This window comes from Primulina eburnea, chromosome 3, assembly GCF_022965805.1.
Source record: "Primulina eburnea isolate SZY01 chromosome 3, ASM2296580v1, whole genome shotgun sequence".
NCBI classification, from domain to species: Eukaryota; Viridiplantae; Streptophyta; class Magnoliopsida; order Lamiales; family Gesneriaceae; genus Primulina; species Primulina eburnea.
In genome coordinates, this window is record NC_133103.1 from 5698167 (window position 1) to 5817064 (window position 118898).

Consider the following 118898-nt stretch of genomic DNA (forward strand, 5'->3'; position numbering starts at 1 on the left):
GACGGTCTCACATGAGACTCACTCTTAAAAAAATATGGAAAGCAATTTTATAAACCTCCAAAAAAAATTGGACATGTGTAAAAAAACTAAATAAGAGTGTAGCCCGTCTGGTGTGGTGTAAGGTAGAATTCGTTTGGATTTATTAAATTTATTGTTATTGTTTTGAAAAATAAGATTATAAATTATAAATTCATCTTTTTCATGTTTAGATATTATTTTATATTAATAAAGATAAATTTCAACTTTATCTAATAATAATATCATTTAAACTTATTATACTTTTATTATTAAAATATAAATAAGAGGTAAATTTAAAACTTGATTTATTATTTTATCATAAACAATAAAAATAATCAAATGACAAACACGCTATTTATGTACTTCATAAAACAATCATTACATATAGTTTATTCTAAAAATATTCTATATTCTATACAGTATATTATATTTTAGTACATATCTCACTGCAATTATCGGTTACATAAATATCACTGCAAACATATCTTTATAAGATTTATTAAGGCAAAATCAACATAGTTTAACATAAACAAATAAAAGCTTTTTCATAAGAAAAAAAAATTCAAAATATATGTTTTTATCTATAGAATCATTTCTATGCACATTTTTTCAAACACAAAAACTCTCGTGAGACGGTTTCACGGATTAATTTCGTTAGACGGATCTCTTATTTGGATCATCATGAAAAAATATTACTTGTTATGCTAAGAGTATTACTTTTTATTGTGAATATCGTTAGGGTTTATCCGTCTCACAGATAAAGATCCATGAGACTGTCTCACAAGAGAACTACTTTTATTCAAAATATTTCCTCAAACCATACAATTCAAAACCAAACATTCCGATAGTTTTTTAGAGCTTAACTAGTGAACTAAAAGATATTATTTTTATGTTGCATAAAAATATTTGTACCAAACCATATTTATAACGAATATATCTTCTCTAAATATACAAACTTCTATTATTCCTCTTCATATCAGTCAACAAAGAAAAAAAAATCTTTTTGTAGCACATTATTGAGATAAAGTGTGAGAACGATAAATTTTGGCTCTTATTTTAATAAAAAAACAGAATATTTGATGGACTATTCCCTTAAACGTGGGGCTTGTGAAATTAACATTGCCGACATGTTTAGTCACCCTAATGTCCAAATCAATTCAACCTTTAATTTTATTTATTATTATTTGTTTAATCATAGTTTCAAGACGCCCGCCAACTATAAAAACTATAAATTGTAATGTAAAAACACACATCTAATAGGATGATCACTTCTCCTATTTTTGTATATAATATAAGTCAAAAACTTGTGTGAAACGGTCTCACGGATCATATTTTGTGAGACAAATATCTTATTTGGCTAATCCATTAAAAAATATTATTTTTTGTGCTACGAATATTAATTTTTTATTGTGAATATCTATAAGATTGACTTGTCGATAAAAATTCGTGAGATCGTCTCACAACAAACCTACTCATAATATAATTACCCTTATTTTTCAATGTTTTTTATTGGCTGAGAAATATCTTCCTAAATTTTAGATATTGATAAAAAAAATAAAAAATAAATTGTAACTTATGTTTAATGTACTTGACTTGAATAAGTTGTGTAACCAATCAATTATTTCACCAAAATTAATGCCATTGAAGAAGAGCAACTGAAAAGTTGACAAATAACGAACGGCCACATGCTAACATACGTACCATATACACCACTCCATGTGTCACCATACAAAAGCTGGTAGTCTTTTTCTTTCCCCAAATTAATGAAGCTTCTTTCTGATATATTATTTAATTTAAAATCACGATTCATTAATATTTGTTATATAAAATTTATATTTCACAATAAATTAAATTTAATGTATATTTATGTACCGTCTGCCGACATTTAATGGTGGATATGATAAAGAGTGAATATATTAAAATATAATTTTAATAAAAATAAATTTATTCGTTTGTTGGGTAATTGATTAAAAATTAACCTAATTAAAGAAATACCTAAATGCAATGAATTATGCTTGTGGAATAGTAGCCCGACTGATACGTTGGAGTGTGACCCTATCATCTCCGGTATTATGTGGTTCATTTCCTAACCAGACCATTGTATTTGGTGAAGGCCTACTTACAAAGCATAATTATAATAATTTTGTAAAATGGAGCAAGCTTTATAATCTGATTTAATCCATCTACCGAATCAAAATATATTTTTTCCGAATTTCATAATTGTACATAAAAATGATATTTTTTTTAGAAAATACACACACACACACTCTTATGATTAATTTATATTCCAAATAATAAAAACTCAAATCACGATTAGATAGCGATGGATGAAGAGTATGAGATGAAACCACCAAATTAATTTATTTATTGAATACTTTTTTTTAGTACACATGTATATTGTTTCAAACTATAAATATATAATGTAACTACTTCACATTATCGACGAGATTTAAGTGTGGATTCGAGACTTACTTATCTTAGACACAGAATATAAAAACAACAACTAAATTTACCTAAATAAATTAGCAAAACTATCCACAATAAGCGAGACTCGAATATGAGACCAAGTCTCGACTTATCTATTAATATATAGTTGGATAGGATAGTCGAGATATTTAGGGTATCGCATCCTCTATATAATGTGCACGCTTGCCAAGTCTATACGATATAATATCATAAAATTGATAAATTAATATATTTTTATTAAATATCGATCATGTCTCAGGAAAAGCACCACCACCACGGCCTTTTCCACCACCGCAAGGAGGAGGAGGAGGAGCCGGTTGCAGGTGGTTTACACGGAAAACGTTTGTGGCGTGGACGACAATACCGGCCTCGGCTACGAAACCACAGACACTGTGGGTTACGTTGGGGAAAGGCCACACCATGATTATGAAAAGGACAGAAAGGAGCATAAGCATAAGGAACACCTGGGCGAGATGGGAACTGTGGCTGCCGGTGCTTTTGCCTTGGTGAGTTTCTTGTTGCTTGTCCCGTAGATTGACCGTTTGGCCATCGATTTTTTTCCTTCATTTTTTAGTCATTTTCACCGTTTTGGTGCTTGGCCACTACTGACGTCACATTATTACTAGTTACTACGACGAAAAATGATTAAAAAAAGCCTAAATTTTGATGACTCACAGGACAAAAACCCATAGAACGAAATTTGAATAGGTGAAGTACCTTACGAGTGCATGATCACAATTGAATTTGGCTTGCAACAACATACATTTAACATATATATATGGCATAAAATTTACGTGTAGTACGAGAAACACGAGGCAAAGAAAGACCCAGAGCACAAGCACAGGCACAAGATAGAGGAAGAGATCGCGGGTGCGGTGGCCGTGGGAGCCGGTGGCTACACATTCCACGAGCATCACGAGAAGAAAGAAGTCAAGGAGGAAGAAGAGGAAGAAGAAAGGGGCGAGGGAAAGAAGCACCATCACCTCTTTTGATATATATATATATATATATATATATATATATATATATATATATATATATATATATATATATATAAATAAAGCTTGCGTGTGTGTGTTTTTACATGGTTTGGATCACAATAAGTAAGATGCTTGTAATTGAGGTGGATGCTGTTTATCTCTTTCTGGCCTGGGGAATTTGTGTGTGAGAATTTGTCATATATAAATGATGATTTTGCATATTGGATATTTTTTTACGTTATATTGGTAAATAAACATAACATAAGAGTTATAAGAATTACAACATATTTTTATAAATAAAACTTTATTGAAATTTATTTTTTGGCTGGATTAATTCATCCTTCCCATCACTAATACTTGTACTTAATGTTAAATCGAGCATGGAAACAGTCGGATTAAATAATCAGTATAATTATTTTTCCCATGCAACCGTTAGGATTAATGAATGTACTGAAATTATTTGGAACTTATAAAAAATAAATTTTAGGACAAAATTATATTAATCATTAAATACGTCCATTATTTGAAACTCTCTTTTCAAACCACCCGTTTATCATTTAATAAGATGATAAAGTACTATGAAAATAATTTGAATTGCTATATAACTAATTTCTTATACATTGAAGGTGAGTCCAACAAATGTATTTGTAACAACTGATCTAGGGATGTCAATGGGTCCGGGTTTTACCCAGACTCACAATCCATACAATGGGTCATGGGGTGGGTAATAATGGGTCTAAGTTTTTTTCATGGGGAGGGTCTTAGGTTTAACCAAACTCATTCCATACCCGTCCCATTGACATCTCTAAACTGAACCAATGTTGTTTGACATGTTACCAAATTATAACATTTTCCCCGAGATTGCCGATCGCAGCTTGAATTGGGCTGTTTGATGAATTTGGATCCAATATTCCAGAGCCTGCTGAGTAAATGGTCCATGTACAATTACATTAGCATCAAATCAGTGTCAAAAAAAAATATAAACATCTCAACAAAATTGTAATTTTCTCTCAACGTTACAAAATAAAAAACACGATGTATCTCAAATTTGTTGTTTGAGTTCGTATTTCTTATCTGTTCGCCGACAGTGCTTGCATGATTCATTTATTTTTACCTAATTTTATATATTATATAAATATGATAATTAAGCCCATGATTTTGTTAGTCAAGTCGAATATCGATTTTTAAGAATAATCGGGTAATATTAATAATTTTATTGAGATTTATAAAAATCATTTATATAATTATCATATTATATAATATATAAAAAAATAAAAAAAATTATTTGATTTTATTTTTATATTAAGGTCGATTTGCAAATGCTTTTCACAATAGAAAATTTTAAATATTTATAAAAATCATTTATATAATTATCTCGAGTTCAAACCACTATTATTTTGATAATATATAAAAATAAATAAGAATATTTGATAGAGTTTATATATTGATGGCAATTAAGTCATTTGTTGTGTTTTTTATCATTAAATTAAAATTATCATATCTTATAAAAGAGATATTTTATCTTTGTATAAAATTATTTATCACGAGCTCATGATATTATCATGAGCTTTCTAAAAAGGTAACACGTTATCATGAGCTTTCTAAAAAGATACGAGTGAGTCTCATGTGAGACCGTCTCACGGATCTTAATCTGTTAGACGGGTCAACCCTACTCATATTCACAATAAAAAGTAATATTTTTTCATGGATAACCCAAATAAAATATATGTCTCACAAATACGACTCGTGAGACCGTCTCACATAAGTTTTTGTCAAAAAAATCAAACGTGGGATAAAAAGAATTATTTATCAATCTCTCTTATCGAATGTAACAAACTATACCTTAATGTTTTAGTTTGGGACAGGAAAAATATTTTAATTGGGTTTTCAGATAAAATTTCCACTCCTTAATAATGAGCACCAAACCTATGTGATAACCTTAAACGATAAAGTTGCATTATCGTATTTTTATTTCTTGCCACAAATATTATGTCCTTGGAGAGATGCCTTCGCCGGACTATAGATATAAAAAAAAAAAAAAATTGAATGTTAATTTCGGATTCTCAAGAATTGCTGAATCCATTGTTCATTATCAATAATCGAAAGCATAATCGAATTATTTACGTGCGAAGTGATACAATGTTTGCTTCGAAATAACCGTGATAATTGTCGTATACTATTGGAAATTGTTTCCAACGTGACAGCAACATGTGTTATATTTTTCATTCACAAAAAATAAGAAATAAAGCATGAAAACTAAGAAAGAAATCCCTTTTCTCCGTTTGGAATATAATACAAGTAAAGAATATTTCAATTCCAAGAAGAGTTCTTTTTTGAAATCAGTCATATTCTCGGCCGACGGCAATCAAAGTAATTTTATTTTTATACACATTCCTCAAATTTTAGTTTAGAAACATGAACTTAATTGAAAATTAAATTTTATTTATTTATTTTTTTAAAAAAAATCTGATATCACATTAATCAGAGTTTCATAATTCTCCTATATAAACAGTTATTCGATGTTACCTGTACCCTCCGCAATTGCCTAAAGGATCAAGCGGCCGCCGCTGGTCCAACTTATATAGGCGTACAAAAAAACCAAACTCGAGCCATTGAATTTAAATACAATAAAAGTTTGAACTCGGTCCTGTAAAATTTATTCAGAAAATAATTTACAATTTCGAATGGGTAAAATATTGTTAAATCAGTTATAAATGTATAGCTATGTTTTTCGATTAATTTAGTCATGCTGATCAAAATCATGCAAATAATTAATGACTAATATCTATGTTAAAATTTATAACTACGTTGTCAAATATATGTGTATCTCAAGAAAATTTTTAAACCACGTATTTGCAAAAACTGAACAATAAAATGATTGTCTAATTACATTATTTTGGGTGGAAGGACTAAAATTGATCAAAATGACATAGTTACACGAATATAATTGATTCAATGAAACATATATAGCTAAAAAAAGCACACAATATATACCGGAGTAAAATTGTCATTTTTCCATTCAAATAAATCTTCTTGAACGAATATGTAAACTCCTTATATGATGAAATTTAATACAAATATACACACATGTATAATTTATTCATTAATATTATAAATGATACTAATAAGTTTATTTTATATTGTTACAAGTGTAAATAATATTTAAAAAGTAATTTTGAACTCGCCAGCTAAGTTTGGCTCATAGACTTGAGCTTCATGAACAAGCTCTATGCTTGTATTTAACATATACAAATATTTTATCATATAAATATTATATTATATGGAGAATACTAATTCTATTTATTTCTTATAAAGTTCGATTTCGAGCTGAAAAATTCATAAATTGCCCCCCCAAAAAAAAAAAATACACCTAAAGATTCTATACGTGTATTCCTACCACCATCACAATACTTTATGAGAAGAACTAAGTACGATTCTTGATCCTTGCACTTGAGCCGTATGCATGTAACCTTAGATACGTTAACTGCCATTTCTGCTATTCTTTGTTCGTTGCTTGTACCTTTTCCGTATACGTTCTTTACACAAACACAAACTGACAATTTTTTTATCGACTTTATTGATCTTTTCGCCGACCTGGTGGCATTTGGTGAAATATTTTATCCACTAAAGAATGAAATAAGGAGGGAGATAAACCCTTTGCTTTAGTACTGATCACTTGTTTCCCTTCACAAAATGAAATGATAAATAGTGTTTCGTTTTTCTGGACCCTTTTAATCCATCGTTTTGGTTTGATTTAAAGAGGATGTGGTTGATATATAGATAAAAAGAAATAAATCAGAGTGGCTTGTGTTTCTTTCTTTCACTAATACCAATGATCCTTGACTGAGATATTCGGGTTTCTTGTTTGCTTCTTATTGATAGTGAAGTCGTGCGAAGAAAAGGAGAGGTTCGGAGGGAATGGATACTAAAGGGAAACTTGTGGCTGGTTCACACATCAAGAATGAATTTGTAATCATAGATGCCGATGAGATTGGAAGAGTGAGTTGCTTACATGCATACTATTATCAGTCCTCCCTCGTTCACTTTAGGTTGTTCAGGGAAAATTCACGTATAATTTCTGAGAAGTCCATGGTTTCGAGTTTCGCCCTCTTGATTGAAAGTACACTAATAGATTACATCACCTCTTGATTCGTGTCGTCCCTCCTCCTGTGATTTCGTGTGTCCAGCCCTTGGTGGAAGTGTGGAACCTTCTGGCCGTTTACACGTGACTTTGTTTCATGATGTCCAACTCCTAGCTATTCGTTCTAAGGTTTCTTTTTGCGAAAGTGCAGATTTTCCAGGTTACAGCCTACAGTCCATCTTAGTTTGAAACCTTTTGGTGGTTTAACAGGAATTTCGTTAGTGTTTTATGTTACTGATTTTTCTTCTTTTTCTTATGCTAACTACCTTTTCAGCTTTTCGAATTCCAGGGCCGTTCCAACTTCCAAATTCTTCTTTCTTGCATTATTGTACTTTAGCATCTGTCGTATGATATCAAATCTTATGCCAATTCACGTATAATTTAATTGTTTTATTGGCAGGTGACATCTGTGCCGGGGTTTACCGGACAAATTTGTCAGATTTGTGGAGATGAGATCGAGCTTAGTATAAATGGGGAGCCTTTCGTTGCCTGTGATGAATGTGCATTCCCTGTTTGTAGGCCTTGCTATGAATATGAAAGGAGAGAGGGAAACCAAGTCTGTCCACAGTGCAAAACCAGATACAGGCGATTAAAAGGTAATCTATTCTTGTGCATATCAATGATGGAACGAGAATTTTCATCTGGAGAAACTAGATCTCGAAAAGTTTAATTAGATGCTGAGAAATTTATATTTTCGTGCATATAGAACACAAAGTATATCAACTGTTGAGAAATTCAAGTGGGAGTGGGTGATGGCATCTGCCGACCCTCCTCTGTCAAAAACTTCCGCTTTTTCAGGTGTGATTCATAGGCCTGTTGACCTTCAGGGAGTCGTAGAGTCAATGGAGATGAAGATGAAGATGAATTCGATGATTTAGAGAACGAATTTGATTATTACAGCCACGAAAGAAGTTATCATCACCAGGTTTCTGAAGAAGATCTTGCTACTCGAGCCGTATGGGATCACTCTTCTGTTAACCCGGAAATTCCTCTCCTTGCTTGTGGCCAAGAGGTAGATGTTACCTATTTTGTCATATATGGAAATTTGATTACGATTTATAACAAAAATATGAATCTTGATTAAGGACGATGCAATTTCCGGAGACAAAAATGGTCTCATGATCCTTTCCTTCATGGGTCATGGAAAGCAAATCCATCATACACGCTGTACCGATTCCTCCATGATTGGTAAGTTTTTTTGGATTGAGCATGCAGATGTTGGGTTATTTTTGTTGATTGAAAGTTCAATTTCCTGCAGAAACTGCTGTGCCACCACGGCCAATGGATCCTAAGAAAGACCTGGCTGTATATGGCTATGGTACGATCGCATGGAAGGACAGAATGGACGAATGGAAGAAAAAGCGGAACAATAGACTTCAAGTAGTTAAATGTGAAGGAGATAAAGGTGGTGACAATGGAGAAGAGCTGGATGATCTTGGTTTACCCAAGTAGGTCTTCTGTTTATGCGTATGATTATTACTGATGTATAATATTTATAAATATAATAATTTATATTGCAATTATAGCTACTTAAAATGATTGTATAAAAGACTTTCGCTGACGATTATTCATCGATGGAGTAATGAACATGAAATTGAATCGACCAAGTTAAAACCCTGTTTTATCATAATTAACAGGATGGATGAAAGTAGACAGCCACTGTCTAGGAAGCTAAGTATTCCTTCGAGCAAGATAAACCCATATAGAATGGTTATTCTACTTCGAATGGCTATCCTTTGTTTGTTCATTCATTATAGAATTCTTCATCCTGTCAATGATGAATATGGATTGTGGTTAACGTCGATTATATGTGAGATATGGTTTGGTTTCTCATGGATATTTGATCAGCTTCCTAAGTGGTTCCCAATTGAGAGAGAAACATACCTGGATAGACTCTCACTGAGGTATAGATTTTTCTCATTTTCTCTGTATGTTTAACTTGTTATTTTTGTTTCCAAACATCTGCATATTCAACTTCTTAACCAGGTATGAGAAAGAAGGAAAGCCTTCTGAGCTGCTGCCTGTTGATATATTTGTTAGTACAGTGGATCCCAAGAAAGAACCTCCCCTCATTACTGCCAACACAGTTCTTTCTATACTTGCTGTCGATTACCCGGCGGATAAGGTTGCATGCTATGTCTCGGATGATGGTGCTGCCATGCTTACTTTTGAAGCTCTTTCTGAGACATATGAGTTTTCCAGGAAGTGGGTTCCATTCTGCAAGAAATTTAGCATAGAACCTCGAGCACCTGAGTGTTATTTTGCTCCGAGGGTCGATTATTTGAGAGACAAGGCAGAACCAACGTTTGTGAGGGAACGCCGTGCAATAAAGGTGTTGTTTTTATTCCCTTTGATCTTTTTTGACATTTTTGTTATTAACTTGTTATATTGCTTCAATTTGAAAGATTGAACTGCATACATTCAAGAACATGAAAAAGGAGAAAGAGGTCAAGGACTCAAATTTGATGGCTGAAACTTGTCGCTCACTATTAACTGTTTTGACAGAGAGAATACGAAGAGTTCAAAGTTCGAATTAATGGATTGGTTGCCACGGCACAGAAGGTTCCTGAGGAAGGTTGGACCATGCAGGATGGAACTCCATGGCCAGGGAATAATATCCGGGATCACCATGGAATAATCCAGGTAGAGCATTCTGTAAATGTATTCTTCATATTAGCAGAATGGTAGTGATTTAGAAGGATATGAGAACGAATTTAGTTTTCTTGACAGGTATTACATGGTCAAAATAGGGTTCGAGATGTTGAAGGGAATGAGTTGCCTCGTCTTATATATGTTTCTCGTGAGAAAAGGCCGGGATTCGAAAATCACAAAAAACCCGGGGCTATGAATGCTTTGGTAACTCACTCTCTTTCTCTTGCTTGGGTTATCTTTTCTTTGTGAGATGAATTTAGAATATTACTGATGGATGATTTGTGCTTAATTAATTCAAGGTACGGGTGTCAGCTTTCATCTCAAATGCTCCTTGCTTACTCAATCTTGATTCCAACGACTACATGAATAACAGCAAGGTTCTCAGAGAAGCTATGTGTTTCATGATGGACCCTAAGGAGGGCAAGAAAATATGCTACGTGCAGTTTCCGCAAAGATTTGACGGAGCTGATAAACATGATAGATATTCAAATCGTAGCGTTGTCTTTTTTGATGTATGTATAGCTTCTTTCTGGTTTTATATTAAAGTTACCTAATTGATCTTTGAAAATGTTAAATTATATTTTTATTGGCAATAGATAAATATGAAAGGACTTGATGGGATACAAGGCCCAGTTTATGTCGGAACTGGATGCATATTCAGGAGGCAAGCCCTTTATGGATATGATGCCCCTAAGAAGGCGAAACGAACTGGTACGACATGCAACTGTTGGCTAAAATGGTGTTGCTGCTGTGAATCTGAAAGGAAGAAGAGTATGAAATGGAAATTAAAGAATGATAAGAAAAAGAGCAATAACATGGAAGATTCAACTCAAATTCATGCTCTTGAAAATCTTGAGAAAGGATTAGAAGGTGAGAAAATAAATGCTAAAAAGTCATCAATATCATGAACACCTTGAACTTTGATATATTGAATCCCTAGTTAACAAACATGAATATGGCAACTCCTAGAGCTTGTCTTTTCTTCAGATTCTCGACGATCACATCGATATCATAACTTTTTTTTTGTGTTTCATGGCAGATGTCGAAAGAATAAAATTAGAGAAAAAATTTGGACAATCACATGGTTTTGTTGCATCAACTCTTGTACATGATGGAGGCATTCCTCAGGGTGCAACACCTGCTTCCCTCTTGCAAGAAGCCATACATGTCGTTAGTTGTGGTTATGAAGATAAAACAGAATGGGGAAAAGAGGTATAAATCTCCACGACCACTTTAGAAAATATTGTCCTGAAAAACCTTTTTTTGTTTTTGTTTTTTTTTTTTTTGTCATTTATGCATACACCAGTAAGTTTGCTGTTCATCATGACCAGGTTGGTTGGATTTATGGTTCAATTACAGAAGATATTTTAACCTGTTTTAAGATGCACTGCGATGGATGGCGATCTGTGTACTGCACTCCCAAAATATCGGCATTCAAGGGATCGTCTCCAAGCAATCTATCAGATCATTTACATGAGGTTCTTCAAAGGGCCTTAGGGTCGGTTGAAATTTTCTTCAGCAGGCATTGCCCTATTTGGTATGGATATGGATGTGGCCTGAAAATACTACAAAGAGTTTCGTACATTAATTCCGTTATATATCCCTTGTCGTCACTTTTCTTGATTTCTTATTGCACCCTGCCAGCAATTTGCCTTCTTACAGGAAAATTCATCATCTCTGAGGTATGATAGCTAATGAACCTTGAACCATTTGCAATTCTGGATAATATTTTAAAATATCAATTCATTTTAAGCGTATTAGGCATTTTTTTTTTATTGAGAGTTCTCTTCCACAATCTGCAGATCAATAACTATGGAAGTATAATCTTCATAGGCCTATTTCTATCGATGGCTGCCACTAGTATCCTTGAGATTCAGTGGGGCGGCATAGCACTCGACGACTGGTGGACAAATGAGCAATTTTGGGTGCTCGGGGGTGTTTCATCCCATTTTTTCGCTCTCATTCAAGGTCTCCTAAAGGTTTTGACCGGCGTAAACATGAACTTCACTGTTACATCCGGAAGCGCCGATGACGGAGAATTTTCTGAACTTTACATCTTCAAATGGACATATTTGTTAATTCCTCCTATGACTTTGTTGATCATCAACATCATTGGAATCATAGTCGGGATTTCAGACACTATCATGAACGGGTACGAATCATGGGGACCGTTTTTTGGCAGACTTTTATTTGCATTATGGGTGATCGTTCATTTATATCCGTTTCTCAAAGGTTGCATGGGTAAAAAAGAAAAACTTCCCACCATTATTCTTGTATGGTCGATTCTTCTGGCTTCTATTTTAACGTTAATGTGGGTACGTATCAACCCTTTTTTGTCGAAAGATGGAATCATACTAGATGATTGTGGGTTGAATTGTGATTAGCAGCTTATATATATAAAGAACTACACAAAAACATTGATTTGATAAAGATCAAGTTGCCTTCAAAGCCAAAATTATAGGAGTTCAAAGAAGCTCTGGTGATCAGTGTAGCTGAACATATGCTTGTATTGCTATGTAATATGATTCTCTGAATACAATTACGCGTACGTCCAAGTTTATTCATTAAAATATCAGTTTCAATTTCAGTATTATTTTTAGGCATATTTTCATCAAAACATGGGAGGCTTTCTTGGGTTATTAGCTTGCTTTTCAGGGTCTTCGCAGGGTGAAATGACAATTTAATTGTATGCAAATTATTTACGGAAAAATAATATTATATTCTACAAATATTTTTCAGATATTTAAACATCCAACATTTAACATTCCCACTCGCATATAAATACAAAAAAAAAAAAACATCATTTCAAATAACAAAGCATCAGGTCCAGAAATCATTCATTATTCTAACATAAACCACTATAATTGTTTAATATTAAACAAAAATCCCATATCGCCATATCTTTTTAACAACAATTTTTCGGAAAAAATCGCATATCATTGTTGAATTTCAATTGCCAGGAATCATTAAAAAAAACAAAAAAAGTTATAAAACAATGAGCCGAAACAAAAAATAATTACAATTAATGAGCAACTGGGTTGTGGTTGTGGCTTCTGGATGAGGAACCTACCGAAAGCAGGAATTTGTAGCCTATAGGTGAACAATGGACAAGTTTTTTTACCCAGCAGCGCTACATTCTTTTGAGTAAAATTAGTATAAATTCAAGTTTGGCATTAGCAATTCAATTGAGGAGTACTTTTTCCCGTCTTGCCCACTTCTGTTTGGATATCTTCATGCTGTTCCACTTGGTTTCGATGGTCTGTATAACATCATATTCACTGTGTGTATTCTTTTGAGACAAAGAGACCCGCTATCGCCATATTTGTTTGCTATATGCCTAGAAACGATTTCGAGATACTTGAAATTAGCGTCTATCTCCCCTGACTTCAATTTCCACCCCAAGTGAAAACAATGGGGTCAGCACAAGCATTGCTTCGAGCTTTCAGAAGTTGCTATCATGGCTCATCTAAAGTTGCAAATTTTCGTATTTCAGCCATTGTTGCGACCATTTATCATATCTTGAACACGAGGAATAGACGGTTGTTCAATGGGGAAGACACGGATTCGGATGCTACTGTGAGGAAGATTGAGATCTTAATGCATGGAACTCGCGTTATGGGCAGATGTTGGGTCTTTTCCATGGGTCTATCTGGAGACCCGGGGTATGCCCCACGTATTTGTAGCTGGAGATCCAGGGTATGTTTGCCACCGCTTTTGTGTTATTAGACTGGTGCATAATGTTTAGCACGCTACTTGGATGTTTGGACAGAGATTCAATCGCTGGGGTCACACGCTTTGCTCAGGGCAGTGCACGCTGACTTAGTGCATCGGTTGTACTTCATACAGTTCACGCTGCTAGGGATATTTTGATTTCTCCTGCGTATACCCAATGTAATTGTACTATTTATATTTACCTTTTAATAGATTTTTTTTCATTAAAAAAAATTGAGTGAGATCACTGGGAGCGAACCAAGTTGTAGCTAATTTAGTGTGGTTACTTTTTAGGAAAAAATAAGTATAGATTTCAAGCTGCTCCTTCTTGGTTCCATTACATCGTCCCTGTTGCACACGAGGATATATAAGTAAAGGCATTATTACACACAAGAATGTACATTTTCAAAGAGAGATTATGAAGCAATTGAGCCCGTCTTGGTTGGTTATTGGCTATCGTGCTGAAGTTCTGATGCTTGTGGTGTTCAACCAGGTGGGAAGAAGGTGTTGACAGTTGACACCACAGCCACGTCTGAGGACTGGGTTTTTCTCCATTCTTGAATACTCCATGTTAAGCCCAAGCTACATCAAGGAGGCATTGTCAATTTTTCCAGTGTCCTTGTTTCTTATGGCACTTGCCAAAAGTTGATAATTCATACAGGAATTTACTCGGACAAACTATCTCCAGAAAAGCTTGGTCAAATAAGAATATTTCAAGAACTCCAGTAAAATGGAGCGAGAATCAGGGCAAAAGCATTCTTCTGGCCCCTGGGAAAAATTTACCCCCAACAGCTCAAAGGAAACGTTGAATCGTTGAGTTCTATGAATTGTTTCAGCTCGTGTAACAACCCTTTTTCATTTGGGTCAATCAAGTTTTTGCTCCAGATAATTATGAATTTGTATCATTACGAGTTAGCAAAGCAAAATAACACAACACATGATTGCATTTTTTAACGTCAGTCGTCAGGCTAATTCTGGGTAACTTAACAGCGGTTAAGTATTGTTGTCAAAGGAGAAGGGAGATCGTGGGTGTAAGACTTAAATTGGTCATAATCACAGAGAATGTGTGGCTCGAATCCATAATGCATATATAACTTGCTCCATTTTATTCATTCTGGCGCGTAATCCCTCCAATAGGTGTAATCAACTGAGGCATCGACATCCCTACGGAAACGATTATCTCTGAAACAAAAAAAAAAGGAAGGATGGACGGACAGATGGATCAATAAAACCCCGAGCATTCAGAGCATCAAGGAATCAAAATTGGAGAATCTGATTTAAATGGTTGAAAGGCATACTCATTAGGACAAAAAGAAAGATCTACCTATGCCTTCGCTGACAGACAAATTTGGTCTGATAATCTCCTTAGAGTTAACAAGAAATACGTCTCCTATGTATAAATGATTTGTTGGCACATAAATGGAACATAATTCTTCATCTCCACCTTCTCTCTGCAATTAAGCAACAAGACAACTAATGAATGACTAGCGAAAGCAAATATATGTAAACATCGGTATTCATCAACATGTCAGGACATGACCTGCCAAAAAGTAGCTTATTTATCAAAATCATATAATGACAATGTGTTCTAGTTTAAAATTCAGTACAACACCTCGTTCCCAGTATTTTCAATGGTGCAAGATATGGCCCACCCAAGTGGGAAACAACTAATTACCCCGAAAAAGATGAAGAATCAGATTTCTATGTGATTTTGGAATCCAACTTCGAGGTGATAAAGAGAAGAGAGCTAAGAACCTGAAGAACAATGGATGATGTAATGAATCCCATGGCATATTCTCCATCGCGAGGATGACGGATGATGGCAAATTCCTTGAAAGCGGTTGTATTCTGGTCTAAAAGAAAACAAATGATGTTTTAACAGTATCCAAGAACGTATGAAGATACTTGTGTAACTCTAGAATGCAAGAAGAAAAACTCCAGTGGAATATCAGGGCGACTGAAACAATGTTATAAGATATCACCTTGCTTGCTATATTCAAAAACCGAATGGAAATTATTTCAAGACCAAAAACTAAAATAGATACATCCAACATAGTAAATCTGCTTTGTCAAACAACTGTGAGCTTAAAGTTCCTTTAACTTGTACAGTTACCTGGAGATATAGAAGAGCTAATTTGCTTGGATGCTGAATACAAATGTTTTACGAATGGCATTTTTTTTATAAACCATTCCCCTATCAAGAAAACTGTAGCACCCAACCACGATGAAGCAAATACACCAATAAAGAAAATAAAGATTAACGATGTGAGGAATCCAAGGCCTGCACCAAATATAAAGTGCGAATCAGGAAAATAAATTCACAATTAATGAAAAAATACAGCCATTTAATGGATTCACTGATTTTCGTCTACTCGCTATGAGAATGACAATTCATTATAATCAGAAAAAATAGAGGACAAAGACTGATTGAGATGGCATAATTTCATTAGAAATATATTCGACTAACCCAAAAATAATTTTCGCAAAGTAACTGTTCATACATGAAATGTAATTTACAATTAGAAACTTCAAACCAGGAATCAAGGATTAAAACTGAGTGTGTATTATGGCAGAAAATATCAATATTTAATGACTCACCAAATACGTCAACCCCAAGTCTTTCATATATAGGGCTGAAAAAACCATCTACAAACTGAATAAACCACCAAGTCACGAAAAATGTAACAGCCACCGGAAAGAGAACGACGCTGCAATTTTAATGTCACCAAGCAGATCTATGTAAAAGCTCGAAAAGGGACAGGAAAACATTTCGGACCAGTGAAATTAAAGTATTACCATCCAGTCATAAACTTCTTTGAAACCCAACTCTGAAAAACAGCATGGAAGGCCTGATCAAATACAGGAGTTAGCCATGATTACTAGCAGAAGAAATTATATTTATCGAATTGTACAATGTAAACCAGGAACAAAGCTGTACAAAGGCTGCTCCAATAGAGTAAGAAACTTATGTAGTTTATGTCATAAATGGTATCGAAAATTTAATTCGACGGAGTTCAAGCATGAATTTTTGGAATTTAAAAAAAAATTACTTTCTTTTTTAATAAGGTGCGAGATATACAACCAGAGGCTAGCAAAGAAATTCAGGAATTTACCAAATCATCACTGCAAAGATTATAGACACGACGACAATGCACCATCTAGAATATTTTTGGAGTAAAAAAAAGGTATTAGATCATGCATTTTGTAAACCATTTATTTCCCTCATTTGCATTTCCTCTACACAATGAGGATTCAACTCTTGTTATTACTTAATTATATAGTAACAGTACAAAGACTTTACCAGCTATTCATACACATGATTAAAAAATAATTCAATCAGGCTATAATGCATATAATCTTCATCATTTAAGATTGCAAGTTCCCAAATTTAGTTAATTAAGGTGAAATTATTGCATTCTTATGATAAATTGAGTTAAGAAAAACAAAACAAAATTGAAAAATACATGACAATTGACAACGCATATAAGTGAGGATACAGTAGAAAGATAATTGACCTGACGGGTGGAGGAAGAGTTTGGTGAACGCGGAGGGGATTTGACGGGATCTTCCTCATCCTTTTGACCCAGCGAATTCGAACCACCAGCTGACTCTTTCTTTCCCCGTTTACTGTTAATAAATTCCTCCGCCATTGAAGAGAGAGAGAGAGAGAGAGAGAGAGGGCGGACACGTCGTCCATTTAGTAAATCTTTGTAACTTCGGGAATTCTCCAAATGGTCCCTCCGATTTTCTTGCAACTCCCAAATATCAAATATTATTTATATTTTATAGTAAATCTATTGGAAAATTATCTCATCTATCTATATCGATTCGATCCAAACTCATATTAATATTAAAAAATAATATTTTTTTCATAAATTAAATCGATTGAACAATCCATCGTGATAGTTTTTTATACATTATTGATAAGAAAAAGAAAAGCAAAAATTTGTGTTAGACGATCTAACGAGTCGTATTTTGTTAGATGAATCTCTTATTTGGGTTATTCATGAAAAAATATTATTTTTTATGCTAAGATTATTATTTTTTATTATGAATATCAGTGTTGACTCATCTTACAGATAAAGATTCGTGAGATCGTATCACAAAAAACTTATTCAAAAAGAAAAGTTGGACTAAATTTGAGTCAACTTTAATATTTCATGCTTCGCGTCAAATATATTTTAATTTTTTGGGTTGGGCTACATTCCCGAGCCCAACTTTGTTCGATATGTTTACACCCTACTCTATCGAGTCAGACTTTAAAAGCTAAAATGGTTGCAACCGGAAAGCCATCAATTTGGATGAGGATTTTAAAGTTTAGTTGTGCTTGACATGGTTGTTGTAGCGAAGTCAGGTTAAATTTTATTTTATTTTTTTTCAATAATCTCACCTACTGCCCATGATTTGAACCCAACCACCCTTCCACTGGGCGTAGACATCCTTGGTCCTCTCACGTTAAGTTTAATAAAATTTATATTTTCAAAACGAAATTGGACAATGGACATGCGATGCCTAATTTGTCTAGGTCCTTGGACCGCAGGACTTGGGCTTTTTTTAAAAAAATATTATAAATTTAAAAAGTCTTTATAAAAATATTGCAATTTGAGAAGATTTATAAAACTAGTACAATTCGTAGAATACTGCACCGGATTCTAAAAACGACGGTTTATAGCCATCGCACTTAGCGACGGTTTTATAATCCGTCGCCCACAGCGACGGTCTAAACACCGTCGCTCATAGCGACGGTTTAATAATCCGTCGCTGTATGCGATGGTTACTAAACGTCGCTGTTAGAATCCGGTGCAGTCTAGCACGGATTCTCTGGCCCCTTTCCTTTTTATTTTTTTTTATTTTGTTTTAAATAAGTCTGAATCCGGTGCAGTGAAATGCGGATTGTACTAGTTTTATAAACACTTTCATTTTACAACATTTTTATAATGTTTTATTTAATTTATAATATTTTTATAAAAAGCCGACAAAATATTGCATGATATTACTGTAAATAATAATATTGACGGCGTGCGATTAATGTACTCTGTTAATGTCTAGACACAATTTTTTTTAAAATTTTTTACTACTAACAATAGCGCATATAAACATGCACACTTTTAGTAATACTATTAACGGCTTGTCTTTATTGTGCGCTGCGAAAATTGCATATGTTATTTTAGCAGCACACATAAATACATTCTGCGGATATTACTATCCGCAGCGCGCTTTTAATGCACGCCGTTATTTTTGTCAAGCGCGTTGCAGATAGTAATATCCGCAGAATGCATTTATGTGTGCTGCTAAAATAACATATGCAATTTTCGCAACGCACAAAGACACGTCGTTAATAATATTACTAAAAGTGTGCATGTTTATATGCGCTGCTGTTAGTAGTAAAAAATTTAAAAAAAAATTGTGTCTAGACATTAACGGAGTACATTAATCGCACGCCGTCAATATTATTATTTACAGTAATATCATGCAATATTTTGTCAGTTTTTTTTAAAAAATATTATAAATTAAATAAAACATTATAAAAATGTTATAAAATGAAAGTGTTTATAAAACTAGTACAATTCGCATTTCATTGCAACGGATTCAGACTTATTTAAAACAAAATAAAAAAAATAAAAAGGAAAGAGGCCAGAGAAGCGACGGTTATTAACCGTCGCCAATAGCGACGGGTTATTAAACCGTCGCTGTGAGCGACGGTTTTTAAGCCGTCGCTGTGGGCGACGGTTAATAACCGTCGCTAATTGCGACGGCTATAAACCGTCGCTGTTAGAATCCGGTGCAGTATTCTACGGATTGTACTAGTTTTATAAACCTTCTCAAATTGCAATATTTTTATAAAGATTTTTAAATTTATAATATTTTTAAAAAAAAGCCCAGGACTTGCACGAGAGTCTTATTTCTGGACTCAAGCTGTCATTTGATCTATTACGTTTCGGTTCGGCCCATATTTCAGAACAATACTTGGACCAGCATAAACATTAGATCAAATGAGGTTTGAAAGTAGATGTTGTCCACCTTAGAACTCCATCAAAAGAAACAAGTCTTGAATATTTAGTATGGAGTATTTTCCATTCGGGCAATATTATTGGATCGAATTCCATCGTTTCGAGCTTTTGTGGACGCCGGTTTCTAACGCGAATAGAAATATCCCAAAAAAATTATAATTAAAAAAAAAGCCTTTAAATTTTAGAATATATATATATATATATATATATATATATATATATATATATATATATATATATATATATACATATTAAAAGAATACAAAAATCGATTTTTATGTGCTCGAGATGTAGGATTCCATTCAATGAATAGCATAGATATTTGCTTAGATTTTTAAGTTTCGAGTTGCGAATTATAGGATCCTGATTATACAAAAGCAAAAACTTGTGTGAGACCGTCTCACAGGTCGTATATGTGAGATGGATCTTTTATTTGGGTCACCCATGAAAAAATATTACTTTGTATGCTAAGAGTATTATTTTTTATTGTGAATATGGGTAGGGTTGACTTGTCTCACATGAGACTCACTCATATAAAAAATAATAATAGTTGTTGTATCGCTAACTTATTTGATGAAATACAACCAAGTCAAGATTGCTTCAATCATATTTCTTTACTAGTTATTTGAATGATGTACTTCTAAAGTGAACATTATCATCTCCGATCTTCAGTGGAGAGGAGCCCAAAAAGAGAACAATGTGGAAAATATTTCAATCGTCATTGTACCCCAAATGCATGATAAATAATAAATGATTAGTAAAATTATAGATTCAATAGTAGTAGTTCGGCAAATCTATTTTCTCACTATTTTTTTAAATACTCAATTCTAATATTTTCGTGTTTAAATTATTTAATATAATGTCTAAAAATTTCCCTGACATTTTTTAAACAAGAGTTGCATCAAGGACACATGAAGGTAAAAATCATTAACATATCCATTTGGTTGGTTCGTGGAATAAGCCGATGTAAAACTATTATGAATATATTATTTTGTAGAACTGGAGTAAAACCTGGTGAAATAAAAATACAACCAACTCAACCAATATAATATAATATTTATTTTATTTTTATCAGATTATATAATTTAAAAATTGCATTGATTTTAAAACTAAATGAGGAATTAGGTGATCCGTTTGGCCCTACATAGACCTACCTACGGCCTATAGTTCTTAATGGAACCCACCTAAGTTTCACCAAATGAATCCACGTGTGAGTTAATCGGGTTTGACCCTACCTCCTAAATTTGACACCAACCTAATAAATCTCGTCCATATCCTTTCCACACCTCACTTATCCCATTCTTAATCCCGACAAATTCCACCGAACTATTATTATTGCATCTAATAAAAAGATAAATTCAACTTATTTATTTATAAAAAAAAATCACATGATCCAGTCACTACAAATGTGTTTTTTTCATTACTTATGATCGTATTTATCTGACAGAATTTATTTGTCGAATCAATGTTTCTATCGACATTAAAAATTCTATAGTTTGCAATTTATTTATTCGCCGCTTGTTTTTATTGAGAAACATACTAAATATTAGAATAACTAAATATGTGTCGAATCAGATACAAAAGTTCAGTTCAAAACTCGAAAATTAAAAAAAAAAAAAAAAATTCAATTTGAAGCGCGAGTTATTCTAAAATTAAGGTCTGAGATATATTTATTTAATAAATTTTGTGTTATATTAATAAAATATTTAATAAAAGCTCGTAAGTGGTTCATGAAAAATATTTAAATAAACTAATTTAAACTCAAATTCGAATAAAAAATCATATATATTTAAATTCTCCTCCGATAATTTCAAACACACCTATAATAGTTCCAAAATCAGGTCCAGGATTATTGACTAATAATTTGAAAGTGTTATCCCATAATAAAATAAAATATAAAGTTTCTACCCGACATGCAACTCATAAAGAAAAATATCGTTTACATTTTTGTTAATATTTGTATGAGAGACGATTATTTAGTTCGAATTCAATGTTCCTCACGTATTATTATTATTATTATTTTTTTTTTAATTATGTTCCTCACGTATTTCAAAATATATTATTACTGACTATTCAATCTCTATATACATAAATATAAATATAATAGTAGATGAAACACTCCTTTAATTTTCTCGTACAAAAAGGCATTATAAACTATAGGTTCTGCTAGTTTCACAAATTAGTATTATTATTATTATCATCATCCAAAAGTCACATAGGTGACGTGCTTTGACCAAATCACCCATATTTTAAAAAAATCATATTAATGAATTTTGAAAATTAGGATATCATTATATCTTCCGTGCACAAGAGTGGAGGCGAAAAGCCATTTATATTATGCGTCCTCTATTATTATAATATATTATTAATTCGATTTAGCGAATTTTTTTTTTAATCTTCGTCTCATTCATCAACGAGATGAATCAATTACGCTAATAATTACAATAATAAGCAATATTAGAAAATTAAATGTTAAATTTGTTTACAAAATTAACTTGTGAAATTCATCTCATAAATTTTTTTGTGTTATTTTAAATGTGTTTGACCGCCGTCAGTCCTATCCGATATATTGAATGATGCATACGAGAATGAAACGAAGGCTTCAAAAAGCACATTAGAAGGGGCTCAAAGAAAAGTACCAGTATTGTACAAAAATATGAATCGATGTGTAGAATAATATCTTCGAAAAGTTTATTTTGTTTATGACAATATGGTAGTGAGTCAAATGATTTAAATATGTTATTTTAGGAGTCAATCTTACAACTAAAATTTTTAAAATCAAATCAAATAATGTCAACCCTCAAGTTGTGCAAAAACTAAGATTTCCATATGATAAATCAAATACAAGTAAAATTATAATACAACGAATTCAGCAATTTTTTAAAGTATTACATTGAGATGGTCTCTTTCATATCAGAATATATTTATGAGTGAGTCTCATGTGAGACCTCTCACGGATCTTAATCTGTGAGACGAGTCAACCCTACCTATATTCACAATAAAAAATAATACTCTTAGCATAAAAAGTAATATTTTTTCATGGATGATCTAAATTAGAGATCCGTCTCACAAATACAGCCCGTAAAACCGTCTCACACAAGTTTTTGTCTATATTTATATCACTGCAGCACCACTGGATTTGATTCAGAAATTCGGTTGAAGTAGCCATCTCCGCTAGTGACATTCGAGTACCAAACCCGAACCGGAAATCCAGCCCAATTCCAAACGGAAACCGACCCAACAGAATTTGGCGTTGACCTCTTCTGAGTCTGATTGAATTTCGGAACCACGTTATATTATTTTGGTGCACCAATTTTAATTCAGGAATTCATCATCCTATTTAAATTTATTTTGCATCAGTTAACCAATAATTAAATTAACCTATTTGTTTCGTTTCCGTTTCCAATTTGGTTTGGTATTGCAAAGTGGTGTTGCAAAGGGTTAAGTTTACTTACACACCAAGAAGTTGAGCACCGACATTCCTTTCGGGTCCCTCAAGAGGCAGGTTCATTTTGTCATAAACCGGTCACATTAATGGTGGGAACGCGATATTATTTTATAGTCGGCTATTTCAATTTTATTATCTATATATTATAAAAATACATTAAAAACCGAACGGAAAAGCAAAATCGAAACATTATTTATAATATTAATGTAATATGTATTTGTAATAGTTTTTTGGAATTTTTACAACATTTAAGAACAGAGGTGCGCTTTAACTGACTGTTTCATTGAGAGTGCCTTTTAAACATATTCCTTTTCGCTTCTTCCTATAATATCATTTACCTGTAAGAGAAAGGGTCTTCGTCATAAAACTGGGGCTGGAAGATTATGCGCTCTGTCGAGAATTGATCAAGGCTGTGCTCTCAATATTTGCATGCGCTTCTTCTTCAAAAGTCTGCTGTACACGGAATATTAGTGGACAGGTCGTAAAGTTAAATTTTGCGGTTTAGTATTCGGTGGACGTATTCTAAAAAAAAAAAATTGGTTTCTGGAAGATTGTGTTTTGATTCTTGCTTGGATTTGAGTTGGCTGCGTTTGCTAGTAAAGGTGGCGAACAGACGAGACATCAGCGAGTACGCCAGGTTCCAGGCAACACAAGATGTAGAAAACACAACCACCAGCACCGCCACCGCCACCACCGCTGCGGTACCATACTTCCCCATGCAACAGGAGGAACAACCAGATTACCTATTGTCGGCGGTGGTGGCGCCTCCTACTCTTCCCGGGTACAGAATCGTGTCGGGACGGAGACAAGGCGGCGAGTCCGAACAAACTAGCAGCATAATTACGGCCACTGCTACTGAAACTTTTTCCCCTGTTTATTCGTCTTCGAGCTTTGGCCAGAAAAGGAGACGTGATCAAGAAGGAAGCGCCGCCGCTCAGATGATTTATTCGGGGTTTGAAGGGTCGTCTTCCTCGGTTAGCCTTGGTTAGTTTTTGACATTACAATTTTTTTTATTGTTTTCGTTTTTGGGGTTCTGGAACTTCCCATTCTCACACCATGTTAGCTTGATTTCTTCCAAGCTTTTTTTTTCTTCTAAAAAATGGAAATTTACAATATAGTTACGCATGTTGGTGTATTTTATATTTTATTTATATAATTTATCAAGGTTGGCTTTCATAAATCATTAAATCTATCGTATACCATTTATTAGGTTTGATATTTTCCTATAATTCATATAGTCATAATAAAACTTATATTATTATGCACATTAAATTTGTGAAAAAACAACCAGTTTTTTTCCTCTTATTCGAAATATTTTGTTGAATAATTTTTGTTTGGAAAATTGTAATTTTGATCTAACAATGTGTTATTTTGAGTTTTAATCCGATAATTTAAGCCTTTTCTCCATCTCTCCTTCACCATCAGGTCACGCACTCAAATAAGAATCGCATTATAATAATAAGTATTTGAGTTATCACGCACTCTTCAAATTCAAAGTTACTGTGAAATTTTTTTTTCTTAATGAATTCATTGTCAACCCTTTTACCAATTTTGTCCATTTTTTAATTTTCCTTTTCCAGATGCAGGGGGGAGCTCCAGTATGACACCAGCTACCACCCCCCCGCCCCCCATTTCCTCCTCGGCTCCAGCCGCCACCCCAGCAGAACAAACTACACACCCCGAATCCTCAACCACCACTTCACATGAAGAGATGGGAGAAAGAAAAAGATACAGAGGAGTACGGCAGAGACCCTGGGGAAAATGGGCAGCAGAAATACGTGACCCGCACAAAGCGGCCAGAGTTTGGCTAGGCACTTTCGACACCGCAGAAGCCGCCGCCAGAGCATACGACGAGGCTGCCCTTCGTTTCAGAGGCAACAGAGCCAAACTCAACTTCCCTGAAAACGTCAGACAAATGCCACCGCCACAATCTACACAACCCACCATATTAGCCCCTACTCAGTCGGTACCCTCTGCCGCAGCTTCCACTCTACCTCCGACATTCTTCCAATCCTCCGCCAGGGACTACTGGGAATACTCGCAGTTACTTCAAAGCACAGCCGATTTCCAGCCGCAGCCATCCACGACTTTTTTTGAGCAAATGATGTATAATCCATCATTAGCTGGTTTATACTCAGATGCATTAAATTCTTCATCTTCTTCGCAGCCTTCAGTCGTTTCTGAATCGGTTTCCACTTCTTCGTCGTCTTCTTCGTATTCCCTGCAGTTCTCCAGTGACCAAACTATAAGTTTCCGGCCACCAGGGAGCGATCAACAATCTCAAAGGAGCAACCAGAATTTTCCCGCGCCGCCGTGGACCTCCCAGCAATATCCTCCGTCGTCTTCTTGATTTGATTTGATTTTCTAAGTCGAGATATTAGCGTTTTTATTATATTTTTATATTTGGGTTTTTGAAAATTGTATGCGCGCACGATTTAAGTTACTTTTTTCAATAAATAATTAAATTCAAAATTTAATGATGTAACATAAATAATAAATTAAATTATAATTGGTATTAAAATTGATAGTATCTAAAAACAGAAAAATTACATAACACACGTCTGATTGCTGGTCTTAGTTTAAACTTGAAACCAAAATAACCAATTTAGGTTTATCCGAAGTAGGAAATGGAAAGATATCGGACGCCTAGGAATGGAAAAAAAGTGAGATTTATATTTTCTTTTAAGGGTGCGTTTCAATTGGTGGATTAGAATGAAATGATTATAATTTTTTTAACAATGAAAATAAACCATTTGTTTATGAGTGGGTCTCATGTGAGGCCGTCACACAGATCATAATATGTGAGGCCGTCACACAGATCATAATATGTGAGACGGGTCAATTTTACCTATATTCACAATAAAAAGTAATACTCTTAGTATAAAAAGTAATATTTTTTAATGGGTGACCCAAATAAGAGACTCGTCTCACAAATACGATCCGTGAAACCGTCTCACACAAGTTTTTGTCTTTATTTATATGTACATTAGTAATATAAGTTATAATGAATTTTAAATGAGTTCATGGTTGATTGAACTTTATATCAATTTCAATTAACATAAAATACTATATAGCGTGAAGGAATTAAATAAAATACTATATAGCGTGAAGGAATTAACATATATTGGATGTCATGATTACTATTAGAAAATATTTAATAGGATGCTTATTATTAGATCAAAACATTCGAAATAAGAATTTGCAAATATTTTTCAAAATCCAGTTGCTATGGAACATGTTATAGATGAAGAAACATATAATAAACATTACTATAATTTTATGTGTGCGTATATTTTTTATAAATATTTAATATTAAAATATTCATTTTCTTCATTCAGATTAATTTGTCTAACTCCGTCTCTGGTATCCCATTCCTTATCGATAGCTCCAAAAAAATGTCCCTTTACACATACTTCTAAAGTGCTCAATTATGAAATTGGGTTTTCTCAAAAGAACACAAACGTTGATATTGTTTTCGTTAAGAAAACATTTACAACGATTTTTTCCCTGTTGTTGATTTTGAAGCGTCTTTCCTGTGATGCAAGTTGACCCATTCTGTTACATAGCGTGAAGGAATTAAATCAAACCAATGAGTTGTCCTAATATTTGATGAATCATCGCAGTTGATCATGATTTATAGCTTATGTGATATCAATGTCTAAGATTTGACGTGAAATCTCGGATTCTAGATTTAAATTAATTATAATATATAATAAATATATATTTAATTCTCGGAATTTTGAAAATGAAATATTTATTTCTGCTACAGACACTAATTACCCATGAAATTTGTGTTAGAATTGGATTGGGATAAAGTAATAATAGATATGTCAATCTATGTTTTACTTAGGAGATCATCAGCTACAAGTTATTAATTTTATTGGAGAGAAAAAGGATGTTAGGGAAAGGGGCACATTTCAAGTAAATAACCTATTACCAAGTCTTTTTCCACCTTTCTATTCAGTCAATTGGATATGTATGGTTGCTAATTCAAAATTATTTTTTGGTATTTTAGTTGAATTAGACCAACTATGTTGTTAAGAAGTGTAATATCTACATTATACCCAAAAAATCAAAAATCTAAAAAGAAAAATACAATTTATTTACTCCAATAATATATTAAGGATTTTTATAAAATTAATATAATACTAAGTTAAAGAATATCGATACTAGTCCATATATGTTATGCTATGCTATATTATTGAATACGTACGACTTAAAATAACTAATTTTGATATCTAAAGCATATCGAATTTAATAGTATGTAATATATATATATATATATATATATATATATATATATATATATATATATATATATATATATATATATATATCTCTCCATAATAATGTTATATTTATGAGACATAATATAAACTACATGCCCAAACACAAAATTAATGAATAAAATTACTGAAATCATACTTGATGTGGAAAAAAAATCACATCCAATAAAATACTTTGAACTGATTATTACACACCGAATTCTTCGATGGAAGGGAACTGAACCACCAAAAAATATAACTTTGTATCAAAGAAAAAGAGTGATTATGAGAGATAAAATATAAGACTAATGTAAATAATTGTACATGAAAGCCTACATTGATTATGGTTATGAGTCCCTTATTTATAGGTGTAGATTTTAGATGATATATAATTTTTTAATATATGACAACTAGATTTGTACATATTCATGTAATATTTTACAATATCTCTAAAATATAACTGATGATATAATATGATTTTTATCATGTCATCAGTACCGATATATTATAGATAGATTTATTATGTAACATAACATATATATTAAAATAAAATCCAATGTATACGCATCCTGCGAGTTAAAATAAGGTTCCATATGTCACACACACACACACACACACAAAATTCCTAAATGCATTTGTCATATGAGTTCCTTAAGTTCGAGGCTTACGTCTCAAGAGGAGTTTGCTTTTGTCGTAGTCCAATATGTAGTAGAACATTTTTTAGATGATCTTTGCAGAGACACGTGGAGTCCAATATCTCTACGTACTATGATGTCAGGTCCTACAATATTGTTGGTGAATTCAATTTCATCTTATTGATACCTTGTCTTATGTTGATGGACATTTTATGAACACAACAAAATATTTATAAAAACTTCTTATGAAACATCAAATTGAGTGTCTTCTTATACACTCTTTCTGCATCTCAAGAAATGTGCTACATTAAATGTTCTAACAATTCTCATGTGAACAACCGATGTGACGTTCCACAGAATGTTTTTACGACATGTAATAGTATACATGTCAATATATGAACACATATCAAAACTATATATATTATGTATACATGAATTCGAAATTAAATAAAAAAACGTATACACATTGTACAATTTAATGAGTAGACGTTACAAATATGAATTTCTAATTGCACTTGATTTATCTTTTATGGAGTTTATCAATTATTTTTGTGCAATCATGTAGCAGGACCCAACTTGACAATCATTCCCTTTAAACTTAAAAAATAAATCATATTTTTTTTCATAAACTTTTAGATTATAATTTTTCTCTTCTTAAATCTCGATAACCATCGCATCGAATAGTCGACCGGTTCCTTTTTTTGTCAGGTATAATAAATAAAGACTAATTTAATTTTTTTGTCACACAATTTTGGTGACGATGGATAGTTCCAATGGTTGTGAGACATGTATAGATATGCGCCATGAATCATAATAAAATTTAACCAGCAATAATAATAACACAAAATTCATGTGAGACGGTTTCAAGGGTTAATTTTGTGAGACATATATGTATTTGTGTTATTTATGAAAAAAATAATATTTTTATGCTAAATTATTATTATTTTTATTGTAAATATGAACATAATTAATCACGAGAGATCTAGTCAATAATAATTGAAAGTAAATTATTTGACCAAACAAAGTTCAGTGAACAAATGTGCCAACTATACATTTGTCTATGTTCCTTTAACTTATTTATGACCTAAACCAAACAATTAGGTCCTGATATTTTACAATGCTCTAAATTTTGTTAAAAAATGGCGTTGCTAATATGAATCAAAATAAGTGGAATATCTTTGTTAACTTTTTTCATATAAACTTGATATTCACTGAAAATTTGGGGTTTGGTTCCAGCAAGTGACATTAGTCCAGGCACATGTTTCAAATTTGCATCGAGCCTGAAATCACGAAGGAGACCGTTGGAAGTGGGCCGGGAGGGTATCCTGACGTAGCCCCTCCGACGCTCAGGTCAGAGACTGAGGATATAAGAGGAGTAACTAAAGGTGCTGCTGAAAAATAATATAGTGGATAAATGAATTGCACACTCAAAACTACTATTCATATGAGAATACATGAGCATGTGACGAGCCTTCTAGCTTGGTTGGAGATGGGCCAGGAGCCCAAAATTTGGTTTGAGCTTGATCTTAATGGGTCCATCCATGAAGTATCAAAACTTATTTGACGACAACATAATTTGTATATACATATAGTAATAATATACGTTTCGATATTGATGTTTATGATAGAAAATTGATTTGATACATAGGAAAGGGTATTCTGCAATAATCGTATGAGAAATAAATATAAGATACTGATTGTTAAAATATATATAGTGGAAAATACAAAATTTAGTGATTATTTATTTTAAAATTTTTAAATATGAAATAATCACAATATTAACATGTCTTGGGACGGGTCTTACGACCAAATAGTTCGTGGGTCTAACCAAAGGCCTTGGTAGTTTGTTAAAGCCCAATTCATACTATAACGGGCTATGGCATTGGAAAATGGCCTAATTTCCTTGGTAGGAGCAAATAAATTTAATTTAAAAAATCTATGTTTCAAGCCGATGGTGTTTGAATTTTAAATTTCTGTGGCCCAAAAACACCAATTGAATCTTTATTAAATTGACGAGTGAGCATATATATTGCACGCTAATTCGAGCTTTAGGCTCCACATGCATGGTCACACCAACTAAAGTAGCATTCATGATTCCAAGAGTGAGCGGCGAAAAGCACAAAAATGCTACGCAAAAAGTTGAATGTTTTAGGAAAAAGTTGTCAAACAAACAATGCAAAATTTGGCTTTTGAACCCTCTTTATTCGGATAAAAACTATGTCAAATACAAACTTTTCTTCCCAAGAATCGAATGAAAGATTGGAAAATTACGGAGAAGAGCAGATCATATCCGGGTATCCCCAGTTATACATCCGAATTCGAGTTTCCAGGTCGATTCCAATTACATGTACACCGTTCAACAGGCCGATTGTGAACAATAACCAATCCTTTTCAACGTCTAAATGAGCCCAGACATGGAAAGGAAGAAGAGGATTGCTTCCTATAACATGTTCACTACGCAAGGTAAAAGTCAAGACATCTGTTTCGAGAGTTTCAAGTGGATCAAATCTAAATTCAACGATGTTCGTTAATTGACAATGTGTTAATACTTTCTGTGTTTTAATTCTTGTCAGACAGACTCTTTTATTAGTACTCTTGTTCGATTTTTCATGCACAGTTAAATCAGTGTATAATGTTTAAGGTGGTTGGATATTAATATCTTTAAGTTTGATCCAAAAGTAGTTGTTCATTACAATTTTATCCAACAATGTCGTAGAGACAACCAATTATAATATCTTAAAGTTCGAGAAGCATACCTGCTAAAGGATCACATGTATGTTTTAATTATTATATAATGGATTTGCGTTGCACGCGCTTTCGAAGTTGATGATTAATCCACAATAGAAAGTTATCGTTGTTAATCATGTCTAAAGCGACATATATAATATGTATAGTAAAGACTTAAGTCCTACAATAATACAATAAACTATAAATTAAAGAAAATGCACCACCGTCTACCATTTCCCTCCTGGTCATCCACGAGGCCTGTTTTTGTTCTCCAAACTCCGGAAGTCTCTGGTGGATGCAGACCTTTGCACTGTGCCCAATCTGTAGGTACTATCATGATCTAAGATATAGTTGACTGCACGTCTATTATCTGTGGGTAACGGGGGCCGGTTCTTCATATTCCTGGTACCATTAGGCTGAGCTTCTGTCCTAGGAACGATAGATGAAGGAAATAAAAGAGTCGGGCTCTCCCCATTTACTCGTGGCTTTGTGTTTGAAGATGAAGAGCTTGATTTGCTGCTTCCAGGTTCTGAGCTAAAGACCGATGTCTCTGTACTTTTCTGCAGTTCCTGAATAGAAGGAATGTCAAAAGGTTTGATCATCTGTGGTGACTGACATTTTGTACAAAAAAGTTTAACAGAAGAATGATCTTGAATAAAAGGATGGTCAAAAGGTTTGATCAGCTGCAGCAACTGATATTGTTTGGTGCGGTTGCTTAACCTGTACTGTGATCAATGCATGATACAAGGGCTACTTAGTATGAAAGATTTGAGTCGCAGTCACATAAGTTGTAAGTTGGAGCAATCACGGAGGAAGAATTATTGGAAAATTATCAATGTGAGATTGCAACAAAACATGGTGATTGACTAATGTATGTTTTAAAAGATTTAGTGACACTTCTAGTATCGGTTACAGCTTTTAGCTCAGCGACAACTGCTTTTTGACTCAAATTACAACCTTCAGAATTGGTTGGTCATACACTCTAGCTCCCGCAAGACGGGACCCTATGAGCAAGAGTCTGCATAGCGAGCTCCACTAGTAACTTATTTCAAGTTTTATTTGAATTGATTTATGGAGCAATAAAACTTTATTATTGCCCAAACGTGACTAACTTGTAAAGTCGCAAATAACTTACAACTTTAGCTCCTTCAGCAACTTCTTTAGGTTCCTCAGAAGCCAGACTCTTTTTCCTTTGCTCTCTCTGTGATTGAGAACGGAGCCTAGCTTTATAGGTCCTGTGTCTGTATAGAAGAGAACATATTTACACCTCACTTAGAACCAGGATATAATGTCGGTTATTGATGTGGATAAATTAAACAACTTACCTTCTCTTCTCATTTATCAAAGCTTGGTCATCATCTTCAACATGTATTATAGGCAAACCAGACACTTCACAAGCTAGAGGACTTGTTACAAAGAACTGCAATTATAATTGATGTCACATTGAATCGTTTATTAATCAACTCTGTCAAGGACCAAGAAACAAGAAGCTCCATATCATGGTAAAATATTCATTGTAATGTGCTCGTGCCAAAAAAGGGCGACTAGTACGTAAAATATTCCTGTTTGACTAACCTCGTTTTGGAGAGCGGAATCTGCACTTCCACGATACGCAGGATCCAGAGCAAGAAGAATGCTCAAAAGGCCGAAGGAGGAAGATGGGAAGTTCCTAAAATTTCCCCAAAGGCTGGACTTGTATGACTGTGGAGGTTTAAGAGCGGTGGAGAGCTTCAGCCGTATATAGAACTCGTCTGGAGGCGTGCCACATAGTTTGAAAATCCTATGCAGCTGTTCAACCTGAATATGCATCATGTAATTCATGGCATAACAAACCAAAAAGTAATGCATATTTACATAAAATTTATTGCACTACCTCTGTTCTGCCGGGCAAGATGGGCCTGCCAGCAAACATCTCAGCCATGAGGCAACCGGCACTCCACAGATCGATTCCTACCCCATAATCTGTGGAACCTAGAAGCAATTCAGGTGCTCGGTACCAGAGGGTGACAACTCGACTAGTTAGAGGACGCTTTTTTTCTCTGTTGAAGAAATTCGCGAGCCCCAAGTCTGCAATTTTCAGCATCCCATTTCTGTCAATGAGTAAATTAGATCCCTTTATATCTCGGTGCAGTATACCCCGGTCATGGCAATGCTGGAGGCCTGAAAGTAGTTGTTGCATGTAACACTTAATCTGCATAAAATAACATATTATTACATCAATAATCGAAATAATTCAACCTAACACATTCATAGAAATTAAAGCATCAGCAGAAATACTTAAACCTGTGGTTCTGTGAGCCTCTCCTCTGACCGTGATAGGATTCTGGATAAGTCAGAATGCATATAATCAAAAACCAAGTACAGGCTATACTGCATTCTTGAGGTGGCTAATCCTTCAAGCTTCACAATATTTGGATGATCCAGTTTCTGTAAAATCATGATCTCCCGCGCCATGAATTTCACACTCCCAGGTTCTGATGTGTCGAATCGAACTTTCTTCAAGGCTACGATCTTTCCAGTTTCTTTATCTCTAGCTTTATAGACATTGCTGTAAGTACCCTGGCCTACCTGCATGATTAAAACCAAGTCCATTTAATCATTTCTTTTTCGAAATAAAATCACTCTTCTTGTAAAAAAAAAAAAAATTCAAAATGTATGACAGCAATGAGACCTAACAATCATTAAAAATCTTGGCACTCGGCTAGCATTAGAGCATAAAAAATATGCCTAACATCTCAGGAGAAGCATGGTCTGTAGTCTGTACATGCAATGAAAACAGCAGCCTCCCTCAAACGATTAGGATAAATATTTGACTCAGCAATCCGGATCTTGTTTTACATTTCTTGCTATATCTCCTGTTAAAACTAGTCTTGTACACAAAATACACACACGACATGCATCTGCAACAAGAAAGAATCATTTTGACTTCACTCCGACACGATTTTCCTTGCATTAAATTTTTCGGAAATGCCTTTTTGAAACATACTTGATCGCGGAACTATTCTCCATCAACCAATTAGCAAGCCGCATGTTATCAAGAATCTCTTTTTCTATAATTTATCATGTTGAGCTACATACTTCGAGCTCTAAAATACTAAAAAGTAAGTGAAAGTAGATAAACCTTGTCAATCTTGACATAAGAATCAGCACTTTTTGGAACAATATTCTTCAAAACTTCTCCTGGAAGGTTATAAGCCAGCCACTTAGGCCAACCATCAACCAACCCATCTTCTTCATCCTTCTTATTCAACTCAATTCTCTTAGAAACAATCTCATTACTCCCCGCATCACCATTGCTGCCGTTACTTCTTTTCCCTTCATCGACAGCCCTCATATTCCTTTCTTTAACGTCCCTTTTGTCCACAAAACTTACCCTCCCGTTCACGGCTCCATTTCCATTCTCTGGCCTTAAAACCCGGCCTGACTCATGCCTTGAAACCCTCTGCCCGGCCGACCTCCCCGCCCCTACATACCCTCCTTTTATATACCCATTTTCCATCTTCAACTTCTCGAGCTCTGGTGTATGAGACTTAATCGAAGGCCTAGTGCTCTGTGCACACCCCATTTTCGTAAAAAGCACACTTAAAAAATGTAACAAGTTTGATGATCCAACGTTAATGCAAATGTCCTTCGATCAACCAGTTGTGCGTAGTTTTTGAACCATTATTACTGAATAAAACAAGAACTCTGCAAGAACAAGAGAATCGGGGGAAATACGACATGTGGGAGAAGGGGAGATAACAAATGTTTTGTTAATGATTTAAAAAAAAAAAAGCAACGAGAAAGTGAAAAGACAAGATTTTGAATATGGGAATGATGACAAAAACTTGGCCGGCAGCAGGGGGCGGCAGTTTAGATATTTACGGTTTCAGGATCATATTTTGTGGCCTATACTTCGCTTCTTCCGCTGAATATAATCATCGGAATCACTGAGGGCCGACACTGGCTTTACAAAATCGACATTAAATGCATTTAAATTGATTTACCAAAAATAATCTTAAATGATTCCGAATACACGAGTAGCTATCAGATATCTCGAATATTGAATTTTTTTCGTTAAATAAGTTAAAATCTTATTTATATTTACAATAAAAAAAATTAATAATTTTTATATAAAAAACAATAAATAATTCAAATAAAATATTAATCTTATAAAATTAATGTCAAGGTTTTTGTGACGAATATACTTATCTAAAATAACGGAGATAATTACATTTGAAAATTGATCGTACAAACGTAAGAAGTTAATCGGGCTCATCATTTGAAGCTAGTTAAAATGATTTGACACATGCGCAAAAGGAGGAGGTAATAATTTATCTACACAATGTAATTGGTGTCTCCATCCGGTAGATCAAAAAAAAAATAAAAAATAATTTATCTAGGGCCCATGGCTTTTTTATGACATTTTAACAATTGGCTTAATAATAGGCTTATCTACACAAACTTTTATTTGGTTTCTAAAGCAACGGTCTCATAAATTTTTATATATGAGATGGATCAACTCTATCGATATTCATAATAAAAATAATACTATTAACATAAAAAATAATATTTTTTCATGAATGATCTAAATAAAATATCAATATCACAAAATACGACATGTGAGACCGTCTTACACAAGTTTTGTCTACTTTATCATTCCTAAATATTTCACGATGGTTTACAGTTTAACAAACTCTTCCCTCCGCTCAAAAAAACATCTCACTTTATTAATTTCATTCGCCTAAGTAAAAAAATTTAGGTTGTCCCAAAAAATGTTAATTTTTTTTTAAAATATCTAAGCTGTGAAACTTTTATAAAGCTAATCGAAGCACATGGGATGCCCTGAAACAGACCATTCTAATATTGAGTGGGTGAGTATTTGATCAATAGCCATAAGTTCGATTATTTCTACCAACAGTGTGATTTACTTGGCTAACTTAGTCGGGAGGTTAGTGCGTTAACGCGAAAGTTTACTTAGTGCGCCTCGAATGAAAGCTGTTGCAGGTTACCACGCCATAAAAAAAAAGAGGAAACTGAACAAAACTCTGAAATATTTATACAAAATACGATATGATTTCAAACAAGAAAGCTAATGAATATCAAGAAAATTGGAATGATGTATTCATTCAAGATCGAGAATTCCGAAATTGGAAAGGAGGATTTTGAGTTGATCAACAAAGTCTGAGCCAGTTGCATATTCTGTTAACATTCCCACAGCAAAACCAAACATGGCCCATCTGCTCAAAAAACAACCCAATATTATTGTTGTTGCTGTTGTTATTATTATTGAACAAGTCAAGCAACAAGATTATAACCGCTAATCTACAAAACATTTTTACACAGGACACAACAACATTCTGATTCTTAATCTCGTTTTCCAGTAAATTTAGACCACATTAGAGCAAAAACAGTTTTTATCAAACAAAAGGAAGGTAACTACGGTCGAACAACTTTGTTTTTCAGATGTATGTCGTGTTGGATTACAAGCGCCTAGAAATGAAGTATAGACACAAGATTAGCCTGCCTTATAAGCTGGCATATGTGAAAGAGTGAGCAAATCTTATTAATCGCTCCTAATTATTTGTAAAACCCACAGATCACTCGTGGGATTGATTGTCAAATGTCAATCCCTTGAGAGGCTAACACCAGCAGCAGCCACACTTCCTATATTTTACTCAACCCGTGAAATGGACCTCTGACCCGATTTTTTAACATTTTCAATCCACAGAATTCGATACACCAAGGAAAAAATTAACACAAATAGTACCAATCCAATTCAAGAAAATTTCAGACCCCACCAAAATCTAAAGCAAACGTACGAAAAGGGTTTCCCAATAACTCCATCATTACCTTCCATTGGAGATTTCATTCTTGCTAATGAAACCAAAGAAGGGACCTTGATCATCTTCCTCAAGCTTCTTCTGCTTAAAATATTCTTGAAGCTCTCTGGCCTTTTGTCTCTGAAACTCCAAGGTAATCACATTCTTGTCTACCCCATCAACCGCAACCACCGGTTTGGGAGGAGCACTCGGCATCGGAGAATCCGGCGGCACAGGCTTTACAGGCGTAGGAGCCACTGGTCTTCTTATAGGGCCCTCAGCTTGAGAGCTCCTAATTGTGAATTTGAGTGTGGGAGAGGAAGAAGATGGTGAATATGAAGCGTAATTGTGAAGTTTGATGCATGGGATCGAAGAAGATGATGCTACTGACATTGTGCTGAATCTTTTCGTTTTGATTTCTCGCTGTATTTGATGTGGATAAATTTGTGTACATTACGGATCAGTGGTGGCTTCGACGTGGGGCGTTTGTGGATGAAATGGAGCCAAGTTTACGCATAATAAGACTCAAATGGACTTCTTTCATTTTCATTTTCAAAGTTTTATAAATATTTTTTTAAGAAAAAGGAATATAAAGAATTTTTAATGATGATAAGATATACCCATTTTAATTACTCGGAAATAAGATTAAAATGATAGTTAAAAATATAAAATTTATACAAAACAAATTAAACGTATTTATTATTATGGATTTTAAATACTTAGCTCAAAATTCGTCTATCCAAACGAAGCATGTAATAAACTAAAATGGTGAGTTTTTTTTTTTTTTATTTAAATAAAGCGATAAAATATGAAGAAATAAAATCAAATGAACAACAAATACTAATTGTTTTTGTCATATCCACGCGGGTGCGCGCGTCTTCTACTGTTCACCAATTTTTTTATTCGATTTTCGTCCCGTTCCGACTACTCGTTTGGAAATCTTTCACCATTTGATGAACTCGTTTCGAGTTTAATTCAAAACCACCGAACTGAATATTAGTTCATTAAACTTCGTTCTTCGTTTCGAATTTTTCCAATCATTGATTAATTTACTTAGTTTTTATTCATTAAACATCAAAACTATCTAACATATTATACGTTTTGGACACCAAATGGCAATATGTTTATCCACTAAACCTATACTAAAATCAAATTAACCTAGAGTTGGTAGGTGCTCTTCTGTTGGCCTGGGTGATGCGAGCTACTGGAAACGAAAAAAAAAATGTTAAAAATTTTGACAGCTTTATCTGTTGGGCTTCAATTTAAAAGTCCTCGGCCCAATCCGATGTTTCGCTAGCTGCAGATGTAGCCTATACAGAGTTCATCTGTTTTTGGGTGGGTTTTCCTAAATCGTTGAGTTTCAGTTCAGTCCGATGCAAGGAGGATCAACCGGCGTTGGATATGGACTCAAATATCAGGTCAATTCTGAATCTCCCGAATCTGCTATAAACATAACTTAGTGAAAAAGATTTGAAACTTGGATGGAATTTTTATTGCTCTAGGCAAGGTGCATTTCCGATGTGAAAGCAGATATAGATCACACCAGTTTCTTAACAGGAACTCTTAGCCTTAAAGAAGAAAACGAAGTATGTGTTGATCTTTGCTCGAGCTCAGTTAATATCGTTCAGTTTGGATTTCGGTAGATGTTGATCAAAGTTTGGTGTGAATTTTCAGGTACATTTGATAAGGCTTTCTTCGGGTGGCACAGAATTGATCTGCGAGGGTTTGTTTTCGCATCCGAATGAGATATGGGATCTTGCATCCTGCCCTTTCGATCAACGCATATTTTCTACTGTTTTCTCTTCTGGTAATTTATTACACTCAATTTCAGATTATTTATTATCCTGGCTTATGCAATTATCAGAATTTTTTCTTTGAAAGACTGACAATTAAGAATCTTCTTTAACATATGCAATCTGCGTGGGTTGTTCTCGCGTGAATTGTTAATTTAGCCTAGTAGTATTAACTACATTTGGGTTCTTAATTTGAAACACTCAGACTCGAGAAGCTAAGAAATGATAGAACGTTGATGTAATTAGCTAGCTACTTGAGTTTGATTAGTTTTTTCTTTCATGTTGAAATTGGTTTCGATTAGTAATAAAAACAGGTTCAATGACAACTCCTAATGTTGTGCTGTTCATCTCCACCTGATTCATTTGCTCTTGTTTATGTGTTGTCATTACGTTTTTTGTATGAACTTTCAGCTCATAGGCAGGAGAAAGTCACACTGACTAATTTTATCACATGATCACAGACAGTTTCTTGAACATAGATTCTCTAACAGCCGAATTCACTTCAAAAAGAAGTACAAGACTGTTTCATGTAGTTTAATCTGGATTACTATCTTAGATGCATGTTAACGAATAATGAGGTCTTGCTGTTTGTTTTGTGTCTGTAAGGGGAAACGTATGAGGCAGTGGTCTGGCAAATCCCTGAGTTATATGGCCAGCTGAGTTCCCCCCAATTGGAGCGCATTGCTTCTCTGGATTCACATACTTGCAAAATTAAAAGGTGAGATTTTTTGTGGATCATCAGTAGAATTGATCTGGTCCAGGATTTGTAACTACTATTAACCTTTTGCCTATTTTTTTATTTCTTGTCCTCTATATAATGTGAATATGACACTCTTGTTGAAAGTTTGTGCTGAGCACTTGAATTGCCAGCATAAAATGCAGTCACTTGTCTAAAGAAAGTTGAAATATTATATTTCCCACGAATTGCTGCTAAATTAGTTTTCAAATTTTGGAAGCTTCCTAATGGTAATACCTGTTTTTCAATTTCTTCAGGTGGTGTAAAATATGACTTTGGAAAAAAATACTTTAGGTTCGTGATAGTTCCATCTGGGGAGCTCATGAAAGTAGATGAGTTTTACATTCTTTATCGACCACATATGGCATCATCATTTGATACAATTTTGATTAAGTTTCGTGATTTGGTAGAGCATCCTGATTGCAATGTCTGTTTCTATATGACCTGTTAATTTCGGATCACAGGACACAGATCTTGCAATTAACAATCGAATTGATCAGTATGTCCCATGGTTGAATGGAAGAACAATAAAGGAGAATGTCTTTCTTTTTTAACATTGGGTACACGAATAGATTGTGAAATCACTAGATTTTGGCACTTATATGAAAGAAGGTTCTGTGGGACTTTCTGAATTACGAAGCTAAGCTGTTCCACTTTGGTGCTCTTTGTAATCATGCTGTAATTTGGACAAGATGGATCCCTTAGTTCGCTGGAATTCTTCTGTCTAAGCAATTCAATTCTACTTGATATACTGAAAGGTATTGCTGCTATTTGCAGCGTTCTTTGGTGGCCCACTGGAAGGCATGACAAGTTGGTTAGTATTGATGAGCAGAATCTCTTCTTGTGGAGCTTAGATACTTCGAAGAAGACCGCTCAGGTATGCATGACTCATCAACACTATTGATAGAGATGCTTTAGATTTGATTATTATACTGTTTTTTAGTCAATTATGCTTTTACTTTACTATCCCTACTTTTGAAGAATGGTTTACTTTATGTGTGGTTCTTTTAGGTTGTCGGAAAATCATATTTTCAACTATCGCAGTATATGTATGGCCCCAGCTCACATATTCCCTAGGAAAGTTGAAGCTGCTAAGGGAAAAATTACCTCTTTGAAAGGATTAGAAAATTTTAATGGGCTGAAATACTACTGGGAGTGATTTATCTGTTTCTCAAGCAACATGATCTAAGTTCGCTTTAGAAAGTTTCACATTTTGAAAATGCATTAGTGCCATAGAGCCAATCAATATAATTATGGTTCTAGACCCAATTGTACGGGCATTTCCTGAGGAGTGAGGACCCATGTGAATCAATTTGGTTGGTGATTCCTTAGTTTTATTTTTTGAAGAAGATTCCTTAGTTTTATCATTTATGTAATCCACAAAAGGAAGTGAAGAAATTATTAATTTATTCGAATTGTCTCCTCCCAGAGTGTCATGTCATGTGCTTATTAGTCCAAATATAATAATGGCTTAATTTCGTTTTCTTACTTGTCAAAGCCGGTTATTTGTTTTCCTTTTTAGGGTTGTGCTTTGTGTCATTTGTGCAATTGATACCTTCAGGTTTGTTGTGCTTGTGGATAATAGTGGTTTGGAATGCCATGGCAAAGATTTTATGAGCATATCTTTGGTCTTTGAGTTTTTTTATTTAATATACTGTTTTGCAATGCTTGCTCTTTAAGAGTTAGTATCTCTTCATAAGAAATGCGAGTTGGACTGGAATTTTTGAGTTGGTCTATCAGTTTTCTTAATAACTGTTTTTGTGACGCTCACTCTTTCAGAGTCCTTATTCTCTTCATAACAGAATGTGATTTCTACACCTTTTTTAGTCCGTTGAATATTTATTATGCTAGAATGCAAAAGTGAAGTTATTGTTGCCAGTAATTTTTATTAAATTGTTAATTCATCAATTTGAAAACTATAATGTTCATTTCAGGTTTTATATTTACCTTGGTTTCGTTTCTGTTATCACTACATTTCTCACAAAAAAGTTAATTTATTCTTTAAACGTTCATAAATTTTGGCAATGAATAAGCTAGTTTTATTTGACCACTCATGCTCCATCTTGATTTGTTCAGAAATTCAGTCACAAGTTGGCATAAGTTCTTTATCTGACATCTTTTTGTTTCCATGTTGCATCATGATGTGTTTCGACATGCATTTTGTTGCAGAAGTGAGGATCACGAACCACTTAATGCCCTCACTATGATTGGGATGATTCTTATTCAATGTCTACTGTGCAATCTAGGTACAGTCACAAGAATCTGCGGGCATGCTTCATTCTATATCTGGTGGTGCATGGGATCCTCATGACTTCAATTTTGTTTCATTGGCAAGTGAATCGTCAGTACAACTGTGGGATTTGAGGACGATGAAGTATGTTAACTTCGATTCCATGTTTTTGCATATTTCTAAGAAAAAAATTGTTAGGAACCTATTTGAGCTTAATATTCAAGTTATTCAGTGTATGGGTTGTTTGATCATTAATTTGGTTTCATGATTCTCTTATCCATGTAGTTAACAGTTAGGTTTTATTTCAGTGCTGTAATGCATAGTACAGCCCCTTTTTTTGTGTCCTTGCCTTTGCTGTGGTTTACTCATTTGCAATGGGAATGCTACTTCATTACTTCCTGCTGATTCAAGTTTACCGTGAATGATAGAAGTAAAATTTCAGTCCTGCAGCTACCACTAATATTTGATTAGCAAATTTGTTACTTTTTTGTTTCTTGAAACTTATTTTGAAAACAAACATTTTGATTGTGACCATTATATATGGTTCTTGTGCATGCAGGAAGACTGATTCGATTGAACATTCTCATGTCCGCAATGTAGACTACAACATGAAAAAGAGGTACATGCTTGTAAGTACCGAGAAAACTTCAGGAGTTCATTTCCAACCCATAGGTTGTCCAAGTCTCAAGTTGGTTCTTAGGGATAGTGAACTGATGTCTAATATGTTCTTGACATGACATTAAACTGCCACTGCTCATCTTTTTCTTCAAATCTCACTTGGCCATTTCAGCTGTGAGAATTTTCTAAATCAAATTTTACTTGATATTTACATCAGATGATCTTGTTTTTCACGGGACAAAGGGAACAGATGACTTTTAGACTCAGCTGAACTTGACCTACCTTGCCATAGTGAAACTCGTTGCTGTTGAATCTAGTTATTCACTTATTTGACGAATCAGTCTTGTGTGGCATGATCACGATTTTTTTTCTCTTTCAAAGCACACACTTCCCGTCATAGTTTTACGGATTCCGTGTTTTGACCCACGCCTAGAAATTATAGTTTGATTCTTTATCAATGTTTGGTGTTGATTGCAGCAATCCCACTCTAGACTTTCTTAAGTGTTGCAATATCGCAAGTGGAACAACATAAACCAAATTTTTTTCCTTCTCTTACCCCATCAAGTCCCTTTTAATTTTCACAGGTAACAGCAGAAGATGAGTCTGGCATACATATTTGGGACCTCAGAAAGCTGAAATTCCCAGTTTCAGAGCTCCCTGGACATTCGCACTGGTAACATTTTTGCAGCATTGAGTGTTGTTGTAGCTTATATTTTTCACATTCATGTGATAGTTTTTCTTTGGACACCTTTACTTCTGTTTATTTTAATTATTTTTAGTTGTCTGTACTTTATATGTTTTACTTCATTTTTCGAATTTGTTTGCTAGTTGTATACCTGTACTATTGACCTTTGAATAAGATCTTTTAATCATTTGTAATTTTCCCATAATTGATGTTAGTGATGATGATGATGTTTTTTTACAGGACCTGGACAGTAAAATGCAATCCCGAGTATCAAGGCCTAATTCTGGTACCTCCTTGCTCCTTATCTGTCCCCATTCCCTTTATTCACGCAGAATGTTTTACACTCCTGAAGTTGTTGCCCCTGTAAAGATATTTTCTCAAACCCTCCCTATAGTATCAGATATGTTCAGACAGTTTAATGATCAAAAATAGATTTGACGAAGTTGTCATCGGCATATTGTGCCATGCAATTAAGTCAATTCATTTTTTCACATGAAATCGGGCTCCAGATCAGAGGCAAATATTTTTTTATATAAATACTGATGTTACTGATGATGCAACGGCTTTTGTAGAGTGCTGGAACAGACTCGGCTGTCAATTGTGGTTTACCTCTCCTCCCAGCAGTGATAAGTTGACCTCAGATAGGTCTATGATCCATTTAATTACAAGGATTTGTTTCCATGACATCGCATCTTAGTGTTGCTCATAGATAATGTAATTTTATGTCAGCTTTGTTGGCTCCCCAACCCGGAGTGCAGATCCATTGCTTAATTCATACAGTGATTATGAAGACAGTGTTTATGGTAACTCTGCAAACTTGATTTGCTTTTGGCTTTAGTTCTGATTCTAATCAACTGTTCATTTTAATGCAGGTCTTGCATGGAGTTCTCGAGAGCCTTGGATATTTGCGTCTCTGTCTTATGATGGGAGGGTAAGAATGCTAATTCCTAGATACCTGTCCAAATTTCAGATTTATGTTATATACTTAAGTTTTTCCATTATTCGAGGCATCACTATATCTACATTACTACTATTTCTTCGTGAATGTTAGCTACTGCAATTTTGTTATCTTTTTGCAGGTGGTCGTGGAATCAATTAAACCTCATCTTCCTGAAAAATGAACTGAACAACATAGTGGGTGCGACATATGTAATCCAGTTTCTCATTTTCATATTGTCACCCTTAATTTTTTTTTGCAATATCAGATATTTATTTGTTAGGTCTAATCTTACTGAGGTTATGGTCAGTCTTGCGAAGGTCTGCTATTATTGCTGACACTATGAAATGTGTTGCATTGCTCCAATCTGTCCATGGTATGGTGATTTTTCTTTCCTTATCCTTTCATTGCATGATTTTTCAGTGTAGTGTTTCCATTATATATGATGTGTGGTTTGGATAAGTTGTTTTGAATTTTTATTGAAGTGGGGAGCAATTGATTACATCCATTGAATTTATGGACTAACAATATTTGTCTTGTTTGGGTTGTAAAGCTCGTGATATCTCGCAAAAGTGGCCGATCTTTTTTGTTTGTTCTCCCTTTTTTGTGACAATTCCGGAGGTGCTCTGTTATAATTCTTCGAGACAGCATTTAAAATTCCAAATTCTTGCGTAATTTGAAGGCTAGAAGTGTTTTTTTCAAAAATAATTTACATTCATTAATTGTAAGTACGATACTCGAAGGAGCAACTTATATAATTTTCCTGATTATGATAATTCAAAACACGAAAGAATTGTGGTGGCAGCACAATAAAAACACATCAGGAAAACCAAGAAAAAGCGTCGGCATCATGGAAACTCTGTTACTCCAAATGGATTGGACGAGTTGCAAAAACATATAGTAGCGTAACGCTTATCCTAATCCCAAACGCAGACGAGTTATTCTCGTTTCCTGGGTATGTGTCACTCTTTTCCACCAAGAACTCCGCCCCGAGACATGTAAGTGTTCATGATTTTTTATCTCATCCACGTCTCCTGCCATGTCATAATTTCACTTGGTTCTGACACGTGGAACTCAAGTAAATGCATGGAAGTACAAGGATCTCCGCTATCATTATCTCAAATGGTGACTAGAAATCTGATTCTAAAAGCCTCGTCTTGTCGGAGGCCCACTTGCCTCCCGCTAGCCCGCTAAGAAATATTTTGTGGCTGAGGTTGATAAATAAAAAGATCTGGTTACTTGGAGATGATTTTGTTAAGCTTGCGTGAAAAGGGTCTCTTTTTCGTGGGTGGAATTTAATGTCAAATTTGTATTAGATCTTTAGTAGACGTGGATATGATTGGGTCCTGAGATCTCCAAGATTCACGTAGTCGGTGGGTAGCATTTAATTTTAACCAAAAAGTGAGATTTCATTTCCAATATTTTTTAGTTTGTTGGTTTATTTGTTGTATATATTGGTCAAACGCAAGACCCGAAACACGATAGTAGAAGTTACCACTTGCAATACAAAGCTAAGCTATACAAATCGAAATCTGTTCCAAATCCTCTCCTACAAACTAAATTACACTTGGTGATACATATATTAAATTTAGCAAGTGGAAATTAATTATCCATGATTCTTCTGTAAATTATACTACACTTAGTGCTACATTTTGATTTCTTTAAACTCTGCAAGCTCTTAAAAAATTTCATTAAATTATTGGATACAAATTTATAGTAATTTTTTGGGGTATTTAGTTGAACTAATTTTGGATTATATTTTCACTTATAAGATTATGTGCAAAACAATGAGTATGTATATGCGTATAGTCATTATTAAAAAATAGGAACGATTTGACCTTCATATTCATTTACTTTTTAGGATATCTTATTTATGTCAATTTATATAAATTCAATAATTTAATACAAGGCTGGTTGAAGCCGTGCAAATCATTCTAAATATTTTCAGTAGAGGGGTCGATGAAACGGGAAAAAATGGTTTTGTTGCTACTTTAAAAATACACGCTTTTATCCTTTAATTGGAATATGGAGCACACGTCGACTATTACAATGAGTATCTATAGAGTTGTCAAAACGAGTCAGCGAGCGGGATGATTAGGATATAACCAAGCCAACCTAACCTCGCCAATTTTAAGTTATATTTGATTGATCGGAGCTCGTTGGCCAGCGACCCACAACAACCCAACATTTGGCGAGGTGGGCTGCCAATTGGATAGACTTGATTGAATGATTGAGAATGAAAATTTTACCCGATCATTTGGAAAAGTCAATTTACTCAAGGCTGTCACGAAGTTCTGACAATTGTGCTTGAAGCAGTTGCACCGCAAATTTGTAGATATGACATGATTTTTTTTGGTACAAACATAACTTAAAGGACATCATACTTACGTGCATGATTTTGCACAACATGATTGTTGATGATGGAAGTCGGAAGACATGCAATAGGTAATTGGTGAGATAAATATGACAATGATCCTCATTTAGATGCATCAGGGTTCCGATAGTACATTAAGAGAAATTGCGAGCTACTTGATAATTAAATTCGAGCCGACTTGACTGAAGAATTAAAAACGAGATTGAAGTTGGAATTGGATTTTGATTTGAAATTAGATTTGGATTTAAAATTTGATTTAGAATTTTATTATAGTGTTAGACTAATTTTTTTTAAAGAATTAGATTTGATAGTTAAAATTAAAATTATTTTATATTTAAAGATTTTATTTTACTTTATTGTTTTTTAAAGCTATTTTTATTTATAATATTTAGTACTTATATATTGTTTATACATTATATAAAAAATTGATTTATAAATATAAAAAAATATGTCTTTAATTAAATAATTTTTTTAATAATGAAAAAAAATCATAAAAAAGAAAATTAAAATAAAGTCATCAAATTATGATAAATTAAGTTTTTAGTATACAAAAATAATAGATGATCATAAAAAAAAAAGAATTTACATAATTTTTAAAATATATAACTTTTTATAATTTATTTCCAAATAATTTTTCAATTATACGATAAAGTATATGTGAATTAAATATATTAATTTTTGAAGAAATGATATTTTAATTAGTCTTAAAAAGAAAAAAAACAAGTAATTTTTTTCATATAATCAAAATCTCATAAAATCCTTTCAATTTTGTTAAGGTTTCATTTAGTCATTAAATATTAATCAAATGTCAATGTAATTTTAAAAATTTGTGTGAGACGGTCTCACGAGTCGTATTTGTGAGACGGATCTATTATTTGGGTCATCTATGAAAAAATATTAATTTTTATGCTAAGAATATTACTTTTTATTATGAATATGAGTAGTAATGACCCAGCTCAAGAGGGTCCGTGAAATGTCGCACATGAAACTCACTCTAAAAAAATTGTGCGTTTTAAATTTTGATTTGATATGGACGTGAGACAATAAATCTTACGGTCAGCCTAATAACGAGTGAAAAGATGACAGGTGGCTCATTAATTGAGGAGCCACTTCCACCCCGTGGATTCGCAGCCCTCGCTCTTGGCCGGATCTAACACCACTGTTGTCCGATTTAACCCTACGCCCATTCACTTAACTTCCATTGCTGTTGAAATCTATATAAGTATACCGCGCAGCACCCCGATTCTATCCGGTTCTCTCTCCACCAATGCCTGCATTTCCCCGCTTCTCTCTCTCTCCCCAAATCCCAATCCCAAACAGTAGTGTGTGTTTCTAGGTTAAACAAACTGCATTTGAAAATTGATTACCCATTTTTGTTTTCGAAAGCGACGAGGATTGATCCATTTCTTTTGATTTATTGCTATACATTATCGCCCGCTTCTGTTGCTGCTTAACGGCATTGATGTAAAATTTTGAAGGCGGGCATGGCGGCTGCGAGGGGGTTTGCGACGCCGATAAACGTGAGGTTATTGAGGAGAGCTGACGTGGCATTCATCAATGGTAAGAATGGAGTGGTTCTGGAGGTTCGGGGGAAGAAGAGGAGGCCTCTGGTGGAGGAATTTGTCAAGTGCTGCTGTTCGGAGATTCGGAGGGTTAGTGGGTCCGGTAAGAGTGTAGAGAAGTTTGAGGACCGTCGGTTTGACCCAAATAAGAGCTCGAATTATCGTGGTCGGGCCCCAGCCATGCCCTTTGCCTCTTCTAAGTAAGCCTCGGTTCATTTCACTTTTTTTACTCGGCTTTTCTTTTTTTAGTGCCCAAATGACAAGAATAGATTCCCTCTCTCTTTATGCATGGTGGAGTGACTCTCACTTGTTTTGGCTTATTGGGCCTAAAAGGCTACTTAATATTTTGATTTTTATTTTGGTTTTGGTTTAATTCTGACAGTTTACCATTTGATTTGATGTGACTTGTTTGTTGGGATACAGCTTGATTTTTTCAGGCAAATGAGATAAACCCAGGAACTGCCCTTTATGAATGGTACATAGACTAGCAAGTTTTTTCAATTTTCCTACTATGAAAAAGTCGAAAACTTTATAAGATGGATTCCTTTAGTATGTTCTTTCAGCCAAGAGTTACGAGTGAATGTCTTAGAATAAAATAGGCTCTGAATAGACGTGCTTATTGTTTTACATTTAAAATTTCTGGAAATGTAGGATGCGTAACAGATGCCTAACTGGTGTGATTATTTAGTATATTCCATTGCTAGAAAAAAAATGATATATCGGCTTTTCTCTTCTGAGCGGTACACTAATTATATCAAAATTTAGCAAAATTACACACAGTTGTTTGATCACGATGATTGTTTTAAATATTAGCAGAGATGAGAATAACTATGTTATCATTGGTGTGTATCTCTCACATTTAAGATTTGAATGTTAAGAGAATCATATGATTGAAGTGGTTTCTGCATCAAATCAGTCTTATCTTTCTGTTAAACACCGAGCTTACTGAGGCAGAAGTTGGGACATGGTAGGGGAGACTCTATTTTAGTTGCAAATGGGAAGATTTGTGAATAATTAGTGGCGTGTGAGGAATTATAACATGTTGCCCATTATAAGATTTTGAATGTAGGCTCCATTTGTCACCAGCTTTATAGAAAGAAGTATCGAAGTTGTTGGTTAAAATAAACATCCTCCATTCCCAATTACGCGATGAAGGATACACTTATCTGATTATTTGAAGTTTAAAAGTTATCAATTTTGTATGCTGTAGATCTTGGCTTGTTTCAAAACAAGAAAAGTTCTTTTCCCGATGCACACCAAGAAATTCAGGTCCTCAGTCCCGAGATTCTCCACCCAAACGAGGTAATAAATTTGTACTTTTCTAGCTAACTTTTCTGTTACATCAGAAGTGTCAAAGAATCTCGATCAATTAAGTGTGAATGTGTATTTGACCAGAGTATTCGATTCTTTATGAATTGGTTTAATTTATCGTAAGTAATACTCTGTCCTCTGTAGATACTGGAATTGCAAACGAGAAAGACTGGGGTATCAGTTTGTTAAATGAAAATATCAATGAATCCGGAACCAATGAAGATGGTAGTACATGGTTCCGTGAAAGTGGAGAAGATCTTGGAGATAATGGTTACAGATGTAGATGGACACGGATGGGAGGTCAAAGCCATGATGGCACCTCAGAATGGAAAGAAATGGTATATGAATGCCGTAAAGTTAATTTAATGCATTGAACATGTGAAGCTATTTAAATTATGTGAATGTTCTGTGTCAATTAAACCATGGAACAAGGCTCCACTATAATCCTTGTTTCTCTACAGATTTTGTTTTATATTTTCCAATCAAAACCATAGTTGTCAAGGACGCAAGGCGCATCGAGGCGCACAAGGGCTCTGGAGCCTGAGGCGCAAAGCAAGGCGCGCGCCTTACCGAAGCAAGGCGCACATTTTTTTATTTTTTTAAAAAATGTATTTATCTTAGAATCGCTTTGCGCCTTACCGAAGCAAGGCGCACATTTTTTATTTTTTTAAAAAATGTATTTATCTTAGAATAATATATTAAAACATGAAATAATTAAGTCGCAATGTCATACAAAACAACAAATAATTAATAAGTTCATAATAATAAGTAACACGATTAAAATTCTTCAATTATCCACACTTCTATAATTTTGTTGCAGTCTGCACACTTCTGCTCTTGTCGTTATCTGATATTTAATTTGTTAACTGGGCTGCTAGGGTTTAAGGTTGGGTTGGGCCTTTTATATTTTAAGTTAATATTTAAAAAAATGCAACTTCTCAGTTAATGATTTTTTTTTTAAAAAAAAGGCAATCTCAGGAGCGCCTAAGGCGCGCCCGAGAGCCCTTATGGGCTCGCCTTTGTAAATCGTTGCGCTTGGGATATCCCCAGGCGCAACGCCCGCGCCTGGTGGCGCCTCTCGCCCTCTCCTTTGACAACTATGATCAAAACAAAACTATTTTACATTGCAGTTGTTTACATTTTTCTTGTGTTCATTACAAAATTTTTGCTTGCATTTTTTCTTTTAGATGCCACCTGTTTGCATTTCACTTAGTTATATTTACTTTCGTGTGAGTTAATGATCTGGAGAGTGTATCGACTGTTATCATTCTTTCAAACCCTATATTACTCACAAAATGGACCATCTGCACATCGTGAAAGATTTGTAGCTTTTATTGGAGAACATATGCACATTGTCTCATGAAAAATTCTTTACAGAGTTATAATGCAATTGGCTCATTAGACAATCAAATTGATCAAGTTTGTGCTGCTGATACCATAACATTAAACATTCTAAGCTAAACTTTTCAGGATTCAGAATGATCAATTAAATCAAGGTAATGCATTATAAGAGCATCTAATTTACAGAAGAAAGGTCAAGAGTACAACTGGAGCTTGCTACATACCAATCAATGATTACTTTGAGCTTATTAAAATCACAATCTTTCAGCTTATCTTCACAATTTGTCGTTAGTATAATGTTTTGGACAGTATTTGCTATTAGCAATCATGTTAACTGGATTTGGGAGTAGTTAGAACTACGGTTTCAAATATTGTGCAGGAAAACAATAGAAGTTTGAGTATATGATAGACTAGTATAAGCTTATTAAGTACTCAATCACCAAACCAGGTAGCCCTTTTTGTTCCTGATGGGCGAACACAACAACTGCTAAATTATTAAGCGCTCTCAGAACTTTTCTTGATGTGAGCATTCAACGCTCCAATGTCCCCTGAGATTTTTGAGTGAATTTCATTTGTTAACTTCTGAGTTGTATTCTTAAAGTCAGAGATACCTGAAAACTTTTTCAGTTCCTGATATTGCCATGTGCAAGATAGTCATGCAAATATGCCTCTTTTTTATGACCTTATTAAGTATCATCCCAGGTGGATGCATTTAATTGGATTTGTTGATCTCCTTGACAGTGGTGGGAGAAAAGTGATTGGACCGGATACAAAGAGCTAGGTACTGGCACTTGGTTCTTTTTTCATCTTTTACTATTTAACTTTTTGAACTGGACAGAGAATGTTTTGGTAATTCACTAAAAAGAGATTCTTTGTTAGATTTGTTTCCCTCTGGAACTCATGCCAACTTGAAGTGCTTATTTTCAGTTGATCTGATACAGGTGTTGAGAAATCAGGGAGAAATGGAGAAGGAGACTCTTGGTGGGAAACATGGCGAGAAGTTCTTCACCAAGATGAATGGAGGTTTGTCTTTGAATTTGACCGTCTTTGAATTTGACCCATGCGAATTCGTATTCTAAAAACTATAAAAGGAAGACATATTTTGTGGACTCTGTACTTTATCATCCTCACAGATACCAATATATGTAACCACAGTAATCTAGCTAGGATAGAACGGAGTGCTCAGAAACAAGCAAAATCAGGGGCAGAAAACGCTGGGTGGTGTGAAAATTGGTGAGTGATGGTAGATGGCGTTCTACTAATATCATTAACTAATTTGCGATTTGACAATCCGTTCTACATGAAATTTAGTTATTTTATCTGCTGTGCAGGTGGGAAAAATATGACGCCAAAGGCTGGACTGAGAAAGGAGCCCAAAAATATGGTAGACTAAATGAACAATCATGGTGGGAGAAGTGGGGAGAGCATTATGATGGAAGGGGATCAGTCCTGAAATGGTATTCTCCTCCCTTATCTTTGTCCTTCCTGAGGCCTCTCTTTGCCTTGGATTATTCAAGTTTTTAATAACTTCCTAGGTATCTCTCTACAGTTGCATAATTATATGTGACGATATCATTGCTGAATAATTTTTTGAAGAAAGTAAAGCTCTCTCTGGCTTCATCAGTTTAGTATCTATTTATCTATTTTCAATTGTCAGTGGATGTTCATGGAAATTTTAATCTATACCGTGTGATGTTTCATTTTTCTTATCTCCAGGACTGACAAGTGGGCAGAGACTGAACTCGGAACCAAATGGGGAGACAAGTGGGAAGAAAAGTTTTTTGCTGGCATAGGTTCACGTCAAGGGGAGACATGGCATGTATCACCGAGTGCTGAAAGTATGTCATCCACTCTTTTATGTATGCCAAAATAGAGTTTAGACAAACATTTGCATGATATCATTTGTGTGCTGGAGTGTAGTCCCTTTAATTTACCCCAGTTTTTATCAAATTTATATAATGAAAGATAGTGCAATTTGCTAGTTTCACGGATCATGATGCTATGTCAATGTGGAAAAATGAACACAGTTATATTGTGCTTCATGTGGAGTAATAAAATAAAATAGAGGATTAATAATCCTAACCCATGTTTTTGAATCCCAGATGGTTGATTAATTATACTAGTCCTTTCCTAAAGTTCCATTGATTGAATTAGTCTAATCATGACTCATTATGACAGAGCAACCGATTTGCTTTTGATGAAGTAGACTTACTTGCTCGATAATGATGTCTGTTTCTCCTTATTTTATTGATTTATGTCCAAATTATAGGGTGGTCAAGGACATGGGGAGAAGAGCACTTTGGGAACGGGTGAGTGGTGCACAACCAATCCTCTCTGTTAGTTAACTAGCTTCCCTTACATGATTATCGAGAATTCTTTGTTTGAAAATGTTTCAAATGAAACTTTTTCTTGCAACAAATCTGTTTGTAGCCAATCGAACCTCCATTCTGTCTCTTTCGTATCATATACCACGAGAGTCAAGAACAATTGCAGCAGCAAAGATGCATTCATGGTTAAATATTACTCCTGATCATAGAAATTGACAATGTATATTTTTCTTTTGCAGTAAAGTGCACAAGTATGGCAAAAGTACAACTGGAGAAAGCTGGGATATCGTTGTAGATGAAGAAACATACTACAAGTATGTCTTGTTCCCCAGCATATTTAACTTTCCATTTTCTTTACTTTTGATGTCTCTTGTGCTTTCTCGTGTATAAACTGACATGTTTTAACTTGTAATCGAAGGGCCGAACCACATTATGGATGGGCTGATGTTGTGGGTGATTCAACGCAGTTATTGTCCATCCAACCTCGAGAGAGACCTCCAGGAGTCTTCCCAAATATCGACTTTGGTACAGCTCCCGCACCCACAGAAGAGCCACCCGAGTCATCTTTTTCACAGTGATGAATGGGCACAAATTCAAAATGAGTTGTGTGGTTGAAAGTCCACTAAATTTATGTGTAAGGAGTTGTTTAAAACTTGATGAGTTGCAGGATATTTCTCCATTTTATTCATTCTTTCAATATTTTGCCGCCTGCATATCAATGTTGAAAATATTTTAGACATTTGGTTAACAAGTTTTAAGTTATTCTATTCAATTGTTGATGTTGTATCTCATGGTTTTCAAATTGGCTTTCATGTTAATTTACGTATACGAATTGGGCTTTCTCTTAGAACTGTAGGGCTGAAAGTGAGGTGGGCGGCAGGTTTGGATGTCATTCATTGTACGTGACATTATACAAATTCTAATTAAAAGGGGAGAAAATATAGTAAAAAAGGGTCATTTTTGTAATACTTTGTTTCGACATTCTATATACCAACGGAAGCATACGTCTTGAGTGAATATAGCGTTTCAAATTTTTAGTTTAGAGTACATACGATTTTCAAAAAATGTTAATATGCTGTAAAAAATGTTCAGCCGATTATGCACTAATTTGAGAATAATCATTTTGAAAAAAATGACGTAGATAATTTCAAGATGAAGAAAAATAAATGCTATGAATTATTTTAAAAAAAATGAAGTTAGATTGTGGGTTGCGGCATCGAGGTGGGTTGGTTAGTTAAGAAGTGGGCATGCGGGATTTTAGGACGTATGTGTCTCAAAGTCTTTTAATTTTTTTAGTTAAATATAAATGTAATTGTAATTTTTAGAAAAGATTAATTTAGTCCGAACACTTAAAAAGGTCAAGATAGTTTTTTAAGGGGTGAATGTATTATAATATAGTAAAGATAATTCTTGACAGAATGTTTTTTATTAAGTAAAAAAATATATTTATTTGTGTTGAAACATGAATATATAGATTTAATAAAAGATATTATCATAATTTTGACACAAAAATCAAAATTTATAATCGAAGCATGACGCACTCATTTTAGTCAATATTGGAACAAAATAAAATCTGTTTTATTATCACATGTTTCATACAATATCGAGCTATAATTTCAGAAATATATTTCTTTTAAACTATTTAAATTTGATAGTAACATAATATTTTCACTTAAAAAACTATTAAAATAAGAATATATATATATATATATATATATATATATATATATATATATATATTAAAATAATGTAACCTTTTCCCTCGTATTTGTAGACTCTAAGGCTGCGATTGGTTTGGAGGATAAAATAAACTAATGATTAGTAAGTAAATGATAAAGAAAATGATTGTTGTATGAATGTCTTATATGGTGTTATGTTTGGTATGATTTTTAAGTATGAGATAATTTTGAATTTTTGATAAAAGGACAAAATTGCCCCTTCTTTTTTTTTCTTCCACTCCGGCGGCGACGGCGGCGGGCTGGCGACGGCGACGGCGGCAGTTCGTCGGCGGCGGTCCGGCGGCGACACCGGCGATGGGTGGTCTGGCTGCGATGACCGGCGGTGGGTCTAGCGGCGGTGGGTGGTCTTCCGGCGGTGGTCTAGCGGCGGCGGTCATGGCGGAAGTGGTGATGAGTTTGGATATAGGAAAAGGGTAAAATTGGAAAATAGGAAGGATTAAGATTTGGATAAATAATCCTAGAAGGTGAGGAGGTATTATTTTAACCCACCTAATATAACCTAATCATTCATAGGAGGTATTGACTTGTTTAAATAATCACGCGAACCAAACGACTGACTAGGTAGGATAAAATAATCAATCCCTCCTAATCACCCGAACCAAACGCAGCCTAAGCGTTTGGTTGGCCGGATTAGGATGGATTAAATTTTTTATCACACTTTATCCTGCGTTTGGTACGATTTTTATTTATCCAGCTCAATCCCTCCTACAAGTGATAAATAATACCTCCTTCCTCCGTAGGATTATTAATCCCTCCTCTATCTCTACTCTCTTTCCAATTTTACCCTTCTTCCTTCACCGTTATTGAACCACCTCGGCTGTCGGACCGCCGCCGCCAGACCTCGCCTCCGTCCTCGACGGACATTCGCCGGACGCCACCCGCCGTCGTCGGACCTCGCCGCCTCCGCCGCCGCCCTCGCCGGACATTCGCCGTCGCCGTCGGACCGCCGCTGTCGGAGTAGAAGAAGAAAAATAAAAGAGGAAGGACAATTTTGTCATTTAATCAAAAATTTCAAAATTATCTTATACTTAAAAATCTTATCAAATATACTGCCATATATTACATCTCTACAATAATCATTTTCTTTATCATTTACATACTAATCATTAATTTATTTTATCCTATTACCAAACGTAGCCTAAATGCCAGTTTTAAGATCCTTCAAGAGAGTGGCACGGTATACCACTTTTAAAAGTAAAGTTTTCTCCGACAAAATATATATCACGAGTTATTGTACTGAGTCACGTGGATGTGGACCCCAGATTGCGCCACGCGCACATGCGGCGGCAGTGCTTCAGTCGACTTCTGGCGTGTCATTTAGCCGACAAATTGTAAAACCCTCACGTCTCTGTCCGACGTGACCATTTGTGATTGGCTGGTGCTTTCTATCGTCTCCATCTTTTTCTCTTTTTCTTCTTTTCCATAATTGATGTACTTCTGTCCTCCCAACTGGCCTTCTCTGAATGGGAATCGGAGCATCCAACCTGGACGGAGGCCGCCCAATTTTTTTATTTTATTGATGAAAAATTTAAAAATAATTTTTTTCATTTTTTTTCTTAATATTTGCCTTTTGTCTTTGTTTAAAATTTTTTTTTTCTTCTCCAACCTCTATTTTCTGACCCAATCCTCAATCTAACCTTTTTTATTGCCAATTTTATTTTTTAAAAAATATTTTGTAACTTTTTTTGAACTAGAAGCTGATACAACATGTGACACACAATTGTCCAATCCATCAATTAAATAATTATTTACTTATATTATCTAGCATCTTTCGATATGAATGTTACTAAATATAAAAAAAAAAACAATTAGTAAATTGACACGTCGGCCGTTAATTTAGTTGGGGCCCTCCCATGAATAAAGTAAATCTTAATCGCGTCAATTCCGCGTCATAATTCTCCATTATAAACCCCGCCATCCTCCTCCGCACTTTATCCACTCGAAATTAAAGCTTCCAATTTTACTGCGATTCAACACCGATCTTAATCCTCATTTTGCATCTGTTTTAGATATCATATTCTTGTTAGAGTTAAGAAGGAGATTCAAAAATGGCCGATCACCAACATCACGAGCTGAAGAGAGACGAGCAACACGAGGCTGCCCCCGTACACGTCAAGATTGAGGAAATTGATCAGCCCGTCGTGGCCACCGATCGTGGGCTGTTCGATTCTTTTGGGAAGAAAAAGGATGATAACAAGTGTGAAGAGGATGCGATTGCATCTGAATTTGACGACAAAGTTCAGGTTTGTGACGAGAAGGAGGAAGAGCCCAAATTTGAGGTTTGTGAAGAGAAAAAGGAAGAGCCCAAGGAAGAGGAAAAGAAGCACGAAAGCCTGCTTGAAAAGCTACACCGAAGCAGCAGCTCCAGCAGTTCTGTAAGTGTTTGATCATCACAATAAATATGCGTGCTGATAAATATCCTCTTGAGCTTGTAATTAATATTTTGCTTTTTCTTGGTTAAACTGCAGTCTAGCGATGAAGAAGAAGAAGTAGAGGAAGGAGGCGAAAAGAAGAAGAAAAAGAAGGGTTTAAAAGATAAGATCAAGGAAAAAATAACCGGAGACAAGAAAGGAGCAGCAGCAGAAGAAACATCTGTCCCAGTTGAGAAGTGCGACGAAATTCCTACTCCTGAGCTGGATGAGAAGAAAGGGTTCTTAGATAAGATCAAGGAGAAGCTACCCGGAGGCAAGAAGACCGAGGAAGTGTCTGCAGCACCGCCGCCGCAGCCGAAGGAAGAGGTGGTCGAGTGCGTCACACCGGAGGCCGAGGGCAAGGAAAAGAAGGGTTTCTTGGATAAGATCAAGGAGAAGCTTCCAGGGTACCACCCCAAGGGTCATGAGGAAGAAAAGAAGGAAAAAGGAGCGGAAGCATGCCTCTAAGAGAGCAAATATTTTTATTTTATTTCGCTTTCTCGTTTATTATGTTATATGGTATGATATTTAACTTGTAATTTACAGTGTTATGGGTCATGATCGTGTGTTGTTTGGGTGACCCTTTTGATTGTCTTTGCTTCATCTTGTTTGAGTTTTTATGTATTAATTTTTTGAAACAGAGAGCTCGTGTATGAAATATATATTCTGGTTTTAACATTAATGTTATGTTAATCAATTTAACGTAAATATGATATTATTATGTGAAACAGAGCTGTGATTCTAAAATATTATAGCCTTCTAGTAAAACAACATAAAAGATAAACAAGCTGGTTATTAAATAACCCACACATGCCATAACATTATTGAAGATATGTTCAAGAAATGCGGATGGGAATGAATATATATGATGACATTATTTATAGTACTAGAGTTTGGTGACAACGATAAAGTTACTACTTTGTTATTGAAAGAGGACGTGGCTCATGCTTTTGATGATGAAACCTTGACCTCTCTTCTTTGCTTGTAATAAAAAATTTAACCACTCTTCTTTACCTTTTAAAACTTTTTTTAAAAAATAAATAAATATCGTAAGACACAAGGGTAGCACACAAATTTTAATTATTGCAAGATGAGAATTCCTATACTAAAACACATTTAAAGGTTTTCTTGGCATAGGCGAAATAGAGAAGTTTAAAAACTCTTCATATACACTAGAAATAAAATAAGAAGAGAATGTATGTATGTCAACGAAATGAATTTGATAAATTATGGGGGTATTTCAAAGTTTTGTGTCACAATTTGTATTTGAAAGTATCTGAATGTCCCAAAACTTACAACTCACTTTAATCTGGATAAATTTTCCCCTCGTCTCCTTGCTGTCCTGTCATTGATTCATTCTTTCCATCTGACTAGACTTCTTTTCTTGTGCCAACTAAGAATATCACCTATATTTCCCCATCAAAACTCATGATAAGAAACACTATGGACAAGGTGTTTTTGGTTTTCAACAAGGGGATAGCGAGGACAAATTATCAGAAATCGACTATATTCGCTATTTTTATTGTCTAAATTTTTGTGAATTTATTAGATTAATGAGTTCTGGAAGGTATTGAGAGATCCATCAAAGAACCAAGCCAATACCAAATTGACTGTCAAAAACCAGAGACTGTTCTGCTCGACACTGGAGAAATGTTTTTGGCCTACGCTTGGGCGGTACAGTAGTTTGATTACCTATTGTTCCAAAGAAAATATAAAAACAAAAGATGGTCTTCAATTCCTAACTTTTGTTAGATTTTACTTTGATAATCTGGCAGACAGCAATTCTGCCAATTCAAATGCTGAGGTTGGGGCAACTGGTCATTCTATCCGTGCCAGGAGGTCTGTAATCTATTCAAGTTTTTAACAGTAAAACTAAATCGAGGAATCAACTTTCTTGTAACTATACATATGACGGAGAATTCTCAGTTTTTACGTCAATGGCTGGAAGAACACCAAGGGAGGCAGTGAAAGAAACGCTGATATGTTCAGGAAATGGAGAATCTAACCATTTCACCGGGGCGTCAAGTGGATTCACAGTCTCTTAGAGGGTTGCTTTAGCCTTAGAATCATCTTCATTTAGCAGAAAACAAATGGACAACTCAAACAAATGCAATACATCTGTTGTCATGAATAATAGGATATCCAAATAAAGTTCCTCGGCTTACCATATATGTTTTATCTGAAAAAGTAGAAATCTTATGATCGGGTTTCTATGTCAATCATTTTTCTTTCTTCGGCCTGTCCCCTAAATCCCACGCCTCTTATTTGATAGAGATCACTTTTTCTGCACTCTTTGTTTTTTTCAGACATTTTGCACTTGAAATTGTTGAATAGACAGTGATCATTTCTAACATCACTTCTAATATCGCCGACATGTCGAGCCAAATCAGCGATAAAAAGATTGAAAGTGTAAAAAGAAGAGAACTTACTGCACCAACATTTGTTTTTACTGATTAGAAAACCAAAAGCCGATTTAAACCGACTTATAACATCCACGATGTTCAGACAATTACAACCTGTAGTCGAACTGAAATCCACCCACTGCAGCGGGGAGTATGTATTCTACATGTTGTCTTCTCCGGTTGTGAAATTGTAAACAAGATATTAATGACAGTGTTCACTTATTTTTTCTTACATGTATTAACAAATCCCATGTTTTCTACGGTTGTTTGGTGAGAATAATAAATAAGTCCTAGACAGATTGGTACTCTTGTAAAACTATTGAGATGTCGTGCTGCGCTAATTGCAACATCTCGCCGCAAGATTCTGTGTATTTGAATCCTTTTTATCTGCAATTATCTTGAAATAAAAATATATTGCGATGTTTAAGTTAAATATATATATAAGCATATATTCCAAGTGCTACCTTGTCTAACCATCTACTTACAAAATCTGTCATGCCACCTCATTGGTAATTATATATTTAGACTTTTGTGTAGTAAATGCCAAAAGAAACCACTCTCGCGTTTACCAATCATAGCTAGCTAGCTCCCAAAAACTTTGAGAAACGAATGAGATGCTTGACTCACAAATTTGCTTGAGTAGATTTTGCTAGTGTTTTTCATTAAATGAAAAAATAGTACATTTTGTATCCTCAGAGATTTTCGTAAAGCCAACTAGTACAATGTTATACAGTTAGGACTCACACTTTATAAATACTTAAACAGTATAAATATAAATATATGTAACGCAATTTTTTGTATATTTGTAATGATATGTTTGTCGCTTTGTGATTCTGATATTTTATGTTGTTAAATTTCAGTCTTTGTTAGTAATTTTGTTTTTTTGGACAATTTTAGTCTTTTTCCGGATGTTAGGATGATGTTGAACAAATGTGACGCTGATGCGTGTATTGTCATATTAATACTTTCGATTAAAAATAACTAAATTTATAAAAAGCAAAAGATACAAGACTAATCCTAAATTTGATAAAATGGGAAATCAAAATCGCAAAGAAATAAATATACGTAATAAAATACAATTTTTCAATAAAAAATCATCACTAAAAATTCTAAATGTTAATATAAGTTCTTAAAAATTCATGTATTAATTTATTAACCCCCAAAAAATTATATATTAACGACAGTGAAAAAATTACAAATACATGATATATTTGAATAATTATTATTATAAATGCAATTTGTATAGTGTTGAATGAATCCCGCTAATGATGGGGAGGCAAGGGGACAAGAGGAATTATAATATGATCCATCATCTATATTCAATGTATTTCACACCAACACATCAATGATTGCAGATTTGATGTTGGAAAATGAAACATATAATTTAAAAAATTAAGTGTACCCGTTTTGCAATAACATGCAAAGCATATCCTACGTAGAGCCATTGTCCCACTATATATACAATCACAAAACCGACCAGAATTTTCAAGATCGAGAGAAAGAAATAAATTCAAAAATGGAGGTTTCACAAGCTCCCTTTAGGTCCATTAGCTTGCCTTCAAGGCTACACCCCATTCATGCCACGAAATTTGAAGCTGAGTCAAGAAAGCTTAAATCTTGTTTTTCAAAAACAGTTCCCATTACCTCAGAAGCCTTTCAATCTGGTCTATCGGGCTTAGCAGATTTGTACAATTTTGTTGATGAGGAACTAACACATTTCCATGCCGCTCAACAAGCACTTATCCGTCGACATCAACAGGATGAATGCATTGTGGGCTCGATCGAGTTGCTGGATTCTTGCAACACTATAAAAGAGCTTGTTCAAATGATCAAAGAAAACGTTCGATCCCTTCAGTCAGCCCTGCGACGAAAGGGCTTGGAGAACTCCGGCATTCAACAAGATGTAGCCAAATATTTTTGTTGCAGAATGAAAATGAAGAAAGATATAGCTAAGACCCTAAAAACACTCAAGAATTTGGAGAACAAGACTGGAGAAGGAAACTTCATTAGTGCTTTCGAAGAAGTGAGGGGGATCACTATTGTCATTTTCAAGTGTCTTCTAATGTTCTTGTCTTGGCCGATGGCTAAGCATGGGGGTTGGAATTTGGTGGAAAAGTTGATGATCAAAAAATCAGCGGGTTCTAGCAGAGAATTTAACATGATTAGTGAAGTGGGCAGTGTCGATGTCGCACTAAATTCCCTACAAGGAAGAATTGGAAATGGTGGGGCTAGGGTTCTTGATGCACAAATGATGCAAAGATTGAAAAATCTTGATTCTTGCCTTGAAGGTATTGAGGCCGGATTAGAAAGATTGTTTAGACATTTGCTTAGAAATAGAGTCGCACTTCTCAACATTCTCACCGATCACTAAATTATAAGATCAAATTTTCGTGTTGATTATATCATGGTTTTTAGAACAACCAATTCTTGTACGTACGTACAATATGGTTTTATGTGAAGAAGATAAGATCAAATCAATCTCTATAATCCACTTGTTGTTTCTCGCAAATTTCATAAAATTGAATTATGAATTTAAATAACAATATGTATAAATTGAATTATGAGGGTTTCATTTCATTTTTCGAAAATCCGATGATCCTAATTTCGCCCTTTTTTATGCTCTTATGCAATAAATTTTTTTTATATATAAAAAAATGTGTTGGATTTTGTTTACGGCAATGTACTAAAAATATGCGGATTTTTGAGGTTTTAGAACGTTTTACTGTACGGTCACATGATGCATGGTAATCGCAATGCGCAAATCTTAATTACTTAATTCTGAATCCATACATCCTGTTGGAGACAAAACCAACGGACAGGATTTCTAGCTAAGTCGGGAGAGAGAGACATGATTCATTTTATTGTTCTTTCTTGTTTCTCTGTCTCCAGACATTAATATTATAAAATTAATTATGCCAACACAAGTACTCCACCCTCTGCGTAAAATGACAAATAAAAATACAAGATATACTGATCGTGACGACAAAATTTAATAATCTTTAACTGCACAACTATATAACAACTCTAATTTGTATCAAAACTCAAATTTATCTTCAATCACGCACTCTGAAATAAATTTTTATATAGCAAAGTATTAAATTGATAAATGTGACTTTAAATTATATAAGATAGTATCAAAACCAATTTAGTTTACTTTACTATGATAAGTTTTATTATATCATAACGGATAAGTTTGATTTTATCTAAGTATTTTATAAATATTAATGATTGAAAAATAATATTATATCATAATTACTTATTAAAATCAAATTCATTAAAAATTCTAAATATTTATAAGTATGAAAAATTAAATCATAAATTAAAATTAATTTTTAAAATAATGAAAATATTAAAAAAAATGTGGTGGAATTTAAATTCTTAAAAAATAAGTGTTATTTGAAATTCATCTCTAGAACCATTCCCTTCAAATTAAAGTAATCAATCCAAGCTCAACCTAATGGTTTAATAGAATCAAATTGAATCAGATATTAAAAAAAATTAAGACTCGAATTTAAAGGATCAAGCTTGTTATTGAGTTATGCAAACTATATTGTTTGAAATACATTTATTTTCTATATAATTATATATTATTAATATGACAAAAAATTGAGTGAGACAGTCTCACGGTTCGTATTTGTGAGACGGATCTCTTATTTGGGTCATCAATGAAAAAGTATTACTTTTTATGCTAAGAGTGTTACTTTTTACTTTTTATTGTGAATATCGGTAGGATTGACCCGTCTCACAGATTAGGACAAAAAATTGAAACAAGTTCAAGTTCAACTCAAATTTGAGTATAATCGAATCAAATCTTTTTCAAAATACTCGAAAACTAGGTAATCGGCATTTGCGCCCCTAATTAATACGACATCGAACCCAATTAGACGCCAAGTTGGAAATAAATGATTAACAAAAGAAAGCCCACATGGCTCAAAACCAAACCAGTCCAAATGAATTTGGGCTAATTAATATACTTTACAAATTGGGCTTAGTAGTGAGACCCAAAGTTTTCCCCGTTTGACCCCATTGAATTCCCTAGCCAAGTCGACGGGGGTGGATTCACTTCAGTTCGGTCATGGCATCCTTGTCCTCGGCGGCCGCCGCCAAACCCTAGCGGGCGCGGAAGGTCCCTCGGCTTCTTCAAGACCGCCATGGAGAGAAATCCAAGCTTCATTCAATTCTTCGTGATGACAGGAATACTTCTGCTAAGCGCCAAGTCCCTAACACAGAGGAAATCGTCTTACTGGAATAAGAGCATAAGGGCCTAAAATCCCTATGAATCAGATCAAAAGCCTCCTCGCTGAAGCCGCTCTCGAGCCCACCCGCGCTTTTGCCGCGAGGCTTCGCTTCCTGTTCGGGGGTGAAAGTAATTGACGTAGTTTTCATATCTTTAAATTGATCCCTGAATTTCATTTCATTAAGCTTGGGGTAAGTTATTGCTGCTTGATCATGTTTGTAATCTCATCGCTTCTTCTTTAAAATGGTGCTCAATTAAGAACTTTGGTATATCAATTAGATTTATTTTTGACAATTTGATTGTAGGTTTTCTTTGCACTCTTTGAAGAAAAAAGCACAGATGGCTTAGAAATTGTGGCTGTGGTTCATTTTCACTATATTACTTCTTCATTTGCTGCATTGTTACTGGAAGCATGAGTATCTTATAGCTAACCATAAATGAACGAAATACAAGTACTCGAAGTGAGTAAATATCTGACATACTGTTAAGTAGTAATAGACCAAATACTTATTAATCTACTAGTAACAATAAGTGATCGATTATTTGGTGCCTTATTTTGAATTTACTATCCTTAAAATTTAAGGTTTTTTTTTTTGAATACCTTGAGCTTTTAAAGTGCAGTAGCGGTGCCTCATTAAGTCTTGCGTCGGGGCGCATTGCTCGTCCTCATGGGCATTAAGGACCATGATAATGTGGATAGGCTTGGAATGATTGATTGCAAGTGTATGCCTTACTAAATATGAACATTCATGAGATGTTTAACTTGCCTAGCCACAATTCGCATGCCGCTTCTTTGTCGAAGCTATTCATCCCATGTAATTGATGTCTTTACATTATTGCTTGTGCATAGGCTACTTGTGTCTTGTTTCTTATGGACCAAGTGACACGGGGTACAGACAGTAGACGGGGGACATCATCGAATGAAACTTTTGTATGGTTCGAAGCACACCGATCGTCCTAGGATAAATCTCTCTTTTGATGCTAATTGTTTCATTTGGCTGTGAGCCATGTTTCTCCTTTTCAGTCAAGTAGTGGAGCGGGGACACGATGCTCCCATACATTAGCTACATGAAAAAAGGTTTTTGTTTCTGGAAACTTTCTTTGATTGTTTATCATTATGACGTTTATTGCAATGCTTGAACATTGATGGATTCTGACGCGTTGTTTGGTTGGTTCAACATTATGAAGTGTTGACATAAACTTTATTATAAAATAATAATAAAGTGATGTATGGAGAGGCAATTATTGCATTATTCACTGATCTGTAATCACGGCACATGCACCTCCCAAAATTACAAAATATGGATAATGATTGGGGATGGTGGTGGGAACCTTTTTTGCCAAAACTTCACGTTTTCACAAATTCAAGTGGATTGGGGAGGCGCTTTCATTTATCTGTTCCTTGTTCCTTTTTAATAGACACTAGCGGCTGGATACGTTTATTTAGTTTATTGATTACTTAGGGAAATGGATGTTGAAAGTTAATGGGAGTTGGAGGAAATTTTATAAATATATAATGTTGTATTTGAATAGATTGAAACCAATTTTTTTAACCAAATTGGTTGATCCATTGACCTAATTTAATTCCCTCCCCAAAATTAACATGTTTTTCTCTGGTCAAATAGCGCCTCCCACTACTTTCCACCAATCATGCTCTAAAAGAAGAGAGGCCTCGTACACAGAAAATTTGGGGAACTGAATAAAAATAGATCAGAAGATGGATTAACTTGAGGGAAAAATTGGCTTCAATATATTAATTAGAACCCATTACTTCCTAATGTTTTAGTAGCGTAGAAGACTTTATAATCAGGTCAACTTTCTTAAGTTTAGGAACTATTTTAGGATCTAGTCCATCTTCCATTGGAGCAATTCTACTCATATCTCATCACATTAGATCATGCATGTTTTTTCATATTTTAATAGAATTCGATCTCATAAATCGAGAGCTAAAATTACACCACATCATAAGAGGAAAACACTTGTAACATAAAAATCCATATTTTAGTATGTGAGATCCAAGATAAACTAAACTGGTTAAATCTCTACACTATAGAAATGAAAATGTATATTGCTAAACCCTTCATTAATTTAAAAGAACGTGTATTAAACCTAAAAAAAATATTTCATTCTGCCGCTGTACTCATGTAAAGTACCGTAGAATATGTACATTCAGGTTCCCACTGAAAAGTCTTTTAAATTTAATAATATGTGTTTTTTAATGCCACGTTATCAGTTTCATTGTGAAAATTCTGACTTATTTGTAATTTAAGTCTTTCCAATTTGAACCATTACTTTAGAATATGGCCAAATCACGCAATTCCACTTTCTCGAATTTTTCCTATATATCTTTTGAAATTCGGGGCATTATGAGTATTTTACACGGACAACCCACGATGACTCAAATTAAATATACAAGGATTACTTGATATATATGGCACTGACCAAGAAACTGTGCTGTTGGATACCGAACTAGGCAGGCACATTTACCATAATGCGAATACACATGTCACGTACTATTTGCCGCTGCTTGGAAGTGAAGACAAAAACTTTCACTTCACAGGTACCCAAGCATAATGCTTGTTTTGCCTTTGGACCAAATCTCCTAATTTACAGGTATCAAGAACACTTAGGTTTCCAAATAATCAAATCAAGAATATACAGGTTGGTTTCGACATCACAACGAATTGCTGGCTTCGGCGGGGACCCGCCAAACGCGGTGTTAGCTCTTTTAACACTTACGTGACTGTATTCACATTGAAATTCCCTGGAACTTCTTCCATTCTTTCTACCAGAAACCAAATTTTAAAAAATAAAAATAAAACTAACACTTTTCTAAAATTCTCTCCAAAACCACAAAAAACAAGGCATGTGGGAGACCATTGGCCCTCCCTTTGTACTCATCATGGCCCCGATCGCCTCCACTGTATATCGAGTTCTTTTTTTCTTTTTAGCCATATCATTTTGTCTTGGTCACATTCTTGAGTAAAGTTAAAAAAATTTAATAAACGGAGTTACAAATTTGTATTTTCTAACTGTACGTGTAAAAAGTTTATTTACTTTTTCGTGTTATTTTAGTTATCTCAAGTCAAATAAATGATAAACATAATATAGAAATATAATGAATTCAATCTTGACTTATAGAAAATATGTAGAAATCTATTGTGTTAAAAATAAAATCACCTTGTCTTCATAAATAATAAAATAAAATAAACTTACGTAAAATCTTGAAAAGTCAAGTGATACTCAAATAGATTTTATTTTTTATAAATATCAATAAAAAATTTATACAAAGAGTATAAATTTTTTTACTGCTACGTGAAATTATATAGAAATCAATAAAAATAGTCAATTCTACAAAATCTATAATTTATAAATAAAATTATTAAATTTCTGCAATAAATGCACCTCATAAATGCATGCAATTTTTGCATATTATATGCACAATGAGGTCAATAATAATTCTAATATTTTTTTGTTCTTTCAGTTTTTGACTAAATTATCATTTTATTCTGAACTCCTCACTTAATCTTGATCAACCACTGTTTCATTTGTTTTTTTAGAGCACTGCTAAATTGTAACTTCGAAATCATCTCAGCACCTACAGCCACTCACTCATCCACAAAAATGACCCAACAACATCACATCCATATTCGGCCTCTGCTCGTTCCAAACCTCTCAATTCCCACGTTCATTTTTCATGAGAGAATTCTGTTCATTTTTCACCAATATACATGAAAACCAAGTGTGAGTGTGTGACCTTTCGATCCTAGCTTTGAGGTAGTGCCCCAACACTTGTTCCAATGATTGTTAGACGACACATATGTATTTTTCATGTGATGCAATGCATGATTTCACGTAAAAAAAAACATATACAGATACTACCCTAAGTATGAGTTCGAATAAATCGGTTATGACTATCTTGAAAGATGACATGTGATTTACTCGTTTTTCCCTTTTACCATTAAATTCAATTTCCCCCTGCAAGTTAAAAAATTTTACCCTTCATTTCACAGCTTAGCTAGGTAGGACACACTCTTAATTTATCTCCCTCACGCGCTTGACTTTTATTCGAAGCCGCTACACATATATCTGGACCGCACTTTAGTTTAACATGCCATAGTACCCCATCTTCCACTTTCCTCATTTATATACTCAACCCCACTCTAGCTAACAAGTAACAAACCACCCACAACGCTACTCTTCAAAAGTTCCATTTGTTTCTTCAACTATCTGCAGCAAAAATCAATCAATATCTCTGCAAAAAACAAAAAAATAATGCAGCTGAGATTAGCTCTTTTGTGTCTGTTTTTCGCCATTGTTGCTGCAGAAAACCCCTACAGATTCTTCACGTGGAATGTCACTTATGGCACCATTTATCCTCTTGGCATCCCCCAACAGGTTCGCACTTTGATTTGCTTGTTTTATATAAAGATTAGATTTTCGAAGTGTTTGCATGATGTTGATGTATTAATCTTCGTGGGATTTGAATTTCTGTAGGCTATATTGATAAATGGGAAATTCCCAGGTCCTGAGATTTACTGTGTCACCAATGATAACATAATTGTCAATGTGTTTAACAGCTTAGACGAGCCTTTTCTCATCCACTGGTATGAATTAAACTCTTCCTCTCAATTATTTTTTTGCCCTCTTTGTATAATTTTCAAAATTCCATCAGTTTATATTGTAGATTACTGCTTGTTTCAAAACCAATTATATCTAATTGAACGAGACATCAACCTCCCAATATTAGCCTTTTGCCTCAGTTGATTCAATAAATCTAACCAGCTTGTGAAGATATGATTTAATTTGTAGCATAAAATTTTTTAAGACATGCATAAAAAGTTTTAAAAAGTTTGAAAGTTTAGAATATATATTATAATATGCCAACGGGGCTTGCTCCATGTTTATTTTTCAAAGGGTACGAGGACCGAGGAGGATACCAAGAACACACTACTTTCAACAGTTACATTAATATTAACATTATAATTTTGAATTCTAATAAGTAATAATTAAATAGTTTTTTTTTTTGCGATATTATATCTAACAATTAGATCATCTTAATATCTTAAATGAAAAAAGTGCAAATCTAAAGCTAACATTTTCGGTTTATACTCGTAATTTATTGAACATAAGTGATATATATTATTAAAATGAATTTAAGATATACATTTTATTTATATATCAATATAAAACATCTGTTAGGATCAATGGAATCCGGATATCTCCACATTGGTATGATATTGTCCACTTTGGGTTTTAACCCTCATGTTTTTGCTTTTGGAACCACCCAAAAGGCCTAATACCAATGTAGATATCATTCCATCTTTATAAACCCATGATCTTTCTCTAGATCTTCCAATATGGAACTTTAGTTGCATCCCAACAATCCTCCCCTCAAACGAAATTCCACTATTTTTCTCATAGTCCGAGCCTCCCCTCAAGCCTTATTCATCCTCCAATCGAGGTTACTCCACTTCACTGCGTTGGAGCGCACGCCTTACATGAATACCGGGAGCATCAACCACCTCGAGAGTTTAATCAAGGATTTTTACCGGGAGCCCTCATCTCCTTCGTTTAGGTATCGAGGATTCCACCCACACGGCTCGATCTAGACCATGGCTCTGATACCAGAGTTAGGACCAATGGAATCCGGATATCTCCACATTTGTATGATATTGTCCACTGTGGGTTTTAACCCTCATGGATTTGCTTTTGGAACCACCCAAAAGACCTCATACCAATGGAGATATCATTCTATCTTTATAAACCCATGATCTTTCTCTAGATCTTCCAATGTGGGACTTTGTTTACATCCCAACAACATCAAATTAATTCAAGCGGGCTATTTGAAATGTAGCGTTTCACTAGGGTTAGTTAAATAAAATCCTTAATTAGTTATGTACTTGAACCACTAAAAGATGTCGTTACACTGATTAATTTACCTTACAATAAATTGATTTATATATATATATATATATATATATATATATATATATATATATATATATATATATATATATATATATATATATACACCAACAAAATTAAAGGAGATCATAAAGAAAGAAGGACAGTCAAATTTAAAACTTCTGAAGATTTTTAATTGTGGGAAATGGACTCACATAAATTAAATAAAGAAGCCTCACATGGGTTGTTATCTCATAAATTTTGTCAACAAACTCCACTGACCACTGCCTTCTCTGCAATGAGAGAAAAAATGAGGAGTCCATTTTTGGATTTATCCTTGTACTTGAAATTTTGATGAAAATAATTATTAACCCGAAGCAACGGAATATCATATTATTGTGCAATGTTTTAAATTTATCATGTGCATTCGGTGTGAAGTAGGACATTGATGATCAAACATATCAATTTATCGATCGATGAATCAAATAGTCCATAAATTTTGTCTAAGAAATGGAGTTTTTCAAATTACAGATAGAATAAATTTATAGCATAAATTTACCCTGGTTATCTAGTGAATAACTGTATGTTGTATATTCATGAAAAATCAACTTATGATCAAGAAAACAAATATTGTATTAAAAAATTTGAATTAATCCAAAATGCGATCTTCATTCTTAAAACAAGAAATTTTTTAAAAAATGCAGGAATGGGATCCAAAACAGGAGGAATTCATTCGAAGATGGAGTGTATGGAACAACATGCCCAATTCCTCCGGGAAAGAACTTCACATACATTCTTCAAATGAAAGATCAAATTGGGAGTTTCTTTTACTTCCCATCTCTAGCATTTCACAAGGCCGCCGGGGGATTCGGAGCCATTCGGATTCTAAGCCGGCCTTTGATCCCGGTTCCTTTCGGCCCTCCAGCCGACGATTACACTCTACTCATCGGAGATTGGTACAAAGCCAATCACACGGTAACCAAAACTCTATGACCAATTTTTTGAAAAGTAGTCTACAGATTTATCGATTGATTCTCATACGTTTCCAAATCATTATTGTTTACATTGGAAGTACCTCCATTCCTCTTTGATGTCAAAATTCCTACTTGTAGTGCATGTATTAATTGTTTTGATTAATGATTGGTCACCGGTGGTGTAATTATGTATTGGATCGTGGACTTTTAAATTTTGCCTTATAAAACCTTATTTGGACCCCAATATATGTCGCAGGCCTGTGTTTGGGCCAACTACATATGGATAAATAGTGGGCCATAAAAAAGATTCGAGTTAGTTGTTGGTAAACTACCTAGCCTACATCGTGAGCTATACAAATTTTTTTAAGCTAAGCATTGAACCCCATTATTTGCACCTAGGGGTGGGAAAAAATACCGAAATACCGAAAAACCGTGCCGAAAAAAATACCGAACTTACCGAAAAAATCGGTATACCGAAAATTTCGGTACGGTATCATACCGTACCGAACTTTTCGGTATCGGTATCGGTATGAAATAATTTTTTTTTCGGTATTTCGGTATATACCGAAATACCGAAAAATAATTTTTTATTATTATTTTTTTTAGATTTAAGTTCGGTATACCAAAAAAATGTCGGTATACCGAAAATATTTTCGGTATACCGACGGTTTTTCGGTATACCGACAAAATTTTCGGTGTCGGTACGATACCGGTATGAGTTTTTTTCATACCGAAAATTCGGTATACCGCACATGCGGTATACCGAATTTTCGGTATCGGTATCGGTATGAAAAAATTTCATACCGATATTTTCGGTACGGTATACGGTATCGTAGTTCGGTACGGTATACCGTACCGTACCCACCCCTATTTGCACCTGTAGTTAATTTAATTTAAAATCAAGTAAAAATGCAGTGGTATCACAAAGGGAATGTTAAATCAAAGTTTTTAATAATGAACATGAAAAATTAATTTCATTGATTTTTATTTATTATTTACAATAATAATTAAAATTCGTGAGCCGAGTCATTTTTTTCAAGCAATAATATTGTAAAATCTTTTAATTTGACAATAATTGAACTCGATCAGTTGGCGAGATGACTCGATTCATTTTACATTCCCGTGTTTGTAGGAACTCAAAAGAATCAAGCAATGGTATCAGTTGCCATATGTGATACTGACTTTGTTATTTTGCATGCAAACTATGCATTTTTATCCTTAACAATTCGTTCACAGGCATTGAAGGCAATTCTTGACAAGGGGAAAAAACTACCTTTTCCAGATGGAATTCTTATCAATGGCCGTGGCCCCAATGTTAGCTCTGTTACTGTTCAACAGGGTAAATTAATAACACAAAGATTATTCAGTGAAATTTATGTGTTTATATTTCTTCATCTAACGATGGTAAACTCCCAATTCATATCAGGGAAAACATACCGTCTCAGGTTATGCAACGTTGGCTTGCAAAACTCACTCAATTTCCGGGTCCAAGGGCACAAGATGAAGGTGGTGGAAGTAGAAGGAACACACACGATGCAAATTAGCTATTCCTCCCTTGATATTCATGTGGGACAATGCATGTCGGTTCTTGTAACGGCTGATCAGCCACCTCAGGGATACTACATAGTCGCCTCGACCCGTTTCACCACTCCTATTATCGTTACAACCGGCTTTCTTCTCTACGCAAGCTCGAATCGTCCTGCTTCTGGACCATTGCCTGGTGGACCAACCACGGAGATCAATTGGTCCATTAACCAGGCACGTACTATCAGGTATATATATGTACTCAACTTTTCTTTTATGACTGGACGTTGTTGTATATATCATTTCACTTTTTGGGGATGCCTGGAAATATAGTCAGTCTACAACATACTTGTAGATATTTTATTAAAATTTTAATTATTACAATCTCATTATTATTAATCAATTGTGACATTACATGTCTTTTTTCAAGGATGAAACTCAAATCTTATGATTGTTTCTGCAGGACTAATCTTACAGCGAGTGGACCAAGACCGAACCCACAAGGCTCGTATCATTACGGCATGATACCTGTCGCGAGAACCATCAGGCTTGCAAGCTCTGCAGGTCAGGTGAATGGCAAGCAAAGATATGCAATCAACAGCGTGTCCTTCGTGCCGGCCGACACTCCTCTGAAACTGGCCGACTACTACCAAATAAGCGGAGTTTATCGCGCCGGACGCATATCTGATGTACCCAATGGCGCAGGGTTACATCTCGATACGTCGGTGCTCAACACAGACTATAGGTCATTTGTCGAAATAGTTTTTGAAAACTACGAAAATATCTTGCAGAGCTATCACCTCAATGGCTACTCCTTCTTTGTAGTAGGGTGAGCACCTTAACATAGAGTGTGTACACACACACACACACACACACACACACACACACACACACACACGTATACACACATCCAGACCTTATTAGGGATAAGTGATCACACTGATTTGATCTAAAAATCAGAATGGATGGAGGGCAGTGGAGTTCAGCTAGTAGGAACCAGTACAATCTCCGTGATGCAGTCTCTCGTTGCACCGTTCAGGTAAGAAGACTCGGGAGTTTTTTTTTTGAGAGAGCCAACATCTCAATGGATTTCTATGCAGTTCTAGAGTTACGATATATGAAATTTTATTTCTGTTCTTTTAGTTTTGTTTTAAAGGGTCTTTTGGGTCCAAGTCCAAATAAACGTGAGTCCTCGCGAAAACAACCTAAAAATGTGGCCTAAACTTAGTTATTTGGGTTGTTGCAGGTATATCCTAAGTCCTGGACTGCGATTTACGTGGCACTGGACAATGTCGGAATGTGGAATCTGAGATCGGAGTTCTGGGCTCGCCAATACTTGGGGCAACAGTTTTATCTGAGAGTGTACACCACTTCCACTTCCTTGAGAGATGAGTACCCGATCCCAAAGAATGCGCTTCTTTGCGGCAGGGCTAGCGCCCGGCGAACACGTCCCCTTACAGTATATACCTAGTCTAGATACGATAGTTAGAGAACAAGCATGAGCTTTAAATTCCAGAAGATGGAAGAAGTTGAGGCATTTTCTTGAAGCTGTGGAAATGATGGCATTTGTACACTTTATTATATATGTTAATGACCTTACCTCAAGGTCACATTCTTTTAATTAATTGACAAGGGATGATGCATGTTATTATTTTTATGTTATTGCATAATAAAAGTTGTGAGTTTCCATTCCACTACACTTTTATATCATCAATCACAAGTTTTGGCAAATCGAATCTCAATTTATGTTGTTTTTTAAGACCAACAAATTTTATTTCTATGATATTAAAAACTGTGATATTTACAAAGTGAACCTCAGAAATTAATATGGAAACAAATTAAAATGACTAAATCACCTTGCTTTCGGAGTTTCGAGAGGTCATTTTATCATCCGTTATAGGTAGGGATGTAATCGAGTCGAGTCGAGCCGAACTCTTGAATTTCTGAGCTTGGTCGTTTATAATCGAGCCGAGCTCGAGCTTTATTTAACTGAATATATGCATGGCTCACGAGCTTATTCAAACCTTTATCGAGCCTAAACAAGCCTAATAAATATGAATTATACATTTAAATTTTCATTAAATTAATTAAAAAATAAATTATATATTTAAAGAAAAATATATTATTCTTATTAAAATTTGTAAATTTATTATAATAAATAAATTTAATAGATTTTTTTATATATTTCACAAATAATATGCAAAATCAATAAATCAAATATCAAAACTATTATTTTTTTCATTTAAAAGGTTATTCATGAACTTATCAACGAACGTGTTCACGAGCTAACGAGCCGAATACTGTAAAACTTGAGTTTGGTTTGTTTATCTTAACGAACTTCATTAAACGAGTTTTTATTGAATCGAACTCTCAATTACTCACAAACAATTTGATTTGTTTATATATATATATATATATATATATATATATGTAGTTATAAGCTAGTGATATTTGGAGTTTTGTTGAATAAAAAAACAGAAACTAAAGTCGGCGGCAGCTTATATTGACGAAGCAAAACATGAAATTGACTCGAAAGCATTATCCATGGAACCTATCTTCATTTGGAGTCCATAACTACTTTTCCGCCCCTATCGTTTCTAACATAAATTTTCAATTTGATTGCATATTCACCTCTGAAGTTCCATCATGGCTGAAAAATCAGGGCTTGATCCTCAGCTTATTATTTCTCACGAGTTTCCTCAGGTTATTGCTCCAACCTTTCTCAGCTTTATCTACGCAAATTTAGGTACAATTGTGCTGTGGCACTGATTTTTAAATTAATCTTTTGTTGCTTCGTTGAATTGCGATCTTCGTCAGTCTACATTCACTTATACTGAAAGGTAATTGCGAAAGATCAATAATTTCGTTATTTTTGTTCTCCTAATTCTAAATACGATTGGGTGAATTAATTTTTAGTTTTGAAGTGTAGGGATGCTGCGCTCTATGCACTTGGTGTTGGGGCATGTTCGAAAGATGCTGTCGATGATCGAGAACTCAAATATGTTTATCATCGAGATGGACAGCAAGCCATTGATGTAAAGTATTTACTTTGGGACTGACGAACATAAATCTTTCAATTTGCTGATTTTCATGAACTTAATTTCAGCATTCAGGCTTTTAATGCTTGTTTACTTCCAGTGGTGGTAATGAAAACTTTCATGTTGTAAATTTATATTGGTGGGCCATAAGTGTGTCATTGATCCTAATGGCTTTACCTCTCATTAAGAAAGTTGTAAATATTGGAAAAGAAAACATCTGAAGCTCCACATAAAACTGTGTCATGGTTGCCAAGGCAAGAAACTGATAATTTATTCTTTTTGTGCTTCCATAGGTTTTACCAACATTTTCCACTCTATTTTCTTTTGGACTTCAGTCACAGATAGCTCAAATACCAGGTTTACAGTGAGTACTATCATTTTTCTGAGTATATCTGCGTATTGAAAACGTAAATGAGCACTTGTATGAAATATTTTTTGTTGTGAATTTGTCTTTGTCGTGGTTGGTTGTCTTCAGATTTGATCAACGCCTTCTATTGCATGGACAACAATACATAGAAATTTACAAACCCCTACCATCTAATGGTTGTGTAAGTTTTTCAACTTCCGATTGTTATCTTGGTTCTCCATAACCCCATTAATTTGTTTTTCATTTGCTGAGCTCATTAATTTTCATCTCAAATTTGTTGATGCAGCTACTAAATAAGATATCTGTTGCTGGGTTGCATGATAAAGGTCTGTTTCTGATATGGACCAGCTGTATTGATTATCTATGGTTGTATAATGATCAAGAACAATCTTTTCAAACTTGAGATATCTGCAGATACCAACAAAATATTTTTCCTTTTCATTCATTTCCTGTCGTAAAAAATAGGCTTTGGTTTGTTAAAAAAAGTCATAAAGATAGGATTTGTGTACTACTCAAAGTTAAGCCCTGCTCAAACGTTGGGTTATAGCATTTTGCTATTTAGGATTCAGTTTTTCTGGGTTGGAGGAGATTTTTATGAAGCAAGGTTTATTTTCTTTCTTGTAGGTAAGGCAGCAGTCCTGGAGATGGAAATTTTAAGTTATGAAAAAGAGTCTAACGAGTTGCTATGCATGAATCGGTATGAATCTTATCTTTACGAAAACACACATCTGTCAGTGGCGTGTCTCCTCTTTCTTTTTCTCTTTTCTTTCATTAAGTAGCTAAGTCCATATATTTCCCTATAGGATGGCAGTTTATCTAAGAGGTTCTGGAGGCTTCTCGAAGTCATCCCAACCTTACTCATTTATCAAGTACCCGTCCAGCCAGACCATGGCTTATAAAATTCCCAAAACTCAACCATTTGCTGTATTTGAAGAATCTACTCAACCATCACAGGTACTTTAATTTGCTTTTTCATGCAATTAAATATGATTGATTTATATGAGTATATCGATGAGGGTGGAAGGAAGCGTTTCCTCTCCTTTTCAATCAAAAAAATGACCCTCGAGTCATGCTGTAAATTTTTATAGCATGAAACATAAATATACATATTTTTTGCTTGATTGTCTTCTTGGCTTCCATAAATGTAAAAGTTATAGTAGGGGACTAATTTATACTAGCTCTATAATCTGATGACCGAGGAATTCGGAAGTGTTACTTGTTTAGTATCCTTCTCAAAAATTGCCTCTAAAGTTGACTTTCCTTGAATGCTGCTAGTTCTTAATCTTCTTATTAGGTTGCATAGTTTAAGCTGTACATAATTCGACAGTCTTTTTAGTGAATTTAACTGCTTTTGGGAGTATACAGTTTCTTTTTTCTATAATTCTGTACTTCTACGATGCAGGCTTTGCTTTACAGACTATCTGGTGACTATAATCCATTGCACTCAGATCCTATGGTGGCAGAAATTGCAGGGTAATTTGTCTTCCAATTGATAAATCTTGATTTAGCATCGAAGCTTTTTCTAGTATTCTTCAACATTTGTGTCGGGTATTTTTTCGAATTTGGGAATAGAATAGGCCATTTCAGGGCTGTCTTGTGAGTCTGTGACTCCAGAAAAGAACAGTAGAACTTGAGAGTAGAATGATATGTGGGCAAATTTCTTTATGACTTCTATTATTTCAGTAAACCATTTGTAAGGCCATAACAATTAACAACTACAAGATACGGGCCAGATATAGTTGGGCTCATAACAATCTCCTATTGGTAGGATTTTAAATCTCGGGCCCTGTTCATCAGCTAAGTTATATTCAACTTTTTCGTAATAAAGGATACCTTTGATGGTTCTTATAACCAAATACTGAATGCTAGATACAGGAGAAATACTTTAGTTTAAATTAATGCATAGAATAGAATCATGCAAACATTGATTCTTGCTGGCTTTTTACTCCTCGAGACTATGAAAGACCCTTCTACTCTTTTCTAATTCCTCTATATGTAATGCTTCGTATAGATTCTCTCGTCCGATATTGCATGGACTTTGCTCTCTTGGATTCGCAGTCAGAGCCATAATCAAATGTATTTGTCGAGGTGATCAAAGTATGATTAAGAACATATCAGGGAAATTTCTATTGCATGTCTATCCTGGCGAAACTTTGATAACAGAAATGTGGCTTGATGGCTCGAGGTAACCTCTACCGAATCTTTTATTTTCAACATCCTGATTTCCTATTATTTATTTCCTTGTCTGTGTACCATAAAAGCTGAAAAAGTTTGTGAAATGTGCAGAGTGCTGTACCAGGTGGAGGTCAGAGAACGAAAGAAGACCGTGCTTTCTGGTGTAGTAAGTCTTACTCGTCTGAGTTCATCTCTTTGATTCCTCGTACTGCCAAAAAACGTCGTTAGAGGTTGTAATTTGTCACATGTCACTGTAAGAATAGAAAATCGACCATTTTATTGACGCATACATGAATTCTCTTTTTTATGTTCCCTTCGTTACTGAATCGTGGTGATAATGAAAAGCTAAGCTTGTCAATTGCTGGATGTTTTTTTATTTGTAGCAATGTTTCAGTTATTAGTTAATGGCGCACCTAAAGTAACATTAAATGATAGATACAACTTTAAAAATGAAATATTTATGAAATAAATTGATTTCATTGGTCGATATAATAATTCAAAAAAGAGTAAATTGGTGAGCATAATGAATTAAAATATTAAATTAATTATCGAGTTGTTGCTTGTGAAAATCAAGGCAATTTTGTATGAACATGACTTTGGAGTAGATAACTTTCAGTTTTTTAATATCCCAACACTGCTCTTGTCCAAAAATCTCGTCTCATGTCCTCATCCACGCCAAAGCCTCCATTTTTGGGACATAATTCTGTTGTCCGAAGGTAATGTGTACTGTTTGGTACGTGCCCGAAGCGGAAGACACGGTTATCTTTGTCATAATTCTGAAGTCCCGTTTGTCTCAATAGAATATAAACATCTGAGTTCATCATTATTGCTGCTGCAAACTGAGATTTTTTTTATATATAAAATGAGAGGTTTTAGCTCCAACTTTCTTTGGAAAGATAGATAGGTTGCGTAAATGGATGCATAAGAATTGCCAAACAACTTATTGACCGAAATGGACGCAACGTCGTGTTTTTTTCCCTCACCAAGCTGAAAGGCTTCTATGAAATTCACATCTTTGTGTAGAGATTCTATTTTTTGTTGTTGATATCATTATTTTTATTATAATTTTTAATTTTTTTATATATATATTTGTAATTTTTTGATGATATTCTATCTAGGTAAATTGGAAAATTCCTTAAATTAAATAAATACGGGCAAAATGAATCAAAATCAAATTCACGCAACCAAAAAAAAAAAGCATTGTGCTTGAATTTACATTAAGTACCCCGACAGCCCACGGGGCCTTTACTAACAGAAAATCTGGGAGTAGGCCCATATTCATATCTAGGCGATGGACCTCATGGAATAAGTAGATACAGACCAGTCCAAACTGGGGGCCCGGTAAATCGATAATCTGGGATGATCGCTCTCCAGCCCAAAATCCATGGTGGGACAGTACTCTTCTTCTTCCTTCTCTTCATCGTATTCGTACACAAATTCAGGCATCTCGATTTGGTCCCACCTTATGTTGTTTCTCAAGACATTCAACGTATTCACGTATCTCATCTTACTGTAAAACCTGTCATCAATTCAAGCACTTGACTTTTTGCGGGTGATATTTTTCCTGAAATAATAATTGAAAACTGAATAATCATTCTACTTACCCGGCGGCGGCGCCGGAGAAGAGGAGACGGCCAAAGGTGGCCAGAAGGAGGCGGCACTGAAGAGACGGATGCAGGAAATAAACGGCTTCCACGTTCTGCCCAACTTCAGCCGGAACAGCATCGAACACGGATTTCATGGCTAAAATCCCAGGGGAATTCTCTCTTCTGTTAACTCCAGAGTGCACATACACAACCGAGAATCGTCCTCCACTCAAACTGGGGAATATCTCAGCCTCCAAGAATTTCTTCAACGCCTCCACACCAACCAGCTTCCCTATAATAATAATAATAATAATACTCAAAAAAATATCTTGTCGAAGTTAAAGACGGGTGTTTTGTTTGGTAGTGAATTTTACCAGGAAAGAGTTTTCCTATGATGCGGAGGATCGGGAGGCCTCGTTTGTCTGTGCCTTGAATCATGAATATGCCCAGTTTCTTTATGAGTTTCTGCTGTTCGGATTGGGAGAGGAGAGAAGAGGAATCATCAGTGGTCATTCTGGTTAAGCTCCAGGTCCCTTTCAAGTCAGTACGAGTGCTAGTGTGTTATATATATATATATATATATATATATATATAGATAAAACCAAACCCCCCAAACATATCCTACAGTTTCGATAATAGGAGAGAGATTGAGATTGGGAACCGGGATAGAATATTCTCAGCATCTTCCTTTCGCCCCCCTCTTGCTACCATTCGGGAAACATTTCATTTTTGTCCCAGAGCAAGAGGTGGGCCATTCTATCCCTTCGATTTTATTTTATATATATAATGGGATGCTGGATATTGATCTTGAGGACTCGCTCTCACAAGTAGGAATAGGTATGGTATGGTATATCATATCGAAAATATTGATATGGAATTTTTCATACCGATATAGACGGCATACCGCACATTCGGTATACCGAATTTTTGGTATAAAAAAAATTCATATCGATACCGTATCGACACCGAAAATTTTGTCGGTATGCCGAAAAAATTACCGTCGGTATACCGACAATTTTTTCGGTATATCGAACTTAAATTTTAAAAATAATAATAATAAAAAAATTATTTTCGGTATTTCGATATATACCGAAATATCGAAAAAAAATATTTTGTACCGATATCGATACCGATTTTTTCGATAAATTCAATATTTTTTCGATACGATTTTTCGGTATTTCGGTATTTTTTCTCACCCCTACTCACAACTGATTACTGAACTTCAGCACCCTTCGATTAGTATTTCTATATCAAGTCTTTTTTTTTAACTCATACCAAGAAGATTTTGCGCTGCCATGTCAAGAATTATTTATTGATCAAACCAATTTTAACATTGAAATTAATAAAAAATGGATTTTACAGCAACTTAAAAAGAAAATAAATTGATTTTTATTATATAAAAAATTATACTTTATACCCAATCTCAAGTTTGCGCACAAGTTTATATAAGTTGGACACTAACCTCGATCGAGCTAAAATCAAAAACCGATTCACAAGTTGTATTGCAAGCTCCTACTCATAAAGTGCGGATGAAGAAGTGAAATATCGCAAGAAATAATACTTTGTGTATCATTAAATCTTACAATGAAATATTTGAAAACATAAAAAATAAAAATAAAAAAAAATTATACGGTTTCTTGCTCATGATTTTCTGGTTAAACCGTGAAAGAAACGATGCTTTCGGCTCCTCGTATGCTTTCGAGAAGCCCTCGACACGAGGTAGGGAACAAATTGCACCTGCACAGAAGCCTTAGAAACTTCAGAAATGGCAATTGTATACTTCATACGAGGATGCTAGTATATGAGACTTGAATATGTATGCGTGTGCATACATATTTATTTTTTAGATAAATTATTTAACCTCTCAACTCTCACATATTTACAATCTTTTAGCTAGTCATCTCAATGAACGAGAAAAATCATTCCTACAAATAATGTTATACATCTTATACCTGAAGAGCTAAACAAGGAATCTAAATTATGTATTAAACTAAATTTAGGCTCCAGGTATCACTCTAGTGCAGTCAATTCTAACGATATCCGGCTATCAAACTTCAAGGAACTATTCAAATTATAATGGAAGTGTGTGTATTGTTGCAGTTTTGCCGGGACAGAAGGGACAGTAAGAAAATCTATATTTGATAGCACAAAATAATTTCTATATCGTACTCTCGCATAACAAAAGGATAACGAGAAAGAGACGTTTAACAATTCAACAATGACTTTATGAACACAGATTGCTTGATCATGATCATGTCAAACTACCGATTAATGACGCTTATATGTAAATAATTATATCATAAGTTCAGAATCTAACAAATAAGCTCAAGGCCAAATTCTTTTGATATGTCAGCATCACAGCGAGAACTAAACCAAGCTAAAGGATTCTCCGTGGAAAATATCTAGATTTGGAAGAGTGACTGGTAAATTTAGAAGACTAGCACATAACTACGAGAATTATCAATCACTAGCGGTTTAGGTATGCCTCTGTTTATCATTTCCTGGTGATTCCACGTGAATGTTTCTATACCCTAGGTGATGGTTTTCACCAAGAGGAAATTTTCTAAAAAAAGCGACTCAACAAACTGGTTGAGGTATCTTAAGGCATTATTGAACAACCCCATGTTCGGATTACAGAAAAAGTCCGCAATCTAAGAGGAGCTAAGATTTCATCACGTTAACTTGGGAATGCTACAGATAAGTGTTGGCACATTAACCATCAACTTATCTCTAAAACCCAAAGAAGCTTTATCATCTGCAAACATCATGGTGGAGTTTTTTTTAATTTTTTGTTAAAAAAAACATTATGGTCGGATTTCATGCACGCAAACTCCACATAAACGCTGCAATATACAATATCATATGTTTCAGTCCAAAATCTGTGAGCTGAAAAAAGAAATACCTGAGAATTGTTCCTAACGCCATAATCCTCAAGTGCTGAATCGTCGTTAAGTAACTTTTCATTGAGGTGCAAAAGGCAAAAGTTTGCCCACACATGTTTCCTGTGAATCCAAAGAATAATGTTTGAATTTCCAAACTGATCAATTACGGGATTTCTAACAATTTAACAGAGCGATGGTGGAGTATGAACTCATTCGGGATGGTTCCAGCGGTAGTTGAAACGTACCAAGAAATGTGACGATGACCCATTCTTGATTCCTCCAAATCATTCACTTTTTTCTTAATCGCCAGTTTCAAGTCCTTCACAGTGGCAGAATTCATAACCGCTACATCTTCGAAAGCATACAGAACAACACAGATCTACTCTCCATTACAAACATCTACTTACATAAAGTGTTTGTCAAAATGTCAACTTGACTAAATCCAAACTTGGCGTACCTATAGAAGTGCCGTCCAGTTTACGGACAGAGATCCGCTTGGCGCTTCCGAGTTCCAAGTTGATGAGAGTGTCCACGTCCGATAAAGTAGGCTTCTTCGGGACGTCTTCGAGTACGGGATCGTTGAGAAGTGCCGCAAGTGTGGATTGTAATCTAGCTTTCCTGGCGCTGATGCTATTGTACTCTGGAGTTGCATTAACGGCGCTGCCACTGGTGCTGGCCGTGTCTGCTTTCGTTTCCTCCATTAATTTAGCACAAAAAAGATAGAAATTGAAGTGAAATCAACTATAATCTTGCGGATGTTCGTGATTTTGTTTCTTTCTTTTTTTTTCTTTTTTGGAAATTCTGTTCGTTATTTTTTTAGTTTTTTTTTTTTGGAAATTCTGGTCGTTAAATTTAATCGCGCACACGAATTTTTTAATGTATATTTTTAAATTGATATCCGATAAATTTATAATATTCACACAAAAAAATATTATTTTGATCAATTTGTTAAACTAATAATTTCGATAAATTAAATATAATTAAATTATTAAACACAATGAGTACTACTTACTTATTTTAATAGATATAAATGTACACTTAATTATATTTTTTTATTAATTTTAAAAATATTATACTAAACTAAAATAAATTTTTACATAATTAAATTAACATTTATTGAATACAAAATATATTTTTTAATTTATAAATTAATTAACACATCTCTAAATTAGTAAAATATAATTATTTTTGTTCAGTTGATATTTGTTTAAAGTATTTTTAAAAAATACATGTAAAAGTAAATTTATAGTTCCAAGAAAATAGAACTGAACAAAAATTTAAGAAAACTCTGATAAAAAATTTCAATAAAAAAATATTTCATAAGAGAAATATGCTATAAGTGGAAATTAAATTGCTTTTGCCAATTTATCATATCAAACTTCCTCCGAATAATTGATGAAAACTTTAACAATTTTACAAACACTCTCGTGTAATGATCTCATGTTGTCAATTTTATAAGATAAATCTTTTGTTTAGATCACTCATAAAAAAATAATAAAAATATTATTTTTTATTATAAATACGAGCAGAATTAACTCGTTTCAAGAACACAACCTCACAGCAGACTTAATAAAAAAAATCGATTAAAACGAGAAGAAAATTTTCTGAAAATGATAAAATTTTCATATAAATAACTTGGTTTTCGAGGCCATATATTTATTTTCATTCGCGTCGAATTATCATAAAAATGTCTCTTATTTTTACTCTCCCGTCTCATGATCACGAGATCACAGCATATTGATGATTTAATCAGCCACGTCTATTTTCCATTATTTTATGACAACCTAAAGTGAATAATAATTGATTAAATCGGACAGATATAGTCATATAGAGCTTTATTCGAAACACGATGACACTTCTGCAGAAGCTAATAATACTGTATTATCAAGAAATTGAAGGTTTCTGGATACACCTCTATATAACTGTGTTTCGATCTGTTTCAGTATAGTTATCCACCGCAAACCAACTGAGCTCATGTAGTAGAAACAGCCCAATTTGATGGAAGCCTAGTCGAACTCAAAGGCGGCATGTTGCGTACATTCACGTCGAGGGGCAGCAACCTGTATTCAATATCGAGCTCTCGGAAGATTTTAATCATCTCCTCAACCAGAAGTGCTCTTCTTGCCCATCTCTCCCCCATGTCTTGATGATTCATTCTGTGAGAAAGCCACACCGACCACTTCAATCGGTTCATGTCCTCGATGTCTCTCATGACTACTGATGGAGCAGGGTTCCAATGGTCGGTTTTGTTCTCAATGTACCTGAAAATGTCCCGGTCGTTTATATGTAGAGAATATGCATATATGTATTTCATTGAGTTTGACTTCACTGCTTTTTTACGGGTATCTTTTGTCCAACATCCGACCGACGTGTGCTTATTCATGCCTATGATATTCATTTTGGGATACATATTCTTTGATATAGGCGTGTAAAAAACATAAAACTGTTGTTGATCACCTTTCATAAAATCAACACTTTGGAAAAGTAGTTCGAACGATGGACAGAAGATACAGCTATATTTGTACCTTATGATCCTCTCCTTCATTCTCGCGATCTTCTCTACAGGGGTCGAGATATGTATACAGAAGTCGATTGCGTCGCCCATATCCGGGCTGCGGTAGTAGTTGTTGATCGGTTTTGTGGATAAGACGCTGTTTGGGTAATAGATCTTGAGGCTATCGTATCTTAGAAAAACAGTCGTCAATATGTTCATCTCTTCGACTATCATCTGAAAACAACGGTTGAAATCAAATACACGTTGAATACGAGCGAATTGTGCATGTTACGTGGAAAACAACTAGCATACCTGAACTCCATCGACTTCAACACGGTCACCCACATCAAAAGGGTGCATCACAAATAAAAAGATAATTGCCTCAAATGTTGTCTTGCAACTATTTCCAAACACGAACACGACTAAAAGAAGCTGGGAGCTTAAGAAGATAAAGAAATGTGTCGTCGCGACTTTGAGTATGAGGAGCCAAATTACGATGATGATAACCCCAACAACGACGTTCATCATTTGATGTAGTTTGTCGACAGCAGTTTTGGTGTCGTTTAGGGATAAAGCAAGAGCCTTCCTTTCCCTAAATGCATTGACCTGTGGTGTAAAAAAGGTTCATCGTTTATATCTCATACCAGTTTATATCACATACAAATTCATGGTAACAAGCATCTTTTATATATTACTCACCAACCAATTTTTCAGATCTCGCTTGCTGATTCCCTTTTGTTCGCATCCTCCTTCAAAGAGACGCAATGCCTTTACAGCTTCATCCTCTCGAAGAAAGCGGAATAAATCCTCCTGGTAAATGCGTCTGCACACGAAAAGGACATCCTAGAATGTAAGGGTTTTTACATAACCAACAAATAACACTAAATTCAAAAAACATGCTGATTTAGATTTGGTGACTAGATTTCCCATAAGCTGACCATAGGCTTCTTTTGGTTGCCACTCTCAAACGAGAAGCTTTAAGCTAACAGCAAAAGCAGATCTAGAAACATGCAGGATTCAATGAAAATCTTGAAGTAAATGAAACTACTTAACATGAAAATTTAGTGTAATCGGCTAGGTACAAATCAATGATAGAAATACGTAAAAGATCATAGATTAGGAAACAAGTAGAAAATTACTTAGCTCCTGGCCTGGCCACATTGGCAAATATTTTTTTAGCGGCAGCTTTGGCCTGGTTTTCGCTCGTGATCTGCACCATCGATTCATCTTCAGCAGTCGAGCCCTGTATGCGCTCATCCAGAGTCGAGATCACCCCTTTCCTCACAATGTTCATCAACCGCTTCATATTCCAAGCCGATATATTCTTCTGATTCAGCCTATGCAAATGATCGACCGTAATACCATTCTGACCGTCCTTCTCTGACATCATTTTCGAAAGCCTAGGACTTTTAGCATCCGTGGAAAGGGTACTCCTTGGAGTCCCGATCATTCTTCCACTTTTTGGGAAAACATTGGCCTTGAGGTCAGCAGGAATAGTCGCCCCCGCACTCTGAAGCTTCTGAACCTCAACCATCGCCCTCTCCTCGTCTTCCTGCACCAGCTGAATCTCGATCAGTGGCGGCCCGGAAAGAGTCTCAATCACATACTGAGTGAACAACGCCTCCTGAATCCGATCAAAAAACGTGCTAACATGAAATGATGAAGCTAAAACCTTGACAATCAAAGTTTTTAGCAGCAAAATCAGAGTTCCCACCAAAAGGCAAACCCAAATCTTGGTCACATAAGGCAATATCTTCCCATCTGTCACCCTCTCAACCCTCTCGTCGAAGATGCTCTGCCAAGCTATCAGAACAAGGGTCAACCACACACAATTCTGCACTGGTTTTCGTAATCCGTACACGAAATACAGAACCCTTTTCCGCAAGAGAAAGTTCCTCTCGATGAAGAAAACCACAATCCGAATTGCCCATCCGGAAACCAATCTCCCAGAAATCAATACCAGGACCATTAACACCCATTTCCAGAGCTCTAATTCAAACAGGGTTCTTTTTCTGAAGAATTTAATAGTTAAACTACAAACTAAAGCGGCAACTATCAAAATCAAACCCAGTAATTGGATTACTGAGAGAGCACTACACTTCATTTTCTTGTAATCCTCGGGTAAATCTTCGTCAAGAAAAGGGTCGTCTTCGTCAAATTCACTGGTCCCTTTCCCTAAAACTTGGGATTTGACCATTCTTTGAGTATGAGATTTCTGATTATTCTCCTCCGGTGGGTCCAGCAATCTCGACTTAGTTTGTACTCTAAGCAAACTAGATCTCCTCCGAAAAGAATTATTGGAGCTGCAAACTATAACTTCAGCTGGTTCAGCATTTGACACGCGGTTCGCCGGCGGCGGCTCAGCCGTATTCTCGTGAAACGAAACACGGACCTCTCTCGGGGTCAGCTGCCCGTAGTTGTTATCGCCAGGGATCTCGGATATTTTACGTAACGGCGATTTCGGGGACACCGGAGATTCCGTCAGGAAGTCGAAGTCCTGGGAGGCGGCGGCGGCTCTCATGACGGCGTCCTTTGTGAAATCGTAACTGGAGTCCCTCCACATTCTGTTAGCGTTGCTCTCATTCACGCCAGCACTAGTGGCTCTGTTTCAATAGGGTGAATCTTGGACGTTACTCTTGATTTTGACGTTCTTGGGAGGAGGAGGCGAAGGCGAGGAGGTGTCGGAGGAGGAAGATGACGTCATGCTCGCCCCGGCTGGATAGGACGTGGGGTTTTTGCACTGGGTTAAGAGAATTCGGCGTTCTTCTTCTTGAAATTGCGAGGATTTGAAGTATTTACGGAAAGTTTTCATGTGAGGCGGTAAATTAAAAGCTAAATTTCGACAAACGAAACGGGATTTTTCAACTCAAAAAGATACAGAAAAGTATTTAAAATCACAACACTGGTCAGATGATTCGGAAAAATGACTATTTAATGTTGAATTGAAATTTACATGATCACGGAGCGACGAGGTGTTGGCTGTAGATTTCAGACACATATACCAAAAGGTGGTGTGGTGCATGAAAAGCTTCGTAACGTGAGTTTTTAAATAAAAAGGGAGTGAGCAAGTGAGTTTGGTTGGAGCAAGGCGATATGTGTCGTCCACGTGGCAGTCCTAATTAATTAACGTTCCGATTGTTACCACACTGTATTTTTCTATTTCTCTCGTACATGTACATGTATATCGAGAAGAGCACACAAATTCCAATGTAAAATATATTACATATTTAATATCATTTAATCTTGTAAAATTAATTGGTAGATTTCGTTATAATTTTGTATTTAATGTTACAACAAACGGAATAAGTGATACGATATCGTTGATATTTATTCGATAAAGGATCAACTCTATGATAAATACGATATTGGATTAAATCTAGTTGAGATAAGGCAATATTCTTAATTGTTATCAAAAGTCCTACTTAATGATGTCTTTTATCTCCGGCAAAGTTCTATCTTAACAAGAATTTGACTCTCATAAAATAATTGATCATTTATGTCTCTATAAATATTAGTTATTGGTCGATGATTTTATTTATTGACAAAAACTTGTGTGAGACGGTCTCACAGATCGTATTTGTGAGACGGATTTCTTATTTAGGTCACCCATGAAAAAGTATTATTTTTTATGCTAAGAGTATTACTTTTTATTGTAATTATGAGTAGGGTTGACCCGTCTCACAGATTATGATCCGTGAGACGGTCTCACATGAGACTCACTCTTATTCATTTGCATTCTCTTGTTCACTTCGCATTACTATATCTTACTTTGAAGTTTACTATTCGAACTGACTTAAGCATCGAAAAGATCTCTGACACCACATAATCCTCCTTTTTTCTGTACAGGACCCTGAGCACCGACCCAATATGATGATCTATAAAGATTTGAATATTCGCGTTTCTGACCTAACCCGATATAAAATTCTGGATATCCTCACATTATTTTATATTTTTTCATCTTAGCTTTGTATTAATTAATAGAGCTATGAATTGTTTTCTATCAACTTTCTATTGTTTGAGTTCAAACTGATACAAATTAAAGAAGTAATCGGGTTCAACAAGTTGAGAAATTCCTCCTGACACAAAGTATATGGGGCGTGCAATTTTTTATTTTTAAATAAATTATATCAGATCGCAATTTTTTTAGTAATAAATAGATTTAAAATTAATATATTATTTTATTATAAAAGTTATAATCATTTAATTTTGGTAATAAAACTCAAAAAAAAATATTTAATGTAAAATAAGAATAAAGATTAATGAGGAGATAGTGAAACTCAAAAATAATGAGTGGATGTTAAAATAAATATGAAAGAATTAAAATATTAATATAATGCGTATGTATCACGTTGACTCCACACTTCTTGATGAGATTGTGTGAATTTCGTTAATACTTGTAAATAAACAATAACAAACAAATTCAAGATAAAAAAAATGTTGAGTTGAATTTAGAAAATGGGGGCGAAAATCTACCAAGCAATTTCCCAGCTTTGCCATAGTAAGACATAATTAACACAATTTCTTTGCAGTAGCTGCACGCTGACTGAGTAAATGAAATCTCCCTTTCTTCCACTGCGCCGGCCAGCCTTGGGAACTCGCTCGTATAGTATGCTGTGTTTAAACATTATTACTATATTCCTACTGCACGCTAAATATTAAAAGCTTGTTGATGAAAAAAAATTAAAATAATAATAACAAAAAGAAACTTATTGCCGAATGCCAAGTTATATTAACTGATGATTTATAAGATAAAAACCAAAACATAGAATGATTTTTGCAATTTTCTTTCAGTGTAATTAAGGAGCTCCATCAATTAAAAGCTCGAATGATGGTTCCAGTTCCTCAACCCGTTTGATTTTAAATGCAGGTACACCAAGTTGTCAAACAAAACTTTTCGCCTCGATCATATCTTTGATGACACGAATTTTGATTATTTGGAAAACAAAGCAAGTAAATTCAAAGAACTCAGCAAATCATATAGATTTCAAATTAAGATTACTGGTCCCAAATCTTCACATGATTCGTTTGGTGCATTAATAAACACGTAATACGAGAGAATTCTCCTCCTCGTATGAGCAAAAAGAAATAACACTAGAATTTAATTAACTTTCGATAACAGAGTCATGCTCCACATCTCTTACACACTTGGGATGAACTTCATACCCACAGTCTATACATTGGTATGCCCATCCGAACCCTTGCTCATCGCAGTCGCAGCATATAAATGGGCCGCCTCCATTGCCCTCCGACACCAAAGTTAACTCATGGCCATGCCTGAAATGGTACCTCAATTTCGGAAAATTTTCGGCCTCTTCATCGTTTTTCATCTCGAGCGATCTTATTCTCACCTGGGTGAATGGATAGGCATTTTCTTGATAAAGGTTGATGAGGTTCCGGCCTTCTTTGGTCACGGTTTTCCCATCCGGACTTAGTATTACTAAGCTTGGAATACTTTGTACGTCGAAATACTTGATGAGATTTTTTATCGTTGGATCTGAAAATGGCAGTGCAAGCCATGGCATGGTGCAGAAATGTAAATCGAAGGATGATTCGTCCTTGTCACTTGATATGAAGACTATTTCGAAGGAATCATTGTTGCCATTGATGGTGGATTCTTGCTTGATCTTATGGTATATTGAGGCTAACTTGGGGGTGAATTTCACCCCTGGGGAGCACCATTGAGCAGAGAAATAAAGTCCAATTGTTTCTCCCATCAAAGAAGCAACAGGCACCTGAAAAAAAACAAAAACACTCTTCAACTTCTTAGTGATGTGAATTAATGGTTAGACACCCAGAGCTGGTATGTACTAAGTGATAAAGATCGTCGACTCCCGTTTGATGGTATAAGAGTTAGATTTTAATTATCCTCGTCGATCGATGATGATAAAAAAAAAACACCAAATACAATCAATAATTAAATAATATCGAACTTCGGAAATAAAAAGTTGACAGTGGGTGTTAACAGTTTGTGAATTCATCAATAATAAACAGAATAATTACCTCGAAAGGCTCAAATCCTATGAACCAAACCAGGCCACTAATTACCTTTTCAGGCATAGAATGACTCACAAGAAAATCTCTTTCAGGGGTAATCAGCAACTCTTTGAGAGTCTGGTTTTCACGCTTCTCCTTCTCCTTCTCCATCAGCTCCTCCAATCTCTCTTTGGTGAATGGGTACGCACGTGCTCCATACCGATCAATAACATCAATCCCATTTTCAATTCTTGAATCTTGTTTATCATCGTAATTTGGCAGTAGAATGATTAAGCATGGTATACTTTCGACATTGAACCTCAGATTCAAGGCCCTTTTTGTTGTCGTAGACGAAAATGGAATCGAAAGCCATGGCATGGAAGATCGGTATTCATCGAAGGACTCAAGGTCTTCATCAGATGAAACAAAGACTACTTCGAAACCTGGATCAATGTTTCTCTTCTTGAGTTGCTCGTAAGTATTGACCAACGTTGTGGTGAATTTTCGACAAGGTGGAAACCAGTTCGCAGAAAAGTATATGCCAATGACTTTGCTTTGGATATCAGAGATTCTTACCTGACCAAAAAAAACGACAATTTAAAGGATAAACGTGGAATCAAGTTGAAAATTTTTCAAGACTAAAAAGTGGACTTATGCGTCAAATTGATTCAATCACTCTATCGAAGTAGGCATAGATGCAAGGTACTGGTAAAGTGATCAACTTCCCAAGCTTTTGAAATTATTACAAGGCTAAGACGTAAGCATTTGCAAGTCATGTTTAATTCCCATCACCCAAATACTCCAGCAAATTGGTATTGAAAAGCTTAGGAAGTTGATCATACATCCAAATAATAAGATTGCTTTTGTGTCGCCACAGATATCCGATTTGATCAGGTAGGTGACTATTAATTAAGTTAAATCCGAGGGTTTACAAGTCCTCGCCAAAAGGCAGCCATGCGGGTTCCCATCACCAGAAGATACTAAAATAAGATTGCCTCTCTTCTTAAAATTCAGGCGGATGTATCAAACTAGTTTCAAGGTTTGAGCTCCATTATTTGGACTTATGGCACAATATTTTGAGGATAATCCATCCAAGGGACACTCCCCAAAGAGGTAAGCAGAAAGAAGTGTACAACTTACACCGAAATGGTTTTAATCCTTAAAACTACTAAACCAGATACCTGGTCCGCAGTGGAAGATAGCAGAAAGTCGTCATCTTCGGAGCACAAAAGAGAGTACAATCCCCCTTGAGGGATCTCGTTACTCGAATCAACTCCATTCCGGTTCAGCTCTTCCCCCATGGTTTCCCGTCTCTATGCAGGCCAAAAGGCTCACCCGAAGCAGCAAGATTCTACTCTTTGTCCTCTGCTATAACCACTAATAATTCCATGCATATTCTCCCACATAAATTATAACGCCGCTCATAAAAAAAACAAGCAACACGTAGCGTCCTCTCAAGTTTCACCCGATAAAAAAAAAATCGAATTATGTAAAAACAATATTAAAGTTAAACTAGAAATTACGCCAATGAAGTGGATTGTGCCACGTACAAAGTGTATGATTTGACGGCTTTACCCAAATGAAACTAGGACCAATGCTTGAATGCCTTAATTTGTGCACTTGTCACGTGTCCACAATACGCCGCTGCCTTGAAGTTGACAGAGCATTAAATAAATAAATAAATGAGTCGGATTTCTCATCGTACACGTATCATCATATGTCCCTCCAATTGCATTCTGGCGCCTGTTATCGAGGATGCAGCTTTTAGGTAAGCAAAAGACTTCAATTATATATTTCATGCTTCCTGTTTTTTAAGTTTTATGTCAGTTTTTTAAATTAAAATAGAGTTAATTTACTGTAGGAGTCCTGTGTCTTTTTTGGTTTACGGTGTAACCAAATTGGACCTGAGATAAATATTGGAATAATTTCTTATTGTACATGAGATATTTATCAAGCATAAATTAATTTATTTTTCATTTGAAAGCTTCCGTGACGTATGTACATTCAAGTTGAGTGATGTAATGGAAATGATTTTAATAATAATACTAAAAAAGTAGAGTCATGTATCTGAGAAAGTAGTTTCACTAAAACTCCATCAAATGAAGTCCGTAGCATCCCCAAATAGGTAAGTTTTAAACGATGCCAAATATGACCAAACGTCGCAATCAAATTTCAAGTTTTATAAATTTAAACGGGTTTAATATGATATATCAAATGAAAAATTTTTGTTTTTTGTTTTTTTGTTTTTTCACACTTAATACGATCAACAAAATAATTATCAGCTTTTCACATGCTATTACACGAAAAGTTGTGAATTTTCTGTGAGTTTTCAGCAACCATTCAATCTAATTAATGGTGTCTACCGAAACATCTAGAAAGCAAAAAAATTATTCTTAATAAAATAAAATAATGTTTAACACTATGATCAACTTATAATCTTCAAGTTTTCATCATGCCACTACAGATTCGAAGGAAAATCATCATAAAAGCATAGCTACCAGCAAGTTTTTAATTTTTATACGTAAACTGGGTGCTTTATCGCAAAACAAAGTCGATGAAAGAAGATTGTTGTGTATGGAGATGGGCATGAGTGAGATTTTTGGGTTTAATTTTTATACCCATATCCAAATTTGAAATAGTTGGTACCAGATATTCTGGGTTCAAATTTGGTATTATCATAATTTTTTAAAAAATATTAAAATAAATTTATAGTTTAAATTTAAATAAAATTAAAAAAAATACAAATAACTTGCAGCCATAAGAAAAAGAGAGCGTGGCCGATAACATGCCTTTCTCGAGGAAAAAATAATAATAAGAAAAGTGAAATATGAAGAAGCCAGGTTTTAATTTTTCACACAAGTTTTATAAGTTTCATTATCTTATTTTAATGAACGAAAATGGCGAGCCAATCACTTTTGTTGAAGTAACTCCTATTTCTTAGAATAAGGCGAAATAAAATGAAACTAAAGCGCAAAAATATAATTTACCCTTTCAATGCTCTTCACAGAAAATTTAACCCTAATCTTCAATACTACTTGACTTAGACATTGAATAAGATTGAAAAAGGATGTCTTTAAATATGGCACGATGCTTCGTAAATCCATACATCCAACTATGAATATTACATCACGTAATATAAATATTTTATTATTGTTATGTCTTGTGTGTCTATAAAATTAAAAAACAAAAATTAATGTTTTTTTATTTAATTACTATTTTAACTGAATAAAAAATTATTAAAACATAAATGAAATAGGGATATATTGATAAACGAATAGGAAAAATAATAGTAAATATGAAAATTGAATTATATAATAGAGATGGATATTAAAAAAAAAAATCATTCTAAACACATGAGAAAGTGGAGTAAATGGATGTAAGCATCATTTAAAATGTGGAATACCAGTGTAATTTGTTATTGCCTGCTGTCAGTAATAAATGCGAGGCAATAAATTATTTTAGTAATCGAAATACAACTTGTTCGCTCGAATGCTCTGATAATCAATTGCTCATCTGTCACCCAAATCAAGGTGCAAATTAGTTCCATTCTCCAGTTTTTTTCCTCAATTCATTCCATCGTCATTAATTATTTAAATTTTTATTATTTTTTATGCTAAAAGTATTAATTTTTATTATAAATATAGGTAGGATGGACCTCGTCTCACATATTGAGATCCGTGAAACGATCTCAATAAGACCTACTATATATATATAATTTTCCATTTTCATGTAAAAATCCTTGCATGATTTGAAGATTCAAAATTACGCTAAATGTGGGAAATATTAGAAGGAAGAGGCTAACGAGGGAAAATAATCGAAATAGAAAATATGATAATTATATATACAAAAAAAGATTAAAATTGAATATATTAATTCCCCCGCCGCCAATAATATTCCCCTGAGACGGTCTGAACATACAAAAAAAGATTAAAATTGAATATTATTAATTCCCCCGCCGCTAATAATATTTCCCCTGAGACGGTCTGCTTTCCATATTACAACAGCACAGAGATTCTTCATCTTCCTTCCCTTCTGTAGTTCTGTTCAACACTGATTCTCGGTCGGGTCGAAAAAGTCCGGCCCAATAACGACCCGACAAATCGGGCAAGCCGAGTTTTTCGACAGCCAGATATCAATGCACTCTGCATGAAACCCATGGTTGCAACCGGGAATCAGTTTAACTGGTTGCTCGCTCCCAATTTCATCCAAACAAACCGCACAATCGGACCCCGGAAGCAAATCCTCGCCAGTGACCTTCGGTAGCTTCTCCAGTTCGGCGGCCGAGAGCCCATTTTTCTGGACTCGCTTTACCGACCGTAGCTCCGGGTTACCGCTGGCATTGTTCGTGTTCGCCGCATCGTAGCACAGGAGACAGACGTAAATCAGGATCACCGATGTCATACCTACGCACGGTAGAAAAAGAGTAAGAAAGACCGATACATGCATTCTTTTGGCCTTTCTTCTATGTCTTTTTTTAAAAAAATCTGCCTGGATTTTCGGGAAAAAAGGGTTTTTTGAATTTGAGATTTTCTTCCTTTAATTCTAGGGGTTAGAGTACTGCAGTGACGCAGTTCATTTCTGAGAGACGGGCACAAGAGAGAGTGGGTTTATATATGTAGATAAATTTCAGTTCATCCCTGGACTCTTACGACCTAGATAGACTAAATCACCCCCAAAATTCTAAATTTTGTACATCTGATCCCTATATAAACTTCTCAAAAACATTGTGTAGTCATTATTAGAAAATAAAAATAAAAAGGAGTATTCCCTATGTTTCCTGTAGTAGAGGGAGAGCCGGAGAGGTTTAATTTAGAGCGGTTTGGCTAGAATATATAAGGAATTCCGGTTGCATCTAAGCTGGCTAATATAAAAATCTATAAGTGTGTAGCACAATTTTTAAAGTATTTGAGTATGATATGAGAAAATTGTGCAAATATTAAATAAGTTAACGATCTAAATTGTACAAGGTATGCTTTTATCTTATTTAACTTAATCAATATAGATATCATATGAATTTAATAGGAATTATATATATATATATTATATACAATTCCTATTAAAAAGGACCAAATCGTGGGAGACAAAGTGAACACGTACATGTCCATGCACGGCCTTGCTTGGACACAAAGTTTTATGCATGGCTATATTTATATCCACGCACACAACACTCTTTTTAGCAAATTTCGGAACCACGTAGAAAATCTTAAAATATCGGGCTTTTATAAAGTCATCTCTAATATTTATTAATTTTTAATAAAAATATTACATCGTACACAATTCTAAAAAAACACTATATTTGATTATTTTATCTCAAAGTAACTTACTGAATTACATATATATTAATTTAGTCGCTTGTATTTAGAAAATCATTATCCGTTATTTTTAGATATTGAAACATCTTTCCAATACAAAATTTCGATCAAAGTACAATCGTAGCCTTTGAACTTGGTTACAACTTTTGAATTCAGAAAAATAGAATAGCCAGATCATAGAATAGATTGAGAATGGTTACAAGATAGAATAGTTTTCAATGCAACCCGTGAACAAACGCGTCATTCTTGGGAATAAATGTACGTGGTTTTTCAATATTCACTTCTTTTACTTTTCTCCTTTTTGCTATTCTATCTTTTACTCTTCTATTTTTACTATTTTTTCACATTTTTATTTTTTTGTCAAAAAGATTTGATATGGTTTATGAACAAAAAATAGTTACTATTACCAATAAATTCTTAAATCACACAAGACGCCATTTCTCGTAACTGTTAAGATTGGAACTTGGACTTAACTCAACTTCAACAGCTACTCTCACGTCCAAGAATGAACATGTGGAGCGTGGAGTTTACAAATGACTCAATTATGGGCAGAACGGATGGCCTAATTATAAGCAGTCCAACAACATATAACGGTGGAACCCGGGCTTTGATACCATGTTAAGATTGGAACTTGGACCTAATTCAACTCCAAAAGCTAGCTCAAGAGGGGAGGATTGTTCATGCCAATATATATAACTCCCAGATTATTTATCCTACCGATGTGGGACAATTAATAGTAGCTATCCAAAAAATAAAAAAAGTAATGACTCTTTGGGATTTTGTGCTACAGTGAAAGTCGACGTGCGAACGGTCTATTATTAGGAAGTATACTTAATTTAGAAATTTTTGTCGACGTGGGTTACGTTTTATTAAATTTACCGAAAACGATTTAATTTAGGTCTCATTACTTTTTATATAATAAAATATTTGGTGATTTGAAATCAAATTTTATCTCATTTATCATGCGGGGATTTTGGCAAAAATTTATGTGAGACGGTCTTATGAATCGTATTTTGTTGAGCAATCCATAAAAAATATTATTTTTCATGCTAAGAGTATTACTTTTTATTGTGAATATCGATAGGATTTACTCGTCTCGCAAATAAAGATTTGGGAGGACCGTCTCACAAGAGACTTACTCGGGGATTTTTAAGCAAAATTTTTTTAGTAGCAGAATCGAAGGGTTTTTTTTAAAAATATAATATTTTTAAAAGTTATTTATTAAAATATAGCAGATTTAAAAGTTTTACAAAAATATAGTAATCCGGAGGTTGGATTTCCGGATTCAGAATCCGCAGCAGACTGACACGGATTCTCCATCGGCGACGGTTTAACTAAAAACCGTCGCTAATAGCGACGGTATTCAACAACCGTCGCAATTTGCGACAGTTTTAACAACAATCGTCGCTAAGGCAAGGATTTTCTTTCCTACTCACATTCTCATCCACCGAGTATTTGACGAATTCATCCTATCCTTCAACTCAACTTTTCTGTTTCGACACTCTTCTTGAGCAGTATTTTTTCTTCGGTCCGTGTCTTTTTTTTTATATATATAACAATTCAGTGATTCTCTTTCCCTTATAAATTGCGTCGATCGTGTGCTTAACGGAATTCTTAATTTGATTTGATAGTTTTCTGTCTTTACAAACATTATCAGAAATAATATACAAAAAACAATTAAATGTAGAAAGAAAAAACAGAAATTCGAATTAGTCTTGGTGCAATTCTCCGAAATTCTGATACTCAACACAATTCTCAAAAATCAAATTCTGAATTACTGAGAGTCGGCGCAATTCCCTCAAATTCTGATATGCGACAGAAAACTATCAAATCAAATTAAGAATTTCGTTAAGCACACGATCGACGCAATTTATAAGGGAAAGAGAATCACTGAAGTTTTATAAAAAAAAAAAAGACACGGACCGAAAAAAAAAAAAACTGCTCCAGAATTCGTCAAATACTCGGTGCAAATCCTTGCCTTAGCGACGGTTGTTGTTAAACCGTCGCAAATGGCGACGGTTTTTGAAATACGTCGCTATTAGCGACGGTTGGGGTTAAACCGTCGCCGACGGAGAATCCGTGTCATACTGCTGCGGATTCTGAATCCGGAAATCCAACCTCCGGATTACTATATTTTTGTAAAACTTTTAAATCTGCTATATTTTAATAAATAACTTTTAAAAATATTATATTTTTAAAAAAAACCCCAGAATCGAATGTCGATAAAGATGGCGCCTCTCGTAGGCTTAATTTATAATTGGGGAAAGATAAAAGAAAACAGCCGAACCGTAACGAAAAAACTTAGCCGGAGAAGAGGGCTTTCATCAATATATTTATTTATTACATAAAACAAGATAATGAAAATATAATAATTAGGAGACCCGGCTTACCCCAGTTGGTTGGTCTCACCCTTTCTCTATCCTAGTCTTGGGTCTAGTCCTCTTCGTAATAATATCTAATAATAATAATAATAATAATAATAATATATTAACAGCAGTCAAAACATGTGTGCGTTTAAATATAAATTGTGATGAAAATGTTGCATCATTAAATATTATTTAATTATCAAAGACCAACAAATGGAATCAAAGAGTGAGTGAGATATAAAATGGAGGTTCACTGTAATTTATCAAGAATTCTCAACTGGCGGCTCAATGTAGTATTCAACCGGCGGCCAACTTGCTAAGTCAAAGCATTCATGCGTGCATCACTTCAAAGTTTTTTCCTAAACTTTGAACTAAAATATCCCTCTCATATGAATGCCCAATCAAATCAAACAAAGTGGAAAATATGGTACATTGGTAAAAATTCTGCTTCTATAAATTTAGCTGCTTTATTTGAAACAACTTGCTTCATCTTCCATTCCAATTCAGACAAGATTAATCTAATGGACTCGGCGAAGTGTGAAGATATTGTTGTAGTTGGGGCTGGCATTTCGGGTCTGGCCACGGCCTTGGGGCTTCACAGGTATCGGCGTATGTTCAGATTCGAATAGTTAAGATTATGTTTGTAGTAGTTGTTTTTTTGAGCTGATGAAATGACTTTTGAAGATTGGGGATACGGAGCCTGGTGTTAGAATCATCGGAGAATTTAAGGATTACTGGGTTTGCGCTGACGATGTGGACAAATGCGTGGAGGGCGCTGGATGCACTTGGGATTGGAGATTTGCTGAGGAAAAGCTCTGTGCAAATTCAAGGGTGGGTCTATCTCCAATAATAAAATAAATTGTTCTTTATTTTGATTTAGATGTTTTGAAGTAATTGTTGGGTGCAGATATCAACTTGCTTCAGCGAATTCCAACCAGCCTACTTCTCAGAGATCCTCCGAGGCAAATGTAAAATTGTGAGTTTCGCAGCTTTTAAGTTGCCACTAAGATGGTGGCTGTTATTTTGTTGGATAGTTTGGTAAATGGAAATTGAAAACAAACTTGCTATGTTATGGTCTCTTCAGTTATTTTAGTTGATATAATAAATTATACATAGTTTAGTCGCTAATTTAACCTTAATTAGTTCATCTGGTGTGGGTCATCGGTATAAATTTGGTCCACATAACAAAATCATATCCCTTTTGGTCGTCAAATATACACAGAGTAACTTTTCAAAGATGAATATATAATCCCAAAATCGTTTTTGGAATTGATTTTCAGATAACTATTTGTTTTGCAGCAAATTTGAAAACCGATGTGTGAGAAGGAAAATTTTATTAGAAACCTTGGCGGGTGAATTGCCGGAGGGAACCATCCGATTCTCTTCAAAAGTTGTTTTGATCGAAGAATCTGGGAAATTCAAACTCGTGCATCTCGCAGATGGATCGGTGATAAAAACTAAAGTATCTTCGAGATGTCCTTGCAAATCATGTTTTTCGTATTAGCACACAAAAACCAAGAATTATTGATGTTTTAATTCTAAATCCAGGTGTTGATTGGGTGTGATGGAGTGAATTCTATAGTAGCAAAATGGCTGGGGCTTCAAAATGCAGTTAGCTGTGGGAGATCATCAATAAGAGGCTTTGTAAACTACCCGAATCCACACGCATACGAACCGAAGATCCACGTGCATTTGGAGGGTGGCGTGCGATATGGCCTTATTCCTAGTAGTGACAAGAGTGTGTATTGGGCATGCACTTTCGATCCTTCCATCTTCAAACGTAAGTCGTTATCGTAAACACGATTTCTTATATGTTACTTTCCTGGCATTTTTACTTAAAAAGATTAGATTTTGACACAACGTAACGGGGATTTTGTATCTGTAAACTACAGATGAAGGGGACGAACCAACCCCTGCGGAAATGAAGCAATTTGTGGTGACCAATGTTCGAAGTGCACCAATACAAGTATCTGACGTTGTAGGGAGAACCGAGTTAGACTTCATCAACTATGCTCCTTTGAAATTCAGACTACCTTGGAACATTTTACTAGGAAATATTCTGAAAAACAACGTTTGTGTAGCCGGGGACGCGTTTCATCCTATGACACCGGATTTGGGGCAAGGTGGATGTTCCGCCTTGGAAGGCGGTGTTATTCTTGCTAGGTGTCTTGGTGAGGCTTTCTTAGGAAAAACGAAAGGACACGAGCAAACAAACGATGATGAATTTGTGAGAATTGAAAAGGGGTTGGAGAAGTATGTCAAAGAAAGGAGATGGAGATGTTTTAGCCTTGTCAGTATTGCTTATTTGTTTGGTTTGATTCAACAAAAAGAAGGGAAGGTGATCAGCTATTTGAGGAAGAAGTTCTTGAGTAATTATTTTGCGGTGACTATGGTGAAGATGGCTGATTTTGAATGTGGGAAGTTGAGTGTCCCGATTCCTTGAAGTTGGATTAGTGATGCTTGCCATCTAATGTTTTTCTATTTTTAAATTTTATAATATTTCACGACGGGCTCGGTGTGAATCCAGTCCATGACCTTTGTTTTTTTTTTACTAGGGGTGGGGGATCGTGAATTGTGATGTTACTTGACCAAGAGGTCAGTGGCAGTCCATGACCTTATTGATTGGAAGAATAAGTTGATGTGGTGAAAGAGCATTAATCTTTATAATTTTATTTATTTTGAAATGAAAGTGATAGGCGAAATAATGAAAATCTCATTTATGTTTTCAAGTTTTTTAATTAAAGAAATGAAATTGCAACTGTTGGCTTCTTTTATATATTAGATTAATTAGACACACATTATATAAAAATATAACGTGTACCTTATGACTAATAAAACAAGCATCCATATTATAATGACGTATATTACCTGGAATTTGCGTATCCTGTCTTTATTTTCGGGGGTAAAAGCACATATTCTTCAATTCTCTCCTATATTTAGGTTTGTATGTGTTTTTCACACAAATTTAAAAAATTATTGAAACCGTAAATTTTCTTTATTGTAACGACCATGGACGGGAAAAGGCCCCCGAGAGAGCCCAAGATCGGGATAGCCCGTGGTCGTTACAGTAAATTTTATAAATAAATTTTGTATTTTCCCGATGTTTTAATTGGATGCAAAAATTTATAGGAAATTAAATTAAATAGAGGTAGATTGGTAAAAAGAGTTGAGAAAATAATGTCAACTTGAATACATAATTTGGACGATCAGCCTGGTTTTGATCTCCTAGAACAAAAGTAAACTTTTGTAAATCCAAAGAAAGTAATTTGCAGTAATTAATCTCAATCCCAAACCGGAAGAACTTAAAGCATAAATCACCAATGCCTCGGCTACAACTGGTTCATGGAAACTAGGGAGGCTGCCAAGAAACGCTATTATAACAGAGCCTTGAGAGTAGCGGAGAAGACACCAGTAACCAGTGATTGAGAAACACCGTCGCGTCCACATTGCCTTTCAGGTAATTTTCCGGTGGTTTGCTCCAGCGTCTTAACTCTAAGTCATGCAGATTGCAGCCAGAGCGGAAGAGGAATGGAACAAATTGTGGATGGGCTGCTGGCCATTAAGTTATTTGATTATTTTTAAGAGTAGGTTTTTTGGGAGACGGTCTCACGAATCTTTATCTGTGAGACGAGTCAATCCTACTGATATTCACAATAAAAAGTAATACTCTTAGCATAAAAAGTAATATTTTTTTTATAAATGACCAAAATAAGAGATCTGTCTCACAAAATACGACATGTGACATCATCTCACACAAATTTTTCCCTATTTTTAAATCAAGTCGTCAGTCTTATTTTTGAAATAAAAGATTAGTTATTTTTTACGTTTTATTTTTATTTTAAAATAAAAAAAATTTAAATAAGAAATGAAAATTTCGTTATTAATTTTTTTACGTGGGTATTATTTTTTTATTTGTAATTTTATCAATGTTTTATATTTACACACATTATATATATATATATATATATATATATATATATATATATATATATATCTGTGTGTGTGTGTGTGTGTGAGAGATATCTTAATAAAAATAAAAATGTATCAAAATACTATTACTTTTAAACAAAATTAAATAATTAGATAGAATGGATTTGATATCAAATGCAGTAATTGGTTGGTATCTAAGATATTAAATATATTATTTTTTTATTTTTATTTTAAAAAATTATTTAAATGCGCATATTCAATTTTTGAATAAATATAGATCTTGAAAACATATTCGAATTTTTTATGAGAAACCCCAAAATACAAAATTAGATTTATAAAAAAACTATGATAAATTTATATATTTGTATATAAATATGTAATTATTAACCGTCTTTATCTTTCCACAATATTTTTATTTACTAACTATTAACTAATATACAGATGCATTCAACAATTTTTTTTATAATTTATTTGATTTATATTTAATGAGAATTCAAACGTAATAATAAGAAATTGTTCGAGATTACAATGCAATTTTGTTAGAAAACAATTTTTGTTAATTTGTCCATAATGGAGGGACAAATATATATTTATATATATATATATATTGGTGTCCTTGACAGTTTCTATTATATCCTCAATTTTAATAAAATAGAATAGATTTTTATATCCATTTCAGTTCTTAAAAATTAATAAATATAATAAATTAGTCCTTATAATTATATTTAACCAAAAATTTAATATTGAGGAGTAATGTGTTGTTTTTTAAAAATGTAAAGAATAAAATACTATCTCGAAATGTTTAAGGACTGAAATACTTAATAATAATATTTAATAAATATCATAAATTAGTCCTTATAATTATATTTAACCATAAATTTTTATATAATATTTTCATGTTAATTATGATGTATTTCAAGTTCACTTAATAATAATATAATTTGAAATTCGTTATATTTTATCTCACTAATGTGTAAATAAGTAACATGTAAATCTAACATTTAATTTATTATTCCATTGTAAACAAAAAAAAAATATAATCGAAATCAATTTTCCCAAGACACAACCTTAGAAATTCTTTGGTTTCAAGAGGATATTCATTTTTACGCTGAATTTAAGCTTTATCAAAACATAAACAAAAGTATGTCGAACACGGGAATATGGTTATTCCCATAAACATGAAAATATGTATTTCCACTCTTTGGGTTGGATTACCCATTCCTATTCTCAACCTTTCTTATTTATTTTCCTATTATTATTTTATATTTATTATAATACAAACGTGTATTTTGGCACTAATATGAATAAAAGTTTGCAAAAACTTATGTGAGACGGTCTCACGGGTTGTATTTGTGAGACGGATCTCTTATTTAGTTCACCCATGAAAAAGTATTAATTTTTATGCTAAGAGTATTATTTTTTATTGTGAATATGGGTAGGGTTGACCCGTCTCACGGATTATGACCCGTGAGACGATCTCATATGAGACTAACTCATAAAAGTTTACCCACCTGTCCATATGCTGCATGAACGAATTACTTATTGATACCTTTTTCCCCCAAACTCGACTTTTCTAATCCGTTATTAAATTAGGCGGAAACGGTTTAAGTATTTGAATATAATTGTGAAGACGAACTTATATTTTTATAAGAAAAGTCAAACGGGATTTATTTTTTAACAAATGAGTTTAAGATTGCGATTGTGGTTGAAGCATATATTAAACTAGAGGGGTTTAAACTTGAGATAAAATCGAAAAAAATAAAAAATACAAATCGAAAAAACTAACCAAATCGAAATGAAATCTGGATTTTGTAATTCGGATATAAATGTTAAAACAAAAGTTTATTTGGTTCGGTTCGAATTATATATGTCAAAACTAAATTGATGGAAAAAATCAAATTTTATTAAATTAATATTTATTTATATTATATATTTTTTAATATGATATTTAGGGAATAAATAATCATTTTGAATAATTTTTAGTTAATTATTATTTATATAATTTATTTAAATTTAATATTTAAATATTTTATTAAGAAATAACGTAAAAAGATAAAATATTATGTTTTGCGATATATTTATATTATTAATTTAAATAATTATATCATACTGAATTACAATTAATCAAACTAAATAATCGAGCTGTTTTAGTAGAAAATCGAATTCAAAAATTGAAAAAAATGATTTAAATATCAAATTATATATTTCTAAAACTAAAAATCGAAAAAATAAGTAAAAAACCAAACAAACGGATAAACAGCCTAATTTCCACTGTTCCATTTATAAGAGATCAATAATTGGAATGCCCGCATAGCTTTGGTGGGCCCCGCGAAATAAATTTCCAAAGTAATACAGGTGGGTCCACTTATGACATATTTTTCTTTTGTAATAAAATGCCCAAATAAAAGCCAACCGATTATCTTTAAAACAAATTTATAACAGCCTCTACAGTACGAGAAAATAATTGAAAATATGTATAATTAGTCAACAAGAACTGTACCTCATGACGTCAGCTTCCTATAAAAATTATTAACTGGTGAAAAAGGTTTAAATAAGTTTTGATATGTTGTATATCTATCGTGCACATCTATGTGAACATCGATGAGGTATTACTCACCTATTGAATGTACAATTTTTCTATATTTCATCACATCCAATAGGTGAGTGACACATCATCGATGCTCAAATAGATGTACACGATAGATATGCAGTATATCAAAATTAAAAGTTTAAATAGCAGCCTTATACATTAATATTGAGCTATGAGAAAAAAAAAGTAAAATGAAATGAAATAGTAAAAATAAAAGACATACAAATAAATTTGGATCTCATCAATCTAACCCAGACAAATTGTGTGGCCATTAGTGGCGAGACATATTCCAACCAATTAATTTATTATATTATATGGTCCTCCTCAATACCAATCTTGCTCATTATTATTTTACGCCATAGATTAAATAACATTCGTAAATGTACACTTTATTTGATAATGTAGTAATGATAAAACGATAACATGTGGACCAACTTCGAGATAGTGAAACAATAGATCTCTTAAGGTAAAAAGTAAAAACAAAATTAAAATTAGATATTTATAATATCTCATCCATAACAAAATGTGTTTGAATTTTATGAACCTACGTGTATTTTCTTGAATAAAATCTGCACAAAATATTAAAAATATAATACTAATATATGATATTTGAATATCAATTGTTTCAAATTTAATACTAATATATGATTTTTGATACCCAAATATATATATAACAAATGTTGTTATTAATAAATTTGCTCCAATTTTATACTCAAAATTTTAATTTTTTGTATCAGATATAAAACAATTAATATTCAAATATTATATATTAGTACTATATTTTCAATATTTTATATCGATTTTCGATGATTTTATCGAAGAATAACGATTCATTGAAATACGAATATATTGTACGTACACACTTTTAGATTATACATAACTTGAAAAGCAACAAAAAACCGAATCCATATTTCCATCAAACAAAAGATGACCATTAATACAATGTTGCATAAGTATATGGCTCAACTTTCTACTTTTCAGCAGCCTATTTTCACATCGGAAAAATAATTTTTCCTGGATGTTACAACATAGAAGCCACTTGAAAAACACATGAAACTTTACAATGTAGATGTAGTAGGCCAAATCTACTTAAAATGGGGCTGTTAAGGTTCTGTAAAGGCTGCAAAGCCTATGATTTTTGGGACGTCGATCGCCAGCTGCAACACACACCTGCAAATTTAAAAGAAAAATGAGCGAGTACAGATAAATTTATCCCAACAGTGAAATACATCAGCAGGGACGATTAATTTTAACCTACTATTAGATAGTACTTTTAAGCGATTTAACATTATATTTTATTTATTAAAATTTACCATAATTTTTTTCCAGAAATCGTAATTATATATTCAGTGATTTTTTTTTATATAATACTTTATTATGAGACACCAAGTACGTGAATTTCAAATAATCTTCTAAAATATTCAAAAATGCAATTTTATTGATGTGAGTTTTGATATTTATTCATGTAATTTATCAAAATTTGATTTTCATCAAATTATTTTTTGTTTTGATCTTTTTACCTCAAACCAAGTAAAAAGATCAAAACAAAATATCTATATAATTTAATATAATTTATTTGACAACAATTTTTCTTATGATACATAAGTTCATATTATTCAAATTAAAATTCATTTCAATATTTATTCTTATTACGTGGATCATATATATGTGAGTATCACTTTCAAATAAATAGTACATAATAAATTTAATGGTTAAAAAAAACACAAAACAAGAAAAAAAATCTAAATTATCAAACGAAAAACAAAATTTTTGACAAGTCAGAATATTAAAACCCAAAAATGTCAATAATAAAATAACATTTTTCCTTTAAAATATATCAAATCGTGGCTAAATCTGAAAATCAAATGGCATTTAATTTGTTTAGGAACTCACCTTTTCTTGTTGTTGCCTAAGCCTGGCATTCTCTTTCAATAAATGTGCAACCTCAAGCTCTAACTCGTACGTATATGCCTTTTCATCACAAACCAAAAAAACATGTTATGTTAAAATATACAGACAAATTACCAGTCTTTTAAACCAAAAACCAAAGGAAAACATAACCCAAAAAATACGCTAAAAATTCTCGTTCGATCCCATTATCGGGGGATAAAAAAGAGAGAGATTGATATTTTTACAATCGTACACATTTTTACTACATGCATTTCACCCCGAAAACATATGCTAGCAATTGCCAAAAAAACAAACCTGTTTTCTTGCTCTAGACCTGGCTGCCGACTCTCTGTTCTTCATCAATCTGATCATTTTTCTGTCACGTGCATTTTCATCAACACAGGGACCTGATCGTCTCCAAAGATTACAACGAGTTTTGAGCGTGAAATTAGTAAAGATGGGTTTTGAGTTCACTTACCAGAAGCAGATCGACTATTCTTTATCTGTGGTTTTGAAACAGTACTGCTGTAACTCTTTTGTTCATCACTTTTAGACTGATGAATTTGGTTCAAGGGGCAGGAAAGCAAGTCTTGGAAGTCCAGATCGGAGATAGGTGGCTGCGCGGCGGAGATGGAGGTGGTGGAGTCGTGGTTGTGGGAAGAGAGGCTGAGGTCTTTCCACACATCATCCATTGGTGATGGCGACGGGGAGACTTAGGAGAGGAGATATCTCGGGGGTTGACGGAAGCTGATTGGGTTTCTATTATTACCATTTATGTATGGCAATTTAGACTGACCCTGTTTAAGCAAATAAATCAGATAAAATTAAAATGTTAATTAATAACAATTTCGTAAAATAAATTCATTTTGTACATTAGAATACATATCGCAGTTCTAATCCCCCGACTATAGCGGCTATCGCCCCCTATGTGCCGTGCCGTACCGTACCGTACCGTATCGTACACTGTTGAAGTATAGAATGATATTACATATATTACAGGGGTGTCCCATCGATCTAAATCGAAATAAAAAATAGTAAAATCAAATCGAACCGATTATATTTTTAGAAAAATCAAATTTTAAACCGACTCGATTAAAAGTCGGTTACCAAATAACTGATTTTGTCTGGAAAAAAAATCTGGCTTTACAGATTAATGTCACAGCCATTTGAGTCTTGAGACCACACTAATACGAAACTTAATTGAATTAACCACTAATTTATTTCAAACTTTTTCTTGAACCTAATATAATTTTATGGCAGAAGATAACCAGTCGGGTCTAGCTGATTTTCGAGTTCATCAATGCTTGATAAGTAGGAATGACAGGACCTAAATGAGCTGGAGAAACCATTGACCTCCAGTCGCCGCAGCAATCCGTTCAAGGTGTCACAACAAGATGACGTGTTAGTGGGTGAATTCTATCGGGTAAGGCTTGACGAGATGAACTATTTTTCTTAGCTCATCTTCATCTTTGCTCTTGGGGAAGCGTTGCAGTGATGTTCCTACTGTATCGTCACTGCAATAGAGTTTAACTTCCGAGTTCGGGATGGATTGGTAATAGAGTTTAACTTCCGAGTTCGGGATGGATTGGTGTGGTTCATACGCCTAAGACAACAAAATATTTATAACCTTCAAAGTTCAGACTCCTTTTTTACGAAAAGGAGTTTATTGTTCAAAATTTACCTTTAGAGTTCAGACTTGTTTTCTTGTCCAACAGTTCGAAGGTTTGGATATAGCAAAATAATTACATGAAAATTCCAAGATGTCCGGGAGAAACTTTGTCATGAACCTGAATCGAGAAAATACTTTTTGTTAAACCTAATATAATTTTATTTTAAAGTTTTGGTTTTAAAAAATCAAATTGATATTTTTTTTCAGTTTTTTATTTTGTATTTTGCAATGCTTTATTGCCTAAAGTGCAACTTTTTTTAATTAATAATATTTTCATCAATGAATTATTAAATATCAATCAATAAATTTAACCATATTATTAATTTTTAAAATAAAAATAATTGTGTTATTAATACATTAATATTTAGATAGTGTATAAACGAAGATTATCAATAAAGATATTAAATTAAAAAAAGCACAACAAAAAGTTGTTTTTGGTCATAAAAAGATTTAAAGAAACTGTGGATTTTTAATTTTTTGATGTGAGATATATTAGATCACATAATAATAAAGTTGAGTTTATGGGTCGATGACTGACCACTATAACGATGTATCCAGCAAAAGGGCATGCAGAGGATATAAAGTAAAAACAAAAAGGTAAAATAATAGGGAACGAATAATGAAAGTTGAAAATGTATCCAAAGGACAGATTGTTTGCTTGTAACAACATCGTTCCGATCATCAAAGCAAATCAAATCAAATCAACGATTTTTTTAATTGTAAAATCATAATATATGAAATAATTTATAGTTTTTCGTGGAAGATAACCTTTTACTCTAAATTATATTTATTGTTCACTTTCCAAAAAAAAAAATTTGTATGAAGATCAAAATGTTTGTGGAATAATAAACGATAAAAAATAAATTTGTTCAGTTTGATGGATTAAATTTCAAATAAGATAATAAAATATAATTTTACTCAATTTTAATAATTAATTACTTTATTAAAAAAACATAAAATATAATTTGATGTGAGATATATATATATATAACCAAACATTTGATAGGATAGGATAGGATAGGATAGGATTGGATTTTAAACCAAACATAACCGTAAAGAATATAACGTAGGATATGTGGGTATCGCAGGAGTGCAAAAAACTATTATATTACAAGGAGAGTACAACTTCCCCGTGCAGCAGGATATAAATGGTACCCACCCGCATAGAAACATTCCAATATCAAAATTGTAACCAAATAAGAATAAAAATTATAAAATTCAAGGCAAAATCAAGGTGAATCAAAATAATTTTCCGATTTCATAATGCCTTGTACACTGGGTACTCCGCAAGTAAAACATTTTTCCCGTCAACGACCGAACCATTAAAAAACAGTGTCCATCCATGTACCAACAAAAAAGCCGAGTTTGCTCTGGTTGTCTTCTCGATTTCCATATCTCATCTTCTCCACTCATTCATTCCTGAAATAATATAAAGTTCATTTTTGAAATATATTGTTGCTTGTAAATAAATGCATCCGGAGGAATCTGTCTGTGCCAGCCTTGACTGAATCCACGAATCTTTTAATCACGAGATGAGATTTTCACACACTAATTGAGTGGACTTCTTCCACACCATCATCTCCATTAGCCAACCTTGACGATCCAGTCAACCGACCAGATGCCATATCTACCTGGGCGTCAATATTGGCATTTTCATTGGTCGTTGTATCATCAAGTGATGTTTCCTGTAATGATGTCGCTAAGGCGTTTTCAGGTGTAGCTACAGAAGTGTTTAACCATTTGTCCCATTCATGAACTCGCCTCACCTTGTCTCCCTGTGAAGTATGGCGCGACAGAATGACAAAAATATTCTGTCCTGGATATGTTCAATTATCTCATAAAAAATGTACAAGTACCAATAGATAATCTACGGGATAGCAAGTAGTAAAATGAACGGTTATTCTCCACCGATTCATAATCTACCCGATAGCAAGAACTCATGTAATGTTAAATATATAACATGAGTTCGAGCACAATTCAACAGACAATACAGCACTACATGTAACCAAAAAGACATGGATGGAAAGATAAACCAAAATTTGACATAAGTTGAAACAGAGTATCACACCAGCAAAAAAAGAAAAGAAAAGAAAAAAAAACTGACCTGTACTTCCACGACTGTCGAGCATCTCAAGGATTCCAAAATCAGTGGGATATCCTGTGTCAAAAGATGTACCTGAAAAGCAAATCACACGGCAAAGCTTTGATCTTTGCATTGGATATAATTACTGCAAATATGAGATTCTTAGAAGTAAAACATTCAGTTCAACATCTGCTGATCACTAGGTCAGTCCAAACATTTCTCAAAACTCACAGGCATCGTAGAGTGGAAAATGTTTTTTTATTGTTTCAACTTCTGAAGAGATTTTAATTTTTACTGTGATTTACCGAAACAAGAAAGGATATATAAAAAGGCGTATATAGATATCAATTTCCATTTTGATTTAAATTTTTTTTCCTTCACAAATTCAATGCAGCTTTAAGATTAGATCAATACAGCCAAAAGGCCGAAGGGTTTCCGACCCTCATGAAGCCCAAGAATCGAGCATCAACTGATATAAGACTAGCATGACATTGCCTAACAAAAGAAATATCGAGTATTCCTCTACTGTTGGCTTGTCGCTGTCACCAAGTTAAAATGACATTACCAGTTACATAGCAATCTTTCCCTTTTAAAAGGAATCAAACTTCATCATGGAGTTAGATCAGTAAAAGATCCTTAAAATATAGTTAACTGTGTGATTTTTATGACGAGGATCCGAGAAATATTAGGATAAATTACACACAGGACCAGTTGCAAGTGCAACTTACTCGGGGAAAGGAGGCTATTAAAGTAATGGGAACCCAGCCGTGATCATCCATGTTTGACTTCAGAAAATTATCAGTCATCAAATTAACATCACTGTCACATCATAATACGTCATTCAGAAAACAAAACTGGGTGAGCATACGAATATAGCAAATGAAAGAAGTGCCATCATAATTCGGTTTTTGAGAAGTGATGTTCCAAAGAAAATACCTGAAATAATAATCTATTTGACTAACAATCAAATTAGATAATGGATTCACATTTGAAGCAGGATAAGGCAGAGGTGGTGGTGGTGATGGAGGAACCATGGACATAACCCCAAAGGCCTCCGGATGCACTGTTGGAACATAGATAAAAGGAGATGCCATATCTGAAAGATCCAAAATAATGGTTAGTAAGTTCAAATAATTCAATTTAGTATAGTTCAGTATCTTACCAAAACCCATTTGACCAGGGATTAATCTCACGGGTGGTGGCACCATAAATGGGGGAGCACCAGCGGGAATTGGAGGTGGCATGTATCCAAGTGGAGGAGGAGGCCCATAATGAGGGGAAAGATGAACATCTCTACGATCTTGATCTCTCCAGCCTCCATGATTACTATGATATGGGCCATCTCCACGAGGGCGGGACCCATAATTACCCCCCCTTCTTGAAGTATTTCTTGGGGAAGAATGATCATTTCCCACATGTGACTGAGAACCTTCACCTCCTCCAACAGGTCTCGTGCCTCTCACAGGAGTATTCAGTATAGGAGGAATCAGCTCATAAGGCAATCCAAAAATCGGAAATGGTGGTGGCGGCGGCGGGGGTGGTGGTGGGTTAGATGGCCTGCCAAAATTATTTTGAGATGGTCCACTCACTGAGGGGCTCCCTCCACCACCTCCTCCTCCACGATTTCTAGATCTTGGCCTAGTAGGAGGAGCTGTACTATTTGCAGAAGAATTAGCATTAACTTGTCTGCGAGGAGGTGTCGATATTATAGGAGCCTACAAGATCATTCAAAACGATTATATTTTATGTCGTTCATCAATGAAATTTTCATTCAAAAAGAAAAAAAATCAACATTTCACCAGATAGAATGAAGTTGTATCAAACAAACAAGTAATACTCACCTGATCAACACTGTGCCTGTTAAACTTGGAAGCTAAAAAATAATTCGTCCACAAATATGTAAAAATCAAAATATGTATGATATACGAGTTAGATACACACAAAACACGCACAATAAATTACTATATGCGTGTTAAAGGATGCAAAATCATATTAAAAATATTGAATTTTCCACCTTTATCGGCCTATCGTAAATTACATTATCAAGGTAAGAAATGTGCTGACAACACTACTAGAAAAGTCCGTTTTTTATTTATCCGCAAAAAGGCTTAACGCTCGAATTGATGAAAAGATTTTGGTTGCAGTCTCAGTTTATCCGTTGACCCACTTATCGGAGTGGACGCTTTTCAGTTAAGCCATACTAACAAAGGTGAGCGAAAAACATGAGTTTGAGCAAATATATAAGGAAAATTATTAAACTTCGCATTTTCTTAAGTCAGCAAGGGTAGACACACACAACATGACGTAAAAACTATCAGTTAATCCAATGAACTTAAGAGAAATATAACATTGATAGAAACATATAAGGCTCAATCACTGAAGAGAAACAAAATCGGATTGTTTACACCATTAAATCTACAAACCTAAAATTCTCAAGGATAGAAAAAGTATGATCTTCACCTGAGAAGTAGAGGCTGGTAAATCAGAACCTGGTCTAACGGAATCGAACGAAGATCTCAGACCAGGCCGGGTGGATTCAGAAAGAGCAGGCCAAGAAACATCCCCACCGATAAATGAACCCCCGTCAACGACGCTGTTTGAGGGAATGTTCCAAGCAGATCTCCTCGGTCCACCCGCATTGCCTTCACTGTTAGCATCAGAACTCTCAGGCTGGGCTTCGTGACCCGAGGTCTCACCCAAATAATTACCAGAACCCAAAGCCTGCCCCGGCGGGGCTGAAGAAAACCCAGGGGCTGCGGATACGGCGGAAGCTGTGGGAGGGGACATCCGTTCCGAATTGCCCCTAACAACGGAAGCCCACGCATCCGGACGCCGAGAATCGGGGCTGTTAACTCCAACATCGTCTTCAGCGGCGGCGGCGGCGGCGGCAGTGAGTGAACTATGCGAGTGATCCGTCGCCATTACTTGGACGTTAACCCGAAAAACAAAAACCCAAATAAAAAAATGAATCCTTATGCTAGAGATTGATTGAAATTATACGAAACGATAGCTGAATTCAGATTTTGTATGAAGTCCTCCGAATACCATGAGTGCGAGTGTGTGTTATCAAAGAATTTGATGTTGCGGAGGCTGCGTGGGTTATGAAAACGGAGGAATTTACAAAAAAAGGCCGACTTTTATCATTCACCTGTAGGGTAATTTAATTTAACCAGTGTGAAAGTGAAACTCTTTAACAGCCTTCTACTTAAATAAAATTTTATAAATCAATATGGATAAATTAATAACTTCTTAAAATAATATTTACCCATGATCCCAATTTGGTTAATTTTATAAATTATTAATATTGATAAATTAATAAAATAATATCTGAAAACAAAAAATCCCGTTATACATTCTCATATGTTAATTTGTCAGATAAATATTCAGTTTGATCTCATTGATGAAAAATAGTATCTTTATCTTAAGAATATTACTTTTAATTTTAATTATGGATCGTATTGACAAATTTCACGAAAATAGATCGGTCTCACAAGAAACCTGCTTATATTTGAAAGGTAACGGCATAAATCTAAGGTATAGTAATTCTCTAAAGCGTATACGTCTAACGTTATATATCTCATATATATATATATATATATATATATATATATATATATATATATATATATATATATATATATATATATATATATGAAACATATCAACCCTAATAGAGATGACATTTTTTCTCACGAGTTCGAGCCTCGCGAGAAAACTTGAAACAAGGGGAGTTTGGGGAGTAATTTAAGGCAAGTGATCGATTTCAGGTTCGATGATTTAAAAATTCATAAAATAGTTCGAGTAGGGTATGATAATACAATCCCAGCATCATCTCACAAATTGACTCATGATACGCTTTCATAGGAAATTTTGTGTTATCTAAAAAGTCATGGCAAAAACTTGTGTGAGACGATTTCACAGATCATATTTTGTGAGACGGATTTCTTGTTTGGATCATACACAAAAAACTATTAATTTTTATGCTAATATTATTATTTTTTATTGTGAATATCGATCGGATGGACCCATCTCACAAAAGATATACTCAAAAGTCAATTTGGTTGGATTGATAAAATTATATTGATAAATAATCTTGTGATTATTAAAATATTTAAGTACGATGCAGAATCATTTAATAAATAATAATATGTTTGGTTTGATTAATTAAATTTTAATATTGAATAAGATAGATAAATTACATTTGTGTTCTTTTTTCAATAATTAATTAATTAATTAATTGTTAAAAGCTTATCACAAGTACTTAATAAACGCAAATATTAAACTATAATGGAACGACAAAGTTATTTTGAGATGCTAAAAAAATAAGTAGTAACGATTATGTTGAGAAAAACAGTGAAAATAAACTGAATATCGGTCACAGGGACCAACTTGATCGGAGCATTAGGGCTGAAAATTGAGTAGATTCATCCATCACATACATCAGAGCTGGTTGTACTTTAAATCCTTTACCAATGTCCAAGTTCAAATATGTTTCAACCTGGAAATGATCCCAACTTTTCCGGCCTTGTAGTGAACCACTCAAGGTCAAACCCCACCCGAATTCACCTTCAGGGGTATCACGCATTGTCACTGCCCATTGGAAATATTCGGGGTCTGATTTTTTGGTCTCGATCCAGCCTCCAATTCTTGTATTCTCACCAAGTTCTGAGTTTACCGTCAGAGCAATATATCCATCCGAGAGGTGTCCTTCCCGACCTGTAGGACTATCTTCCTCCCTGGATATCTCTGAAATTCTATTCCGTTTGAAAAGGCTAATAGGGAGAGCCAATGCACCAAGACTGATCCTCTGACTCGATGACCTAGACACTTGGTGCATGCCAAGAAGGGAGAGCTTTGTGCTTCTAGAGAGTTGCCAAACAACTTGACCAAAAGTGCCAAGTGTAATTCCCGCAGAAGGAACTTGGGTTCGTAGACCAGAAACAAAATGAGCCCATGAGGCAACAACATTTGACTTTCTCACCGTTATGCCAATAGCACTGTCACTATGTTGACTCAGAAGAGGAGGACCAAACTCAGAATAATCAGTAAGGGCCCTTTCCTGCATAAGAAAAATAACTTAAAAAATGTCACTCGGTGATCACCTTAGATTATGCACAACATGAAAATGAGTCAAAAATCAGGACGCCAAGTTGCCAAGTTTAAAAATTTTACCCGATGAGAATCTGTTCCAACTTCAACATCCCTGCATTGTGCACCAATTGGAACTGCAACTGCAGAGAACCAATTACTTAAACGTGCTCCATAGAAAACTTTTGTAAGTGAAAGTGGCCCACCAAACGAATCGCCTTGCCCCGTTCCACCAGCCGTAAATTCTGCCAGAAATGTATCTTTCACACGGGCAGCAGTTTCAAATGTAAATCTCGCATCAATACCCGTCCTAATGCCTGATCTTCGTAATACATCACATTTATGTATGTCAACTCCATCCATAATGAAGAATCCGCCCAGCACATCCACTTTTCCTCTCACATGAGTACTTGCTTCCTGAAACGGATTTCCCTTGGAAGATTTATGGAAAGCAAGGATCCGTTCCACCTTGTCTTGCCTGTCCCTGAGCTTCATGATATCCGAAAAAGCTTCTCGTTGCAACCGCTTCAAGATTTCAATCTGTAAATCATATCATTTGAACGGCTGTAAGGCCCCATCATATAGCTTGTTTCTACCTATGGAAACAAAAAACTCGTTAACCCAAAAGCCCCTATTGAAGCAAGAAGAGAAAAGTTGCATCATCTAGACTGACTGCCATATTCACTCATGAATCAAAACCTGAATGCTTACAGCTGTACAAATACCAAACGATGACTAAGTTTGCTTGAACACTCGAGAGAGATTTTTCACAGGAGACTCTTTCTAGGATTACATTATATGGACAGATGCAATTAAGCTCCATCATTACAGACACACCAAAAACTGATTCGATCATTCCACACTCGAACTCAATTCAAAATTCTCATAAGACAATCCAAGTAATTTATAATTGAAAATACGTTATAAAAAGTCGGCCAATTTTACTTACAGAGAAATCAAACATACAGCCCATGAGCAACGACTTAAACACCAGTTTCCGATCAAAACACAATAACCAGAGAAAATAATGAACTCCCGAAAAATCATCAAGCGAACCGTATCACACACACCCAACAAACAAGTAATTTTTCAGAAAGTAAATCACATAAACTATCCGAACGAGAAATGAAACTATAAACTGCAAAATATGCGGAAAAAAAAAGGATTACCGGACTTCGGTTGTCAGAATCTTTTCGCCTACTGAGGAGACCGCGAGCAAAATGTTGGGTAGATTTCGTATATTCTTTCAGCTTATCAACCACTGTGGCAACTGGGTCCATTTTCAAGTTCCAAATCCTTCGTCCAGTTCACATCTGTGCGAGCTTGAATTCCACAACGAGCTCCGAACTTCCCAAATGGTTACCACTAAAACCTAAATAATATTTTAAAAAAACAGGAAAATCAAAAGACCATGCTACCCTTGTTTGAAATGGTTTTCGATAAAAATTCTTATTATTAATCAACGTATCTAAAGATATTTAAGTCTGTCTTCTCCTATATTTTTTTTCAAAGAATAAAGATTTACCATCATCAACGTTGGTAAATTAAAATTCAAAATTTTTAAAATTGACTCTCTACCATACCATTATTTTTAGGCAAAAACTTGTGAGAAATGGTGTCACGGGTCGTATTTGTTAGACGAGTTTATTATTTGGGTCATCCATGAAAAAATATTACTTTTTATGCTAATAATATTATTTTTTATTGTGAATATCGGTAGGGTTGACCCGTTTCACATATTAAGATCCGTGAAACTGTCTCACATGAGGCTCACTCTTATTTTTAATCCATAAATAATATTGAGATCATTTTTCTAAGTTCAGGAGTCGCAGACAAAAAACCAGTTGTATAAATGATTGAATAACTAAGTTTGATCTGCTCCATCGAGTAAAATCAAATGAAGCAAGTGCATACACAATCAATCAAATGCATTAACAAAAAAAAGAAAAAAATTTATTACAAACGCTGGGCGACACTGATTATTCACCACCTATATTAAATAGAACAACACTATATTTACTAAAGAATTATGGAATTGTAGTTTTTTTAAGGACATCTCTATAGAGAAGACGAAAACAACTCCAACTTGCATTCTTCATTTTGGAGAGTTACACATCCTCCAAATATGGTGGGTCAATGTATATTCAGAGCAACAAATAAGATGATGGTAAATTAAACAAATGTCATCATCAAGAAATGCAAAAAGAGTTCTCTTGTATTTTTTTTTGTCCATTTCAAAATTTTCTTTTGAATTTTAAAATCATTTTAATGTTAAATTTTTTTTAATCTCCTTTTAATTTATCTGAATAGTTTTATCTTTTCCATTAATTAATAATAATTTTACTATTTATAGTAAACACCAGATGAAAATAATGAACTCAGTCATGATAGAAAAAATTAACACAATTTATTACAAATACTTATTATCGACTTAATTTAATTTGAAAAAATGTATGCTAGTCATATGCATTGGAAGTGGAAAAACCGTCCAATTTGTTGGGTTGGACAATATGCTAGTCGTAGCGGAAAATCAACAATTATTTTAGAGGCCGTAACAGATTAGAGTTGTGGTTATAATATGCGGACTTTGGTAAGTCAGGTTCAAACAACGATATTAATGTGTTGTCAAAATTTCATCTCTTTGTTGATTTGGCCAATAGGACAGCTCATTCTGCTAACTATGTCTTACAAGAATAAGAACACACCGTGTTATATTATTTATCCGATGGTACATATCCAAAGTGGACCATTTTAGGCAAACAATTCACAATCTACAAGGTCTACAGAAGAAATATTCTGCAGCACGACAAAAAAACTGTAGAAAATATGTTGAACGAGCATTTGATGTACTGCAATCAAAGTGAGCGATAATCACCGGACCTACACGAGTTAAGAGTAAACGTATGCTGCATGGTATTATGACAACATAATTATAATGCATAATATGGCTATTGAATATGAAAGAAAGAGACTGATGATGTGTCAGTCACAGATTATCGCGAAGCACTTACCTCATACATTGAAATGACGCGTGATGAGCACACTCGATTTCAAAAGTTTATTGCACACAATCATCAAATAAAAGATAAGTCGGCTCACTATGTACTTCGAGATGCTCTTACTGAGCATTTGTGACAAGTGTACAGTGATTTGAAATATTAGTATTTTTAATGACTAATTTATGTGTCGTTTTTTAAATCACATATATCGTTTATGTTGGTCTTTATTTATATTTTATATATGTATGATTAATGATGATTGTTATTTGCAATTTATGACAAAACAGATGTATTATTTTAAATAAATCGAGTCGAATAGGCATTTAATTTATGTTATGTTAAATAATATAATATATAGTTATTTAACAGATTATATCATTTATTTCAAGTTTATCGAATTAATTAATTTAAGTCGAATAATCAATAATGTAATGTGTGTGCATGTGTTTGAAAATGAAGAATAAAAAAAAATGAATATTTGTAATGTTCTAAG

The 118898-nt window shown here is 34.3% G+C and overlaps 19 protein-coding genes, 1 long non-coding RNA gene and 2 pseudogenes across 33 annotated transcripts; 11 read left to right on the plus strand and 11 right to left on the minus strand.

Annotated features, from left to right (window-relative positions):
- Window positions 1-2687: 2687 nt before the first annotated feature.
- Window positions 2688-3683, plus strand: LOC140825717 (uncharacterized; annotated as a pseudogene).
- Window positions 3684-6956: 3273 nt separating this feature from the next.
- Window positions 6957-12816, plus strand: LOC140825718 (cellulose synthase A catalytic subunit 5 [UDP-forming]-like). Of its 2 annotated transcripts, XM_073187648.1 has the most exons (15): window positions 6957-7463; window positions 8006-8201; window positions 8433-8617; window positions 8691-8793; window positions 8864-9053; window positions 9243-9509; window positions 9592-9937; window positions 10111-10248; window positions 10336-10461; window positions 10557-10769; window positions 10854-11127; window positions 11297-11469; window positions 11589-11939; window positions 12060-12133; window positions 12174-12446. In XM_073187648.1, exons 1-15 carry the CDS (start codon window positions 7383-7385, stop codon window positions 12232-12234), a joined length of 2778 nt encoding a protein of 925 aa, XP_073043749.1. In that variant the 5' UTR covers window positions 6957-7382; the 3' UTR covers window positions 12235-12446. The 2 variants fall into 2 exon arrangements, with proteins under 2 accessions (XP_073043749.1, XP_073043748.1); XM_073187647.1 differs by having other exon boundaries at window positions 12060-12816.
- A 1517-nt stretch (window positions 12817-14333) lies between these two features.
- On the minus strand, window positions 14334-17721 carry LOC140825723 (protein LIKE COV 2-like). Of its 2 annotated transcripts, none has more exons than XM_073187655.1 (7): window positions 17484-17721; window positions 16765-16817; window positions 16567-16676; window positions 16082-16249; window positions 15724-15821; window positions 15293-15419; window positions 14334-14550 (listed from the first exon to the last, which is right to left on the minus strand). In XM_073187655.1, the coding sequence occupies exons 1-7, from the start codon at window positions 17616-17618 to the stop codon at window positions 14540-14542; spliced, it is 702 nt and encodes a 233-aa protein (XP_073043756.1). In that variant the 5' UTR covers window positions 17619-17721; the 3' UTR covers window positions 14334-14539. The 2 variants fall into 2 exon arrangements, with proteins under 2 accessions (XP_073043756.1, XP_073043755.1); XM_073187654.1 differs by lacking the exon at window positions 14334-14550 and adding an exon at window positions 14895-15150.
- A 5892-nt stretch (window positions 17722-23613) lies between these two features.
- On the plus strand, window positions 23614-25905 carry LOC140825722 (uncharacterized). 2 transcript variants are annotated; one of them, XM_073187652.1, is made up of 2 exons: window positions 23614-24411; window positions 25014-25905. In XM_073187652.1, the coding sequence occupies exons 1-2, from the start codon at window positions 24144-24146 to the stop codon at window positions 25775-25777; spliced, it is 1032 nt and encodes a 343-aa protein (XP_073043753.1). In that variant the 5' UTR covers window positions 23614-24143; the 3' UTR covers window positions 25778-25905. The 2 variants fall into 2 exon arrangements, with proteins under 2 accessions (XP_073043753.1, XP_073043752.1); XM_073187651.1 differs by having other exon boundaries at window positions 23618-24411; window positions 25008-25905.
- Window positions 25906-31139: 5234 nt separating this feature from the next.
- Window positions 31140-35041, minus strand: LOC140825719 (probable serine/threonine-protein kinase At1g54610). Of its 2 annotated transcripts, none has more exons than XM_073187650.1 (7): window positions 34176-35041; window positions 33338-33622; window positions 32928-33245; window positions 32630-32842; window positions 32380-32474; window positions 32190-32295; window positions 31140-31623 (listed from the first exon to the last, which is right to left on the minus strand). In XM_073187650.1, the coding sequence occupies exons 1-7, from the start codon at window positions 34617-34619 to the stop codon at window positions 31300-31302; spliced, it is 1785 nt and encodes a 594-aa protein (XP_073043751.1). In that variant the 5' UTR covers window positions 34620-35041; the 3' UTR covers window positions 31140-31299. The 2 variants fall into 2 exon arrangements, with proteins under 2 accessions (XP_073043751.1, XP_073043750.1); XM_073187649.1 differs by having other exon boundaries at window positions 31143-31623; window positions 32630-32851; window positions 34176-35039.
- Window positions 35042-36053: 1012 nt separating this feature from the next.
- LOC140825724 (light-harvesting complex-like protein OHP2, chloroplastic) lies at window positions 36054-37373 on the minus strand. The gene is made up of 2 exons (XM_073187656.1): window positions 36887-37373; window positions 36054-36273 (listed from the first exon to the last, which is right to left on the minus strand). The coding sequence occupies exons 1-2, from the start codon at window positions 37246-37248 to the stop codon at window positions 36159-36161; spliced, it is 477 nt and encodes a 158-aa protein (XP_073043757.1). The 5' UTR covers window positions 37249-37373; the 3' UTR covers window positions 36054-36158.
- A 686-nt stretch (window positions 37374-38059) lies between these two features.
- Window positions 38060-44652, plus strand: LOC140825721 (WD repeat-containing protein DWA2-like; annotated as a pseudogene).
- A 2680-nt stretch (window positions 44653-47332) lies between these two features.
- LOC140825725 (protein EARLY STARVATION 1, chloroplastic-like) lies at window positions 47333-53556 on the plus strand. Of its 3 annotated transcripts, XM_073187657.1 has the most exons (11): window positions 47336-47990; window positions 49001-49092; window positions 49246-49439; window positions 51184-51223; window positions 51384-51465; window positions 51598-51675; window positions 51774-51899; window positions 52159-52280; window positions 52712-52751; window positions 53009-53083; window positions 53188-53556. In XM_073187657.1, the coding sequence occupies exons 1-11, from the start codon at window positions 47713-47715 to the stop codon at window positions 53345-53347; spliced, it is 1287 nt and encodes a 428-aa protein (XP_073043758.1). In that variant the 5' UTR covers window positions 47336-47712; the 3' UTR covers window positions 53348-53556. The 3 variants fall into 3 exon arrangements, 2 of the variants coding, with proteins under 2 accessions (XP_073043759.1, XP_073043758.1); XM_073187658.1 differs by lacking the exons at window positions 53009-53083; window positions 53188-53556 and adding an exon at window positions 52873-53008 and having other exon boundaries at window positions 47333-47990; XR_012116732.1 differs by lacking the exon at window positions 53188-53556 and having other exon boundaries at window positions 47334-47990; window positions 52621-52751; window positions 53009-53084.
- Window positions 53557-56429: 2873 nt separating this feature from the next.
- On the plus strand, window positions 56430-57601 carry LOC140825726 (uncharacterized). Its single transcript, XM_073187659.1, has 2 exons — window positions 56430-56883; window positions 56977-57601. Exons 1-2 carry the CDS (start codon window positions 56557-56559, stop codon window positions 57385-57387), a joined length of 738 nt encoding a protein of 245 aa, XP_073043760.1. The 5' UTR covers window positions 56430-56556; the 3' UTR covers window positions 57388-57601.
- A 3236-nt stretch (window positions 57602-60837) lies between these two features.
- Window positions 60838-61692, plus strand: LOC140828682 (uncharacterized). The gene has a single exon (XM_073191607.1). It carries the CDS (start codon window positions 60838-60840, stop codon window positions 61690-61692), a length of 855 nt encoding a protein of 284 aa, XP_073047708.1.
- A 1497-nt stretch (window positions 61693-63189) lies between these two features.
- On the plus strand, window positions 63190-64736 carry LOC140825728 (uncharacterized). The gene is made up of 2 exons (XR_012116733.1): window positions 63190-64010; window positions 64409-64736. It is a non-coding gene; the product is annotated as an uncharacterized lncRNA (long non-coding RNA).
- Window positions 64737-67651: 2915 nt separating this feature from the next.
- On the plus strand, window positions 67652-73657 carry LOC140825727 (L-ascorbate oxidase homolog). The gene is made up of 8 exons (XM_073187660.1): window positions 67652-67956; window positions 68056-68165; window positions 70170-70440; window positions 71676-71778; window positions 71866-72211; window positions 72427-72792; window positions 72924-73002; window positions 73210-73657. Exons 1-8 carry the CDS (start codon window positions 67834-67836, stop codon window positions 73432-73434), a joined length of 1623 nt encoding a protein of 540 aa, XP_073043761.1. The 5' UTR covers window positions 67652-67833; the 3' UTR covers window positions 73435-73657.
- A 782-nt stretch (window positions 73658-74439) lies between these two features.
- LOC140825729 (enoyl-CoA hydratase 2, peroxisomal-like) lies at window positions 74440-77919 on the plus strand. The gene is made up of 11 exons (XM_073187662.1): window positions 74440-74666; window positions 74781-74803; window positions 74893-74998; window positions 75295-75365; window positions 75477-75549; window positions 75655-75694; window positions 75993-76065; window positions 76172-76322; window positions 76771-76841; window positions 77380-77553; window positions 77655-77919. The coding sequence occupies exons 1-11, from the start codon at window positions 74610-74612 to the stop codon at window positions 77740-77742; spliced, it is 927 nt and encodes a 308-aa protein (XP_073043763.1). The 5' UTR covers window positions 74440-74609; the 3' UTR covers window positions 77743-77919.
- A 767-nt stretch (window positions 77920-78686) lies between these two features.
- Window positions 78687-79693, minus strand: LOC140828092 (uncharacterized). Its single transcript, XM_073191071.1, has 3 exons — window positions 79504-79693; window positions 79148-79421; window positions 78687-79062 (listed from the first exon to the last, which is right to left on the minus strand). The coding sequence occupies exons 1-3, from the start codon at window positions 79640-79642 to the stop codon at window positions 78828-78830; spliced, it is 648 nt and encodes a 215-aa protein (XP_073047172.1). The 5' UTR covers window positions 79643-79693; the 3' UTR covers window positions 78687-78827.
- A 909-nt stretch (window positions 79694-80602) lies between these two features.
- Window positions 80603-82807, minus strand: LOC140828093 (U11/U12 small nuclear ribonucleoprotein 25 kDa protein). 2 transcript variants are annotated; one of them, XM_073191074.1, is made up of 4 exons: window positions 82469-82807; window positions 82257-82356; window positions 82032-82131; window positions 80603-80866 (listed from the first exon to the last, which is right to left on the minus strand). In XM_073191074.1, exons 1-4 carry the CDS (start codon window positions 82710-82712, stop codon window positions 80771-80773), a joined length of 540 nt encoding a protein of 179 aa, XP_073047175.1. In that variant the 5' UTR covers window positions 82713-82807; the 3' UTR covers window positions 80603-80770. The 2 variants fall into 2 exon arrangements, with proteins under 2 accessions (XP_073047175.1, XP_073047174.1); XM_073191073.1 differs by having other exon boundaries at window positions 82257-82362.
- A 994-nt stretch (window positions 82808-83801) lies between these two features.
- LOC140825730 (mechanosensitive ion channel protein 8-like) lies at window positions 83802-87499 on the minus strand. The gene is made up of 5 exons (XM_073187663.1): window positions 85645-87499; window positions 85205-85328; window positions 84818-85111; window positions 84537-84739; window positions 83802-84272 (listed from the first exon to the last, which is right to left on the minus strand). Exons 1-5 carry the CDS (start codon window positions 87066-87068, stop codon window positions 83984-83986), a joined length of 2334 nt encoding a protein of 777 aa, XP_073043764.1. The 5' UTR covers window positions 87069-87499; the 3' UTR covers window positions 83802-83983.
- A 1971-nt stretch (window positions 87500-89470) lies between these two features.
- Window positions 89471-91932, minus strand: LOC140825731 (probable nucleoredoxin 2). Of its 3 annotated transcripts, none has more exons than XM_073187665.1 (3): window positions 91660-91932; window positions 90575-91054; window positions 89471-90264 (listed from the first exon to the last, which is right to left on the minus strand). In XM_073187665.1, the coding sequence occupies exons 1-3, from the start codon at window positions 91777-91779 to the stop codon at window positions 89608-89610; spliced, it is 1257 nt and encodes a 418-aa protein (XP_073043766.1). In that variant the 5' UTR covers window positions 91780-91932; the 3' UTR covers window positions 89471-89607. The 3 variants fall into 3 exon arrangements, with proteins under 3 accessions (XP_073043766.1, XP_073043767.1, XP_073043765.1); XM_073187666.1 differs by having other exon boundaries at window positions 89471-90237; window positions 90551-91054; window positions 91660-91931; XM_073187664.1 differs by having other exon boundaries at window positions 89471-90237; window positions 90506-91054; window positions 91660-91931.
- A 2590-nt stretch (window positions 91933-94522) lies between these two features.
- Window positions 94523-94879, minus strand: LOC140828683 (E3 ubiquitin-protein ligase ATL23-like). The gene has a single exon (XM_073191609.1). It carries the CDS (start codon window positions 94877-94879, stop codon window positions 94523-94525), a length of 357 nt encoding a protein of 118 aa, XP_073047710.1.
- A 3557-nt stretch (window positions 94880-98436) lies between these two features.
- Window positions 98437-100915, plus strand: LOC140828094 (monooxygenase 2-like). 2 transcript variants are annotated; one of them, XM_073191076.1, is made up of 7 exons: window positions 98437-98583; window positions 98664-98757; window positions 98841-98987; window positions 99064-99132; window positions 99456-99618; window positions 99705-99936; window positions 100049-100915. In XM_073191076.1, the coding sequence occupies exons 1-7, from the start codon at window positions 98550-98552 to the stop codon at window positions 100597-100599; spliced, it is 1290 nt and encodes a 429-aa protein (XP_073047177.1). In that variant the 5' UTR covers window positions 98437-98549; the 3' UTR covers window positions 100600-100915. The 2 variants fall into 2 exon arrangements, with proteins under 2 accessions (XP_073047177.1, XP_073047176.1); XM_073191075.1 differs by having other exon boundaries at window positions 98461-98591.
- Window positions 100916-105640: 4725 nt separating this feature from the next.
- Window positions 105641-107445, minus strand: LOC140828095 (protein FD-like). Its single transcript, XM_073191077.1, has 4 exons — window positions 107045-107445; window positions 106882-106973; window positions 106570-106647; window positions 105641-105846 (listed from the first exon to the last, which is right to left on the minus strand). The coding sequence occupies exons 1-4, from the start codon at window positions 107256-107258 to the stop codon at window positions 105766-105768; spliced, it is 465 nt and encodes a 154-aa protein (XP_073047178.1). The 5' UTR covers window positions 107259-107445; the 3' UTR covers window positions 105641-105765.
- Window positions 107446-109326: 1881 nt separating this feature from the next.
- Window positions 109327-113431, minus strand: LOC140825732 (la-related protein 1C-like). 2 transcript variants are annotated; one of them, XM_073187668.1, is made up of 6 exons: window positions 112779-113430; window positions 111481-112033; window positions 111255-111414; window positions 111047-111137; window positions 110340-110411; window positions 109327-110010 (listed from the first exon to the last, which is right to left on the minus strand). In XM_073187668.1, exons 1-6 carry the CDS (start codon window positions 113238-113240, stop codon window positions 109777-109779), a joined length of 1572 nt encoding a protein of 523 aa, XP_073043769.1. In that variant the 5' UTR covers window positions 113241-113430; the 3' UTR covers window positions 109327-109776. The 2 variants fall into 2 exon arrangements, with proteins under 2 accessions (XP_073043769.1, XP_073043768.1); XM_073187667.1 differs by having other exon boundaries at window positions 111255-112033; window positions 112779-113431.
- Window positions 113432-114595: 1164 nt separating this feature from the next.
- LOC140825733 (uncharacterized) lies at window positions 114596-116777 on the minus strand. Of its 3 annotated transcripts, none has more exons than XM_073187670.1 (3): window positions 116576-116777; window positions 115491-115946; window positions 114596-115377 (listed from the first exon to the last, which is right to left on the minus strand). In XM_073187670.1, the coding sequence occupies exons 1-3, from the start codon at window positions 116684-116686 to the stop codon at window positions 114694-114696; spliced, it is 1251 nt and encodes a 416-aa protein (XP_073043771.1). In that variant the 5' UTR covers window positions 116687-116777; the 3' UTR covers window positions 114596-114693. The 3 variants fall into 3 exon arrangements, with proteins under 3 accessions (XP_073043771.1, XP_073043772.1, XP_073043773.1); XM_073187671.1 differs by having other exon boundaries at window positions 115491-116002; window positions 116576-116768; XM_073187672.1 differs by having other exon boundaries at window positions 115491-115998; window positions 116576-116710.
- Between the last annotated feature and the right edge of the window lie 2121 nt (window positions 116778-118898).

Coding starts and splice junctions, on each gene's coding strand:
- LOC140825718 (XM_073187647.1), top strand. CDS start 7,383: ATGGATACTAAAGGGAAACTTGTGGCTGGTTCACACATCAAGAATGAA. Junction 10,249..10,335: donor ATCACCATGGAATAATCCAG/GTAGAGCATTCT, acceptor TTTTCTTGACAG/GTATTACATGGTCAAAATAG. Junction 11,128..11,296: donor TCTTGAGAAAGGATTAGAAG/GTGAGAAAATAA, acceptor GTTTCATGGCAG/ATGTCGAAAGAATAAAATTA.
- LOC140825723 (XM_073187654.1), bottom strand. CDS start 17,618: ATGGCGGAGGAATTTATTAACAGTAAACGGGGAAAGAAAGAGTCAGCT. Junction 15,420..15,723: donor CATCATCCATTGTTCTTCAG/GTTCTTAGCTCT, acceptor GCTTAATTGCAG/AGAGAAGGTGGAGATGAAGA. Junction 15,151..15,292: donor GTCTGTCAGCGAAGGCATAG/GTAGATCTTTCT, acceptor TTTTTGTTTCAG/AGATAATCGTTTCCGTAGGG.
- LOC140825722 (XM_073187651.1), top strand. CDS start 24,144: ATGCAACAGGAGGAACAACCAGATTACCTATTGTCGGCGGTGGTGGCG. Junction 24,412..25,007: donor GTCTTCCTCGGTTAGCCTTG/GTTAGTTTTTGA, acceptor TTCCTTTTCCAG/ATGCAGGGGGGAGCTCCAGT.
- LOC140825719 (XM_073187649.1), bottom strand. CDS start 34,619: ATGGGGTGTGCACAGAGCACTAGGCCTTCGATTAAGTCTCATACACCA. Junction 32,475..32,629: donor ATTCCGCTCTCCAAAACGAG/GTTAGTCAAACA, acceptor TTATAATTGCAG/TTCTTTGTAACAAGTCCTCT. Junction 31,624..32,189: donor TTGCTGAAGGAGCTAAAGTT/GTAAGTTATTTG, acceptor CCTTCTATTCAG/GAACTGCAGAAAAGTACAGA.
- LOC140825724 (XM_073187656.1), bottom strand. CDS start 37,248: ATGTCAGTAGCATCATCTTCTTCGATCCCATGCATCAAACTTCACAAT. Junction 36,274..36,886: donor AATGAAATCTCCAATGGAAG/GTAATGATGGAG, acceptor TTTTTTGAGCAG/ATGGGCCATGTTTGGTTTTG.
- LOC140825725 (XM_073187657.1), top strand. CDS start 47,713: ATGGCGGCTGCGAGGGGGTTTGCGACGCCGATAAACGTGAGGTTATTG. Junction 52,281..52,711: donor TGTATCACCGAGTGCTGAAA/GTATGTCATCCA, acceptor TCCAAATTATAG/GGTGGTCAAGGACATGGGGA. Junction 52,752..53,008: donor GAAGAGCACTTTGGGAACGG/GTGAGTGGTGCA, acceptor TTTCTTTTGCAG/TAAAGTGCACAAGTATGGCA.
- LOC140825726 (XM_073187659.1), top strand. CDS start 56,557: ATGGCCGATCACCAACATCACGAGCTGAAGAGAGACGAGCAACACGAG. Junction 56,884..56,976: donor GCAGCAGCTCCAGCAGTTCT/GTAAGTGTTTGA, acceptor GTTAAACTGCAG/TCTAGCGATGAAGAAGAAGA.
- LOC140828682 (XM_073191607.1), top strand. CDS start 60,838: ATGGAGGTTTCACAAGCTCCCTTTAGGTCCATTAGCTTGCCTTCAAGG.
- LOC140825727 (XM_073187660.1), top strand. CDS start 67,834: ATGCAGCTGAGATTAGCTCTTTTGTGTCTGTTTTTCGCCATTGTTGCT. Junction 71,779..71,865: donor CTCTGTTACTGTTCAACAGG/GTAAATTAATAA, acceptor AATTCATATCAG/GGAAAACATACCGTCTCAGG. Junction 72,793..72,923: donor TACTCCTTCTTTGTAGTAGG/GTGAGCACCTTA, acceptor TCTAAAAATCAG/AATGGATGGAGGGCAGTGGA.
- LOC140825729 (XM_073187662.1), top strand. CDS start 74,610: ATGGCTGAAAAATCAGGGCTTGATCCTCAGCTTATTATTTCTCACGAG. Junction 74,667..74,780: donor TTTCTCACGAGTTTCCTCAG/GTTATTGCTCCA, acceptor GATCTTCGTCAG/TCTACATTCACTTATACTGA. Junction 77,554..77,654: donor ATGTGGCTTGATGGCTCGAG/GTAACCTCTACC, acceptor TGAAATGTGCAG/AGTGCTGTACCAGGTGGAGG.
- LOC140828092 (XM_073191071.1), bottom strand. CDS start 79,642: ATGACCACTGATGATTCCTCTTCTCTCCTCTCCCAATCCGAACAGCAG. Junction 79,422..79,503: donor CATAGGAAAACTCTTTCCTG/GTAAAATTCACT, acceptor TTATTATTATAG/GGAAGCTGGTTGGTGTGGAG. Junction 79,063..79,147: donor TTCTCCGGCGCCGCCGCCGG/GTAAGTAGAATG, acceptor AATTGATGACAG/GTTTTACAGTAAGATGAGAT.
- LOC140828093 (XM_073191073.1), bottom strand. CDS start 82,712: ATGGAGGAAACGAAAGCAGACACGGCCAGCACCAGTGGCAGCGCCGTT. Junction 82,132..82,256: donor GGTCATCGTCACATTTCTTG/GTACGTTTCAAC, acceptor TTGGATTCACAG/GAAACATGTGTGGGCAAACT. Junction 80,867..82,031: donor GCGTTAGGAACAATTCTCAG/GTATTTCTTTTT, acceptor GCTTCTGTGCAG/GTGCAATTTGTTCCCTACCT.
- LOC140825730 (XM_073187663.1), bottom strand. CDS start 87,068: ATGTGGAGGGACTCCAGTTACGATTTCACAAAGGACGCCGTCATGAGA. Junction 85,329..85,644: donor GTGGCCAGGCCAGGAGCTAA/GTAATTTTCTAC, acceptor TTTCGTGTGCAG/ACGCATTTACCAGGAGGATT. Junction 84,273..84,536: donor ATGAAGGAGAGGATCATAAG/GTACAAATATAG, acceptor GGACATTTTCAG/GTACATTGAGAACAAAACCG.
- LOC140825731 (XM_073187664.1), bottom strand. CDS start 91,779: ATGGGGGAAGAGCTGAACCGGAATGGAGTTGATTCGAGTAACGAGATC. Junction 91,055..91,659: donor TATCTTCCACTGCGGACCAG/GTATCTGGTTTA, acceptor TTTTTTGGTCAG/GTAAGAATCTCTGATATCCA. Junction 90,238..90,505: donor TAGGATTTGAGCCTTTCGAG/GTAATTATTCTG, acceptor GTTTTTTTTCAG/GTGCCTGTTGCTTCTTTGAT.
- LOC140828683 (XM_073191609.1), bottom strand. CDS start 94,879: ATGACATCGGTGATCCTGATTTACGTCTGTCTCCTGTGCTACGATGCG.
- LOC140828094 (XM_073191075.1), top strand. CDS start 98,489: ATGCGTGCATCACTTCAAAGTTTTTTCCTAAACTTTGAACTAAAATAT. Junction 98,592..98,663: donor GTGGAAAATATGGTACATTG/GTAAAAATTCTG, acceptor ATTCCAATTCAG/ACAAGATTAATCTAATGGAC. Junction 99,133..99,455: donor TCCGAGGCAAATGTAAAATT/GTGAGTTTCGCA, acceptor TTTGTTTTGCAG/CAAATTTGAAAACCGATGTG.
- LOC140828095 (XM_073191077.1), bottom strand. CDS start 107,258: ATGGATGATGTGTGGAAAGACCTCAGCCTCTCTTCCCACAACCACGAC. Junction 106,974..107,044: donor GAATAGTCGATCTGCTTCTG/GTAAGTGAACTC, acceptor GGAGACGATCAG/GTCCCTGTGTTGATGAAAAT. Junction 106,648..106,881: donor GGTCTAGAGCAAGAAAACAG/GTTTGTTTTTTT, acceptor TGTGATGAAAAG/GCATATACGTACGAGTTAGA.
- LOC140825732 (XM_073187667.1), bottom strand. CDS start 113,240: ATGGCGACGGATCACTCGCATAGTTCACTCACTGCCGCCGCCGCCGCC. Junction 112,034..112,778: donor TACCAGCCTCTACTTCTCAG/GTGAAGATCATA, acceptor ATGATCTTGTAG/GCTCCTATAATATCGACACC. Junction 111,138..111,254: donor CAAATAGATTATTATTTCAG/GTATTTTCTTTG, acceptor ATGATGTGACAG/TGATGTTAATTTGATGACTG.
- LOC140825733 (XM_073187670.1), bottom strand. CDS start 116,686: ATGGACCCAGTTGCCACAGTGGTTGATAAGCTGAAAGAATATACGAAA. Junction 115,947..116,575: donor ATTCTGACAACCGAAGTCCG/GTAATCCTTTTT, acceptor TATGATTTACAG/ATTGAAATCTTGAAGCGGTT. Junction 115,378..115,490: donor TTGGAACAGATTCTCATCGG/GTAAAATTTTTA, acceptor TTTCTTATGCAG/GAAAGGGCCCTTACTGATTA.